Genomic DNA, 144,179 nt, shown 5'->3' on the forward strand with positions numbered 1-144,179 from the left:
AATGTCTGTTCACGGAAAAAGGATAACACCAGAATGTGCAGCTGCCGTGTATAGTACACCGTAGCCAGTGACAGTAAAAGACATGCAGAAGATTTTGGGGCTATGTAATTACTGCAGGGCTTGGATTTTTGATTATACCACTCACACACTGACATTGTTGTAGGCACTCAAAGAGGCCCAAAAGCCAAAAAGTGCCACCACATGGACCGAGGACATGCTCACTAGCTTTAAAGAGCTAAAAGAGGTGATTGCCACATCCCCAGTGTTAACTACACCTGAATACACCAAGGACTTCTACCTCTTTTCACACTGTGATGGGCAAATGATGACAGCTGTATTGACACAAAAGAGCATGATGGGCCACAAGCCCTTAGCCTATTATAGCGGTATGCTGGACTCGGTCATGCAGGGCCAGTTCCCATGCAAACAGGCACTCACAGCCACTGCATTTTCCATGGAGAAGTTTGCAATGATCACCATCGGGTGTTCAGTAATGCTGTATGTAGGGTATGCAGTTTTTGCTATTGTAGAAAGATCTAAATCCACATTGGCTACTCAGTAAGCATTGACATATGAGATGATACTGTATAGCCCCAATATTCACAAATTACAAAGCAAAACCATGAACCCCACAACCTTTCTGACTGAACCTTTTACTGAAGCCAAAGAAGTACATGATTGTGCCACTTATGAGGGACAAGACGATGACACCCCAAAAGCACGTGACTATGCTCTGGATGAGTGAGAGGTGGTTTTGTTGATGAGTTGGCAGCAATTGACCAAGAGACAGGGGGAAGGCATACCGTTACATCTGTGGTTCACCTAGTAGATGGAGAGTATGACACGTTAGTACAGACAAGGTTGCCCATGCATTTTCCAGCCCAGGAAGCTGAACTGATTGCATCAATAGAGGATATGGAAGGATCTCAGAGGTGCAGATTGATGATTTACTCTGATTCAACGTATGTCACTAGTAGAGTGCATTGGGGGTCAGCACAATGGAAAAGGAAGGGAGTAAAAAGAGCAGATGGGTCCCCAGTGCAGCATGCTGCCTTATTGAACAGACTGATATATGCACTGTCCACACTAATAATACAGAGAACATGTCTCTTGGAAACACTACAGTGGACACAGAGGCAAAACATGCAGTCTACATCTCATACCCGAGATAACGGAATATCCGGAGAGTGGAAGTATGCAAGTACAGTTGCCACCACCTTATACATCTTTACCAATAAGTGAAATAATGGAGGTATAGGGACAAGCCCAGCAAAATGAGAAACTGTTGTGGCAAAGAGAGGTTGTGCACAGTCCCCCACAGATCTAATTTGGAGGCAGGGTACAACCAATAAGGTGGTGATGCCCTATGAGTTGATAGTCATTGCATTTGAGCAGCTCCACTATCCTTCTCATGTCTCCAAGCAACATATCGCTGCAGATATGCAGGTGGACTGGTTTGTCCCCAATCTGCAGGAATGACTGAATGTGTCAAAGTTATAGTACTGGGCAAACACTCCAGACAATAGGGGCACCTTGCCCCACCCTACTCAACTGTTCCATGAGCACCATATAACTATGCTGACATGGCAGAACAGTTCAACACATACCAATATCTTATTGTGGTGGTATGCCCCTTCTCCTGTTGGGTCGATACTGGTCCTTGTACACATTCAGATGCCAAATCGTCTGTCAATTTCTTGGTGAGAAAGGTATTTCCTCAATGGGGTGGGTGCGATGCATTAAGATCGGTTAATGGCTCTTCTTTAATGAGGTGTTCAGAGAGATAACGGCCTTAGTGGGCATAAAGCATAAGATGTGTTCAATTGACCAGCCCCAGACTAATGGAGTAGTTGAATGTATTAATGGCCTATTAAAGGCAAAATTATCAAATGTATGTTTTACCCTCACGTAGAACTGGTTCTACTGTCTGCCCTTGGCCCTTTTCAGCATACGGACCCAGCCTGTAAGGATCATCATTTATCGCCCCATGAAATAGTGATGAGCTGGAATGCCATTATCACCAATTAGAAGGGCCTCCAATGCTCATAGAGCTGCATCCATCTTGGGGTATGAATTTAAACATTAGCTGTCTGTGTGTCATGATTCCTGCCCCTCATGTCCCCAGCCCTCCAAGATGTCAGGCCCTGATCACCTACATGGCCCTCAAGGGCCTCTCCATCCCTCCAAAGACCCACTTGGAGTCAGACTAGGTGCTTGTGGCACCAGACTCACTCACTCCCGTAGGATAACATTGGGGATTGGACTTGTAGTGCATTGATGGGAACAATATGGATGCCCCCACATATTTCAGTTCCCAGAACTGCATGTGCAGTCTAGTCTTTTGGGTGTGGTTCAGCCCAGAGACACCTGGGATACCCAGAGACTATTTAAGCCACGCCCAGGCTGAGAAACATGCTTTGCGTTTTCTGCACCTGCAGCGTGACACTCACCGTGTTCGGATCGGTCTCCAGTAGGCCTGCATCTTTCTTCTTCGCTCAGCTCCTGCAAGAACAAGAACACCGTTAGGAACAGTCTTACCTTGCGGCACTTCTGCCCATCATTCATCGCTCCTTCTGTTCTGTGGGCATCTTCGGCGGTATCATTCCCATCCCGGCACGCTGCTTCCTAAGGAAAAGGGAAAAGAACAGAAAAAAGGCATTAGTAAGCATTCTGCAAATCTTTGCTTATTTTTAAAGACTGTACGAGCTTCGAACGCTCACCTGAATCCCAGCCGCTCTGGGGGAACTCTGTCTCCGGAACTTTTCATCCATCTGCAAGAGGGAAAAGACACTCCAGGTTAGCATGGAAACATCTAGAGGCGCCACATACCGCGCTTACTCACCGCATTTGTTCTTCATAACCGGCATCCACGCTGAAAACGTTGCGGCACCTAAAAGACACAGAAAAATAATGCAGTTCAGTACAAATACGAAAGGGGTGCAGTGCGCATTGTGCTCTCACTCACCTTCAGCGCTACTCATCTCAGCAGCACACCGCCATCCCCAGACGCTGGCCATCATCTAAGGAAGGAAAGGAACAAAGTTAGACAACTGTTCAAAAGACTCATTATACTTACCTGTCGGACTCTTGCCAGTGAAGTAACTAGGCAGCAATGAGCCCACATCAATCAACGCGCCCCTGCGCTGAAAACAGGACAGAGAGCACACTATCCAAGAAAACAAGGTGAGCTGTGGATCAAAGGGAAGGGTTGGACCCCGGGGAAGAAGGGGTTCAAGCACACAGAGACAATAGGGAGTTAAACTCTACCAATCCTGTGTTTCAGGCCCAGTCTCCAGTCGAGTAGCCTCCAGGGAAGGGTTCAAGGTCGTAACAGGTCAGAACAGGCTGAGTGACGTCCCCGTGGATACCAGGTGAGTGTTACAGAATGCAAAGCCTCATATCAAAATCCATCTGGGCGTCACGGAAACGTCAGAAACTGACCAGTTAGCCCACATGTTGGGGCAGCTACGTTCCGAAGTAAATGTAGCCAGGCAGGAGACCAACACCCTGAGGAGAGAGCTGATAGTAGCTAAAGAACGCACAGATGATTTAAGCCGGCAACTTCTCCAGTCACAAGCAGGGCATGCACCATTGCCGGGAAGCGTGCCCTCGATGCCAGCACCATCAGCCAATCCCATTCAGATAACCCTTCCTGGGGCAGTTCCCTTGGCCCCGCCCAAACAATTTACGGGGGATCCCAAGAGGTTTGCAACATTCATGAACCAGTGCCACCTGCACTTCCTTTATAGGCTAGGGGCCTTTCCTAATGACCAATCACAGGTCGCTTTTGTGCTATCCTACCTGAGTGGTAGCGCCGCGGACTGGTCTGTACCCTTTGTGGCCCAAGAAGATCCTTTGCTGCATGACTTCAGGGGCTTCCAGCAGGAGATGGAAAAGCTGTTCGCCCGTCGTACTCATGGGCAGGCATTAGAGAACAAACTTCTGTCCCTACGCCAAGGGAATCAAGACCTATTAACATACATAGCCACGTTCAATAGACTCATAGTTGAAGCAGAATGGCCAGTGGAGAAGAGAACCACGTTATTTCATCGGGGGTTGCGGGGGAGCTCAAGGATGTTCTCGCACAAGTAGTGAACCCCCCGAAAGACTGCTCAGAATTCATTGACCTTGTTGTTCAACTGGATCATAGTTTGCAGGACAGAAGAGCAGATCGAAACAGACAGGACCCTCGCCCTATGTATGTGCGTTCAAAGGACAATACTGCCCGAACAACGGGAAGGTTCAGAAGAACCAATGCAAATCGGGGGGGTCAAATCCCCCTTGACTAAAGCGGAAAGGGATAAAAGGAGACAGCAGCAGAAGTTTGTCTGTACTGTGGAAGGTCAGGTCATTTCCTTAAAGAGTGCCCTGTGAAGCCACTGAGGAGGACGGTAGGGGCCATGGACAAGGAAGATACCATCAAGGAATCAGAAAACTCCCCAGCCCGGCAAGTGTAGGGGTCTACTTGTCGAGCGAAGAAAGTGAACTACAGACCTCCCATTTTGCACTATCTGTGGTCTTGATCAATCACCAACAACCATCTCGGATGCACGCAGTAAGAGCGTACATAGACAGTGGAGCCGTGGGAATCACATACCTGGTGGAAATGGACGCCTAAAGCATGGCTATGCGAGCCGTCCTCTCAGAAAAGGCCCCCGAAATGGGCCAGTTACACCCTGTTGCCTTCTGGCCGCGTAAATTCACCCCCCTGAACTCAATTATGCTATCACAGACAAAGAACTCCTGGCCATTAAGTCAGCCTTTAAGGCATGGCGGCACTACCTCTTGGGCGCCAGATACACAATCACCGTAATAACTGACCACCGGAAACCTCCAGTACCTAAAAACGGCAAAGGCCCAATCCTCACGACAACTACGTTGGGCTCTTTCTTTTGCTGAATATGACTACGTGATTAAATTTCGACCAGGGGTGAAAAACGGGAAAGCCGATGCCCTTTCCCGTATGGGGGTAGAAAAGCAAGGGTATCAGACCCCTGACCCAATAGCAATCATCCCGAGTGACAAGCTCCTAGGAATCACAGCAACCATAACTCAGAAAGAATTACATGAAGAAATGAAAAAACTTGATGAGTCCGGAGCAATTACAAGCGTGGAGTGCACAAGGAGAACATTTCATGATAAAAGATCAGTTGCCCTACTTCAGAAATCGTTTATTCTTATCAAACCAAGAACTACGAGAACGAGTCATGTCCGGTTATCATGATTCCTTGATCGAGGGCCACCCCGAAATCGCTAAAACCATAGCCACGGTAAAACGAAATTATTGGTGGCCCACATGGCGTAAAGACATTATCCAATTCATCCTATCTTGTGGAGTGTGGGCTCAAAACATGTCATCCAAGCAGAAACCGGCTGGGCTATTACAACCATTGGAAATCCCACCAGCACCCTGGCACACATTGTCCCTCCATTTTATTACTGATTTACCACCCAGTCACGGGTTTAACACCATTCTTGTGGTCGTGGACCTATTTTCAAAAATGGCACATTTCATTTCTCTTAAGGGGCTCCCAAAAGCTTCCACTCTGGCAAAGGTATTTCTTGAAGGCATCGTACGGCTCCATGGGTTTCCTTCAGTTTTGGTCTCAGACCGAGGTACTCAATTCGTATCTAACTTCTGGAGAAAATGCTGCTCTATGGCCCAGATCGACATCCGGCTATCCACCATTCACCATCATCAAACGGGTGGTCAAACTTAGAGGACAAATCAGACGCTCGAGCAGTATCTGCGTTGCATGTTACACCAAGCTGAAGGAAGCTGGTTCGACCTATTATGGATAGCTGAATATGCTTATAATAATTCCCTACACACCAGCACTGGGCAGACACCCTTTTATACCATGTATGGCAGGCACCCACGTACTTCTGAGTTTGACGTTCCTACAACCCTGGAAATGCCAGCAGTCAAAACCTTGCACACAACCATTTCTCAAACCTTTAAAAGGGCAGCTGAACACCTTCTTCAAGCTAAGAATCACCAAAAGAAGTTTGCTGATCAACACCGAGCAAAGGCCCCCAACTACCAATTGGGAGACAAATTCTGGCTGCCGTCTAAACACGTGTCCATTAAGGGAACCCAAACTTTCCGTCCAAGATACCTGGATCCATTCACCATCACCTCCGTGATAAATACTGTGGCGGTCAGACTAGCTTTGCCGTCAAACATGCAGATTCATCCTGTGTTCCACGTGTCTCTCCTTAAACCTGTTCAACCTGGGACCCGGGTAGCAACGCCACCACAGCCAGTAGTAGTCGCCGAGGAGCCAGAATTCAAAGTCAAGGACATCCTAGATTCAAAGTACGTCAGATCCAAATTATACTACTTAGTAGACTACAAGGGGTATGGTTCACAAGACAGGACATGGGAGCCTTGTGAGTACATCCATGCACCTCACTTGCTTAGATGATTACATCAAACCCATCCAACCAAACCAGGACCAGACAGAAGAGCCACCTTGAGAGGGGCCTTAGGGGGGAGTGCTGTCTTGATTCCTGTCCATCATGTTCCCAGCCCTCCAAGATTTCAGGCTGGAGCCAGGCCACGATCACCTATATGGCCCTCAAGGGCCTCTCCATCCCTCCAAAGACCCACTTGGAGTCAGACTTGGCGCTTGTGGCACCAGACTCACTCACTCCCATAGGATAACATTGTGGATTGGACTTGTAGTACATTGATGGGGACAATATGGATGCCCCCACATATTTCGGTTCTCAGAACTGCATGTGCAGTCTAGTCTTTTGGGTGTGGTTCAGCCCAGACACCTGGGATACCCAGAGACTATTTAAGCCACGCCCAGGCTGAGAAACATGCTTTGCAATTTCTGCACCTGTAGCGTGACACTCACCGGGTTCGAATCAGTCTCCAGTAGGCCTGCATCTTTCTTCTGCGCTCAGCTCCTGCAAGAACAAGAACACCGTTAGGAACAGTCTTACCTTGCGGCACTTCTGCTCATCATTCATCGCTCCTTCTGTTCTGCGGGCATCTTCGGCGGTGTCATTGCCATCCCGGCACGCCACTTCCTAAGGAAAAGGGAAAAGAACAGAAAAAAGGCATTAGTAAGCATTCTGCAAATCTTCGCTTATTTTTAAAGACTGTACGAGCTTCAAACGCTTACCTGAATCCCAGCCGCTCTGGGGGAACTCTGTCTCCGGAACTTTTCATCCATCTGCAAGAGGGAAAAGACACTCCAAGTTAGCGTGGAAACATCTAGAGGCGCCGCATACCTTGCTTACTCACCGCATTTGTTCTTCATATCCGGCCTCCACGCTGAAAACGTCGCGGCATCTAAAAGACACAGAAAAAGAACTCAGTTCAGTACAAATACAAAAGGGGTGCAGTGCACATCGCGCTCTCACTCACCTTCAGCATTACTCATCTCAGCAGCACGCCGCCATCCCCGGACGCCAGCCATCATCTAAGGAAGGAAAGGAACGAAGTTAGAGAACTGTTCAAAAGACTCATTATACTTACCTGTCGGACTCTTGCCAGTGAAGTAACTAGGCAGCAACGAGCCCGCATCAATCAAGGCACCCCTGCGCTGAAAGCAGGACAGAGAGCACACTATCCAAGAAAACAAGGTGAGCTGTGGATCAAAGGGAAGGGTTGGACCCCGGGGAAGAAGGGGTTCAAGCACACAGAGACAATAGGGAGTTAAACTCTACCAATCCTGTGTTTCAGGCCCAGTCTCCAGTCGAGTAGCCTACAGGGAAGGGTTTGAGGTTGTAAGAGGTCAGAACAGGCTGAGTGCCATCCCCGTGGATACCAGGTGAGCTTTACACTGTGTTGATGTACTCAACCAATGTATTTCTCAACAGATAGCACCACGATGTTCAGGAGTAGACAACTTCACTGCACCAGAATCTGTGAGATCACCACCCATTCAGTTATCACCCAGAGATACCATGTACATTCTGAACATTGCCCACAGATGGAGTGAGACCAGGTACAATGGTCCATTCACGGTCATGTCTGTGACTCTATTGGCGGTCAAGGTAAAGGAGCTGCACTAATGGGTGCACCTTTTGGATGTCCAATGGGCCCCCACACCGCCCGCTGCTCTGACTTATTGCCAGCATCCATTGAACGTTGATGTATTTTTCTATTTGATCATGTATGAGCTATTGCTACAGTGGTAAAGGAACAAACATTCTACTAAAGAGAAAAGTGTCCCAAAAGGGCATTTGTAACGGCACATTCAAGTTCTGACAATCATTATTAATGTTTCTTTTCTTGCAATGTAAAAATTATATAGTACTTTTAAAAGACATAATGCACAGTATTATTCCCATTTTAATAGTGTGATGTATATAACAGTAGGTATATTTTTAGGTTTTCTTTTTGGATTGACAATGTATATAAGTAGTGTTTTTTTATGGTGGAGGCATATATAGGGGTATGTGATAGGGGTGGTTGTGTAGATGTGGGAGAAATTATCTATTGACAGAATGAAAGAAAGTATTGTAAATGATCACTTAGAGTACATCTACCGAGTACTGTTATAGGGTTGGTCTAGATACAATGGAGGATGTGCACCACCCTGAATTAGGTAGCATATAGTACAATGACATGCACTCATTGTGAAAAGAGAGGGCAAATGGAAGCTGCTATGTCTGCTCCTTGATTACCCATGCATCAGGAGCACCGAAGTTGGTAGTGCCTCAGGAAACTTTGTCGTTAGATGCTCAGTGCATAGTCCATCTAGCGAAATATTGTGTGTGGTGCTTGTTCCATGCGCATGGAATATGACTTGTGTTGATGGACAGAGATAATGAAAGGTATGCCAAGAACATCAAAGACCCACAATGCATGCCATGCGCAAGGATGGTGTATTGTTTTTATCCAACCGATGGGAAGAAGCAGTGGTTAGCTGCACAGCATGGGGCCTGGTGGGGTTTGACAAAGAAGTTGTATTGGAAGTTAACAATCTGTGTCATGACATCTGGTCGGCATACGTATCCAAGCTAACATGGAATGAAGCAAAATAAACTGCATTAAAGGGTTGAAAACAACAATACATGCAATAAGACTGTGCATTCCAGATCTGAGGATGGGCACCGCAGCACTCATGGACATGTACTGGGTGTGCAGCCAGCAGGCATATATGCACCTCTCACCATCATGGAGAGGCACATGCTGGTTGGCTATCCCACATTCAGGCATCCTCATGGTTCCGGAGGTGCACCTCGTGGTGGGCCAACCATCAGCACAGCACAACTGGTGCCATGCACGTCACAGCTCCTATGAGTGGGAAGAAAGAAGCGTACACTTAAAGACAGAAGAAGTGCTCGTAATACCTTTCTGAAGACTCTTCCAACTTGTTAAAAGACATTTCTGACAAATATTGTTGTACAACAAATCTGAGGCATTCTTTACATTGATACTGCTACCAGGGGCGTAGGCTGCAACAAAAGCCAAACGGCTGCAGATAGTGAGGAGGGAGGTGATTCAATTGGTCAATGATACAGAGCAAGGACTAAATGCGATCAAGAGGGACATGAGGGCCATCAGGTTGATGAAGCTCCAGAAAAGCTACATTCTGGATCTGCTAACAGCCATGGAAGGCAGGGCCTGCAAAGAAATTGGAATATCATGCTGTACTTATATACCTCCAAACGATGTAGGGAATGGGTCCTTGATGCACATCATAGGCTCTGCATAAGCTGAAGACGAATATGCAAACTAAAGGCGGGATAGAAGCTGCTGGCTGGTTCGACAATATGTTTTCATGAGTGCCATCCTGGATTGGAGCACTGGTGAAGATATCGGTCTCTATTGTAGTGCTCATGTTGGTGATGCTCTGCACATGCCAGATGATCCTTCGATACTGTGTAAACACTATTCCAAATAGCGCCATGATGATGTTCACAATTGTTTTAAATAGCACACCTCATGGTACAAAATATTGACAGGCGCAAACAGATGACCCTAACATATCTCGTATGGTAAGAACTGAGTGTAGTATTGACCCCCGGGGATGGTGACGATACTCCTGTCAGATCCAGAGAATAACACTGAGCACTGGGTTGACTTGGCAGGTGACAGAGGGTGTATTTACCTCACATGTACCCCAGAACAGTATGCCCAGGCAGACGAAAATGTGTTTGATGTCTGTCGAGTTTCGGTGCAAAAGGAGGGGACTTGGAAATATGAAGAAGCACAGAGAATGGCAGCAGAATTGGTTAATGTAAAATTAACTAAAGGGTGGAATGTTGGCGGGCAACCTGTCCCACCTAATGGTTTAGATTGAGAACAATACGGTAGGAGTGTTTGTAAATAATTAGATGAGGTGGCAGGGGGGAGGTGAACATGAGGGGCAATGGGATGTAGGAGAATGTAGTACCTGTAGGGTTTGTAGAAGTTAGGTATTCTGAGTAGCCAACATAATGAACCACCACCATTTTGAAGCCAGGCCTAGAATGGCCATGAACCAGTACCAGGGAATAAAAGATGGAAGACATGGCAATAGTGCACGTTCCTATTCCCATTCTCATCTCAGGCAGTAGACAAGGAGGTCATTCTATCAATTAGGATAGAACCCTTCATTGTTTCACCCTGCAGGCCCATGTAATTCGAAAGGAAAGTGAACAGCGAAGCAAAGGCAGGGATACCTCTGTCTTTGAAGGACAATCACAAGGAAGGCAGGGCAGAGGTCTGAAGCTGCCAAAACACTTATCCCAGATTTAGAGCACCCGTGCCCCCAGACCCACAGCCACTCTATTTGAACCAGCAGGTTCCCACTATCAGAACCCCTTAATCGCTCAGCGTTTGATTGGTTAATGTGCTCATAGAGAGCAGCCCAGTGAGGGGACAGATGCCAAGCGGGGAGCACAAGCAGGTTAAGCTGTGATTTGTACTGCGGTGTGCGTGGGGTAAGAGCCGAACATTTAGGCCAATTCTGAGGAGGCATGGAGGGGGCACCAGAGTGTCTAGGATTCAACAAAACTCCTTGCATTTCAGAGAGCATCCACTGAGCTCATGCCTAATTACCAGGTGCACGTCATGTGGTTGAGATGTGGGGAGAGGAGCCTTTTCAACTAATGAACCAATTGTTTTGCAAGTGCCCAAAGTCAGCAAGGCTGAGGAGCATGTGGAAGAAGATTGACACAAGCAACTGTAAAAAACCACTTGGTGTCAGCTAAGGAGCAGAATATATGTGTATAGGGGACACCCAATGAGGGTAATGAGATAATACTGTATATTGTTTACATCATGAGTGATGCTGCTGCCTTTTCAAATGTACTGTTTGCTTTGAACTAACCAGTGCACAGCATGGCGATAGGGTTTGAATACCCCTGTTGCCATGCAATGTTTTGTGTGAGAATTGAAAATATATTATCCCTGCAAAAGGTGTATCAAGATTTTATTCGCTAGATGGTTGCATTTTTTTCCCGTCTGGTTGTCTGGATGTCTGCCATCCAATTGAATGGTCAATACATGGCACATAAACTAGCAAGAACAAAAGAAACGACCACTGGTTTAATAGAAATCTTTCTAGATCGGAATTCAGATCTGATTTATTATGAGTGGGGATTGTAAATTAATTATCCCACTTTCCATCACCTGCTCAAAACACTATCCGGATGTGCATAGAAATTATATTGTATTCACATACGATAGTTTGGTTCAATCCATATGCAAAAGTAAAACAATATGAAGTGAGAGTTGACAAATGATTAGTATAAACACAGACAGATACTCCAAAAAATGAAAATTAACCAAGGAACAAGACCTTTGAAATACATACATTGAGTTAGAGAGAAAAAGGGATTAAACAAAGTGGGATCTCCCAAAGAGGGTTTTGAAAATTAAAGCAAAATCACATTGGTGATACAATTTAATAATTCTTTTTTTTTTTTTTTTTAAATATATTTTTATTGTTTTTTTCAAGAAACATACAACCAGTATCATCAACACGACAATCAATTAAATATCCGCAATAATTCCCATTCCCTCCCTCCCCAAGTGAACCCGGACCGGGGTTACGCAGTCTGCTGCTGGCATTAGGGTGAGCCCGGGCTGTCCGGGTCCTCACCTGAGGTGCTGGCTTCCTTAGGACTGAACAGGGCCGTCGTGAGGGCAATCCACTGCAGGAGGTCCTCCGAGTCATTTATTTTTTGCTGTCTTTGCGCCAGCTCCCAGGCCCCGGTTTCAGCCACAGTCCATCTGCGAAGGTCCTCCCACCATGTTACAAGTTTAGGGGCACTGGGACACTTCCAGGCCATTGCGATGCGCCTTTTAGCGAGGATGTACATCAAATCTTTGAGCCTGTTGAGAGATTTGTTTTTTTTCCCTCGTGGGTACGAGCCCAATAGACATGCCTTGGGGGATTGCACGTCTAGCGTTATGTCCTCCTCTGCTACCTTGGTCTGAATTTGCGACCAGAAGGTTCGTATGTTCGGGCAGGCCCAAAACATGTGGGTCAGGGAGGCCGCAGGTTCTTGGCACTTGGGGCACCGCACCACACCAGCGCCATTGAATCTCGAGATGACAGCTGGGGTAAGGTAGGCCCTATGGATGATGTAAAATTGGATAAGTTGAAATCGGGCATTCCTAGAGACCTTTTTGTGATAGTGTGTTATTGTTTCCCACTCCGTGTCGCCAAATAGTGTGTTCAGCTCGGCCTCCCATTTGCTCTTGCATGTGAGTTCGCTATGTGTGGTGTTGTCAATTAGGATCTCATAAAGCCTAGAGGTTTCGTGTCCCCCTTCTGCCACACCTATCAGGTTCTCTATGGCCTCGTGTCCGGCGCATTGGGATTCTGCATCCGGCCATCGCCTCCTAAGTCTGTCCAGCACCGCCCCGTATAGAAGGAACTGACCCAGTGGGACCCCAGTCAATTCGTGCAGCTCGGGAAATGTGTGGATGCCCTGGTCATCCACCAGATCGCCCAGAGTGGCGACGCCAGAGGGCTCCCATATATTCCGGATCGCCCTCCGGTCTTCCGGCCTAGTGAACATGATGGCGGCTATAGGGATCTGTGGGGAGTAAGGGTCGGACAGCTTGACCAACTTGCAGGCCCGACTCCAAATTTGGGTGCCTAGGCGGATGAGGTGCGCGTCCAGCGTTTTGGGCATTGGTCCGATCCAGAGGAGGTCCCTGAGCAGCCATGGTGCGTCTGGGGGCTGCAATAGGCGTGTGTCCGTCATGGCATCATCAGCCATCCACTGGATCACGTGCTTAAGCTGGGCCGCTATGTAGTAGAGCTCAAAGTTAGGTGTGTTCAGGCCTCCCCTCTCGTACGGTCTTTGAGTAATGTCTAGGGCAACTCTGTGCCTCCCCTCCCGCCATAAGAGTTTCCTACATAGCATGGCCAGGTCTTTGAAAAAACGCTGGGGGATGTTGTAGGGGACGTTGGTGAAGAAGTGTAGGAGACGGGGGAGTGCTACCATTTTAAGGAGTCCCGCCCTACCAGCCATCGAAAGGGGCAGTTTGCACCATAGGTCGATTGATTTAGCCAGTCCCTCCTTAGCCCTGCCCGTGTTCAGAACATGTTCGGTCTCAGGGTCCCGGTGGATCACGACGCCCAGATATTTGAACGTAGTGGGTTCCCATTTAAGGGCCAAAGGGGGGAGGTGTTCTTCCTTGGTTCCACTAAGTGCAGCCAGGGGGAATAAGCAAGACTTGCTGTGGTTAATCTGGACCCCTGTACATCTGTGGAACCCGTCTAGGGTTTCCAGGATGTAGGGGAGAAGGTGTTCGGGATCCCTCAGGTAGAGGAGCATGTCATCCGCATACATGGAGACAAGGTGGTTCACACCATTTATCGTTATTCCCCCGTCACCGTATTCCTGCCTAAGGTATGCTGCCACTGGTTCAATCGCTAAGATGTAAAGTAGAGGGGATAGGGGGCACCCTTGTCGAGTGCCCCTGGCCAGGCTCCATTTTTCAGAAAAAGTGTTGTTGGTACGCACTCTGGCGGTGGGGTTGGTGTAAATGAGTTTTACCCAGTTCAAAAAAGCCGTTCCGATCCCCATCTTTGCTAAGGTGGCATAAAGCCATGTCCATCGGACCGAATCAAAGGCTTTAGAGGCGTCGAGGGACACAACTGCATATTTACCGGGCATGCCGTTTGTGCTGTGTATCACGTGGTGCAGCCTTCGCAGGTTCTCGGACATACATTCTGTTCTCTATCAAATATGCATAATGAATAAAGAAAAAACGAGATCCCATTTGAACATTTAAAGAAAAATCACATTTGGAAAACAGTTCTATAATTGTTTCTCCTGAAATCACTCCGGAAGTAACATGCGGTGTGTGTTATTTAACTGTTTTCATTGCGTGGTATTGCGCTAAATCTTGTTTCAACTCTTCGTTTGCATCCGCTAGGATGCACTGAGAACCGCTAATTCTGGCAGGTCGTCATCCATTCAATTATCCGTTTATCTGGATGAGTTGTACGTCATTTAATAGGGTAATACATGGTACATGTCTTTTTTGTGCTTGTTCAAAAAACATGCAACTTCATCAACTTTTGAAAGTAGGTAGTTTATATTGTCTTCCACATATCAAACACTCAGGGCCTAATTCACAGAACGTTTTCCAATGGGGTGTTGCCATTATAAAATGAGTTTGTGAATTATGCCCTTAATGGGATCTAGCACAAGCTTGGCGGTATCCCGGTGGTAAATCTGCTGGGAAACCGCCAACGCAAATATCGTTACCGAAACTGGGTCCGGTGCGATTAGAGCCGGATCCCGAGTTGCAGTAAGGCTGTAAGTCCCCATTTATTCAAGAGTCCATAGGACTGCATGGGGCATGCTGGTTGCTATTTACGATGCGGTAATAGCGCTGCAAATGGGCAGAAAGGGGATATTTTAACCTCCAGCAAAAATCTGTAGGTAAACCTCCCACTTTCCGCCCAAACTTGGGATTGGGCAGAACGTTAATGCAGTGGTAATAGCGCTACGACCACATTTCTACCACTCCGCCCAACTCCTAATGACCCCCTATGTGTATGGTGGGGATTCGGCTTGTAAATGCTTACATCCCTTCACAGAGTAAAGACGTGGACATCAGCAGGTTTGATAAAGATTTTCAATTTTTCATATAAAAGTGTAATTTAAATGGTCTAGAACTTATGATTCATTTACTTCTCCTGAAAGAATGCGTTAAAGAAATTGCAATTGAGAGTACATCAGGAAGCATTGCTGTCCCCTGTGCATGCCAGTTGTGGTCACTGCACACCTTCCACGTGCAAAACACACTTCGCCCATGAGGTTATCATCCCCCTTGAGGTTATGCTCTTACCAAGCTCCACCAAATTTATTATTAGTGAGACTTGGTCAAAAGTTGCATAAAAGTATCACATTTCCATTAAGATTGAAGAGCAACACGTTCAATGTACATGAACCACATTCTCCATTCATTTACATCTATGTACAATTGAGAATAACTCATGTGTATACATAAATGATGCACATATACGTTCCCATTTATTACCAATTATGTAAAATGATCATGACACACTAGGAGCTTAAATATTATTACATAACATACAATATATTTAAATTGCAAATGAGTCACTTGAAAAAACTATGCAGTCTCTCCTGCACAGTGATAACCTGAAAATGCGTCTGTATTGTACTATAGACTTGATAGTCCATACTAATGGAAGTGCACCTTGAGAGTCATGCAAAAAGCAATACTTAGTGAGCTTTACAAATTTACTAGCACTAAATGTGCTATGCCACTAACCAGCACACTGTGATCATTCTCAATATGTCACTCATAATAGTAGCTCCTAATGCTCATGACAATTCCTGAAAATAATCCATTAGTTATCTAGTCAATGTGACCCAAAAAACAAAAACAAAAAAACACTATTTGTAAGAATTTGCAGCACCAGCAAAGCATTTGGGCACTCAAGCAGAACTTGATAATTTCTGCTACAGATTCCATGGCAATAAACACGGTATAAGTTGCTGTATTTGTCTTGTAATCAAGCAATATGCAGAGGGATATAATGAACCCTAATCTTCCAAAACAGCTTCTTTAATCCTTGCATTTACTGCCAACAACTACACTCAAGCCTGATTGAGGATCATCCATGGCAAAGTTCCCATGAGTCTTACAAAGTCTGTAGTGTGATGTCTTGCTTGGATTTCAACACTCACCAATGCAGGCTTCCCTCTGACTGATAGTGCGGGTGTGTCTTTACTGTTTTTGTTGCCTATCATTCATGTATTATGCTCTTGTGATGTCTAAGTCAAGTACTTTCTTTGTATGTTGTATTGTGCTAATCCCGTAACATGTTCATTGTTGTTGAAGCAAGGTCGGTACCATGATAGCAGCAGAAGTCATGCGTATTGCAGATGCACGGCCTTCAAACTCATCTTGCAACTGTCTGCTGATTGCAGAACCCCTGGATGTGGGCCCACATCGTACTGTAAGATATCTATTCATATGTTGTTCTTTTTCACTAAGTGGCAATCCCTGATATAACACACCCTAGTGTACAATCCCACCCCACAATTCAAGGATAAGAAAAAGACGGTTTTAGGATTTAACATTTTATTTTATATACATAACTTCACTTGAAAGGTGGTCCCCAAACTCTATGTTGGAAAAGTCAATCCAATAAAATATCTAGACACATTTAATAGCTGATATACAGTAATGTGGATTGTCCTTTCTGTGATATCTTACTAACACCAGTTAACATGCAGTTACACAGAAGAGCTGTTAATGGTATTCAGATCAAATTCTAATAGGAAGATCTACATTTTAAGCACAAGTCCAGCATTATATTGCTGCTTTCAAGCCAGTGTATCAAAAGTTTGTACTGACATCAGAAAAAAACTATACAGAAAAATGCCTTAGCCAGAAGTGTCACTTTAATAATGTGTTCGTTCTCCTTTTTTTGATGTGGTTAGTTTCTGGCATATGCGATTCAGCTGTGTCATCATTTTATAATCAATAGAATTTATATTTATCTGCTTTAAATATCCATTCAGGATTATGATTTCCTGAAACGACAACAACTGTGCCCCACCAAGAGCAAATCTCTCAAAACATTGCTTTTTCAACAGCACCTGACCATGGACTCATCCCAATGGACATGCAGAACACAAGTCACTATATTGTGCTACTGTTAAAAGATGCCAGCCCAAATGCTGGCTACCAGAACCCTGTACAGTGCTCTGCTTCTCTCAAACTAGTTCTGCGATTTAAACAATAACATAACAAAATAATAATCCCCTTGAATTATATGCTTGTATTTAGGGGCCATCTCACTTTAACACATGATCATTGGTGAACTTGTACTCTTCATTTGGAAATTCATCTGTTCTATAGACATGAAAATGAAAAACTAAAACAGCCTTTCATCACAATCTGTCTTTTAAAATATATGTGGCTTTCACAGGAGTGGGTATAGCAATTCTCTGCTAGGAAAGGAATCATGGCAACTGATTCACAGATTAACTTGTTGCAACTTGTTGTGAAAACGTCAAGGTTCTGTGTATTTATCTATTATTTACAAAAAATCTGCACTTTCCGTGCTGGGAAAGGTTCACTGCTATACATTGCACACGCCCCAGAGAAAGGCAAAATACAATATATCCTTATTAAAGTGTAATCTCACTCGCCTTAAAGTACATTACAAGTGGAGTATATTTCAGACTAACGCAGTACAGTATCATTTTCTCATTCTGTTAATAATGATTTATCAGCCTCTGTTCTCTGTGAATGCATGAGCTGTGAGAATGTTGGAGTCCTGTTGTAGAATGTTGTCCCATGAGTGTATGTGAAGGCTCCAGCTCATATCAGTTGGAGCTGAGCCTACCTGTGTGATGGGACCCAGTGGTGTCCTCCATTGTAAGATCTTGATATAACTAAGAATAGACCTTAAGTGTTTGACCTACAAAGAGTAAGAAGCTACCTTTCCACAATGGCGACGACGTAAGCTGAAACAAACAGCAAGCGTGCTGAAAGTAAAGAAGAAACAGTCTGAGGAGGGGGGAACAGCAAGATGAGAAGAGGAACAACTGCCCCCCCCAAAGAAATGAAGTAAGTCCCACCACCCAGGTAACAAAGATGAGAAAGAAAAGCCCAAAGTAAGGGTAGTAATCACCATGCGATATGCAGGGGGAGGAAAAACCCAGTTTAACAAATGCAGAACCCCATTAGTTAGTGTCCTGCCCAGAACCCAAGAGAAATGCCAGCATAGAAAGGCGTAGTAATAAATGGGGGAGTGATAATAGATGTCCCCTGCACAACATGTTAACTGAGAAAACATAAGAATGTGTGTTTGAAACGGGCAAGACCCATTAAAAGGAAACAAGTGGAGAGTTAAGAGCCCAAGAAGAAAGAAGTTAAAGCTAGGCTCAGAAGAACGTTGTAGGAGAGCTGTAAGAATAACACTGGGGGGGAAGTAAAGTTAAGCCCCAAAGGCAAATTGATGCCCCAAGAGCGAAGCAAGCCCCAAAGTGGAGAAGTATAAGCAGAGACAAAATGCAGGTGGAAGTGTAGTGAAAGAAGCACCAGCACTCCAGTGAAGAAGAAGAGGCACTCCAGAGAAGTATCAAACGGGTTGCTGAACAAAAAGGTTCCCCCAGCGCAAGCCCTAAAGAGCAGCAGTGAATATGAAGGGGAGTAAAGCCCAGTGCAAGGGTGGATGCAGTATCAAGTGTTAAAGCAGGAAGATAAGATAGCCAGACGGTGCATTTAATGGAGCTGCCTGCGCCTGGCAAAGAGATCCCGGAGCTTCATTTCAGGGTATGCTGGGAGTTGTATGGCAGCCACAAGGGGCTGGCAGGACAGTGTCAGGAGCATAGAGAAATTGTTTGGGAACAGAAGCAATTGCGAGAGGTGATACAAAGCAGTGAAGTGCGTGCACATTAATGGAGCATAATTCTGAAGAAGAAAATGAAGTAATCGGGAGATATTACATCTGCAGGATCCTTTTGTTTAAAAAATTGTTTTTACAATGTATGACATGGTTTATGAGATGCCACTGTTCTGGTTAGAATTGTCATTCATGTAAGGTATGTGTGCTAGAGTGGTATGTTGAAGTAGTTGGCTGAATTGATGATTAATGTATGCTGCAATAAAGGACTTAACTTTTTAAGGATTTGCAGGCATCAATGGACTTTTATGGACTTTTTAGAAATACAATCATTGTGTTAAGTGTGTTTAAGTGAAGAGCATGAAGTATGCCAGGAGTGGTGAAATGGAAGAGTCTGTGTGTGTGAGTTAGTGATAATGATTAGAGGCTTTGCAGGTATCTGTAGATTACTAATGGACATTTATGGACTTTATAGAAATGAGTTATTGTTTTGCTAGACAATTGTATGTGGGTGATGTATGCCTGGTACGGCAAGGTGTTTGAGCCAGTGTAAGTGGGCTAGAGGTAATTCTTTGAGGTATTGCAGGGTTTGTGTTGTGCAATACAGCAAAGACTTTTAGCACTACAACATGACCTTTTACCATGCATGTTTTTGTTTGGTCCTAGCAAAACCAAACCAAATTGTACTAATTTGAATGTGTAGATCATTCTTGGTAAGGATCGAAGTATAGCGCTAAGTGATCTGAAATGTATCAAGGATGGCAGAGGGATTAGAGTGATTATGTCAGCAAATGTGCAAGAGTTGTGTATCCTTGAATGTTTAAGTTGAGGTTGTGCCTGATATACTTAAATAAAGGGCGGTCATGCCTCCCACATTGAGAATCTGGGTGTCGGATTAAAGTAGGGATGTGAAGTAGGGTTCATGCCCAAAGAAGATGTTATACAAGGTCATGCCTCAGCAATGGTTAAGGGGGTGAGGTCACGCCTGCACTCAGATATATATGTGGGAGTAGTAAGTTTCCCAATATATTTAGTAAGAGGTCACGCCTCTACAAGGTGGTAATGGTTAGGTCGTGCCAAGGGCCATTTATTTAGTAGAGGGAGTGTTCCCTGACAGTTGTCATGGGGAGGTAGTGCCTACCGCCATGTATCCTAGGTGGGATAGTGATTTACACAGAGGTGAAGTGAGAGGTCACTCCTTTATTGGATGATGGTTGTGTCACGCCTGAGCCATCAGTGTTTCTAAGTTGGCTGTGGGGTCAATCCCATGTTGTTTTTAGAGTAGCACACCCTCTTTAAAAGGTGCAAATTGTTGTGTGAATGTGTGCTGTGTTTTCACGAGAAAAGGAGATATGTTGTAAAGTAGATTTGTCTATGTGTGTGTGTCTGAAGTAAGAGAGGGAGATATGTTGTAAATTGCTTATCTGTGAATGCATGTGCTGTTAATAATGATTTATCAGCCTCTGTTCTCTGTGGACATAGCAATTCTATGTTTTCTACAAGAAATCAAATCATATGTGGCTTTAAGTGTAGTGTGAAAACTGTTGTAAAGTGCTTATTTGTGAATGCATGAGCTGTGCTAATGCTGGAGTCCTGTTGTAGAATGTTGTCCTGTGAGTGTGTGTGAAGGTTTCAGCTCATGTCAGTTGGAGCTGATTCTACCTGGGTGATAGGACCCAGTGGTGTCCTCTATTGTAAAATCTTGATGTAACTAAGAATAAACCTTAAATGTTTGACCTAAAAAGCAAGTAAGAAGCTACCTTTCTACAAAGCACAGTTTAATTTTACACTAAAATATCGAAATACTCAATTTGGAATGATCTCACACTAGTGGAAACCACCTTCCCAGTCATCCCACTCATGGAAGGTATCAGAAAAATTGTCCTGGGGGTCCTCTGTCTAATTTAATTGGGGGAATTTTAAAACTCACGTTTGAATACTTTTACCACACTGAGCCAGGATGGACCCTTAAGAGGTTTCAAAGAAACTCCCAGTTGGTCAGCCTCCCTCTGGGCTCACTCTCCTTCCCTTGGAAAATAGGCCTGCTTCATGTAAATCTTTTTCAGGCACCCTCATGGATAAGGAGTTGTCATCTCGAGATAAATTCGAAGATTATCACTCCACCATTTGGAACAGGTGTTTTCCTTCTCTGCAGCTTTTAATATGCTAGAGTATTACTTATTACCTGTGTGTTTCTACTTTTATAATGGCAATATGTGCGTATGCTTTTTAATGATGTTAGCTAATCCCAGGGTCCCTAACCTCCCCATAACAATGCTAAGTCGAATATGATCAAACCTTGATTTCACGTTTCACGAGTCAGCCAGCAAAACAGCATGGGCTAAGCCAACTCAGAGCTGTGATGAATATGATCGAGTCATCACTGTTTTCCCAGGGTGACCTCCTTCCATGTGGCCTGGGGACGAGGGCCTCTACATGATCCTGCCCAAGGATCACATGGGAGAAAACCACCTTCAGGAAGAAGTGGTGGTGTCCATGGATGAGACATGGTATCCCTCTTTGACCTTGCAGGATGTATCTCCCATACATAACACCCTAATGGCATATTGTAGTTGTTTCTCTGCTTCCTCAAAGGAGAATGCTGAATTTCCCTCAAACAGTTCTTCAAATCACCTTTTTAAACATTGATTCACCCTAAGGACATGTTAAAATCATTCCTCCAATGTGTTTGTGCAATTAAGTAAAACGCAACTTGTATTCCCAGAAATACCTTAACACTGCGAAGAGGAAGAGGAATGGAGAATTGCAGTGCAGAGCAGAGGAAACACTGAGCATAGGCAACGCACTAGTTGTTGTGAGGATGCACCTCTGCCTGGGATGTTTAAAACAAAATCACAAGAAGAAATGGCAGATTGCTGGTGGCTGCGGGCTGCAGCTCTTCGTGTGAACGAAAAGCCGAAAGAAGAACGTTGGAAACAACCTGCTCATACAGTGAGCAGTAAAGGATGACCCGAAGAAGATTCCATGTGTGAGGGGCATACACAAGTACAGTGCTCCTGGGCATTCTCCATTGGAAAAATGCACAAAGAAGCTTAACAATGTAGGGAAACAGAGAAACCATGGCAGGAAAGTATTCCAGTTATCCTGAAAACCCCAAATGCTAAAGATAAATATACATATATGACTTTGGTATTGAACAAGAGGAACGACAAGAACTATTATTGTGAAGAATCCAGTGGGATGGAGATGCCTTGAGAGACTTTATGTTGGAGTTTTATTCCCTTTTGAACACTTTTGAAACACTGAAGGGCAAAGGCATGATCCTTTTTCACCTTAAGATTTATTTCCTTACAATGTGATAGTCAGAATAGTACTTTGGACACAGGACAGTTTTGTTTTGGACATTTGGACAATGACAGATCTTTAGTTTGAAGTTTAGATAGGGAAACACCTCTCGTGCACGGACAGTAAGGCCTTTCCTGAACCACTTGTATTTATCAATAAAATACCAAAACCATATTTAATATGTGTCAGAGTTTCATTCCTTACCCTTCATGTATGGTGTCAGTAGTGGGATTTTGAACTAGCTGACAAAAACTTGGGAACCCATCTGAATTCCTTGACATAGGTTATCGTTACCTTACATAAAACTCATTATCCAACAGTTAGAAGAAGACGACTTTATATTTGAAATCCCCACAGATGAAACCATCTTTAACATTAAACAAAGGATACTGAATGCATTTCACTTCCTCATTCGATACCAACAGCTCCTTTTTCGGGGACACCATTTATTAGACAACCTCAAGTATTCAGATTATTAAATAAGACCAAACAATAGACTTAATTTGATAATTAAAGCCAAACTAGATCTCCCCAAAAATATCCCTGGACATAAAACCCAGCCAAAGAAGATCTCCCCGGCATCCCATTGCGAAGGAAAGTCTGGGAGAATCTGTTCCAAAGGAAGATATATCTGAACGCAGAGAAGTAGGTCAGCCTCCAAGGGTAGAAGAGGTATTTATTTTTACAACCACACAAACAGAAAACTTAATTCAAGATCATGATTTCTGTGTATTCGAATGTATATTGATTTTGTTGGTGAGATAGATACCGGAGAAGTCCCTGACATAAGAGAAAACCTTGATATAGTCACTACAGAAGATCTATTAACAACTCGTTTAACCACCCACCAGATCCAAGCTGAATATCGGTTCCAATCCGGGCTGGATCAAATTGTTGCCTCTCAACAGATTCCTGTGTTACCTCCGTACAAGGAAGGAGAAGACCTGGGGATTTATTTCTTAACTTTGAGAGATTGGCACAACAGTTCCATTGGGGAGATGGCTTAAGGACTTTTTGTCTAGCCCCTCTGTTGACAGGTGAGTTGCAAAACATCAGTGGTTAAATCCTTCAGCTACAGCTACTTTTGACGAAATAAAACAAGGTTTGTTAAAAAGAGTAGGTCAAACAGATAACTTTTACAAACAGAAATGAAGGAACATCAGATTGACCCCAGAAGAAACCCCTGTAGAACTGGGGGCTCGAGTACCGGATACTGTAACCCTATTGCTAGGTAAAAAAATACTGGAAGTACTAGATGCCATAACCATTGAGCAATTCATACGTTCCTTGTCCTCCTATCTACAAAGGGCAGTCCTTCAGTTAAGTAGACCTACTTTAATAATGGCCTTAGAAACAGCACCAAACCATGCTTAGGCCAGTAAACTCCTAAAGAGTTGACATAGAAATGGAGAACCAAAAAAAGATCAAAAGGGGTTTCCGCATCCACCTTTTTCAGCAAAAGATAGCTCACATAAATCAATAGGAAAAGACCTAGGAAGGGGATAGAGAAGACTCATGGTAAACAAGGAAAGAGGGAAAACAAAACCAGAGGAGGGATGGACCTTAAAACCCATCTCCATTGCATGTTGTTCTTATGAACAGTCTGGACATTTAACCTTGCATTGTCCCTCAAACAAGAAAGAAGAACCCATTGAGATTGGTTACATGATAGGAAGAGAGTGGGAGGAAGGTAACCTTCTTGAAGAGGAAAACATTGAGACTACTAGCACATATTTTTGTGGGGTTAGACCATCTTTTACTTTATGTTCAACATATCCCAAGTAATTCAAACACTGTAATTCTTTTCATGTCTTCATATTTACATGCAGAAGTGTTCCATTTGAAACACAAAAATGACCAGAGGATTTACTTTTAGAAGTATAATTATATTTGCATTTGTGTTTCAAGTCCTGTTCAAGTAATCAGGCAAAGTTCTGTGCTTATCAACATTTCTCTTATTTATATTTTGGTAATCAAAGTATTAATGTTGGAATTTGAAATTGCTTCATGTCTAGCAGTAAGTGGAAATGTTACATTGTTTACCTTATATTTGGGAATGTTCCTGGTATGTGGCGGAACTCTGTGCCATTTGTCATGCGCTGTCTCCCAGGCCAAACAGGTACATACCTGCATCCCACAGGTGCAAATTTATTATGGTCAGTGAAAGCAACATGCACACATGTGAATGAATTGAGGCATTATCCTGGCACCGTTAGTTAAATTCATTAGTGCAATCATGCTAGTAGAGTCTTAATATTTCTGCTTATGAAACTTCATCTTCTGGGCAGATTGAACGGGGGAGTAACACCATTACTGCACAGTGGATAGACTCGTGAAGCTGCCTCATGCTTCATCAACCAGCAGTGGAACAGACTACTGGACTCATCATTGTAGCAGAAGGGAAACTTACAGAATGCTACTATGTAAAGTCTCAGTGGGTGCCCCACAGCACAAGTAAATCACTCTCCTTTGGCAGTTCTTTTCACAATTCACTGTAGATGAGTGAGGACCGAAAGGCCCCTCCTGCTTGAAGTATCAGACCATGATCCATAGCACAGTGGATACTTCTGTCCATGGGCATATTTTTTCACTCACAGTATGACAGCATAGGCTCACTCACAGAGCCTTCTCAGTGGCAGCAGTTGCACAGCGGATTGTCTCACAGACACTGTTTATCAACTTTAGACTGCAGGCAGGAACTACCCTGCCCGTTGGCAGAAGTTGGATTCATTTTCTTGGTCGTGGTGGTTTTACCTGCTGAAGGGGTAATAAATGTCCACGGATGCAGCCTCACATCAAACTATTTGCCCTCAGTTTTCATTAAGCCTTGTCCTGAAAATGTGGTAGGCAGAGATCAGGTCTCAGCAACACCGTGTGTATTCCTTTTAGATGTCAGATTGTGTTCCAGGCCACTCAGCATTCCACTTTAGATCATTTTGCCATGTCAATAGTTTTCATCATATCTGCATTTCAGAATACAACATTCCTTCATATTATACCATCAGTATTAGGACAAATTCCATACATGTCTCGATATTACAGAAGAGTCCCCCAATTTCACACTAAACATGTATTGCCTTTATCTGCTGCAACCTATGAGTTACAACAAATGTGCTGCATGGAAGTATATATCTATAGTTAGAATATTTCTCATAATATTCATATATGTGAAGGACACCATTCCACTGTATCCACAAATGGGAATACAAGATACATGTTTAGTAATATACACAGCATTTCCAGCAGCTGTTGGGCTCTCTGGAACCATTGCTGTAGCATGCTGATGGGAGTCAGTGACAACGCATTTGCAGAATCTGATTTCATCTGAGAGAACATCCTTGGCCTTGTTAAGCTTTGAAAAACTTGAGCTGACAACTAAGTCAATAAAAATATAATACAGATAATTTCACAACTATCAAGCCACTATATATTATATTACTGCATCTATAGTTATTATGTTCCATAACTAAGAGTCATATATCAAGATACCACTTCTCAAGATTAGGTCCCTGACATGAGGCTCTCAATTTTAATAGACGGCAATACCTATTCCCTACTCCCGTTAAAAACCACATTGTATCGTGAAAGACCTTGTGGCACTTTAACAGTATCTTCACATGTATTTAAAGCTGAATTTTACCATTGCCTTTATGTTTTTGATATATTTCTTTGTTAGACAAATAACTCAAAATAAGCCTAAAAAAGCATGTCAGAAAAAAACAAAACATCCACAGAGAAATACATTTCTTGTTGAGTTGAACATAACTTTGCAATTGTAACGCTCACCTGAACTCTGCGGGGACCTTCTGGACCTCCAACTGACTTCTACCTTCCTGGGAGCTAACACGGAATTTCTGTGGAGAAAATAACAATATTCCCTTCCTTAGTTTTCTTCTTAAATAGGAAGAACAAACTTGTAACTATAGGACCAGCAAAGGCTCACCTTGGTATTTAATATATTGAGCTCTCCATCCTGTTCATACAGGGGCGCAAGTCCTGAAGATGGGACACAGGAGAATGTTTCTTTTTATTTTATTATTTGGAATAGGGGAAGTGGCTACTGGGCTCAATATTGGCGAGCAATATTCGCTGGGAATAGGAATGTTCAAAATGAACGTTACCCCTATCCTAATATAACCTAAAAAGGGAAAGGTTTGCTGTGGTGTGAGGCGTGTGTGACAATGCAGACTGGAGAGCAGTGACAAACTATTATCTCTGACTAGAACACACCTTCAAGGCAAACTCCACAATCTGGCAAGAACCCGCTAATGACAGCGTAATACCATAGAATGCGTAAGGTAGCCTAGTAACAATTATACACAATTCGAAGTATTTGATAAGGCAACAAAACGAAGCGAATACATTTGTATATCACTAGGAGTACTTGCGTGAGAGAAGCAGCAAACTGACTGTGAGGTGAGAAGACCGCTATGACAGGACTCCAAACTACGGACTGTGACTGAAGCGGAGCAAACAGGCTGTGAGGTGAGGAGACCGCAATGACAGGACTCCAAACTACGGACTGTGACTGAAGCGGAGCAAACAGGCTGTGAGGTGAGGAGACCACTATGACAGGACTCCAAACTACGGACTGTGACGGAAGCGGAGGCGGCTGCACAGGGAATACAGGAAAGGAACTGAGAACTAGTAATTAGTTACTAACGGAACTACGGTAAATGTCTGTGGACAAGGAATATTTTAACTGTGACAGAAATCGGCGGTACGCGGCGAGCGTTGCATTTGTACTCAGACGAACGATGCGAAGCGCGAGTCTCCTGATGGGCGGGGCTTAAATAGCCGGCAATGAAAACAACTAGACCCGCTAGCTAACTGACTCAGAGGCACCACCTAGCGGCCATTAAGGAAACCCCAACCAACCATTAACATGAGGGAATTAGAATCAATTAACCAGCTAAGGCAACATGAATTCCCATATGAACGTGTATCTCCTAGGACTAAAATGGGAACTTAACCTGTGGTCATGACAGCAATTGGAATTCCAAAATGAGAAAACTGCTATGATACAGCCCACTTCACATGTTTTTCTTTTTTCTTTGAGAATGTATGTGCCGGTCACTATTGCATACAGAGCATTTCTACATGGAGAGGACCAAACATGACCTTCTAAACAAAATCTGTGCCAAGATGATGCATCACATACATTGTTTAATGCTCCACAAGGGTACCTTTGAGATCATGGCTATGGATTACCAGCTCACAATTCTATGTATCTAATTATTTGCCACTTCATAGCTCTTAATGTGGTTTAGAGGGCAACTTCATCTTCACTGGTTTGAGGGAGAGCTTCAGAAGGAGAGTTAAAAAATAAGGACACATGTGTCCGTCATCTTGTGAGAAGATTAGAAATTCTTCTCTTTTAGACTTGAAAACAAGAAATAAGTTCCAATCTAGAATGTGTCCACTTGAGAAAAGGTCTGGTTGAATCTGGACCATAAGACGTACTGATCCAGAAACAAATGGGAAATGCATATGAATATACATGAAACATCAGTGCATAGAGGCAAAAGAGATTATTGTGACAACTGATTCAGTAAGGATTAAAATTAATGAACAGAAATATACAGGATTCTCCAGGAAACAATGAAACTGGATCAAAGGAAATACACATTATATTCCCCCATATTCAAATATGAAAACAGTGTGATCATACGTAATATATAACTTGGAAGTAACAGCACACCCAGAGATTTGAGAATCCACATAGCCAGTCTTTGAAGCACTATCTAGACATGTTTATCTTTCTAGAGGTGAATAAGATAGAGACGTCTGGAAACATAATTAAAACTACCAACACACCATCAGATCTATTGGCAAAGGAGATAAACACTGTCCTATGGTGTCACTGTCTAATTTAATAAAATTCCTGAAACATCACAGGATTTGGACATGTCAAAATCCCTGTCCAAATCTACAATGATGTCCAAACATTTTCACAATTCCTTTGGCTCCAATCCATAACAAGGATGTGGGGTGCAAATCATTAATAAGGGTACAGGTGGGAGCAGATTCTGAGGGAACGTGACGCACCTCCTGTTGTTAACACATGCTCGTAACCAAAATACATATGTAAATAAACGAAAAATTAAAGTAAATTAAAGTAAATAATCATTCTGTAATCCATATTCTTCCTAGGATTTCTCATGTCTGACGAAAGAGCAGTTCAGCTATAGACTCTCAATGACTTATGAATAATACCTGATGAAATATCAGTTTGACCTTCCATCCTCAAATGCATTGCAATGGAACGCCTCCATGACATTTGAACATGGACATTCTTACTGAATAATGCCTTGGTGGACTATACCTTTGCTTGACTCAAATAGAATGTAATTATTTATTTCATACAATAAAAGTCTACAGAGAGACCACATAAAATGACACTGTTGTCTATGGCATCTATTGAACACCATCAGCTTCAATTTGCATTTCTGAATTAAGTTTTTTCCTAGGAAAAGAATGTTCCACTTTTATATAAGATATAAGTTATATCACAGCAGAGAAATACAGCAATTTTTGACCTCCCTGGTTCTACTCAGACATGAGCGACACAGGGCAGACAGAAGGTTGAGTTAAAAAGCAAGGGTAGTATGGAAGGATACTTGCTTATGTTGTGAGGATCAAATATGTTTCAAATTTTGGCCATGGCACTCTCTGTCTAATTTACCATATGCTGCACAAACCTGGAAAGTGAAGTATCAAGTTAAAGACCTACCATAAAGCTAGTATGTGTGCTCTCAACAACAAAGATAATCTTCTCCTAGCCTTAGATATAGCTCACCCTGCAATGTGAATACTCCCTAGTGCATTAATTTCTTCAGACTCATAGCGGAAAAATCAGGTTTGGATCCTTCAAATCTCTATTGGTGCTGCTACTCCATTATTAACAAAATATAAAATGCCACTGCATGTTTGTTGTGCAGTGTCATAAATGGAAGACAATATTGCTTGTTGATTCTCAATGCTACATTTTCGTGGAAATTAATGTTATGCTTAATAAAGGGCACACATTCACAGGTTACTGCCAGTACTGTATACCAATTAATGTTTCTCATTAGCTTCAGTACTGGACAGGTGACTAAGAACCTTTGAGGAATCACTACACTCTTATCCCTAAATCACTTGCACATTTAAGCCTAGAATGGCAGTCTTAAAGGCACACACGTACCATTTTAAAATTAGTCTATAATTCCCTGAACTAGGGTAAAATTGGCATATCAATTTGTCTTTGTGCTGAGTGAACCATCACACTATAAAGATGCAGTAGACAATAAAGTCCTAAGCAGACGCCAAATGGGTTCTATTGTACGAGATGTTAGGCAATTACTACAGGAGGAAAATAGGCAAAACATGGTGTATTTAAAAATCAATATGTGAAATGCATCCTGCATAATACACATTTTAAAAAGACACCTGCAAGGAAGTATATTTGCTCACATAAATGACACAACTCATAAAAAATAAATCTTTCAGTTACATGAAAGAATCCAGCAACATTTTGTTATTTGAAGTCAATTTTGCTTTATGAAAGCAAATAATTTTGTATTAATGGAAAAAAAAAATTGGGGCCCGCTTTGGGTCTGTTCTTTTACAGGACTGAGAATCAGCTTTGCATAAAGAAGCATACAGTGACTTAAACAAGTACAATGTTGACAGGTGTTTGATTGCAAAGAATTGTTATAATAATTCACTGTTTTGTGGAAATGTAAAACAAAAGTGAAAATAAAATGTCTTTAACGGATGCATTTGTGAGTGAAAGCCAACAACATTGCCTGGATAGCAAAATTACATTCCTTCCCCCAACTGATATGGGAGGGGGATATTTGCTCCAAGGAAATGAAACTCAGGGTTTTTGAAGCTGGACTATAAAATGCTATGACACATTCCTGGATTCAGGCGAGGCCCAAATGCTTTATTTTCTTCTGCGAACAGATATTACTGAGGAAGACAAATGCCTTAAAAATACAAAAAATGGGTTCTGAGAGGTGGCCAGCAGTGGTCTACACTCGAAGTAATCATATCTTCTGATCAACCATGTCCTTCCTGAAAGAAACAATTCACACCTTTGAAGACCTGGAGTCTGGCATATGGGAATGGTAGATGGGGAAACAATCAAGGGGGCTGAGCTTTATCAAGATGGAGTCATACATGACTGTGCTCTCGGCTGCAAAGGCACTTACATCATATGTCACCAAATATTCTGTTGTTAGGCAGGAACTGGAGATGCCATTTTATATTGTGACTCATCGGTTATGTGCAAAGAATAAAATTCACAAAGTTCAATGTATACATGGAATCACATTTCTGTTAATTACCTTTGAAGGAACCATCATAAAGCTTTTTTAACATAGTTCAAGGTGAAAAGCTCTGTCAACTGAATGTCAAATGATATGTTTTTGATAATTGCTTAGTTATGCAAATTAGACATGTGTAGATATTTTTACTCAGAAACGGTTCATAACATTGATTCATATATCCTTCTGTCCATACCGCAAGGCCATTATTCTGAGATGGGATATTTCTGTGTGGAAGTATCAGAGTATAGAACTCAAAAATCTATCAGGCATGCAGCCCATTTTGTGACGAAATCAGACTACCATCATTGGATTAAACTAAGTGAGAGCAATCTGATGAACTGATCAGTAAAATGATCACATATGAGGAACATACTATTTTTAGAAGAAAAAAAATGGGTTAATGTAGAAATATTCAACATAACATCACATTAAAGGTATGGGAAACTGGGTTTAGAAGTTACTCCCATTAGACTGGCATCTTTAATAATATGCTCAATGTTTTTAATGTTATTTTATTGTTTGCTTGTTAGGTGCTTATACAATAAGAAAATACTGTTTCAAAGTGCCCACAGGGCAGGGAGGGAGCAAAGTGGGAAATACATTACAACACAATATTTAAGAACGGAGGGAGGAAAAGGGAGAGGGACCAACCTACTATGCCTTGTGAGTATCCAGAACGTGCAAGTGTCGAAAAGGAAGCAGGAAGAGGAGGTAACTGCTAGGGAGTCTGAGCATGTGGGTGAGCCATATACTAAGTGCTAGGAATGTTGAGTGACACACACCCGGGGCCACAGGAGCTGTAAGTGTGAGTCTCAAGAGCAGAGGGTGTGCAAATGCAAAGTGTTGTGGATAGACAGGAGCTGTGAAGAATTGGTGTGGGAGGTTAAGGCCCTCAGGATGCATAAGGGCCAAGGACATTGAATCAGCAACTGTGGGATTGGTAGATGAGAGAAGGAGGGAAGGAGGAGGAAAGAGGAAAGTCTTTAGGAGCTTCTTGAATTTGCAAAGATCTTGCTCAAGGAGCAGTTGGAGGGGGAGGCTATTCCAAACGAGGAAGCCCGCAGTGGAAAGTGAGTGAACCCCTGGCCTCTGTTTATCAAAAGGGAGAGTATTTAGTGAGATAAAGTTGAAGATAGTGTGGTCGCCGGGCCCAGTTACTACAAAAGGGATGGTTTACTCTGATATTACTTTTGGAACATTATCCAATCACGTACACTGATCAGTTAGGTTAGATATATGATACTAAACTCCAAATGGAGAGGTCCCTAATAAATAGAAGTTCAAACCCATAGATTCTGAGGACTGACCTGCTCACTATGAGGGGTCAGAAATGAGAGGGGGACACAATTGTATGTAATTTTCTAAGTCAGACATTTTAATAAAACAAAATGGGTTAGAAAAACACCTCTCTAGCCATATTCTAAATATAATTCTCCATTCCTGAAAAACTAAAAGAAAGTATCTGTCTATGTCAAGTAGTTAATAACTTAAAATCCATCCTTGTGTCTAAAACATTCTAGGCTGACCCTCACACTGAAAACAAGACAACTAAAAAGTGCACAGAAATGTCTTTGACTTAATATTAGCAAAATAATGTTCACAAACAAAATTTTACGGATCACTCCAACACAAAAGGGGTTTCAAGTAAAGATCCTTGGATCCAGGGGGTGGTTACTTTCCCCTGGATTTTTAGGTAGGATGGCAAAAAGTGTCTCTTTACCCAACAGTTTCTTTGTATCTTTGGTAATGGATTCACTAAATTGTTAAAATATAAATCCCATAACAATCTGTCTTTAGCTTCAAACAATAAATTCCATAACAGTCTTTCTCTTACCTCTTTCTAATACTATTGTGGATTTCCTGGTATACTCCCCTGCCAGGAATCTTCACACAATGTCAATCTCTTTATACAACATCTAGTGCCTGGTATTATTGCCTGCCAGGACATCTGTCAATGGTTTTTCTGATCCCCTGGGGTACTCCTCTGCCAGGTATCTTCCCACAATGTCAAACATTTGCACAATGTCAGTTGCCTGGTATTCTTGCCTGCCAGGACTTCTTTCGTGGGTTTCTCAGTTCCCCTGGTATACTCCCCTACCAGGTATCATCCCACAATTTCAAACTCTTTACTCACCTTCAGGTGCAGGGTGTACTCCCCTGCCAGGACTTCTGGAAAAGTTCACAAGGTGGGGGTTATCTTTCACACCCACCCCGCCCAATTTTACTTCTCTCTGGCTTTGCTTCCCAACTGCCTGGTATGTTCATCTGCCAGGATTAGTGCAAAAGTTCACGAGGTGAGGGTTTACCTTTCTCCCCCTTCCCCCTTTACCTCTCCCAGGCTTTGCTTCCCAACTGCCTGGTGTACTCATCTACCATGACTTCTTATATGCTTCAATATTCTTTTTACTGTATCACAGTAGCATATACCCAGAGGTGCTTGGTATATTTGCCTATGGTAGCACTTGTTTCAACTCACCACCCCACATTGACATTTCATGCATCCATGCTGCCTGGGGCTTGTTGTAGTGCTTTGTTTTGTTTGCTTTGAAACGTTCTTCTTATTGGTGTTTTCCTTGATAGTATTTAAACAATCTTTGTGCCTATCTGTCATTTCAAATTTCATACAAATTAAACATTTGTTAGCATGCACATAGTAATGCCTCGGCATTCCCCGCAAGCTCTAGACAGACTCACTGGGTCTTCATTGTGTCTCCAAACTTCCTTGCATTTCCACTGTGCTGTCCCTTCCCTTTCGGGATTGTGCAGATGCTCTGTCAGTGTCTGACACGGCTCTACAAGCAAATGCTGGCTTCCCTGGACAAGAGAACACTTTTTTCTTGGGCAGTGGTGTCTGTGTGGACTCCAGCCTCCCCACGGCCTTCCTTTCTTCGCTCTCTGCTATCCATCTTTCCTCAACGGTTCAGATACCCCACGGTTAGGAGCCCCAGCACTGGGTCCCTACCTTGAGGGTTTATGGGAGAGGAAGTCAATAAATGTTACTGGATTGCTTGGATACGGCTGTTTAAAGATTTCACATAAAGACACATCAAAATCATAACATTTTATATGAGTTAAGAGTCATAAATGGGGTTTGACTAGAGTGATTTAGAGAAAAGATTTTCTGACTTTTATTATAGGATGGAGCTGTTAGATGACAACAAGCCTTGAAATATAATTGATGGGACATATACTCTATAGGGGAATAGATTAAATCCTGACCCCTTTTGTTTGTGAAAGTACTGAAGTTTTTAGTGTATATAAATGTACTGTACCTCATGGCGATATGACTAAATATTTCAGAAGCGTATGCCCTTCTAAAATTATAGAGTACAAACCTAGATAGATAATGTAATTGAAGTCTGTCTAAGGTTACATCTACAAGCAGTGTCCTTTTACTAGTACTGAACCACTTAAGACAAAGGGGAAAGGGTTATAAGCTGCTGCCTATTTTCCCAACTTTAAGGTGTCCATTGAAAAAGACAAATGTACACTTTCACATGGTAATGCAATAAAACACTATAGGAAGCAATCTAGCAAACTTGCATGTTGAATGACTATGTTTCTCTTGCAAGTGATTTACATGCAGGAATGTCAATAAGGCTTTCTTTCAATTGTGTTTTCTAGAATGTGGTTTAACATCCTGACATGTCCATTGAATAAGGGGAGGTGTTTAATTTCGATTAATAAAACAAGTAGTGAGATTTACATAGGTAGGGGTGTTCTGGTTTAATTTGCTTTCTATCAAATGAAAGCTTTATCCTGAACCCTTATAAACTTTATGATGCATGGTGGATGTGCACTCAGGGTACATTTAATGTGCATACAGCATTGTGGGTGCTTTAAAAGGTGTACATTTAAGTTAATGTAGCTTTGGCCATTCAGATGAGCAGTGCATTTATCATTCTTCATTGTAATAACCAGTGATAGTAGGATTTCATAGTTGTACCAGTTTTTGATATTTAAATTGATTTAAAAATCACAATTTTGTTAATAATTTTACATCCATGCAACTCTATGTACATTTTGTACTGAAAGGGCAGGGGGGCAGAAGGGAAACAATATTGTTAAATTGGGGCATCCCGGGTTCATAAAAAGATCTTTATTCAATAAATAAAAATTGTGTGTGCCTGATTTGGGGTTGGTAGATAATTTGCCCAAACGTGTTGTTGACCCAATTAAATCATCCTACACAATTGAAGGTCACAGTGAGATATGATTTCTGGGATTAGTAGTCTGATTGCAACAGAAACCTTTTAATTCAAATTGTTGAATTACATGTTATTGATACCAAAGCCTAATAAGAAGATAAGAAGTTGTGCACAGAAGTGTACAGTTGTGTAGAAAGGGAGTTGGACATGACTGAGTGGCAATGGTAAAATAAGAGTGATAAAGTGTTTTATTTTTCTGTTAGTGAGAATTGTGGAGGGAGATTAATACATTTTAAACGAGACATGTCTAACATAGCAATGCTTGTGCTTAAAGTCCAAGTAGCATCTGAGAGTTCAGATTTTTGTGATGAAAAAGGATCATTTATCAGTCTCAAAACAGGATATGTGTGACTTCAACAGTCAGCAAAGATAGCTTTAAACTGATATGTCTCTATGCAGACATGCATTTCCTTCATCAATTGGTGGAGGGCAGGTTAGCAGACAGAGTTTCTCAGATTAAACAGTACCTAGCAGTGACTCACAAAACATTTAGAGATGTTCCAGAGCACCAAGCAACTGTGTAATGACAAATTAGAAGACATTTTTACGGTTGCAAGAAACACTGAAAGAAAGCCAGGTTTCTGTATTTCAAAAGCAAAATGGCTTGATCAAATGCAAACTGAAATCAAGTCATATCGTGATGTGGTACAGAACCGGAGAGCACACTTTCTAATTCCCAGGACACTAGGGCCTAATTCACAGAACATTTTCCAATGGGGGTTTCCCATTATAAAACACTTCTGTGAATTAGGCCCTTATACTCAGTATATGGAGGCCCACAATAAACTTCAGGGAAAATATGAAGACTAATCTACTGTTGGGATGCACGTCTAGCTCCCAAGTCCACCCAAATGATTCAGACTCAGGAAAAACTATTAGCACACAATAAAGTGAATGTGCACAACTGCAGGGGGTGGAGATCATAGGTGAGAATAACAAATACTTTCACTTTATATTAGTTATAGAAATGTAGGTAAGCCCAGGTATAGGGTATGAGTGATATTGTATAGCAGTAGTAAAATATTGTGTATAATGGTGATGAGGTGGACATAGTGCCTGGGTACGGGAAACACTGAAGCACTGCGATATTTGAAGTGAGGCCTAGCATTTTGTATTTCCTGCTACAAGTGTGAAGGGAAAGCACAGTGACGATTATGAATACTTTTCCCTTTTCCCTGTCTCAGTCTGAGAATAATGCATGTTGGTCAGATAGTGGTCTTATTGTATCAAGCTGCAGCCCTGTGAAACCAGAAAGGAATGTGGATGGCCGAGCATGGGTAGGGTTGCGCCTGTCCCAAAGGACCTAAATCCATCAAAAATTGGTTGATTAGAGTGATCCCTGAAACGCCTGGGAGCTGTTCTGAGGAGGAGCAGCTGATAAGAAGGAGCAAAGCGTGACACGTCCTGTGATTTGTGATGCAAGGTGCAAGTGGCGATGCCGACAAAGGTAGTTCTGCGGTGGGGAGGCATGGTGGGTACGCCCGCATGTCTGGAATTTAGGGATGCAGTCCTTTATTCTAAAGGGCCAATTTGACCCTGAAAGTATCAATTGCGCTCCTGTTAATGACAAGGTGCACCCTATTTGACTAAGCCCATTGGGAGAACAAGATGTCAAGCAGCCCACCTATCCAGTAGCTGGGAATCAAGGTGACAGAGTAAAATAACCACATGTTAGGGGGCAGGGGTGGGTGAGAGTCTGACCACTCAGTCGAGGGACTTTAGGGGACTTGTAGTATGCATATAGGTGGTAGACATTGTGGGTGGGGGGTTAACACTGTATGTTGTTGAGTTCACAGATGACAACTCTTTTCTTAAAACATTGTGACTGCTTTGAACTAACTGGGATCTTTATGTCATTTGGGTTCTACAACACGCTCTATTATCTTTTCCCTTTCTGCATACAAAATAAATCGTGTTTCCTTGCAGAGAGCTGCACCAAGTTTTTTCCTCAGAGAAGAGTTCCTTCCTTGTCCGGTTCTCCAGAGGTCTGCCTTACACTCTACTGGTCTTTTTATTGGCCTGTTGACAACATTATGACACTGAAAGAATCGATTGTGGAATTAAAACAAATTAATTCTCATACAAGTTGAAACCCAAATTGAATTTTAAATTTTTGTGTCATAAAACAAACAACAAAGACATCAGCTCACACAGTAAACAGATGCTCTAATTCATGAAGAACAGCAACTAATTAAAAAAGTAAACCAGGCAAAGAGAAATTACGGTGTTTGAGCCTAGTCCCCTCCCAAGAATTAGCCAAAGTGAAACATGCAAGTTTGAGGCTGCAATCTCAATTGTAACAAATGGAGACTGCTAAAAACAGGTAGTCAAACACAAAGAGTTCTTTGAAAAGCAAATGCTGCAGTGTCAAGAGAAAAATGATGAATGGTCTAGTGTAATTCGAATTTATCAAGCATGAACATTTACAAAACACATATGCTGGGCTGATCAGCTGAATGCTAATCTGGCCACCATATGTGATATGACGGAACAATTAGTCCTTTATAAGCAGAACATGATTACTGAAATGGAAACAAAAATGGAAATTATGCCAGGAAGTAAGGAACTATATAATGGACTTACAACCACCTGACAGACGAGCACAAGGAGCAGGTGCACTGGACAGGGATTTATTCCTTTCTGCTAAAAGCCTCATTCCACCTCTCATATGCATGCTGAGGGATGCAATAAACCTGACCACTTTAGAGAACAAGGTGCTTTGAGGTGTGTAACATCTCTGTCCCAAAGATTTCTGAGCAGGAAGAAGAGTGGTCCTTTTAACACATAAATGACTTCTCACCCTTTACAGTGAGAAGGAGGGGGGTAGAAATGAAAATACCGCTGAACATGAGGAACAATAACAAGGAGGATTCAGAGACTAAAAGCTGCAGAAAAGGATTCTGCAGAGAAATGATCTAGGCAACTTGGCTGAGATAGAAAAACGAATCTTCAGCCCAGGAAAATAATTTTAAAATGATCTTCCAAACAAGTAGACTAGGAGGATTCTTGAAGGTCATATAGGCCAAGAGACAGCATTTATTTTCATCCCTAAGAGAAAGTACCCAACAGTTATCTGACTTCTAAAGAGGGATTCAAAGACCATAACCGTGGGAAGTCCCACAGAAAAGAACACAAATAAGAGTCTGTAGTCTGTGCATCTAAAAGGCCTTCCTGACATCAGTACATTAGGGAACAACCAGATGATAACAGGGAATAGGGTAAGAGTGGTAGCTCTGACTCTAAGGGGTAATGGGTTCAAAGGCCCAAGAAGGGCAGATGCCGAAAGACTCCATACAACAAACACAATCCATCAAAAGTTGCACGACCCCTTATCACAAAAAGACAAAATGCTCTGTGTGGGAACATCAAACGTTATAGAAGAAAATGATGTCTTCATTTGAAGTATGTAAAAGGTCTGTTCTCTTCTTTGTTTTCCAGCTTGTTTGCAGGCTGGATGACCAAAGGTACCTCAAATGGTCTGCACATAAGGCTGCCATTTGAAAATACTTTTCTTCTCAAAGAAACCCTCAAGAGGCCTGTGAAGCTTTATACAATATGGTGTGTTGTGAGGAACAATCTCTAATAGAATTTGGCCAAGAGTTAAAGCACACATGTATACAGACTTCTTGGTGGGTAAACATCAACAGCAGGGAATGCATTAGCACATTCACACACTTCCAAACAATATGATGACCCAATTACCGAGGTGTTTCAGTGAATCACAAAGTCTCAAATGGGGGATGTCTCAAGCTACAAAGATTGATGAGGTCCACAAGCCTACAGAAAGTAAAAATCTAGCTTCAGTTTCAAGAATTTTATATTGGAAGGCTAACTACTCTCTTTGTAGCTCCAATTACAAATGTTCAAGCCTCAGGGCATCTTGGAATAGACTTATCAGGAAAGATGGCAATCTCATTAATAGCATCTGTGCCTTCACCAGGTGTAAGGTCCCCTTCAGAGCCCTTCCCACGTTCATCATGTGTATCACAACCTGCCTGGAAATATACAAGGGTAGGTATAAGCTTTGCCCTAGACGTATCCTCAAAGTGTTTTAATCTCACCTCACAAGCACTCTGTAGAGCTTTTAAGATCATCCTTGTCAATTTGCCATTTGCAATAGGTTCCATTGTTTATAGTGAAATAATACCAGTACACACCACTAAACCCTAAATCACCAACAGTGTGGATATTTTGTAGTAGCAAGGTTAAACACTGAGGGGGTCATTACAACCCTGGTGGTAGGGGGTTAACGGGCCATACCGCACTATTACGAGGTCCACTCGCGGGACCCGCTAAGGACGCCTGCTTTTACCAGACGTCCTTAGCGGGTCCTGTGAGTGGACCAGCATGCTAACTATGGGGGCTCGAATGGAAATAGGGATGGGTTTCCTGAATGGGGAAATACAGGGCCCTCCAAGGTCGGAATGGCCCGGTATTTCCCCATTCAGGGAACCCAGACCTGGTACCCGGAATGGGGGTAGCCATGCCACAAATAGCGGCATGGCTACCACCAATGTTGTAATGACCTCCTGAGTCTTAAAACCAGTGATCCCCCTGCTCTGCCACCAGTGTAAATACTTGAGGGGGGTACCCCAGACAAGGTTCTCAAAGGGTAGCAATGGGCAAGCGAACACGGCTGATACTCTCAGGAGGTGATGCATGCTGGTTTTTAAGTACAGTGAATCGCCAAGCCCCCACAAAGGAATGTCCTCACACTATGTTATGTGATAACACAGCTTCTTTATATAAAATAAGGTTCAGATAAATATATACATATAAATAACACACTTTGTACTCAGGCCACACTATTCTAATAATGGCAACAAAATATAAATCCTATGCAGTACTACACTATACTCAGATTCATAAAAAATGCGTACAGTTTTTAAAAAGCATGAGAATTGCTAAGCAAGGTGCAACTTCATAGACCATTGTAGAAAGGCAAGTTAGTTTAGGAACATTGGCAGTATACTTTCTTTAGACTTAGTGATACCATGTCAGGATCTCCCTACCTGGGCAACCTGAAAGGCAAACATTAGGGTGTGCCTTATCTTGTATATTACACCCATTCCAAATAAGTTCAATAATGCTCTGTTTTCCTTTCTATATGTCCCATCACCCTAAAGTACCAACATTCCACAGAATAGCAGGATCCAAGAGAAATCTGAAACCCCTGGAGTTGTCCAGTAACTCACACTATCTATGTAAACTAGAATCTGAAGTAGGTAGATCCTATGCTCCTGTTCAGATACAAGATCAGTGTGATTTATCAGCTCTAGTAGACACAGGATCACAGGTGACCTCCATTGCAAAGCAAACCTTTGACCAACTAAGTCTTGGAAGGGGGAAGAGTCATACAATCCCTTTCAGAACTCTTCTAGGAGAACTCCAGAACTTTGATAGAAAGGGTATTTTCGTCAATGGGATTGCGGATATGGAGATCAAAATTGCTGTCTGAAACATCTGATAATTGTCATGGCTTCAATGGGTGTACTCTCTTTACTGGGGAACGATTTTCCTCAGAGACTGTCCCATCTGATTGATTGCATGAACAAGGTTCTCTGGACCCAAACAAACTGTCCAATCAAGTTGAAGTGAAGTGCCAATTATGCCAACCTCAATGGCACTTGTCACTTCATTGAATGATACCCCAACCAAATTGAATTTTATTTTTCAGAATAATCATGTTCCCAAGATCATCATTATCTCAGTAGGAGAGCAGAGTGGTGATGGAACCTCAGCCCAACTCTTAAAATTAAATTCTCCTCCCCACAACTGGTGTTCCACATTCAAAGTGGAGTACTACACTTAGGAGGACCTCATAGAAATCCAAAGTTATCCTGAAAAAAGTCCAGGAAAATGTATTCATAATTTGACCAACCTCCAGAAAAATGGTGAACATTCTTCTACATTCAGATATATTTGTTGAATTATCCTGCACTCCCTAGGATCTGTCAAAACAATAGAAAAATCATCATAAGTGTAGCGCGGCTTTGGCGACTCTCAAAAGACGAGAGCATTCCTTCATTTAATTTGTCAAACAAATGCCAAGTTGGTCTGGAAACCCAAAATTCAAAACATGTACTAACTAGCAGGTGTATGTTAAAACTGTCAATTAGTGATAAAACGATTAACTACAATTGTTGGATCGTTGGGAATGTCTCTTCTGAATTGTATCTAGGTAGTGATATTCTTGATCCATTTGCAATTAATTTGAAATGTATTCATAATAACGTTGTCTCAAGATTGGGAGGGTACACAGAGGGGCTTTAACAATGTTTAGAAAGCATGTCAGTCAGATTTACTGTTGCCCTATGCTGTTGAGGTACAAGTAAAAAAAGCAGTTACAATCCCAGGACAGGTGCAACAATATACAGTACTCCACAAAATGAAGCAAGGACAAACCCTGATAAATCATGATGTGTCCATACTTTGAAACATACTCTCCAACAAGAAGGATTGTCCCTATATCGAACATCATTAGACAATCTTAATGATGACACCATTCAAAAATTAGTGGATAACATCAATTAACTAAGAGTTAATTTGGGTGCAGGCATCTTTATTGGAATGATAGTGAACTTCCAGAAAATATTGCTTTATACCAGAAAAGATTATTACCTGACGGGAGGGAAATTTCTTGGTGTATTTTTCATGCCCTTATTGGGTAGAAGATGTTACCTGTGACCTCTTGGAATATGAGGTAGAATTTAGAGATAATGATAATCTAAAATCCATGGAATCCCATGTCCATGTAAAAGACATGAAAAGAGATACCTCCACCCAGCTAGAAGATATCTCTGAAATATAAAAACCAGAGATATTTACATGTTTCTGGCAGATGGTTGGAGAACAGATCAGTCCGACTGATGCCTGTGAGACTGATGGACAGTGACAACACCTGAGACAGGTGTTCGTGCATTTCTAGAGTATCTTCTCAGTTTGCTTCTTTGATTGCACGTACACACTATTAATTCAACAATAACACCTACAGATCCTGAAATGGCTCCCATAATTATAACAGTATACCAGTTTCCTCCTGAATACATGGAATCACTCACAGAGATGATCTGACATCTGGAATCCATTGGGATAATACATCATGTCCACAGTTCATTTAACAACCCTGTACTGGGGATCCTAAAGCCAGATGGACAATGAAGACTGTGTGCCAACCTGAGGAAGCTGAATAAACAGTTTCAAATGTCAAGGTGGACTCTTCCCTATATTGACCAAGGACTGGTCCTTATCGAAGGATCATAGGTGTATTCAGCCCTTGATCTGACAAAGTTACTGAACAGTACCTGTGAATCAGGAAGAGCAGTATAGTCTTGCCTTTACATTCAGGGGGAAACAATATACTTGGGCTCATACCCTCTTCAGATACATTAAATCGGAAAATGAGTTCACCATGTAAATTCACAACGCCATGCCTGATATGGTCAAAAGAAGAAACTTGACATATGTTGATAATCTATTCATCAAACATCCAACTGTGGAAGTACATCTGGCAGAAATCCCATATGTTCTGTCCCATTTGCCAACACTGGTACAAAATGATCTTTCTAGAAAGCAAAATCGTGCAAAATGAGAGTGAGATTTCTGGGACATGAAATCACAGTGGAGGTCTCAATGCCCAGTAAAAGAAGGTTGAGGCCTTACTCAAAATATTGAACTCTACAGCCCTGCATGATTTGTGAAGCTTCCTTGGAATAATCCAGTGAGAGTGAACATTTTGTTGTGGATTATCGAAGGCCTGTCTAAGGTGTCAGCCGGAAGAAGCACAATCTGAGACAGTAAAGCAATCAAGCAGAAGCCTGTCACAAGCTTCTTGTCTGGCCTACCCCATCAAGAATAAGGCATTTTCTTAGTAACTGGTTTCCCACACACAAACCTGCTTGATGGTGGTGTTATAACAAAAACATGAGAATGTCAACAAAGTAATCTACAATGTGAGCAAAACATCAATGATTGTCAATTATTGTGAGAATGCAATCTGGGAATTGTGTGGCAATTGAAAAACTACCACCCACATATTCAGCGGTAGCACATCATGGTAGATACTTCCCACCAACCGTTACAATATCTGCTAAGTGATATGATATGGTCTGGGAATGTCTCTAATACAAGAATTACTTATTGGATTCTGTCATTGCAGAGCTTTCCTGTGGAGGTCAGGTACGGCCAAAATAAGAAAAACCCAATAACTCAAGGATTGGCATACTTACATGGCTGAGCTGAAGAACACTGTCTTGAAGATGAAAGTCTAATAATTAGTGATAATATGGAAGCATACCCAGCGTTTCTGCACAAGGTATAGAAAGAAAACATGTGTCATGGGATATCCATAGCTCATGTGGATGGGTGTTCTTAGCATATTAATATAAATGGAGGGAAAGAATGAGGTGCTGACATTGGGACTACATGGGAGACTGATATTCCCAAACCCTCTACTGATTACAAGATAGGCCCCCAAAGTACTCAGGTGGCAGGCCTGATTGTAATTTATCAAGCTGTCCTTACTGCCATAAACCATCAACTCATAGAATTGGTGATTATCACTGATTTGAATTAATTATGCGCAAAATGGGATTGTGTGAGCACCTGAATAATTGGAAAAACAGAGGCATGTTTTGTGCAATTAATACATTGTTAAAACATGATAGAATTATTCAGACTACTGATGACCTGGTGACATATAATGAAATTAACATCTATTAGAAAAAGATCAAAGGCCATTCCAAGATAGAGGGTCAAGAAAAAACTGGAAATTATTTAGCTGACCACTTAGCCAAAACAGAAGCTGTGCAAAGCGACTTCATGGATATGGAACATCTCCTGGGAGAAATACAAGTCACGGCTTTGACCAGATCACAAACTTCCACTGACAGTGAATTTCAGCTGCTCAATGAAGAAGAGATGCTCCTGATGCAGACTTCATCACTATTTAAAAGGAGGATTTAATTATTGGGATCATCTACCATTATTTAGATGACCCAATCGGTTTTCCTCTGACTGAATCAGATTATCAATTATCAAGTTTCAGAAAATGTTAGAAATTCTAGTCGACTGTTGGTGAGATAACTTTAATGTGGCTATGACATGGGGTGGTACTTACATCATTATGAAGACTGATGTTAAACTATGCCCATTATGTGGCTACTGCCAATCATAGGGGATTTGAAAAAACTATAGGTATACTGCGAGAAGTCACTCACTGGCCATCCATACACATTAAGGGGGTTTCATGTGTGCCCAGTTCTAACCTTGTTTTCTAACACACAGAGCTCCCCTACAGAAATGAGGAATGATGTTACCACAGTCTAAATTGCAGGTAGACTTCATTGGACCTTTAAGTGGTCTGCCAGAGGAAACAAATTCATGTTCAATGTGACATACCTCTTCACAAAGTGAATTGAGTGCCTTCCTGTCCAAATTGTAAGGCTGAGATAGCCACCACTGTGATTATCAACCACATCTTTTCTCACATGAATAAACTGTTGGATATTTTAGGAGTGAAAAGAAAACTCTGCATCACCTAGCAATGATTGGGGATGTGGAGAGATAGTAAAACAACTATTGTGAGTATCTTGAAGAAGTTTTGGGTTGATTCTGGACCAAGTTGGGACATTTGATTGCTGCATCTTCTAATGGCCTCTAATCTACACCTTCTTCTGCCACCAAGATGCTTGAAATATAATTAATAACTGGACAACAATTGTATTACCACAGTAACTGCTTCACCTAACTCAGAAGCAGACATTGATAAATGCCTCAACTCATGAATTAATTGAGAATTTGAGAAAACACTTACAGCATGCCTTTGTATAGTCCCTATGCAATCTGGAGTGGGCTGCTGAAGGGATGAGGATATATTATGACTTCAAAACACCAAAACGGCAGTATGAGGTAGGTGACAGGGATTATTGCTATAATGTCCAAAGGAACCAAGCCAAGGATAAGACATTTTACCACCTTAGTGAGCTGATTTCGAGATCATTGAAACAATGTCTCCTGTCGCCTATAAAATATGCCTCCGAAAAGGTTATCTGATTTAAGGAAAAATGGGTCCATGTCCATTAATTGAAAAGCTGTCAGCCTTGACCAGCTTTAGGAATGATAGAGGAGCCATCCAAAGTTATGGCTGAAGACATTTCAGAAGAATATAATTTGGGGAACAGAGAAAGGAAAGGAGTAACAAGAATAATTAATTGACAAGTGATCAAATTACAGTTTAGCAAATGACTGGATTAGACTACTAGTGTTAGTAAAATTGAGGGTTGTGTCAACAAATGAAATCCAAGAGAGGAAGTATGTTTTTCTTAAAATCTGTCACTCTATGTGTTACTAAACCATTTTTCTACCACTCCCTGTAGTTGAACAACTGGAGAATTATTTCCAGGGCCGCAAGGACGGGGAATGTGTCATGATCATTGGCCCTGGGACCCCAATAACACCACAGGCAGGGGCAGACTGGACATCACTGGTGCGGGAATGCCATTTGCACTAGAGTGATGGCTGCCCTTGGGTGGTAGTGGTGCACTATATAAATCAACATAACATAACAATCACTCCAATACATTACAACACCATTTCAATATGGCCACCACATTAAGGCTAAACCAGTATCCCAACATGACCACCGTCTGAGCCATGCACTATGGGCACAGAGTAGTGCTCTAGATTACAAGATCATTGGACCCAGGGCTATTTAAGCCACTCCATGGGCCCACATCCTTGCTTCACGTTTGATCTGTTAATACAGCTGGAATGCTTACTGCACGCTCTTGCGTCAGTCCCAAGATAGTTACCATATGTATATCCACGCTCTGCAACATCCCGCTCTGCCTCAATCTGATAGAAGACAGAGAACAAGAATTACTCTCTCAGCCAGCATTACACTTTAATCACATAAGAACCCTCCCTCGTGTCGCGCTGCATGCTCTTGCATCGGATCCAGCACCTCTCATACTAGGCATACGGCCTTGCTCGGTTTCAGCTCCTGCAAAGGAAAAAAACAAGAGGAAAAGGCAAGTGAGCAAGTTACATGCACAGACAATAATCAGATGGCAGGAAAAACAGACACTTATGAAGCAGCAAGAATAACCAGACAGCAAGTAGAAAAGGCAGAAACACTTCAAAATCAGCAAGAAAATACATTTTAAAGGCAGTACGAAAGACACTGAAAAATAGCAAAAACAAAGGCATTGCAAGCAGCAAAGACATAGACACTGATCCAAGAAGCAAGCACAAGTATTATAATGTGCAAAGAAATAACGCAAGGGATGCTTCAAGCCACCGCAGGCCTGAGCAACCAGTGAAGTAATTGGTCATAGGAGAACGCACAAGCTGTAACAAGCCCCAGCACCATATTGTAAGGTGAGTCCAGTTGTCCACATAGGGGTAGCAACCTGGGAGCAGGGGAAAGGGAATTGGTAATTGAATTGACATCCATCCATTCTTGATGCTTGGAATTGCCACAGATGCCCAACCACCCTGGTGCTTTCATCTACTCCCACTTAGCACAGCCCCTTTTACACTAAACACAGCAGTGCACCATTTCAGAGTGCCACACATGGTTTTGGTAGCCATAGGTGTGGGGCACTCCATGAGACATCCAGATACCCCGAAAGACATCAGGTAAGCATTACAGAATGATCCTTGTAAGAAAAAAAGTTGAGAAGGCTGAAGATCCCCGAAAGACAACCTCTATTGTCCCCCAAAGGAAGAAGAGATTGTGGAAGAAAGACTCATCAGTAGCCATCCAGATATAGCCTAGATGAACAATTATCTTGTCCTCAAGGAGCAAGAGCGGGGGGGGGGTCAATATGTTGGGTTATCTAAACAGAGAGAAAGGATGCAATAAAATATGCTAAATTTAAAAATGAATATATGAACTGCATCCTGCACAAAGCATTTGAAAAGTAAGTATGAAAAGTATTTAAAAAGTTGCAAGCAAGTATGGTAAAGCCATCACAAATCCTATCTACACCAAGAGTGTGTTTGCTCACAGTAAATTACAAGGCACAGACAAACATATCTTTTCAGTTATATGGAATCCTGCAACCTTTTCTTCATTGGAGAACAGCCAATTTTGTTTTCTAAAAACACAACATTTTATAGGAAAGTAAAACACAGCATTGTGGCCTAGATCGTGTCAGTTTTCTTCTTAACTGGACTGCGAATTTGCTTTGTATAAAGAAGCATACAGTGGCTTACAAATGTAAAATTTGACAGGAGCTTAATTGCAAACCATTGTTATAAGGATGCCCTGTTTTGTTGAAATGTAAAAGTAATGGGGACAAGAAAATGACTTCAAAGGATACATTTGTGAATGAAAGCCAGCAACACAGCCCAGATAGCAAAATTACATTCATTCTCTGTACTGATACAGGAAGGCATGACTTGCTCCAATGAAATGAAACTCAGCGCTTTTGGAAGGTGGACTATACAGATTTATGACACATTACAGTATCAACCAAGGCCTACATGCTTGCTTTTGTAATGGGAATAGATCTTGCAGAGGTAGACACATGCCTTATAAATACAAACAATAGGATCAGAGAGGAGGCCAGCACTGGCATACACTGCAAGTAATCAGATATTCTAATCAGCCAAGCCCTTCCCGAAGAAAGTCATTCACACCTTCAGAGACTGACCTATGATACTAAGAGAATCACTCAAGATGGTAGAGTTTTATTAACATTTTGTCCTGATAAAATTAACTTTAAAGCGCCTTCTGACACTATTCCCATGACAACCACATTCTTAGGAGTCATGCATGCCCTGCCCTCAGCTTCAAAGGAACTAGCAATATATGATACCAAATGTTCTGTTGTTAGGCAGGAACTAGAGATGTCATTTCATATTGTAATTCATCCCATTATATGTAATAAAATGGAAATCCACTGTGTACATTTTTCATAAGGAATGACATTTTTGTTCATAACTATTAAAGGCCATTATGTAGAAGCTTACTTTTAAAGACACAGTTTCAAAGTGAAGAACTCTATCAGCTTAATATAAACCACTATGTTATGATAGTTGTTAAGTTATGCAAATTAGACAGATGGAGATATTTTTGCGCAGAAACGTTGCATGTCACTGATTCATATATCCCAGTGTCCTTGCAGGCTTTTCCATCATTCTGAAATGGGAAATTACTTTTTGTGGGAAAGTATCAAAGTGTAAAACCCAAACATTGGTCATATCCACATCACATGTTGTCGTGAATTCACTTTACGTGAATCGTTAAAGTCACGTAAAGTGAGAACAATCTTACAACATGATTAGTAATATGACACATGTGAGGAACATACTGTTTTAGAAAAACAAAATTGTTTCATTTAGAAATATCCAAGATGAAAGATGACATCACACTAAAGTGGAGGGAAGCTGGGCTTCGGAGTTACTCCCAATAGATTTCCTTCTTCATTATTATGACCAATAAGTAAGAAGGGGAAGGTTTAGTGTGATGTCTTTGTTGTTGACCAATTAGGTTAGATAAATGATATCCACCTCTAAAGGGTAGGGTTTCGTCATCTATAAAAGTCAAAACACATATGATGATGATGATGATAGGTTATTTATAACGCGCTTAGTACCCAGAGGTCTCTAAGCACAGACCCAGGGATCGAACCTGTGTTTCTTTGTGTCGTCTTGCTTCCAAGGCAAGCACGTTGCCAGTGAGCTATCCTTCCTAGACAAATACATCATTGGGACTGAGCTGTGCACTCACTCACTGACTGATTGATGGTAAAAAGGTGTGAATGGAGAATTGATAACATGAGATTGGGGCATGGAAAAGATTGCTTTCCTTTTCGGCCCATTTTTTAGAAGAATCAGTATACTGTAAGAGAGTCCTGCTTGGAATTAAAACCCAAGTCCTTCTTCATTGGGAAAGACAGCAGACAGACCCAATACAGAAAGAGGGAAATCAGGCTGTGGTGGGAAGCTGATCCCATCTTGCTGACTGATGCCCACATTTTACCTGAGGGTGAGAATTGAAGAAGTTCTGAGTAGGGTGCCCACCTGCCTGTGAGGCAGCCAAATGAAAGCCATGTGAGAGTTTAAAGCCAATAGGACATCAAATTGAAAGGAAATATACTCTAGAGGTGAATACAAAAATCCTCTCCCCTTTTAATTGTGAAATTACTAAGGGTTGGGAGGTATATCAATTATCTGTAAATCTTGGGAAATTAGTAAATATTTCAAACACTCATTTGCCTCTGGTATTATTGATTTGATTAAATAGATCCTATGGTGTGTATATTGGATAACCGCTTACTGCTTCTCTGTGTAATGTGCAAGCACAGAAGAATTACATTGTGAGCCAAAGTGATATCTCACTGTGTACACACCTAGAAAAATAATATAACTGAAATCATTCCCTGGTTACATCACCAGACAGTGTTCCGTTACTGGCATCAAACCACTCAACACAATGTGGAAAGGGCTATTATCTGCTTCCCATGTCCATTGGATAAGGAGGAGGTGTTTATGTTCTACAAATAAAAGAAGTGGAGTGATTTAGATATGCAGGGATGTTCTGAATTAATTTCTTTTCCATCAAATGAAAACTGCATCCGGAACCCTCAAACATTTTTCAATGCATTGTAGATGTGCCCTCAGGGTAAATCAAATGTACAAATGATGATGAGTGCACTTTAAAAAGACTACGTTCAAGATATTGCAGCTTTCAACTTTCTGGTTATCAGTGTATTGATCATTTGTCATTGTAGAAACCATGAATTTCCTAGATGTACAATTTGATGATATTTAGACCACACATATCTCTACCCAAAACGATTTAGAAATCTGCCAAATTAATGATTATATTAATTATGAATTAATTATTCCAATCAATGATGAAATATTCTAATACATGAGATTGAGTTACTGTTAAGTGATTTGGGAGATACTACCAATAACGCTTGACAGCCTAACGATAAGAAGCAATTTGAAAATATTTCTGCTCCCTGAACTAGATCTGGCCATCATTTCATTTGACAACAAAACCATATTGCAGGACCCTCCAGTCTTGACCACCAGCTTAGTGCAGAGATTCCTGCCAATCTAAGCCAATACAGGGTGGCAGAAAACCTCCTGTACTTTGAGATTAATTCAAACTGAAGATCAATGCCCTATAGATGAGGAAGGAGGGATACCTTGCACAACAACCATTGCTAATCACCCCTCAAGTTGTAGGACCACTCAGCTCCGGTTTGAGTGCACATATGACAGTAGAACTATGTGAACTTGAATCTTCCAGTTTTTCTATTAATCCTTCGTCCCCCTGTAGTAACAGATTTAACCCTGTGAGCCCCAAATAGAAACTGTTGATAGTAATTTACACAGTGAGATCATTGTGAAACATTGATGCAGTGGCCCACACATATTAAACAGTGCAACAAAGGGCTTCATCCTCTCCAAATCCCACAGTCCTTGTAGCGTTCCATCAGTATCACACCCAGAAAAAAGGGCTTTACCCATCTCAAATTCCATTAATCTAACTACAATACAGTCCATATGTTTTATTCTCATTTGAACTAGATCATCTTAAAACAAATCTCGACTCTTTACATGACCTTGTTTCAACCCTTTGTAAAGACGTTGATGTATGAAATAACAGTCTTGCTAATATAATGGAAAATGCTGTATGGCTCAGTACTATTACTTCAGTACCAACTGTTATAGTCCCTGATATAGAATCTAACAAACGGACGATTGGCTCTACAACTAGAGCACAAAATTCAGCTCTATCTCTGTCGAAAGCTGGAAACTGTCTAAGATCTCATATAGGGAAGAATGACCCTAAACATAAGGCCTTGTTGTTTCTAATGTATAGGTATATTTAACATGCTGTTCAATCTCAAAGGTAAAACAAATCTGCTCAAGTTCCCCAGAGTATCAAGAGGAGCTTCACACCCTTTGGAACCTTTGCTTCCACCCACTCAAATAAATAGGGGTCTAGAGTACCTATTTCCAACAGCAACATTGTTTTCATGCTGCAAGTACCTAAGCTTAACAAGGGATTTTGCAAAAATACTGATTCATTAATGCACCCATTGGCTGAGATATACCCGTGGATATCTATCAATGATAAGAGGAGACACTATTCACTCTTGAAGAATTTGTATCCAAAACAATAATAATTTTAATTTGATAAATTTAACTTTGTCCACTAATCGTATCGAGCAGGAATGTATTCTACTCAATTTCAGAACTACTCCACTAATAGAATCCAAGATCCAACTTCGCAGTACCCACACCTTTAATTCCCTTTAACGTTATCCCTCAGCACACAAGCAGAATGTTGTGACTAGAAATTGAGTCTCTGTTTCGCATCCTCTCCAGTGTGTTGAGCAATCTATCCAAATATGACAATGATCCACTACCTCTGTCCTGAGTCTTGCTCTGAAAAAAAATGTAGCTGTAGCTGGGCACTCAGAATTTTTAAAAAAATTCTCCTGGAACATATCAGGTGTTCAACCGAAACTAGAAAATTCAGATTTTCTTTCATTTCTGGAAACAAAACGTATTATTGCCTGCAAGACACCTGTGTTATACACTCTATTGTTTATCCAGGCTTCACATGCTTCATAAATCTTGTGATTAAAGGGGGCAGAAGACAACCTAGTGGTGGCCTCCTTGTATTGGTTAAAACTGACCTAAATGCTAATATTCAGGAAGTAGGCACCAACAACCTGGACATTCAAATTCTCAATCTAACTCTCCCTGATGGGCCCTTAATTACAGCATTTAAGTTGTATATTAGTCTGCAATGTTCCTCCTCCATAACTGCTATTCAATCTCTGGAGACCTGGTTTGACTTTGTTCAGAAGGAACCAAAGGGGGCTCGGACTCTGTGATACTCTTAATGGGTGATATTAATGCTCAGTTTGTGCCAATGAGTTTTCTTAAGGGTGTTCTTGACGACAAGTACAAATGCTGGGGTATTGCAGTAATAAACATTCCACATATTAAGACTCGTCATGGGAATGCCCTTACTTTAGGGTCCCTATATCCGGAGAATTGACTTTGCACCTGTAATGGCTGCACTTTAGGGCACATACCAGCTTGTCGACATACACATCAGAAAACCTGACAAGCCACATTGATTTTTGCTTAATCAATCTCACAAACTGGTGTTTCCAGTAGGAACTTCGGGTTAGCCAACATGAGGAATGTGACCATGACCAGAATGCTTTAACATTGAATGTTGTCATATCTGACACAAGAAACAACTGTCCTACTCTAGCTATGCATTCCATAAATGATAAACACAGATTAAAATGAACACTGAAAAACTCTGAGCAACTTCCCTATGATATCTACTGCAGAATACTTCCCCTACTGTCCGAGTGTCTTTCTGAAGACTCTCCCAATAGGATGGATCGAACATTTTTTTTAATGAGAACTTAGTGGCTTCTATCAAACTAATTATCACACATCCTTCATCCTTAATATAAAAGTCAACATGTGTTTGTGAATGTATTTGTGGCAAAGAGTTGCTATTATACAATTCTACACCATTTCACCAACTTGCACCAAAGTTTATATAGTTACCTGTTAGGATCATCTGAAATTAATGGCTACATGACATTTGGACTTCCCACCCCTTTACCTGGATTTCAGCAAAAGTCAACATTTGTTTGTGGGTTTGCAGCTTGGCAAAGCATTGTTGCTTATAGAATTCCACACTGTTCCACCAATCTGAACCATATTCTGCATAGCTACCTGTTTGGACACTCTGGGCATTACTGGCTATATCAGATTTGGACACTCCACCCCATTCCCCAGATTTCAGCACCAGTCAACATGTGTGGGTTTGTGGTTTGGCTAGGCATTGTTCCCTATACAATTCTGCACTGTTTCACCAATCTGCACCAAAGTTTGCATAGTTACATGTTAAGACCCTACAGATATTTATTTATTGGTAATGTGTTAGGTGCTTATACAGACATTACAGACTACAGATATTTGGTCTTGGTATAACAACAACTGTAGACATTTAAAACTAAACTCTCAGCACTTATGACGAGCAGAGAGACACAATCCCCAACAATTTAGGGTTTAAAATCAGATTACCAAACCATGGTATCTAATAAAAAGAAATAATCTCTACTCCAGGTCTCTGATTATCTAAAATAGGCGGTGAATAAACCAAAAAACATTTGGTAAAATTGCACACATTTTCTGTGCACCCAATGTCACTTCTTCTGGAGAACATCTGGTATCAACACTTCAACAATTTATTCAGTAAGGCTGCAGTCTCGAATAGCCCATTGAATGAGGGATTTCCCCAGAGTGCAATGAACCTAGTAGTTTGGTGTTTACAACCAGTGAGGTGGAGCTTGCTTTAGGCTGTCAAAAATCTGGTTAGTACACGGGATGTTATACACTATTGATCAACTTATTCAAACAGGTACCTACGATTTGGATTTTGATATTGACTGGCATTTTTCATTCCATTATATCCAATAAAAGCCCACCAACCTCCAGGAGAATCGCGGACATTGTCCACATCTTTAAACAAGCATTGGAAATGCCATCCATTTGGGCTTTTGTGTAGGTTTGGGAAAGGCACTTTCCAGGCACTGCCATAGTGGTAATAGCTGGCCATTGATGGTAGTAGGTGGAAAATGGTACGAGTACCTGGGCAAATGAATAATACTTACACACAAGCCAAAACAGTTCACTTTGCCAATACTTGTTTTTAACAGGACTTCAGTGAAGGACAGAGTCATAGGGTTTATATATTGAGTGGCTTTAGGCAGACCTGGTTGACATTTTTATTACACTAGCAGCTGCTTTACAACTTCAATCAAGTCATTAACTGCCACCGGACTAATTTAAAAAAAAAGAAAAACTCTGGGAGGCACTTCAGTGTAATGTTTGATGGCAAGGCTTGATCCAAGCGATCTGACAGAGTTCTCACAATGAGGTATTTTAGGCATCAAGGGGTAGGAACTGGGTGGGAATAACCATAGGTATTAGCATAGACATGGGCATTCAATGGGTGGAAAAATAACCAAACACCACCTACAAGTGATGTCTCTCTCCTCATATGCCAATTTTCCCTATCTGTACTCTAATGCAATAGTTCTGGATTATAGGTGTTGCAAGTGACACCTAATAGCCCAAACTAAACCAACTATTGACCCAAATCCATGTTGGATAGTCTGGGAAAGACTTATGAAAAAGTCCTTGGAAACAAACTCAACCAGTGGGCTACTGTAAATAGAGTCCTGAGTCTTGTGTAGGCCGTTTTGAAAGTGGATGGGGACCACCAAGCTAGCCTTTAGGCTTGCACTAGTGATACTAAAATATGTCATGCAAAAAAGGGTTTCCATCTACTTAATATTTATTGTTGTTAAAGCAGCTTTCCCTAATGTCAAACAAGACCTGTTATGAGAAATTCTGATCCCTCAGGGTATCCCACCTGGACCATTACTCACTTTCAAATCACTTTATACAGCAAACAAGGCTGTAGTGAGATGGGGACAAGTGGGATAAAAAAATCTGTAACCGAAGGGGTGTGCCAAGGCTTCCTTGTGGCCCCTTTACTATTTTCCCTTTTTATTATTGATATAGCCGCCACATTAATACATTCCATGGTCAACGCCCCAATCCTAAAAATTGAAAAGTTAGGCAAACTCCTTTTCGTAGACTATGTAGTCCTTCAGTCGACTCTGCCCTTTGGTCTGAGAAAAGTGCTTAAAGTAGTTCTTGATCTTTGCAATACCAAAGACTTAGTAATAAACAAATCTAAAACGAATTCTATGGCTTGTTATTGTGTCCTTACAACAAAGACATTTTGTGCATACTTTTTCCACTGGCAGGTGAGCAGGTTTTATCTTGTACCAATGATAGCGTTTTGTTGTCGCCACATGGTATTAGTTTGTGAACACTGATTTTGCTATTGTGAAAAGTTTACACTGGTGCTTTTCTTGTATTAAAGACTAGCAGAACTTATTCACCATCCTACATCAACTGAATTACAGAAGTTGCGAGCCCCCACAACACCAGCTAAGGTAATTCCCCCTTTGTGGTCCTCTAGTTCACTTTGTGAGAACTTGAACAAAGTCATGTAGCTAATAAAAATCTGACCCTTTGTTTTTGTATTTTCTAACTCTACATGTGGTGCGGAACTAGCCCAGATTGAGCCTATGATTCTGTAGTAACTAGGATTTTCGTGTTAATTGTTTCCTCCTGATGAATGTTGGTTATTTGTGGTTTGTGAACAGAAACTTGTCGAGACATCTCTCTGGATTCAAAACAGAGACATACCATTATGTGACATTGATGCAAATAGAGTAATGTACACAATAGGTTGTCCAAAGGGTACACAGTTTTCTGAGTTTGTATTATTTAGCATTGGTTGCCTAAATACGGATTCTTATGTGTTATGGCCAGTATTGTGATTTATGTGTTGTGGACCTTATGATGTCATTGAATTTTTAACTACATTGAATTGTCATTAAAAATATTTTGTAGATATTAAATGTGGTTGGTCCCCTTTTAGATTTTGCTGGGCACTACCTGTACCTATAGCTCTGTCTCTAGTTTACGCATTGGTATTTTTCTACCCTGATTTAGACAGAGTAGGCACTGCCAAACCTGGTTGGACGGTGCCTACCGGGTTTCCTTCTAAGTATCAAGGTTCACAGTGGCTAAGCGTCACAGGAAACCATTAGAAGTGGGGTAATCAGTGCCAACCTACTACTGTGTGGTAGACAGTCTAAGAATCATGTCTGAAGATAGAACCTTGGCCTACAGTGATGAGTATGCTGCTGCACTCATGAAGGCAATTTCAATCCTCAATAATGATGACATTGGAGTGACAACTCCAGACACAGATAAATGGAATGAACTTGTACAACTCAAGAAATGCCTAACAGGGATGGAATTACATGGGGCAATCATGCTTGAATACTTGAAGAACAAGGCATTTCCACAAGGCTTAACCATCCCCAATGAACCAAGATTGTTTCTAGACAACGAAAAATTTAGAATCCAGTGGAGTTACATTGCTAACCGCTGCGGTCGAGATTAGATAATCTTGATTCTTGACACAGCCAAAGAAACAGCCACTAAAATTGAAATTGAGCTACTTAAAATTGAAGAGAATATAAAAAAAACAGTTACCATTGGATAACTATAAAAAAAGATTGGAAGAAATAGAAAAAGAAATGAAGGAATTCAAAGTTCACAATACAAACAAACGCATTCAACGGATGAAAAAAGACCTAGCACGTTTTGCTCATAAAAAGCTTTTCCTTACTTGAAAGATGATTACGTTAATAAAACTCTTCAATATAACGGACCCACCAAAAACAACAGTGAGGTTCAGGAATACATCTTATAGCACTAGCAGTGATAGCAGTGATCCAGACGGCACAGGAGAAGGAACATCAGCTGGAACTAAATAAACCAATAGGAGAGGACGAGGACAACCTATGAGACGCCAAGGCAATATAGGAAGAAGAGGGAATCAACGTTGTATTTTATATCAGGCCCAAAATCGAAACAACTGGGACGAGGGAGCAACAGGTCCTTAACAAGGGACTTGGATATGTCATCACCAAAGAACATGATCCCTTTGAATTTCGTATAGAATTTAATAAACTCATGAGAAAGATGCATCTGAGGGAGTTTTTTTGTGCAAGAAGTTGAAACAGCAAGCGAGGGCCCAACTAACTGCACTGGTTTTCGCAACCCCTCCATGTTCTACCCCCCCCGACGCACAGATTTTCACTAGAATCACTAATTTTTCAAAAGAAGGTCTGTGCCGATATTGTATGTATAGAAGCCAACCAACAAAGACCATTTCAGAATTTAACTAAAGAAGAACACAGAGCCCTTAAAACTAAAGCAGAAAACTCTTCTATCATCATTAAAAAAGCTGACAAAGACGGGGAGATTGTGATCCTCAATTGACTAGACTACATTACTGAGTGTGAGAAACAACTGAATAATACTCATTACTACCGAATGCTGAAAGAAGACCCCACCAAAGAACTACAACTCCTCATTTCGGACAAGATCTTGAAAGCGAAAGACTGACAATGGATCTCCAAGCAAGAGGCAGATTTCCTGCACAACAGAAAACCGAGAATCCCAACATTCTGTACTCTTCCCAAGGTGCATAAAACTCTGGTAAAACCTCCAGGGAGACCCATCGTTGCAGGGATAATCTCAGTTCCAGAACCACTTTCTATGTTTGCTGACCACTACCTCCAAGACTACGTACACAGGATGCAATCCTACCTTAAATACTCTGGGTACGTAATTAATGTCTATGAAGATTTGAATTTTAATCCCTCCACTTCCCTGTAACTTGGATTCAACATCATCTCCCTGTATACTAATATTCCCCAGCAGGCCTCGCTGGACACAGGGGAAGCGATACCACTTACACGTGAGGACCAGGACCCAGTACCGACCTCTTTCATTGTCTGGTGCATTGAGTTAGCCTTTAAAAGGAATTACTTCGAGTTTAATGGTAATTTCTACCAACAGATCAAGGGGACAGCTATGGGGGCTACCATGGCCCTGAGTGTGGCCAATCTTTACGTAGAAGCATTTGAAAAAATACATATTTACAGTGTCAACAACCCATTTCTCAAGAATATTACTAAATGGAACCGCTATATTGACGATATTATGGTGGTGTTGGAGGGCTCTTTAACTGCTGCCAATAATTTTTTCACATGGATAAACAGCCTTAATACCCATCTACAATTTACCATGACGGCCAGCAATGAATCTACTAACTTTCTTGATCTCACCATTTACCATCATAATGGCATTCTGAAAATCAAGCCTTACCACAAACTGACAGACAAGAACTCATTATTAAATTATAGCAGTCACCACATCAAACATTTACGTGATAACCTACCTTTTGGACAATTTATTTTTGTTTGAAAAGAAATAGTTCGGACAAAGAAACATATGAGAGCGAAGTCAACTCATTGAATAAGAAATTGAGACAACAGGGTTATCCTAAGAAGCTAGTCAAAAAGGCCACCAAACGGGCATTTAACAATAATAGAGAGGCTCTTCTTGAACCTAAGCCTTTGAAAGCAAAAGATGAACGTATTGTTTGTGTTAACACCTTTACTGATCAAAGTCTGAAAATCAAAAATATTATCAGGAAGCATTGGAAGATCTTTGATTCAGCCGTTAAACCATTACCATTGATGATCTTTACTTACAAAAAGAGCACCACTGTATTCAACTGAGTTAGTAACAGCAAATTGAGACCCATAGCTACACCAGATCCCAAACTCACCACATTGTGGGGTATGGAGGCTGCCACTGGACATTATCCTTGTGGGTCCTGTGGCATCTGCAAACTCACATCAAGGAGCAAAGAAGTATACATAGGTCTTGAGAAACCTTGGATCCAAAAAAGTCTGACTAATTGTAATACAGGGTTTGTTGTGTACCTCATTAAGTGTAAATGTGGACTACTTTATGTGGGAAAGACAATCCGAAAAGCAAAGACTCAAATCATGAAACACCAGAGCTGTATTAAAAACAAAACTGAGAATGCACCACCAGTCAGACACTTCAGCATGCTAAAGCACAACCATAAGGACTTAACATGGACAATACTGATGTCATTGAAAGGGGGCAACCCCCAGACTCTGGAAAATAGGTTGTTCAAGACTGAACAAAAAATTATTTACATGTTGCATTGTAACATCACAGGTTCGAATGATACTGTTGAATGGCATAAAATCAAGTCTTAAACTGGTGGAATGGGTTAACACTATCCTGTACGTGGATCAATCATGTACCATCTTTTTGATTTGATGCCTCTGTGTAACCATTTTTGTGATTTTCCCTTGTCCCTTGTTATGTATTTGTATATCTATTATACATGTTTAGGATAGTCATACTTAGATGATTTAGGCAGCTCTTTGACCTTCGGTGTCGTTTTTTTCTGACTACCCGATTCTGTCTGACTTCATTGTCTACCTTTATTGTTGATGATCAATTTGGCAATTTCTGCTTATATTTCTCAGCACAGCAAGATATAGCCATCCGGTCTGCCATTTGCCCCAATGCCCTGCTGCCTGGTCCGTGTGGTGTGACCTACGTTAGCTTAGAGTCCTCAGACCCCTATAACTAGTAATTGAGCATGTGCATTCAGTAGACGTACTATATCACTGTTACCCCTGAGACTAGTATATTTAATTCTCAGGTGCGCTTGACAGACCTGCTACGGTACACTTTCATTTTCATTTTTATTTTTATTCTCAATTTTATTAGTCTCAGAGTGTTAACTTTTGCACTCCCCCGCGTGATAAAGCATGTCCCGTGGTATTATCTGTATAGACATTGGTAATTCAATTCTGGGTTCAAACATGGCGACCCTATTAGATCGGAGGTGATGTCATTAACACTGATGTAGGACTTAGATGGTTACCATGACTACATATATACACATATCGGCCGTGCGCGGACAGCTATGCTATACGGTTCGAGACACATTTTTGTTCCCGATACTGACACCTAGGTATATGCTCGTGTAAGCGCGAGTCTACTATAAGGGTACTAATATAGAAACGAGTGGCTTACGGAAAGTTTTGTTCCCCACAGTCCAACTGCCCACACTCCACCGCATTAAGCATCAAAAGGAGCGAAGCGGGTGCAGAGCTCTGATAGCCGTGTTATTTTTCTAATCTCAGGCAGCGGGTATTTACTACAGATGTTTTCATTACGTCTTCCACTACGGGTATGTAGTGTTAAGCTGTTATTGAGTTCATGCTAGTATGCGGGATAATCCTGCTAATTATAATTATGGTATTGATACCGCGGAAAGATTTATAACTTAACCCTTTTGGTTGAAGCTCCCGATGTCCTGTAGATAGTTATATACCGACGGATGTACAAGAACGGTGACCCACCCTAAGAGTGTCATTTGTTAAGGTACTTCATACTTAAATGACAGAGTCTTCCCAGTTAATGTCTGCTTGGCCCTACATTGCCTCCTGCTTTAGACACCATGGATCCTAGTCTAAGACTAGTTTTATGTGTGTTGCAGGACATTTTTATTAGGCAGCTTTGTTCCTCATTGTATTACCCTCGCTATACATTGTGCATGAACAGGGCTGACCTATATCTCTGATTCTAGGCAGCTGTGTCCTTACATCAAAGAAGTTTTGTGCATACTTTTTCCACTGGCAGGTGAGTAGGTTTGATCTTGTACTAATGATAGCGTTTTTTGTCGCCAGATGGTAGTAATTTGTGAAAACTGATTTTGCTATTGTGAAAAGCTTACACTGGTGCTTTTCTTGTATTATAGACTAGGTAGGACTTATTCACCATCCTACATCAACTGAATTACAGAAGTTGTGAGCCCCCATGAGCACCAGCTAAGGTAATTCCTTCTTTGTGGTCCTCTAGTACACTTTGTGAGAACTTCCCATCATGTAGCTAATAAAAAGCTGACCCTTTGTTTTTATATTTTCTAACTCTACAGGTGGTAGGAAACTAGCCCAGATTGAGCCTATGATTCTGTAGGAACTAGGATTTTTGTGATAATTGTTTTCTCCTGATGAATGTTCGTTATTTATGGTTTGTGAACAGAAACATGTCGAGACACCTCTCTGGATTCAAAACAGAGACATAACAATTGATGCAAATAGAGTAATGTACACAATAGGTTGTCCAAAGTGTACACAATTTTCTGAGTTTGTATTATTTAGCATTGGTTGCCTAAATACGGATTCCTATGTTTTATGGCAAGTATTGTGATTTATGTGTTGTGGACCTTATGATTTAATTGAGTTTTTAACTACATTCAATTGTCATTAAAAATGTTTTGTAGATTTTAAATGTGGTTGGCCCCCTTTTAGATTTTTCTGGGCACTACCTGTACCAATAGCTCTGTCTCTAGTTTACACATTTTTATTGGAGAACACCTCTGTCAATTAGCTTAGAATTAAATGGGGGGGCAGATAGAACCAGTCCAGAATTTCCACTGTCTGAATGTACATTTTAATTGTAAATGTACCTGGAAAATTCGAATTTTAAAATCAGATCTTATCCTGAACAGGTTTGGAAGTAGAATAGTAGACTCTACCCTAGAGGTGTACACAGCGCAGGCTCAACCCTTGACCATGTATGGCTTGAAATTGTGGGGCTATTCCAATATTAATAGCTTGTCAAACAGTGAAAATACATTTTCTTAAGAAGTTGCTCATGTTTCCACCAGGTACACTAAAAATATCGCTGAAATTTGAGCTACGGGTGGTGGTATTGATTGTGCTATTAAAATTAAGTCTGTACTGTCATGGTTAAAATGAGGGATTTGTGAAGAACTGTATGTCTATAAAGGAGCAATGTTGGATGTTATGAGAGGTAAAATTGTTAAACCGTGGCTGTGGTTTACTCATGTAAGAAGTATTTTAAGAAAAAATTAGATGGGTCACCTGTGGCATAGTCCCGGGACAATAGGAAATCCCAATATAAATGCTGTAAAAAAGGCATATTGGGACTTTGTGCTAGTGGATCTAACAAATTGGGCATACACAAGACCATTCAAACCCCAATACATGAGAATAAAAACATAAGAAATGCCTAGGTTACGAAAATAACCTTAATTGGCTTATAGTTTTACAATAGAGGAGCATATATGTCAAATTATGTTGGGAAATGTTGCCTCTAATGGGCAATACTAATAATCGGAAGAACTCAAATACTAAAACATGTTCCGTGGGCATGCACGCTATAGAGGGTATAGAGGGTATAAATCCTTTTATATTTTGGTGTCCCTGTCTGAATGACATACAATGAAAAGGCTTGATCCCAATGTTTCAGCACTTTAAAAGCAGCACTTTAATTAAAGAACTGCACTTGTGCAAATCTACTCAGAAGAAACTGTGTGTTCACACAGTTGTAGGTTGTTTTAATTAGAGCATAGACTAGAAGACATATGTGAGCTGTAATTTAATGTCACACTTTGTAATATTCTGTACACTCTGGATATTCATGTTTTATACATGTTTTAATTGTTTTTTCATCTTTTTTTATCCTTTCTATGTAAAAGGTTGTATGGAAATTGTTCCAAAAATAAGCTATGAAAAAGTGAAAGAAAAGACATTTAGATCTATTTATTAATTCTGTTTTATTCATAGTCTTTCTGTGCAACCCTGAATGTTTCCTGCCATGAAAGCGGAGGGTCGGCTCTGGGGAATCAATACATTTAAATTGGGTATCCCAGGTTCATAAAAATAACTTAACTCAATAAATTGACATTATATGCGTGGGTCGAAGATTACGCCAAACTAGTTGTCACCCTATTAAAACATCATACAATCCTTTGTAATTTTATTTTTAAGTTTCGGTTAAAATTGTATTTCAAACTTTTTTTTAAAAAAACACGTCCACCACTGTTACGTGAGACACAACAAATTGTATGTCATCACACATAATAATTCCATCACAAAATGAAAACGGAAAGCAGGTACTATGATGCGGGAAACAGTGTGGTAGATTGTTCTTTTTCAGTAAAACTAATTGTGACTGTGTGGTTTGCTTTGGAGACTGCAGGCATCATAAATGACATGAGATTTGGTATTAAAATATCACATGCACTTGTGTCAGTCATGGTTCATTTTCTGTTGCTTAAAGCATAAACATGGAGTTTCTAAGGACAATGCTAGAAGAGTCCGGATTAACCTGGTCACGATGGTGGGCTATTGTCTGGCCTCAGTTCACATGGAGAGGCAACCTGCTCATCCCCATGCCAGACACAGGCACGATTAAAGAACATCTTTTGGCATGAATGCAGTTCCAGGGCGCATTCGTCTCTGCATTTAATTGGATGGCAGGGTTGGCATGTGCATCCCTGTGTCTTGCAATGTGGCTTTTAGATCTTCTTTCCTGTTGACTCCAACGGCAAATCTTCCCATTGGAGTTGCTCAAGGGGAACATTTGGTAACAAAGGGGCACAGATGTGCATCGGCCACAACGCCTCCTGAGGAGCTGCGATATGATTTTGCTAACAGCATGGTATGTGTGCCCGACCATAGAACAATTAACAGCTAACCAGACAATTTGATGATCAAAAATATGTTAAGGGAATGCGGCCATCTAATCACGCATCACTCAGAAACGGGGTGACAGCTCCTATTCTAGAAATGCCATGCGCCTCGCGCCTCGAAACACATGTGTATAGGCGCGTTATAAATGCCATATCATATCATATCATGCCCGAATTCATCTAGTGACCAGAGTGATCAGGTGCTGGTCTTGTTTGTCGCATATTTACATGACAAGCATATGTAGTGAAACCACTCTCTCTCTCTCTCTCTCTCTCTCTCTCTCTCACACACACACCACACACACATACATATGCTCACATATATTAGCGAATTTAAACTCACATGCATCAACGAAGTGCATGGGGAATGGCACCCCAGCTCAGCAGGGAGCCGCTGTATCGGCTTCTATAAAAGCACGACGGGCAGGATGCCCACATCGGATGCTGACTAACCTATTTCATTCGGCAGCTGCCTCACACTCGGCCGAATTCCACTTTTCCCGTTACAAATTCAAACATATTTGCCTGATATTTACTGATTTCAGACGCATTGGTCAGTGACAGGAACACCGAGGAAAATGTTTGTCGAAAATTAACACCACCATTGGAGAGTGTGAAAAGGACAACAGTCGGAACTTGTGGCCGAAATAAATGGAGAATCTATGGAAGTTGTTTTTCACTTTTGATTTGCCGCAAACTATACATCCAGATCTCAGCCACTTGTTTCTGGGCTGGTCCGTGTTGCCTTCAGTTGCAATAAATTCAGAACCCAAACTGTCAGCGCACATCCGTGGAGGTAGAGTGTCGCATCCAAGAGCGAGCTTGAAAGCAACGCGCGCCCAGAATGAAAAACTATTATCTGGCTATAACTGAGCACAGCTGAAATATCACCTGCTACTTGCAGGCACGTGCTGTTTTCGAGAGTGGGAGTTGAGGGGGTTGAGTAGTTATATTGAAAAGCAGGTGGTTACGAAACAAAATCCCCTTTCCAAAATGTGCACGTGACACAAAACAGTGCGCCAAAATAGAGTTGTGAAAACATGTTTTTGAAAATGTTTCACCTGATGGGTCGCACACAAATCACCTCCCACAAGCGGCAAAACAACGATCACCAGTGAGAAGAGCGACAGAAACACCTGAAATATATCCCCATAGCTACAGACAGGGAAGCTCGCAGCAATATGCCAGCTGACCGTGGGCTCATTCCGCTGCTGAGAAATGTTTTTTAGTCAGCTCGTCCCTGCCCTCGGAATATCTGCCTGGTTAGCATACCTTCATATTTTCCATTCTAGTGACTCTGCCACCAACTGTGCATCGCACCATGAAATGTGTGCCGCATACATTTGTGGGGCCGTGCCCCGTGCGGCATGAGTCCCAGCACGCTCTTGTCTGTCATGCGATTCATAGCCAGATTCGACTGTTTAGGCAGAGGTAAGACTCTCTGTCTAAAGGGCACATTCATCCCTACTTTACTTCTGCTCGGTTAGTTGGACAATGGCCGGCACATTGAAGACCGCTTTGTATTCGTTTTATAACAGATGTGCTTCCTAATTGTCAATGAACGTGCAGAATTCACACCTCATACAAAGAAGCACATTCCACTCTTGGCACACATGTTAAGACATTATGAAATTCAATGCATGTTTGTATGTGAGGCATTTCTAGAGTGATAACATACACAATAGCTGGAGATCAGCAACGGGGGCTGGGCAACAGCATGACACAGTAAACATTAATTGCACACATATATGTAATTGGTAACTTGCTACAGTATACATAATATTCAAGAAAAACACGCTTTCGTTTCAGGGACATTAAGGTGAGAACTTAATGCAACAAAACCCCTCAATTCTGCTAAAGCCATCTTAACTTCGTGTCCCCTCTTGTGCAGCCTATGACCACAATGATGACATCACAGATGACATCACTGATGACATCAATACTTACATTACAACTGTATCTGGTACTAAATATGGACTTCAGCCATGGTCAGTGTGCATGATCAAATTTATTTTAACACATTAATTGGCCACTAGTCTTGGCCTTCACTCTTGGACACTAGCCACGCCTTTGGGCCATGCCCACTGTATATTTAAAAATACTAGTAGGCCACCAACCATAGTCTTTGGCTTTCACCAGTGGCTACAGCCTTGACCTATCTCCACTGATTATATACACTAACCAGCCACTAGCTATGGCCCTCAGCACAATACTGGCCAGTGGCCACAGCCTTTGGCCATGCCCACTGTGTATTCTAACATGTAAATGGGCCACTAGCCATGGCCTTTGACAATGTCTAGTGGCTACGTCCTTTGACTATGCTCACTGTATATTTTAAAATTCAAATGTGCCATTAGCTATGGCCTTTGTCCGCGCCCACTGTACATTTTATAAAAGATTGCAACTAAATCTAGCTGAGACTTAATGGTCAGAACACGGCGCAGAGTGAGTGTTGGAATACAAAGGGCTTAGACCTAGAGGAAGAAAATGTCCTCGCAAATACATTAATAACTAACACCCGCGAACAACTGCATGATGTCAATAAACTGTTTAAATCAGCAACCAAAACCAAAAAAAAACAAGAAAACTAACAAAAGATATTTGTGAATTCAAGATATAACAAGTATACCCATATGCCACAGACAAATACCTGGAAACCTTAAAGAGACAAAAATCGTTGACTACACAACCAAGATACCCCGGGCGACAGAGGTGGGTAACCTTTTCAGACTCTAGCAGTACCTCCTCAACAGAAGACAACAACAGGTATAATCAACAGATCATATTCAGGAACCTTCCACCCTGTGGGATGAAAATACAGCCTCAGAGTGACAGAGATTGAGAGGCCATGCAAGGCCCTATTATAAGAATGCTGATACTTATTGGAATATGCAGACCTGTCCAAAACACTTCTTTTCCAACATGAGGCCTAGTGAGGGAAAGAAAATTGGCCTCCCTAAATTTTGTCAAAATGTAAAGCTACTCAGTTGAAGGAGAGTGTGCCTCAGAACTGTAAAATTGTTAACTGTGTCTAATGGATTCCAAAAAGACAGGTGGTGCTGCAGATGCTGACTTCGTGTAAACTGGGAAAAGTCATATTTTGTGATATTCAAAATGACAGCAGTACACATTGGAAAAGATACATTGAAATGCTGTGCATTTGAAAAATACAAAGGAGGAATTTTGCCTTACATTTAAAAAGTGAAGCCAAGTGACATATTTCAGAGAAAGACACTTAGTTTCCTCAAGTAAACATTTAAATGAAAAGGCCTAGTTGTTGTAGGAGTGAACAATACTTTCCTATGTTAACTGTGGCCTATGGGTGAATAATACCAAAGTGAACTTATATCTTTTTAAATATGGTATTGTAGTTCTACACAGCAGGACCAGATGTGATGCAAAATGTCATGTTGAGCACATCTTTTGAATTTAAAATGCAATTTCATTAGAATTATGTATGTAGCTTGTTTTCCCCACTAAACTGAAAAGTCTGTACCTCTGTAACATTGACCTCAGACCTTTGGGCTGGGCCCACCAGGAAAAGCAGGCCGGGTTTCTAGCTTATTGGTGATACAAAGGGTATCTGCTGAATGGTATTATACAGGTTGGAGGTTCAACCAAGTTTGAATCTGTTAAGCGCTTTGTTGTGCAACATCTTGATCGGGGGAAAGGAACTCTGAGTTGAGAGAGACCACCAAATAAACTGTGGCAACTGTGAGAAACCAGAAGGTGTCTCACCCACTAGGTCCCAGGGATCTCTCTCACAGGTGGCCAGGGCATGGCCATTACCTTTGGATCCAGACCCTGTGGGTGGACCAGTGCAGGAGGATCACCTTGGTGAGGGGTCTTTGAGGAGTGGGAGTGGGACACCGGATGGCGAGACACAGTATCCCTCCTCCTGTAAAACCTTTTCCCCATCATACCAGGTAGCATACGTGGGAACTTTACCCCGCTTTCCCTTCACAAACACTTCCACATGGATAACCCGCTCTGGGAATAAACAGACTCACACCGGGGCAGTGTACCTGACATGTCCTGCTACTGAGTCAAGCAAAGTCAGGCCATTACTGACAGTCACTCACACCTGTCTTTCATTAAACTTCCCCACACAGATAAAAGGTGGAGCACAAGACCACGCTCTGGTTGAGGCAAAGCACACGAAGGAGCAGCAGGTTCGAGAAGGAAGCTGAACATGGGGGAAAGACTGCAAACCAAGAACGGTTCACAAGAAGAGAAATACCCTTGACTTTTCCGACAATAAGCCGTTACTTTCAAAACCCTTGTAGATCTGAAAATGTAAGGCCCGGAAACCAGGCAAAAAAATCCTGCATTGTGTGTCGGAGATACCAGAGGCTGTCCTGCATAGCTGGCCAATTCAGGTGGGAGCAGCAGCTGCTGTGGTATAGTCCTTGGCTCTAAGAACAAAGTAGTGTCAGTGAGAGCAACAGAGCCGGTGAGTTGGGGAGGCTGATGCATGACCGGTCAGTGTTAAAATCAAGGTCGCAAGCAGCAACATTGTATAACAAGTGCAGGAATGAACATTGTTAAACGCATGTGATGAAAGATGCGAGTAAAGCTAAATTGCTGATGGATGTGTGAACTCTGAGAAGGAAAGATATGATACCAGTGGCAGAGTGGTCCGGCGCCACATGGGTGCTCAATCGAATGGCTCTCTAAAGGTATCCAGCCAAGAGGTGGCAGAAACAAAAGTGAGAACATTGGGAGAGGTGAATCAAAGTGGTCCGGCGACAGTTAAGCAAAACCCATCACACATTTGAAAGTCTTCACTTTTTGATATCAAGAGGAAAACGTAGAAAGTGAGATTGCATGGTCTAGGCCAGAACGAGGGAGACCAAATGTGAATATTGTGATGAAAGGATCCAAGCCTGAACAAGAGAGATCCATGGTCCGAGCCCGAATTAGGGAAACCAGATGTGAACATTGTGGTAAAAAGGGGTCCAAGTCTGAAGGAGAGAGACCCATGATGAATATTGAAAACAAGAACTTGCACAAGTGAAAGCCCTAATAAGTAAGGAACTTTGGTGCTTATTTGTTGCGACAGGCCCTCTGCAGTAAGAGGCTGTTATTGGAAAAGAAGTTTTGGCAAAAGGCCCCAATAACTTGGCTTGGAACTGTATCCTCGTGGCAGGGAACCCAGAGTGTGTGCGAAGCTCGAACGTGGCACCTTGCCCCTGTGCTGAAAACATGGGGAAGGGGAAGCCAACTGCTCAACTATGCTGACATATTATTTCTTGAACACTTTTCTTTTTGAATACATTATTATCTCATAGCATTTTGTATAGAAGTAAGGATTGGCAATAGGTGTATTATTATAGACCCTTTTATTTTGACAGACTCTACTAGGACTGAATTATTTTTATTTGATGGTCGTAGCTTGCTCCTATCTTTAGATTTAGGTTTAGAAAGGCGTTCAACCAACCCATTGAAGTTAAATAAACACCCTTGACCTATGATCACTTGTGTCTGTCTTCACTGTTTGATACCATGCCTTCCTTACACAACCCACACTAATCCCTTTTTTAGGAATAGGATTTCTGAGGACTGAACAACTATGAACTTTCTTGAAGGATCACCCAGAGGAAACCATAGAAATGTACTCAGGACTTTGCCAGCTCCCAACCTTTACCCCTCAATATAACCACATTCCACTAGATATCTTGATGTTTGAAAAGTGCGTCCTGAGGTATTTTGAGAAACATAAGCAAAAAAAAGACTACCATTCAACACAATATTTCTAAGGAAGAGAGGGCAGCTTTGTACACCCTGACCAGCTCACCCGACTTGATAATTAAACCTGCAGACAAAGGAGGGGGAATAATGATCATGACTGTGCAAAATATCAAACAAATGGTATATGATTTATAGAATGACACTGAGTTATATACTACTCAGAAAGATTCCGACTAAAGACCTGGTTCATGACATTTTGGAGACAGTCATTTTTGGACTCCGAAAGGGGGTGGGTCTCAGCTAAGGAAGCATCATTTCTTATTAATAATCAGGGACGTACAACTACATTGTATGCATTACCAAAGGTCCACAAGGATCCTAAAATTATTCCAGGGAGACCGATAGTATCACATTTTTAAAACCCATGAGCATTCAGAGATATATCTAAGAGATACTATGCACAGCATTTAAAACTGTGAACAAATTAAATTTGACCAAATGGGTATAACATCATTATACACAAGTATCTCACAGAATCAAGCTATTTAATGGATAAGGAAACAACTCAACTCATACAAATTACGGACGGTATCCCCAATAATGTTGTGTGGAACTGATGACCCTAACTGTTTTGCCGAAACATTTTTTTCTTGTTTAACCAACAATACTACCTACAGACGAAAGGCATGGCCATGTGGGCTGCTTTTGTCACGAACCTAGCAATTTTATTTATGGTTGAATATGAATTCAAATGTGTGGTTCATGATAAAAACCAATTTGTGTAACAGATTCAACACTGGAAGAGATACATAGACAATGTGGTTTTCATATTGAAAAGTACGGAAGAAGGATAAAAATAATTTCTCACCTGGCTTAATGAACGTGACCAGAACATCCAGTTCACAATGGAGTATAGCAACACAGAAATCAATTTCTTGGATCTTGTGATCAAACACCAGGATAATAAACTGGAGTGCAGTCTATACCGCAAGAGCAGTGACAGAAACACTCTGCTTTATTTCAGTAGTAACCACCCAACTCATATCAACAAGAGCATGCCATATGGACAATATTTGAGAATCAGGCGGAACTGTACATCCCTGGAAGAAGTATATGACCCAGCAGCACAGATGGATGATAGACTGAAAGCACGGGGCTACCCAAAAAAAAAAAAAACTTTCAAAATCTAAAAAGCAGGCTAGATTCACCAAAAGAGAGGCACTTTTGACACACAAAAAACAAACAACATATGAAATGACAATACAAATGACATGTGTCATTATACATGGGACACATACATTCCAAATAAAAATACTAATGAATAAATACTTGCCATTGGTACAACTGGATCTACCAGAAGAACCCAGACCATGTTCTGCCTTCACGAGGGCCAAGCAACTATGAGAGCAACTGGTACATTCACAATTCATTTAAAAAAAACACCACATAATGGTCTGTTGAGCCTACAGAAAGTTACAGGGTATTTCCCACGTGGAAACTGTGTTGCTTGCAAGTTCATGAAAAAGATCTAATCATTTTCCATCAGAGACAAGGTTTGGACCCTTGGAATCCTAACTAACTGTAAAACCAGCCAGGTGGTGTATTGTATTGAATGCCCATGTGATTAACGGTACATGGGCAAAACAGAAAGGTGATGGCTGGAAGGTTTTGAATGAATCATAACCACGGGCAAAGCTCTGGGCAACCCTCCAGACCATCGTTTTTAAGCCTGCCAAGCCATTACAGAAGGGGAAAAACCATATGCAAATCAGGCTTGGTCCTACCCCAAAAGGGGCAGTCCAGCCCGCACTGCTAGGTCACATCCCTTCTGCACGAGACCACAAGCATCCGCAGACATGTTTCTTGGAATCCTAACTAACTGTAAAACCAGCCAGGTGGTGTATTGTATTGAATGCCCATGTGATTAACGGTACATGGGCAAAACAGAAAGGTGATGGCTGGAAGGTTTTGAATGAATCATAACCATGGGCAAAGCTCTGGGCAACCCTCCAGACCATCGTTTTTAAGCCTGCCAAGCCATTACAGAAGGGGAAAAACCATATGCAAATCAGGCTTGGTCCTACCCCAAAAGGGGCAGTCCAGCCCGAACTGCTAGGTCACATCCCTTCTGCACGAGACCACAAGCATCCGCAGACATGTTTCGGCCTTGTTGGGCGTCATCAGTGAGGAGTAGCTTGGGTTTCTAGGCCCGGCAGACTCTGGACCCACGTCTGGGCATACCCGTCCGACTCGGGGTGACTTTAGCAAATCAGAAAGATGATGGCTGGAAGGTTTTGAATGAATCATAACCATGGGCAAAGCTCAGGGCAACCCTCCAGACCATCGTTTTTCATCCTGCCAAGCCATCACAGAAGGGGAAAAACCATATGCAAATCAGGCTTGGTCCTACCCCAAAAGGGGCAGTCCAGCCCGAACTGCTAGGTCACATCCCTTATGCACGAGACCACAAGCATCCCCAGACATGTTTCAGCCTTGTTGGGCGTCATCAGTGAGGAGTAGCTTGGGTCTCTAGGCCCGGCAGACTCGGGACCCACGTCTGGGCATACCCGTCCCACTCGGGGTGACTTTAGCAAAATAGTAAGGTGATGGCTGGAAGGTTTTGAATGAATCATAACCACGGGCAAAGCTCTGGGTAACCCTCCAGACGATCGTTTTTCAGCCTGCCAAGCCCTTACAGATGGGGAAAAACCATATGCAAATCAGGCTTGGGCCTATCCCAAAAGGGGAAGTCCAGCCCGAACTGCTAGGTCACATCCTTCTGTTTCAGACCACAAGCATCCCAAGACATGTTCCAGCCTTGTTGGGCATCATCAGTGAGGAGTAGCTTGGGTCTCTAGGCCCGGCAGACTGGGGACCCACGTCTGGGCATAACCGTCCCACTCGGGGTGACTTCAGCAAAACAGAAAGGTGATGGCTGGAAGGTTTCGAATGAATCATAACCATGGGCAAAGCTCTGGGCAACCCTCCAGACCATCGTTTTTCAGCCTGCCAAGCCATTACAGAAGGGGAAAAACCATATGCAAATCAGGCTTGGTCCTACCCCAAAAAGGGCAGTCCAGCCCGAACTGCTAGGTCACATCCCTTCTGCACGAGACCACAAGCATCCCCACAAGCATCCCCAGACATGTTTCAGCCTTGTTGGGAGTCATCAGTGAGGAGTAGCTTGGGTCTCTAGGCCCGGCAGGCTCGTGACCCACGTCTGGGCATACCCGTCCCACTGAGGGTGACTTTAGCAAAACAGAAAGGTGATGGCTGGAAGGTTTTGAATGAATCATAACCATGGGTAAAGCTCTGGCAACCCTCCAAACCATTGTTTTTTCAGCCTGCCAAGCCATTACAGACCCAAGCTACTCCTCACTGATGAGCCCCAACAAGGGCGAAACATGTTTGGGGATGCTTTTGGTCTCGTGCAGAAGGGATGTGGCCTAGTAGTTCGTGTTGGAATGCCCCTTTTGCCTTTTGGTGTGGGGCCAAGCCTAATTTGCATATGGTCCCCTTCAGTAATGGCTTGGCAGGCAAAGTACGGTGGTCTGGAGGGTTGCCCAGAGCATTGCCAGTGGTTAAGATTCATTCTAAACCTTCCAGCCATCACCTCTTTGTTTTTGCTTTGTCACCCCGAGTGGGACGGGTATGCCCAGATGTCGGTCCCGTGCCTGCTGGGCCTAGAGACCCAAGCTACTCCTCTCTGATGAGCCCCAATAAGGGCGAAACATGTTTGGGGATGCTTGTGGTCTCGTGCAGAAGGGATGTGGCCTAGCAGTTCGGGTTGGACTGCCCCTTTTGGGGTGGGGCCAAGCCTGGTTTGCATATGGTCTTTCCCCTTCTGTAATGGCTTGGCAGGCAAAAAACAGTGGTCTGGAGGGTTGCCGAGAGCATTGCCAGTGGTTAAGATTCATTCTAAACCTTCCAGCCATCACCTCTTTGTTTTTGCTTTGTCACCCTGAGTGGGACGGGTATGCCCAGACGTGGGTCCTGTGCCTGCTGGGCCTAGAGACCCAAGCTACTCCTCACTGATGAGCCCTAACAAGGGCAAAACATGTTTGGTCATGCTTGTGGTCTCGTGCAGAAGGGATGTTTCCTAGCAGTTCGGGCTGGACTGCCCCTTTTGGGTGGGGCCAAGCCTGATTTGCATATGGTCTTTCCCCTTCTTTAATGGCTTGGCAGGCGAAGAACGGTGGTCTGGAGGGTTGCCCAGAGCATTGACAGTGGTTAAGATTCATTCTAAACCTTCCAGCCATCACCTCTTTGTTTTTGCTTTGTCACCCCGAGTGGGACGGATATGCCCAGATGTGGGTCCCATGCCTGCTGGGCCTAGAGACCCAAGCTTCTCCTCACTGATGAGCCCCAACAAGGGCGAAACATGTTTGGGGATGCTTGTGGTCTCGTGCAGAAGGGATGTGGCCTAGCAGTTCGGGCTGGACTGCCCCTTTTGGGGTGGGGCCAAGCCTGATTTACATATGGTCTTTCCCCTTCTGTAATGGCTTAGCAGGCGAAAAACGGTGGTCTGGAGGGTTGCCCTGAGCATTGCCAGTGGTTAAGATTCATTCTAAACCTTCCAGCCATCACCTCTTTGTTTTTGCTTTGTCACCCCGAGTGGGACGGGTATGCCCAGATGTGGGTCCCGTGCCTGCTGGGCCTAGAGACCCGAGCTACTCCTCACTGATGAGCCCCAACAAGGGCAAAACATGTTTGGGGATGCTTGTGGTCTCATGCAGAAGGGATGTGGCCTAGCAGTTCGTGCTGGAATGCCCCTTTTGGTGTGGGGCCAAGCCTGATTTGCATATGGTCTTTCCCCTTCAGTAATGGCTTGGCAGGCAAAATACGGTGGTCTGGAGGGTTGGCCGGAGCATTGCCAGTGGTTAAGATTCATTCTAAACCTTCCAGCCATCACCTCTTTGTGTTTGCTTTGTCACCCCGAGTGGGACGGGTATGCCCAGACGTGAGTCCCGTGCCTGCTGGGCCTAGAGACCCAAGCTACTCCTCTCTGATGAGCCCCAACAAGGGCGAAACATGTTTGGGGATGCTTGTGGTCTCGTGCAGAAGGGATGTGGCCTAGCAGTTGGGGCTGGACTGCCCCTTTTGGGGTGGGGCCAAGCCTGATTTGCTTATGGTCTTTCCCCTTCTGTAATGGCTTGGCCGGCGAAGAACGGTGGTCTGGAGGGTTGCCCAGAGCATTGCCAGTAGTTAAGATTCATTCTGAACCTTCCAGCCATCTCCTCTTTGTGTTTGCATTAACGGTACATGGGCCAGAACATGAGATCCATTCACATCATAAAATCGGAACACAACCAAAATTTAATGTAAAACATTACGGCACCTATGGTATACCACTACATCGAATACCAATGTTCAGCAAATGATCTGCTATAGTGGGACCTAGAAACAGCGAAAGTGTTCCCCAACACATGAGAAGCCTCCTTGAGAAAGAAATAAGATGGATCCACTGATGGGACACATTTAATCTTGGATTGAAGGAGAAATTTACACCAATGAAATAATCATTGGTCCATGAAACAGATAGAACCAATCAGACAATACCTATTACACACATTGATGTAAAAAGCTTGGTGGGGCTATTTCGGGCTGACACCAATTGGCAGCCCACCTTTGCTTATAATAGCACACCATAACTGAACCAGTCACTCCAACTAACAATGTTGAGATCCCCTTAATTTGTCCTTCTTCCACTGGGAAACTACACTCGACACCGATTGCATAATCTGTCCCTCATTTATGATCCAAGCTGCCGAAGCGAGGCACCAACAATGAACAACCTGCAAACAGGAGCAGGATCCATGATTTGTGAAAACACCAGCGGTCATGCCTCGCATCATTTTTATTATTACTATCTCCTCACCCGCATAATGTGGACATACCAAAGAATGGACATGTGCACCACTTTACAAGCATAGCAATACAGTTAAAACAACTTGCATTCTACTAAAGATTGGCTTATCACTCTGAAAGAAATCACCTGCGAACCACACTTGAGTTTATATGACTACAGATTGTGTTACTGTGGAAAAGACGCGTCGCACCTAATAGAAACAAACTTCCTGCATAAAAATGTAGTGGCTAGCTACATCAATAGTAAAATTATGTTTGTTTCCTTAACTATGAGGGAGACTCCAGCTTGGACACACTGCTGCTGCCACCACGGATAGGAACCACGTGTAATACCGCTGGTTTGAAGTAAGTCAACAGAATGATCCGCTCAATGTGTCTTGCTTTCAATCTGCTCATGCCACTGTTCCAGCCTAACTTTGTCATTTACTGATTCTTTCTGCATTCCACATGTGATTGATGCATTCATAAGCCATAGGATTACAAGGTGAACATTTATGTGTTACCCAGGAAGGATCCCACTCAGCCCTAACTGAGGGTATAGAACTTCACTTTTACTTTTAAGTAGAATGCATGCCAGACGGGAACACTAATATAAAACCCTCCAATATGCATGGACCTTTAAGCATGCCGGGCAACACCAGTTTTGAGCAGGCCCCTACACCTCACTGATATGTGCCAATAATAGCATTATTCACTGCATAGAGATTACCAACTCGCACTGCATAGACACAACATTTGGGCAACATCATTTTGCACTGGACCCCCATACTCCAGCACTTATGCCATGAGCAATATGGAAAACAAAGGGGGGTCTGGGAATTTGTCTACCAGCACAAACACAGCCCAATGACCTGTTCTTGGGTGAATAACCCCTGGGAGAGACTCTACCAAGCCTTTAGCTCATGAGCAATATGGAGTTAAACCTCACCCCACATACTTTTTCGACTCACTGTCATTCTCGGTTTTTTGCCCAGAGATTGAGGGTCGTCCCTCATTTCTTATCAACACAGAGCCCTTTCTGGACTTACATCAAGACAGGATCAAAGCCACACTGTCACTACTGCACAACAACATAGAGGGTAGCAGATACCTGGAGTATGGGCACTCACTCCAGATTGGGAAAGTGCCTGTGGGTACACTAGTAAGGTTCTTGGAGAGTGATGTAGGTCTCTTCCAGATATGCCACTAAAATGTAAACACATAATATATTCACAGGTCTATGAACACACCTTGAAGAAGGTTGTGCATTTGTACCCTGGACCACCAAAACATGTGAAAGCTGGGGATCTTGCAAACTCTCCAGGATTCCACTCAGAACATCCAGTGGCAACACTCATGTTACACACAAGTTGGCAGACCCCTTTTTTCATACAGTGAACTCTACATAAAATAGGTATGTCTCTTCTTTTGAGATGTGAATAGAAAAGATCATAAAATAGGGAATGCAGACCCTTGGTGTACATAGTAAACTCTATACATAATAGTAAATGCTTATTCTGATGAGATGTGAATAGAAATCACTGTATAAAGGATTACTCAATTGACAACGATTTTTGTATTATCTCTATGCAAAAATCAAGTTGTGTATTTTCTCTCTATTTTGTTTGTTTGTTTGTTTCCTCATTTATCAATGTACTAATTCAGTCTGAGGAATACTAGGCAAAGCCTTAGGCCATTAACACTTTCTGGGCCCTCCAGTCACTATTTTCTAATTTTCTTCCCCTTTTTCACCTTTCATTTTTTCCTTCCCAAGGCACTGTCCCTTGGTTTTATGCTACTTAGTGTCTCCATTGTTGCTAACTATGTAATTTGTGACCAAATGTGTAAATAAAACTTCAGTTATGATAAATAAACTATGAACACGAGTTTGAACAATTTGTACCTTTTATAAGAAGCCTTTGAATCACAAATTATATTTTGCTTTATGTGTTCTATTTCTGTTGTCATGTCAGACACACAGAGTGGAATATTAGTTCAAGATACCCGTCCACATAGAATTAAGAATTTACTTTCTTGGGAAATTCAAGAGAATCCAATGGTGGAATCCTTTATGTTATATAGAAATGTTATAACAGTAACCAGTCATTAATCATGGCCTTTGGCTCTGCCAACTCTATATTATAACATGTTAATGGGCACTAGCCAGGGCCTTTAGCTATGGTCAGTGGCTACGGCTTTCGATCTTGCACACTGTATATTGTAAAACAGTAACACAATACTAGCTGTAGCTTTCCACCATGCCCACTATATATTTTACAGCACTAACCAACCACTAGCTAAGGGCTTTCGTGAGGGCCAGTAACTGCAGCCTTTGTCTTGGTCAGGTCTATGGCCTAAATTGTTAGTAAGATGATCAAAGCTTTTAGGAGATAACTTAAAAATGATCTAATGTGTAACACTATTATTGACGTAATTAATTATATACATATATAATATAATTAGTGATGTCATCTGTGATGTCATCTGTGATGCCATCATTGTAGTCATAGGCTGCACAACAGTGGGTGTGAGGTTAAGGTGACTTTAGCTGAATTTCAGGTTTTTTGTTGTGTTAAGTTCTCACCTTACCGTTCCTGCAACTTAATATTTGCCCTTGAAATTCAAAGGTTTTGTTACAATGCATTGCCACCTTAACATCCCTGCAACTGAAGTTTTTTCTCTTGAATATATATATATATATATATATCAGTGAAAAAACGTTGTTAAAAGGGACGTTATGGTTAAGTTGCGCTACTAAAAACTTATGAAATTCAGTGAAAAAACTTTGTTAAAAGGGACGTTATGATTAAGTTGCACTACTAAAAACCTATCAAATTCAGTAAAGAAACTTTGTTAAAGGGACGTTATGGTTCAAAGTAAAACCGAAAAACCCATGAAATTCGGCCGTTATGGTAAGATAAGCAACCATAACTCGCGCCACCGTGCACTGCTAACACTAACACCCAGGACATCAAAGATGACATCACAAATGTCATTGATGACATCACTGATGACATCACATGGCTGGCTCTCCCTTTTTTTCCTTTACTGACATATCTAAGCCACATAGTTTTCTTGAGTAACAGTCAGGAAGTAAAAATTGAAAAGGTACTATATTTGTAGACTTAGGGTCAAGTCATATCATATGAAACATATATATAGCGGAAGACACAGGCTTGAAAGAGAGCAATCCTTTCTGTGCATGAAGATAATCATTAGAGTTATCAGCACTTTCTCATAGTTTTATTTTTATTACTATACCTTCCCTGTATATGCTCATATTTGTATACATTGTACTCTCACTGACATCATTTGATACACATAAATACAGTAAGTAGCACCTTTGAAACAGAGCAATCATTTCTCTGCATAAAGATAATCAGTTAGGTTATGAACTCTTTCTGCTACTACTTCTGCTTTTTTGCTTACTTCTCTGTCCCTGTATCTACTCATATTTGTATGTGTTGTTGTCTCTTTGTGTTTTGTCTGTATTAAGTGTAAATATGTATTAAGTGGGTTTTATTAGCTACTTATTACATGTTAGATTATGAATATTGCACCTTCATCATGTATACTGCACACACTGCCTAAGTTTGTGCATGAGTTGCTTAGTATACTGGATAGAACTTCATAATAGAATGCTATTTATATCAATGCATTGCTTAATGCACTAATCAGCTCATGATATTTATTCAAATGATACTTCACACTTTTTGGTCAACATTATAAGAATCCCTCCTACAGAGTTTTCATGAAAAGTAAATGCACATGTGATGTCATTAGTGATGTCATCAATGACATTTGTGATGTCATCTTTGATGTCCTGGGTGTTAGTGTTAGCAGTGCACGGTGGCGCGAGTTATGGTTGCTTATCTTACCATAACTCCTGAATTTCATGGGTTTTTCAGTTTTACTTTGAACCATAACGTCCCTTTAACAAAGTTTTTTACTGAATTTGATAGGTTTTTAGTAGCGCAACTTAACCATACCGTCCCTTTTAACAAAGTTTTTTCACTGAATTTCATAGGTTTTTAGTAGTGCAACTTAACCATAATGTCCCTTTTAACAAAGTTTTTTCACTGAATTTCATAGGTTTTTAGTAGCGCAACTTAACCATAACGTCCCTTTAACAAAGATTTTTTACTGCATCAGGAAATCCGATCATGCAAAATCGACCAATCAGAATGCACACTGCGGGTATGCGGATACTCATCGGATATATCTGCATCGACAATTCAACCAATGACAGTGCAGGAAGCGTAAATGCCTCTATGACCATACTGTGTGACGAAATCCGCACATGTAAAATTGACCAATCAGAGCATGTGCTGTGGGTATGCAGATCCTCAGTAGATATAGCCATGTCAACAGTTCAACCAATAACAGCACAGGAAGCATAACCGTGTCTATGACCACACCGTATAACGAAATCTGCACATGCAAAAATGCAGTACACAGATACACTTTAAATATATCTGCATCAACAATTCAACCAATGACAGCAAGGGAAGCGTAAATGTGTCTTTGACCCATGCCGTATGAAGTATTCCATGTGTGCAAAATTGACCAATCAGGCCTCATGCTGCAGGTACACGGATTCACGTGACATATATCTGTGTCAATAATTTAATTAATCACATGGGGGAGGTTGTGTAGACACAGCTACGCCCAAGCCATATGATGAAATGCGCATGCAAAATTGACCAATCAAAACGTGCACTGCGGCTACGTAGGTACACATGACATATATATGCGTCAACAGCCTCAACCAATCATTTGTCGATGAGGATAACCCGCACATGCAAAATTAACCAATCAGAAAGCGCGCTATCATGTAATCTAAGTGTGCAAAATTTAAAATCAGAACATGCAAGATTCAGTCACCGCAGATACACACCACACCCAAAGCAAATCACTTAATATTTGTCATTGCTTTCAGTCCTTGCTAGTGAACTGGTTTCTTCAGTAACTGCAAGAACCTTTGGCTTCTCATACCTTACCTTTCCCTTCTTTTTACCCACTTTGCACATATACTTTTTTCCTTGTTTTGTTATTTGTTCTGTTTGACTATTCTTTGTTTTAGTTTTTTTTTTAACATGTTTTTATTTTTTGTCTAAACAAATGGGTTGCCCCGAATAGTGGTACAGCTATGGTGGGGGACTAATAAAGTGAAAACAAGAAATCCAAAACGCTGTATACTAAATTGAGAGATAAATCCTATTACTTATTCAAAACATGGTATCCAAATATATCCTTATTCAATTCCCTTAGGAACATAACTCAATCAGGAACAGAGAACAAAGAGAAGAAAAAATTAAAATTACTTGGAACCAATACGTCCCTTTAACAATGTTTTTTCACTGAATTTCATAGGTTTTTAGTAGCGCAACTTAACCATAACGTCCCTTTAACAAAGTTTTTTCACTGAATTTCATAGGTTTTTAGTAGCGCAACTTAACCATAACGTCCCTTTAACAAAGTTTTTTCACTGAATTTCATAGGTTTTTAGTAGCGCAACTTAACCATAACGTCCCTTTAACAAAGTTTTTTCATTGAATTTCGTAGGTTTTTAGTAGTGCAACTTAACAATAATGACTTTCACTTTATATACATATCATATGGAACTGACTGAATCTCTTTTACTGTACTTGATGTCCGCGAACTCATTTAATGTTCGCGGACATGTTCGAAGAACAGTACCACTACCTAAAAAACTCTGGGGGGGTATGTTTGATTATTATATCATAACATAGGAGCATTTAACAAATTCAAAAAAAAGCACACAAACACATTATATGTACTAATACATAAGAAATGTAAACCATATAAACAACACACTAACCATTCATTTAAATGCACTATTTTCTAAAATGGAATATACCACAAGAAAATAAATTGGCTTCCAACATAATTACCTCACAAACACAACAGAACTGAGAACAAGAGCAGACCCACTGAGTACATAGGACATATCTTACCTGAAATAGTAAGTGTACTTAATTTTATTCATATATTTATAAACTTTCTGTATTAGATAAAAAAATATAGTATCTTTTTTTTTTTTTTCTCTCACAGAAATGTCTAGTACTCTGGAATGGCTAGAGGAACATTTCCCACATGAAGAAATGTCACAAGATAGTGAAACTAATGGTAAACACTTTATAATATAAACCATTTAATTATTATTATTTTGTATACATTTAACATATATATATTTTTTTTTGTACAGAGCTTAACAAAATAGAAACTACCTCTGAAGAAGCTGTTATGGAAAACACGCTTGACGGCATAAAAGAAAAAATTGATTTATTGTTGACCAATTTTAATAATTTGAAAACTTTTGTCGAAGATCATTTTAAAACAAAAACGTCATACCATTGCCCCACATGTACTTGTCCCCCCTCACCATATCCCAGTCAATTATCCCAAAACCCTCTCCATAACCCAAAACGTTTTGTTGAGACTTCCATCCCTTCTTCACCTAATAACAATCATGATGAAACCCCTAATTCTCCTGTTTTTGTTTCTGTTTCTGCCTCACCTTCTCTGTCATAAATTATTAATATATGTTAAATAAAGTTTAACTTTTATATTGTGTTGTAAATAGTTTCTTTTTTTAAAACAATGTAGGTGTCCACGGACAGTGCAGGTGTTCTAAAATGTTCGTAAATAAACGAAAATGGAGGTGTCCTGAAGAACACTATACCTGTTCGTACTGTTCGCTAGCAAGATGAAACTATTCTAAGAACACACACGGTGTCCTGAAATGTTCGTAAAAAAAACAATGAAAGTGTCCTAAAGAACACTATATCTGTCCGTAGTGTTCGCTAGCAAGTTCAAACTGCTCTAAGAACACATGCGGTGTCCTGAATTGTTCGTAATTAAACGAAAATGGAGGTGTCTTAAAGAACACTATACCTGTCCGTACTGTTCGCTAGCAACTTGAAAATGTTCTAAGAACACAATTGGTGTCCTGAAATGTTCGTACATAAACAAAATTGAACCTGTCCTGAAGAACAGTATATCTGTCCTTACTGTTTGCTAGCAAATTTAAGCTGTTCTAAGAACACACGCAGTGTCCTAAAATGTTTGTTTCACGTGTGACGCAATTTTAATGAGTTCAGGACCTGAACAGTGTCCGTAGAACATCAACGCACATGCGCTAGCAAATCTCCGTGTATTTGGTGTCCTGCGGACATGCGCTTCCTTTGCGGACTTGTTCGCCAAGGGATCATATGACCGCACCCACGCTGATCTCGTGTTCTGAATGCGGACACTGTTCGGGTCCCCGAACAAATTAAAAGTACATTTTCAATTAATCCATAATATTTTTCAATAAAATCTCACCATGGCACAAGTCCCACATAGTAATCCTAAGTTTCTACATACCTTTTGAAACTTTTCAAACTTTTTTTTGTGTTCGATCTCTCCGCGGACAGCGCGCATGTCCGCGAACCGCGCACAAGCACCCCTATAAAAGACCACACCCTAGAGCTTATTCTCATTGTGTTTCTGGCTATTCTTCAGAGCACAGCTATTTCTCGAGCAACTTGCTGATTACACCATCGAGATGGCATCCCTGGCTGCAGAACTGCCACCTGGTGCTGCACCTGCTTCAGCACCACCCCCACCCCCTCCACCACCACCACCTCCCCAAGGGCTAGAAGAGGGGAACAGGAGTGAGGATGCAGAGGAGGAAGAAGAGGATGATGAGAATGAGGTAGAGGAAAACCCTACTACCCGCACTAGGCATGAGTCTTGGGTGTGGCGGTTATTTACCATTCATGGTAATGTTCCTAAGGCTCGTGCGAACCGTGTTACCTGTGTCGGGGGGGAAATTCTGCCGGGGTCGGCCGGGCCGTCCGCAGACCTCCGGGCAGGGAGGCCCCAACACCTCCCGTATATCCCAGGTGTGAGATAGAGTATGAGACGCACACAAGGAGCAAGGCGACTCTGCTGTTTATTTATGCAAAACGGCAGGGATGGGTCAAGGAGCGTACGCGTTCGTCCTGACACACACATAATCGTGGGGCTCGCAGGCCCTTTTTACAGCATTATGACGCGCTACTTGCGTCACTTCAGAAAGTTAACAAAAACCTATCGCCACTCTTAATTGGTTACTCGAGTGGTAGGGTTAGTATAGTACACATATAGAGAATGATATTAGTGGTCAAGGTGTAGTCAGGTGGTATATCTGGGTTGTCCCTTCAATTAGATACATAAGAATTGTTACATGAAGACCCCTGAGGATTGGCTAATGTTACTGACGTCTGAGATAAGATCCCCATGTTCTGATTGGTGCATCCGTGAGCTCCCCAGCCTGGGACCACCGTTGTTCCCAGCTCTCGGTGTACCCGTGTTTGCAACAATGTTTCAATATGGGTACATGCAGACAATGTGAGGATTTATTCATAGGTGGGAGCTGACCGTTCCCACTGTAGCAGGTGTCCATTGAGCCTTTCAAGTGTCCCGGCCTGTGTCTCGTAGTGAGGGACCCAGACGCCCTGTCTCTCCTGGGTTTTGGCATCTCGTCAGGTTCGGCTTGGTCACGTGAGGCGGGACCGTGTTTGAGGCAGAATTCTGCACAATTAATATTGTTTTTCCACTGTGTGTCTGGTTTAATTTGTAGATATGATTTTAACGTTGGTACGCGGAGTGCGAGGTTGCAACATCGTGCCTTTGATGATTTGTTCTTGGATGTGGGTTTGCAACATTGCGACCTTGGCTGGGTGCTCCACCAGGCTCATTCTGCAGGATCAGCAACCTGACTTTTGCTTTGTTAATGTCCACGGAACTCTTGCTTGAGGCCTACTTGGGCCTGGTGCACAAGTGATCCATTTCGTGCATGGGTGCTTTAGATTATAGTGGCATATATTTCCATGACCAATATCGTGTTTCCATTATACCTCTCACGGTGGTAACGGGTTTCAAGGGAAGCATGAGCAAGCGTTATAGATGAGTTCATGATGCGTCTTGCGTTTCTGTACTCTGAAAGCCTATGTAAAAATAATAAAGATGCACGTCCGTGAATATGCCTGTCGCCTACGTCAGAGCACTGAGTATATTCTTCGTGTAGATTGGTGTGGGAATGTTGAGTGTGTATATTTATACAGATGTGCTTCCCGTTGTCTAGGTCGTCATGGCATCTCTAACGACATGTGGTTTTTAGTCTAGCTGATCCGAGCCGCAGGTGTCGGCATGGCCAGTGCGGGCTGCTGGGCAGGCAGGTGGACACATCCGTATGTTCCTGTACCAGGGTACCTGGTCGTCTGGTAGATGGACAAATTCTTCTCGCGGCGGGTGTCTGGGCCGTGACCCTCTAGGCCAAACGCGAGAGGTGAAGGACGGGAGCCTGGTCTTCCATTCTCCCACTTCAGTCCCCCCTCTGGTCGACTTGTCGACCACAAACATATCCTTCTCGTTATCTCCTCTTACCCTCCATATCTTAGTTATCCCGCCGAGATGTCCATAATGGTTTACATGATCTTCAAATGACCAATACATGTATTCACATGTTCCTCCAGGAGTACAGTATACCCATCTTCCTATGTAGCTCCTGGGGTTCCTTGGGTTTTCGATCTTCACTGATGGTGGGTCTAGATGATTGGTGATAATTTGGGTGCGCAACTTCTCCCTTTCTTGTATTATCACACCTGTATGCTGGCCGTCATCTGCTGGCATTAAGGGGTGCATTCCCACCATTTCCAGCAACTCGTCAGTCGTGCGTGCCTTCCGGGCCTTCCAAAACCTAATTATGATCAGGGCAGCTCCAGCCAAAATAGCACATCCCACTATTATTTTCAGTCCATCTGACAGCCAAGATGGCATCCATGACCATAATAGTGAAAACCAGCTCTTATCCTTGTTCACACCGTTACTTTCGTCCATCATTTTGGAGTGCATCTGGGCCAATTGTGAAACTGCTTCTGTCAGCGTACCATTGTCAGCATCGTTGGCAGGTATGAACGTGCAGCAAGATTGTCCTATCTTTGCACAAACTCCTCCTTCCATTGCTGTGAGGAGGTCCAATACATATCTGTTCTGGAGTGCAACCATCCTTACAGCTCGCAGCTCCTCTTTAATTGCGTTGAACCCATTTACTGTTGAATTGATGGTCATCATTAGTTCCCACCTTGTTATTTGGAGCCATTTTGCGTTTGCGTATGCCTGCAGTCCCGGATGTATTATTGAGGAGAAGAACATTGCTGCTCTGCTGAATAGTCTATGTTCTGGCGGTATTGATGTTAGTTCCGTTTCCGATCTTCCCCACAGGTAATTTCCTGTCAATGGCTCTCCTTGTCTTTTTCTCCTGTTTAGGACAGTATCATTGCTGTTGGTCCTGTTTCCTTGCTCCTTCTGGAGTGGTGCAGATCTCTTTCTTCTCTTATCCCCTTCATCCATTTTAGGAAATTTCGCCACATCGACATGCTTCTTAGGTACCACTAGTGATGGTACATTGACGTGTACCATTGTGCACACACCATTCCACAGGGGAGGCAATGTATGATATGCCTTTTCCCCACAGGCCCAATAATGGTCCATTATTACTGCTGTTCCCGCTCCCCCCTCAGGTAACTCCATCACGTTTGCACAATTGGTGTTATATCCTACGTCCACCTCTCCTTTATGCTGGTAGCATACTTTGGGTGCAGTCAATGGTAGTATAGTTATCGGGTCTTCATCTTCTTCTACCCATGTGAGCATTGGTACATACTTGATCCACGTCGTCCAACATCGATGATTGTGTGTCTCGATAGTTGAGATAGTTTCTTTTGTTACCATGTTGCTGCCAATCACTCCTATCTCCCAGCTGTTGCCCAGGAACACCTTTCCTGTTATCGTCAGTAGCGGCCTTTCCCAGCATCCTTGTTTACCCGGAACTTCAGTGGCGTACCAATCACATGGTAGGTACTGCAGTGTTACCTTCTTTGTTTCTCCTTTTGCAGGGCCACTTGTTATGTACCTGAATGCTTCAGCATGTAAACTGGTCTTGTGATAACTCAGATAGGTCTTGAGGAAGTTGTTTTCATATGGGTATGAGTCTCGTGTTTTCCATGTCATGTGCACTACTGTTCCTTGAAATCTTCCTTTCGTTTGGAACAGGGCCAAATATATTACGCACTGTGCTGTTTTTTCATCTATTTCTGTGGCAACAAATGTTCGTGAAGCGCTCATGGCGTATGGTATTAATGAGCAAACGTAACAGCTATCCTCAGTTGTCTGCTTACCAATGCGGGTCATGTGTTGGTACCATATGTTGTTTGTGACGTGTGCTGAATCTTGTACATAATTATCAATACCTTTATTGTCTGAGTACGTGCTGCGTTTAACTCTATTTTGCTTGGGTGCAAAATTACTATTACCACCTGACGTAACACCTGTTGCAGCAGGGGACGGGGGTATATTAAGGTTGGGTGCAGCAATAAAATCAATAGCATAGCTGTACTGCCAGACAGAAGCAGCCAAGAACCCGGTGATCATAAAAATCCCTATTATTTTTATTACATATGCTAATTTCACCGGCATTTTGCTCTTACCTTGCTGCGGTCCTGGCAGCTTATTCTTGCGACGTTACAGTTGCCCGCCTGAAAATTCTCAAAAGTGCTGGTTATTAAATGTTAGTTTTGTTACCTTTAAGCTCTCCCTATCAAGTAGTCATTCAGTGCCCAGGCGAAGAGCTGCTCCCACGCTACTCTAAGTGATGGGTCTCTTAGGACTGGCAAGTATGGGTGGAGGTGGGGCATGTGATATTCTATGGCCAGGAGGAAGGCTGTGTAGTATACACGTACCCTTCTCTTTTTTAGGTATGTTGGCCTCTTTATTTCGTATACAAATTGGTGTGACAATTCTTCTGGGTAGTTATCGTCTGGCAGCACCATCTACGCCTGTACACTGAACTTGTTAATTAGCTTTTCTTAACAATACAATATTACGCAGTTCCTGTATGTGCGAGAGAAAAAGAGAACATTCACGTGTTTACATGTGTATTGGTGTAAGCAATGTCCTTTAGTTTTAGTTACAATTGTACTTAGGAGTCAATGGGGGGGGGTTTGCGCTCAGATGGCGGAAGTATTTTTACTCTTTGAGCGCGTGACCATGGGGTGGGCAGTATGGGATCACCCCTTTTTTCGTCAGTTATCGTCTCCGAGAGAACAATTGGGTCGTTGTCTGTGGTGGAACTTTCTTCCGCTGTCGGCGATGTTGTTGCTGTTCGTCCAACGGACCTGTCGTTGGCGCTGGGGCGGGTCTGCAGTTTGTAGATCTTTACGTCATGTAGGTGGTTCCAGGCACGCTTATCCTTTAGTTTTACTGCTCTTGTTGATACGTCCTCTACCAGATGGGGGCCAGTGAACCTCTTCTCGTGCCACCTTCTATTGAAATTGCGAAGTAGTACGTGGTCACCTTTGGCAAGTTTGCAGGAGTTCTCCTTTCCCAATTCCGTACTTTCGTCTTTTTCTTGATTGCTGGTGGACCCGCCCCGTGTGCGCTCGAGCTGTTGAGACACAAACACCACACTAGTAATCAAAGAAGACACATATTGATACATTTCATCTCCTAACACATTCGCTGAACTTTCGTTATCGGTGAATGCCCTTGACGTTGGAGTTAGGGGAAGGCGCATTTGACGTCCAGTAACCACTTTGTGAGGGGTGAGGTGGTGGTCGGAGCCTGGCCTGTTTCTAAGTTCAAACAATGGTAACGGAAGGCAATACAACCAACTTTTCTTTGTTGTTTGTTGTATTTTAGCAATTGCCTCCTTCAATAGGCCATTCAGGCGTTCACATACACCATTAGCCTGTGGATGGTATGCACATGCAAATTTGTATTGTATTGTATTTTATTTATAACGCGCAAACCCGCAGGCCCGGAGGCATCAGGGCGCAATTTGTACAAGGTTACAGAAATGCAGGAATAACAGAGCATCATATCAAACAGGGATCCAAAATGCAGGTCAAGCAAACAGTCATTATATATATTTACAAGAAGATCTTATATACATATGTACAGTAGTTTCAGTGCCGATAGATGATAGTAGTGGACGGTAAGTCAGGGTATGTCGGGAAGAGGCTCGAAGGCGGCCTTAATGCTGGTTGAGAAGCCAAGATCTAGTATTTGCTTTGAAGATATTGAAAGAGTCTTCCGCTCTAATTGAGACAGGGAGGGAGTTCCATAACTTGGAAGCTAAGACGGGGAAACTTGAGCCCCCTGCTTTTTGCAATTTAAATCTCGGGATCGCTAAACAGTGGGATTGGGCTGTTCTTAGAGGTCGGGAGGTAGAGTGGCGCGATAGTCGACTACCAAGGTAGATCGGGGCTTTGTTGGCTAGGCATTTGTGCGTAAGGGCAAGTGTTTTGAGTGAAATTCTCTGTTTGACAGGTAGCCAATTTAGCTTACTTCTGGTTTCTGTGATGTGGTGGTGTCGGGGAATGTTTAGCGCAGCACGAATGGCGTTGTTTTGTGTCGTTTGAAGTCTGTTCAGGTTCTCTTGGCTGGTGCCAAGATAAAGAGCACTGCAGTAATCAATTTTAGCCATAATAAGGGTTCTCGCTAGCGTGACGCTGTTGGACGTAGTGAGGAATGGTCTGCAAGCTGCGATGAGTTTGCATGTGTATGCAGACGCAGATCTGACAGCATTAGTTTGTCGGGTTAATGAAAGTGTGGCATCAAGGTAGAAACCTAACGTTTTGGTGTCTTTTGAGACACAAATGATATTACCATCAATGTTGAATGATTGATAGGACGGTTCTAGTCTGCTCAGACGTTGTGCAGTGCCCAGAATTAGGAGCTCCGTCTTGTCATCATTCAAGCACAACTGATGTTGGGCCATCCAGGCTTGGATGACCGAGTAGATGTCGTTAAGGGCTTTGGTGTCACCTAGATAATCACCAGTGATGGGGATGAGTATCTGGGTGTCGTCTGCATAGTTGGTATAGGAGACACCCAGATAGTCAAGCACATCAAAGAGTGGTTTCGTGAAAATGTTATAAAGTGTAGGTGACACACAAGAACCCTGAGGAACGCCGCAGTGAATCGGGGAGGGGTCCGCGGCTGCGGATGGGGCAAAGACTCTCATGGATCTGTTGCTCAGGAAGGATTTGATCCAAGCCGCAGCCGAGGAAGAGAAGTTGGCCGCTGAATGGAGGTGCTTGCACAGGATCTGATGGTTGACCAGATTTGTGTTTAATGTTCAGCAGGGATGTGATATGCTGGAACATTTCATTTGCGAAATGGGGGCCGTTATCTGATCTTAACACCTCGCACACTCCCCACCTGGGGAAGACCTCCCTTACTATGAATTTGGCTGCTCTAAACGCATCAGGGTGTGAACAGGGCCCTGCTTCAATCCACCTAGAAAATGGGCATACTACTACAATCATATACCTATTGCCTTGACAGATGTTGATCATATCAACATAGTCAATGTGAAGGTGCCGAAAAGGTCCTTCTGGCCGGGGTATGGTACCTCTTATCACTTTTAGAGTATGACCGGCCGTAAACTGTTGACATGTTAGGCAATTGCTGATAAAATTTGACACATGAGAGGTTAACTCGGGACAAAACCAATCTTCTCTAATTCGTGCTGCAATTATTTCCTTGCCTGTATGGGCAGGGTGATGTAATTGGCTCAAGGCGGTATTTAACAGTGCCACTGGTATTACAACTTTCCCAGTGCCACCCTGGCGCCATAGTGCGTCGGTTGGTGACATTGTGCATCCTCTTTTCACCCATACTTCTTTTTCGGCCATTGGTGCAGCCGCTTGTAGCTCCATAATCTGTGTGGCTGGGAGATGGGTGTACCCTTCTCTTATTAACATCTCCCTCGCTATTCCCCTCCCTCTCCCTCTCTGTGAGTCGGTGGGGTTCCATATCTGACCAAAATATGCAGCATATTTCGCATGTGCGTCTGCTGCTGCATTTCCTTTTGAGACGTAGTCTTCTCCATTGGTGTGTGCGGTGCATTTTACTAGGGCTAGTTCTTGGGGATCGTTTATTACTTCAATTAGTTCAGCCAACAAGAGGGCATGTTGTACTGGAGTGCCATCAGCTCTCCTAAACCCTCTTCTTCTCCATTTTGATAGCCCTGAGTGGACAGTGGATGTAACATATGCACTGTCGGAATATATAGTTACTCTTTTATTAAAACTTTCCTTTAATGCCAATATGAGTGCAACGAGTTCCGCCGCTTGAGCAGAGTAATGCTGTGGTAATTGTACACACTTCATAGCCACACACACCGGCGCCTCCATCATTTTTACTACTGCTGCCCCAGTCCTTCGTATCCCATCTCCTTGATCAATAGTTGATGACCCATCAATAAACAAAAGCTCACCTCCCTCTAGTGCGTTTTCTTCAACCTTCCTAGTACATGAGTATAGTTCAGTTACTTGGGTGCAGTCGTGGGCGTAATCTCCTTCTTCAATTACTTCTGCTAGGAACCTTGCAGGGTTAACCGTGCTACATCTAACAATTGCTAGTTCAGCTTTAGACAAAATAATCTCATAACCTGATGCCCTCTGTGTCGTTAATGTGGACTTAGGTTTATTCAATATCGCAAATAGTGCATGTTCCACAAATAGTGTAGTTGGACACCCCATAGTTACTGCTGATGCTTTTTCTACTGCAAAAGCAGCTGCAGCGAGACCTTGTTCACAAGAGAAGTGGCCTAACATTATAGGGTCTAAGTGACCGCTGTAAAATGCTACTGGTTTATAGCCCATGCTAGTTTTTTGGGCCAACACTGCTTTCATCACTGCTGAGTCGCAATGTGAGAATATAAAGAAGCGCCGCTCATAGTCTGGGGATGCCAGTACTGGAGCAGTTGATATTGCGTCTTTTAATTCGTCAAATGCCTCCCTCATTTCCATAGTCCATCCCAACTTTTTCTCCCCTTTATTTGCTTCCTTCAAACCCTCAAGCAGGGGTCCTATGTATGAGCTGTAATCAAATACCCATGCTCTACAGTAGTTGCACAGCCCCAGAAATTGCTGCAGTTCTCTCACAGTCTGTGGCACGGGAGTGCTTGAGATGGCCTGTGCTCTTTGTGGTGCAATCCTTCTTCCATGTTGGGATATCAGTTGGCCAATGTAAAGTACCTGTTCCTGACAGTATTGTATCTTTTCCATGTCTACCTTGTACCCCTTTTCTGCCAGTATCGTCAACATTTTTAAGGAGTCCTCTCTACATTTGCTTTCGTTTGTACTACAAATTATTATGTCATCCACATACTGTAACACTGTGCTTTCCACCTCAACGTTACCCAAATCCATCTGTATTACTCTATTGAAAATTGAGGGTGATTCACAATACCCCTGTGGTAATCTGGTATGTTTCCACTTTGTATTTCGGTAAGTGAAGCTTGTCAAATCTTGTGAGTCTGGGTGTAATGGTATTGAGAAGAAAGCATTTTTAAGGTCAATCACTGTAAATCGTGATGCTTCTGCCGGAATGCCACACAATATTGTGGCCGGGTTTGCTGTTACTGGATACTCTGCTTCTACTATGTTGTTCAAGGGTCTGAGGTCCTGTATGAAGCGCCAAGACCCCCCTTTAGCCTTGCGCACCGGGTACACAGCTGTGTTACATGGTGATTCTGAGGGGACCAATATGCCATTGTTTATAAGGGCCGTTATGGTTTCATATATTCCCTCATCTGCCTCTTTTGACAATGGGTACTGTTTCACTCTTGGTAGTATGGCACCCTTTTTCAACTTTATCCTTACACCCCCTATGCTTTTTATGCATCCTACGTCATAAGGGCTAATAGTCCATAATGATTTGGGCACCTTTGACATATCCTCCTTAAAAAATGGGACTGGGGTGCCTGCGGGTGCCTCAAGTGCCATTGCAATTTTCTGTGCTATTTGTTTGTGAGCCACTCTTAGCCATATTTCTACACTCATCATGAACACCATTTCATTTTCTTCCTTTTCTTCTGAGAACAGCTCTTCATCTGACACCTGGGTCAGCCTACATCCTTCTGCTAGTGCTATCACCGCCCTCCATGCTCTCCCTTCTTTATCTTGGGCGTGCACAGCAACATAATCAGCTGTTGCAATAATGCTCTCAATGTCCACTACAAACACCTTCCCTTCTAGTTCATTACCTGGTGTTTCTGGTCGGAATAGATAGGCTGCTGGTCTCCTCCATATTTTCCCTTCTATCCCTGGCATCCATGCAAATGCCATGTCAGTGCCATATTGAAATATCTCGCCATCTACTGGCTCCGCCCTAATCGCTGTCTGTCCACAGTATGCTTGCAAAATCTGTCGTGCTGCGAGCATGTTAATCCCTGGAGTAGAGCAAATTATGCCATCCTCTGTAAACGAGATCGTCATGTTCAACCTGTTCATTAGGTCCCTCCCCAGTATATTTACTGGTGAGGCGCTATAATACAAAAGTGGAACTGACAGATCATAATCTCCAATAGATAACGGAACGTTATCAGTAAATGGAACCAACCCTTTAGCCCCAGAAAATCCTTGGGTGTTCATGGCTTCGCCTGACATCTTAAATTTACCTTCCCTTATGCAAGACCGGGTTGCCCCGGTGTCAACAAGAAATGATAATTTTTTGTCACCTATCTTTACCTCTATGCGTGGTTCCTCCGCACTATTAGGTGTTACTGACAGGATGGGACACACCAAGGCCGTCTGTGGGCTGGCCTATTGGGGGTACAATGATTGGCCATTCCCTGTGTAAGGGTTGTGTCCCAACACCGTCACCCCACCCAATTGTGTTCGTTCATTTTGTGGTGGTGGTTGTATTAACGCTACTTGTTGTTGTGGCGGTGGCAGATACTGTGTTATTTGTTGTTGTGGCATTGAATAGGTTTGTGGCTGTTGTGGTTGTTGTGGTTGGCCACTCCCTTGTTGTGACATCTGCTGCTGTTGTATGCCCTGCTGTTCTTGTGATGTCCTAGGTTGTGCTTGTTCATTCCATGCTGGTGTTCCTGGCCTGACCCTACATGTACGTGACATGTGTCCTAATATTCCGCAGCTCCAACACACGGGTGGTTCCCTGTTTTGCCATGGGAAGCTCCCTGCGTTGTCTTGGTATACGGGTTGCCCTGTGGAGTAGTTATTTCTGAGTCCCCCAGCCTGTTGTTGGGTATTATATCCATATCCTCTCCCTCTCATAAACCCTCCTCTCCCTCTGTTATAACTATAATACCCAGTTCCTTGCATTGGGTACCCTCCTCCCATGTTTGGTGCGTGTAATTGCAGAGGCGGCACTTGCTCTATTACCCCTTGTGGAGGCGCTATTTGAGCGGGATCTTGTGCAGCCACTACTTGCGTTGGGCTTTGGGCCATTGGTGTGGGCGTAGTTATTAGTGCCCCTTCCATTGTGTATTTAGTAAGTTTTTTCTGTACTAATTTGGCCTCTTCTGTTTTCCTATCCTCTTCCTTTTGTTTCATTTTTCCTTGCCATGTTCTGCAGTGATGTACTATAGTCAGTTGTATTTCTGGCCATGGTTTTACTTCCATCCCCACTACTTTCTTTAGTTGTTTTTGAACTCCTTCTGGGAGCCCTTGTACTAGTATATGATAAAATATGGCTGGTGTTTTGTCCCATTGTTCTCTAGTTTCCATGCGCCACTTCTCTTGAATATCCTGGATATAATCAACAGGATCCTCATTTTCGCCCATCTTACGGGAAGTAATGGCTCCTATGTCTGATGTGTCTGGGTACTGTACTCTCAGTGCCTGCCATAGCGCATGTCTGCAATTTGCAAATGGTGCCCCATCATGCGATGTGTTCGTTATTGTTACCCCATGGAATCCCGCTCTTTTCCAAATGTCATCCGCTCTATCCCCTAATATTGATATTAACAGGCCCTTCACGTCTCCTACTGCTAGTTTCTGTCCTGCGGTGTGTTTTTCCATTTCATATATCCACTTACCCGCACCTCCACTTAGTGATGGGAGCCTACATTTTATATTTTCCTTATCCGTATGTTTCCAAGGTACATACTGTGGTCTAGCCCCTCCTCTCTCTAGCAGTGGCATTAAATTCTGTCTTGCGTCACCCTTTACGCTCCATAATGTTGAGTCTTCACACCCCTCCTCTTCCCCCATTTCTTTTACTACTTCAAATTCTTCCTTACTACCTCTGCTCCTACCTCCCTCTTCTTCCTTTCCCCTTTTTTCATCATTTCCTGTGTTCAATATAGGTATGTTTATTTGTCTGTCTTGCCTACGACTAGGGAGGTCCCTAAGCCGACATGCATAAGGTGTAAGTTCATTCATGAAGGGCGCGAGCTTTATTCTGTGCAGAGAGCGCGCGGTAGTTGAACATGTAGGGCGTGACGTGGGAGGGCGCGGTGGTGATGTGGGTGGCGTGGTTTCATTGGTTTGTGTTTCCCCTATTCTTTTCACTTCCTCCTTACTTCTCTCCAGCTCCTCCCATCTTCTACTCATCCAGGGCGAATCTATGTTTGTTCTAGTAAGGTATAGTTTATCTAAGCTTTCCCTTTCACTCTTCCTTCCATCCTTCTCCACTCCTCCTTCCTCCTCACTACAAAAATCATTCATAAATGGCACCCCCCACTCTGCCTTTTTTCCTTTTATTGTTACTGTTTTTAAGTCTATTAGGTCTCTTTCTCCCTTTCCGTTGTTACCAACTGTTCCCCTTTGTGCTGATGTTGTTGCTACCTCTCTATTTTTATATACATCTCCCCATCTTTCACTCTCCCAACCCCTCTCTTCTCTTCCTCCTTCACTCCTCTCCTCCATTTCCCTACTATTTTCCTCCCTTTTCCTTTTCAACTCCTCAATTACTTCGTTGCTCATCTGTTCCAATATCCTTTCATCCTCTTTCTTCCTTTCCCATTTCACCCTTTCTCTTTCTACTATACTCTCTATTACCTTCCCCTCTTCATATTTCTTAGTTGCCTCTGATATTATCCTCCTCCTCCATATTTCCATTTCTTTTTCCTTTTCTTCTTCTTCCTTCTTCTTCTCTCTCAGCACTACTCTTGATATCCTATCTGCTGCTCCTTTTACCCTGTCAGCTTCTCTCTTTTTCTCCTCACTTCGTTCCCTTAATTTTTCCAATTCGTCCTTACCTTCTTTCCTTTTCCTCACTCTCTCTCTTTCCTCCCGCTCAAGTTGTTTAACCAGTTCATTCTGCTCATCCCTTAGTTCTGCTAATCTTCCCTCCAAAATCTCTTCCTTCTGCCTTAGTAGCTCCTCTCCCCTCATTTCACTCTCTCTGGCATTATCCTCGTTTGTTCTCTCTACCGCCTCCCTTTCTTCTCCAGTTAGTGAGCCTCGTAATTTCAACAATATCTGTGCAGCTATCCACTCATCGTTTCCTATCTCTACAGTCTGTTCTTCTCTAATCCTCCTGTCCCCCATTGGTATCTTCCCATGAGCCACATATGGTGGAGGGCTGTATGCCGGGTTTGAGTATCCTTCAGCCGCCCTTAACTGTCCTGCTATTTCTCCTAATTCTCTTAAAGGGTACAACCCTCCTCCCTCTGTTTTCACTCCCGGTGTTATGGGTATCCCATTGGTCGGTTCCTTTTTTATGTCGTCTGATTTATCAATCTTTTCTCCCCCCTGTCTTTCGTTCCCCGTATTCTTTGTTCTTTCGCACTCCTTTTCCCCATCCGTTCCTTCTTTCTTAATCTCCTTTTCTTCCGGTGTTTCCCCCATAGTGAACATTCCATTTGGTCCTGGTCTAGACCCCTGGAACATCCTCCATAAGTTAAACACCTCCACATGGTTTGCTAACTTCTTCCCCTTGTATGTATTGTGCAGATGGTTTAGTAGTGAATGTTGGGCATATGGATCGAAACTGCCATTAGGCGGCCATGGTGTTAACATTTTATTGTCTGTCCCCTGGGTCCACTCTATGCTGTACTTAATTAACTTCTCCCTATGTGGTGGCAGTGTGGTGCATATGTGCTGTAGTGGGGTAGTGAGGGTGTTCCCCCACCCTCCCGACCCCTTCCCGTATGACATAATTTCACTCCCCGTGTTACCCTTCCCCTTACTTAGCAGTTTACAATATACAACCTTGTATTGCTTACCTCGCCCCGTAAGTGTGGGGACTTACGATAATCCTCTGACAAATTATGCAATAATAATAGATATGATGTTATAGTATATTCCTTCCCCTACGGCCCCCTGCGGCCGAAGCGCACGCAGCCCCCTGCGGCTGCGTACCCCTTACGATGATCTTATACAGTCGTCCTGTTTCTCCGTTCTCCTCCCCCTTTTACATTTGCCGTGGCCGGCGTTCTCCGTGCGCAGCCACGCCCCTTTCCCCTTCTTCTTTCGATCCACTGGTTTATAGTTTATCTCCGTACCAGCTCCTTTATCATGCTTCTCTTTCCCACCACTCTGAAATCCAAAATTCCTTGTGCTCGCTATATCCTATTAAATCCCTACTGGTGACGTCACCTATTTCTTCGAGCTACTGGTATATTCTTGTTATAGTTTTTTTTTTAAGTTCAAAATACACTTACAATCTACCCCGCTAACCCTACAGCTGTCTTCCTGTCTCTCCTGGAACAAGGTAATCGCATCAATATTATAACCGGACTGCGCACGCTGCGTCGCCTCGCGTGTGATACGCCCCTCAACAGGAGGGCTTAACCAGCCAGTTATCTTCCGTTTTGGGCAACTATGTGACTAGCTACCGGCCACAGGGAAACGTCATCTACCTATCGAGTTTCTTGCTCGAACAATAGGGAACCTCATCTACCTATCGAGTTTCTTGCTCGAACAATAGGGAACCTCATCTACCTATCGAGTTTCTTGCTCGAACAATAGGGAACCTCATCTACTCATTGATCAATAAATGTCAAGTCGTAGGAAACCACACACACCCATCCTCACACTTAATCGCAATTTAGATCATCAGTGTCTTACGAGCGGCTGCACGTGATGTTTTCGTGCCCCGCCCCCCTCTTTCGCGTAACGTTAGCTCACTTGTTACGAGCGGCTGCACGTGATGTTTTCGTGCCCCGCCCCCCTCTTTCGCGTAACGTTAGCTCACTTGTTACGAGCGGCTGCACGTGATGTTTTCGTGCCCCGCCCCCCTCTTTCGCGTAACGTTAGCTCACTTGTTACGAGCGGCTGCACGTGATGTTTTCGTGCCCCGCCCCCCTCTTTCGCGTAACGTTAGCTCACTGTTCTCGCACTCGTTTCGCTACCATTCATTCCATTTGCAACACTCAGTTAAACCTTTGCCGCACATCTCTACAATACCTCCCCCCTCCCTTATTTACTTCCTCCCCCTCCCTCACAATTTCGCATTGCTTGTTGTGCGTGTCATGCTCACCAAGTTCTCTCGATGCAGGGCCGCTCGACTGCGTGCACCCTCCAAGCGGCTCGCCACCTCCCCTCGTCTGGACCACGTCTGGACACTCGCCGACCGCGGGCGGGATACTTCTCAACCGGCTCCCGAGGGCCAATATCCGGATTGCGCTGTCCGGTCTTCTCGCGGCTCCGCGATGGTCCTGTAGTCCTCAGAAGGGGGCAACGGCAGAGGGGGCCGCGCCGCCGGGCCTCCTCGCAACGGGAGTGCCTGGAAAACTAAAAATAAAAGTTGATCTTAAACAGACCCCGTCCGTGCCTCCAACTTGTCGGGGGGGAAATTCTGCCGGGGTCGGCCGGGCCGTCCGCAGACCTCCGGGCAGGGAGGCCCCAACACCTCCCGTATATCCCAGGTGTGAGATAGAGTATGAGACGCACACAAGGAGCAAGGCGACTCTGCTGTTTATTTATGCAAAACGGCAGGGATGGGTCAAGGAGCGTACGCGTTCGTCCTGACACACACATAATCGTGGGGCTCGCAGGCCCTTTTTACAGCATTATGACGCGCTACTTGCGTCACTTCAGAAAGTTAACAAAAACCTATCGCCACACTTAATTGGTTACTCGAGTGGTAGGGTTAGTATAGTACACATATAGAGAATGATATTAGTGGTCAAGGTGTAGTCAGGTGGTATATCTGGGTTGTCCCTTCAATTAGATACATAAGAATTGTTACATGAAGACCCCTGAGGATTGGCTAATGTTACTGACGTCTGAGATAAGATCCCCATGTTCTGATTGGTGCATCCGTGAGCTCCCCAGCCTGGGACCACCGTTGTTCCCAGCTCTCGGTGTACCCGTGTTTGCAACAATGTTTCAATATGGGTACATGCAGACAATGTGAGGATTTATTCATAGGTGGGAGCTGACCGTTCCCACTGTAGCAGGTGTCCATTGAGCCTTTCAAGTGTCCCGGCCTGTGTCTCGTAGTGAGGGACCCAGACGCCCTGTCTCTCCTGGGTTTTGGCATCTCGTCAGGTTCGGCTTGGTCACGTGAGGCGGGACCGTGTTTGAGGCAGAATTCTGCACAATTAATATTGTTTTTCCACTGTGTGTCTGGTTTAATTTGTAGATATGATTTTAACGTTGGTACGCGGAGTGCGAAGTTGCAACATCGTGCCTTTGATGATTTGTTCTTGGATGTGGGTTTGCAACATTGCGACCTTGGCTGGGTGCTCCACCAGGCTCATTCTGCAGGATCAGCAACCTGACTTTTGCTTTGTTAATGTCCACGGAACTCTTGCTTGAGGCCTACTTGGGCCTGGTGCACAAGTGATCCATTTCGTGCATGGGTGCTTTAGATTATAGTGGCATATATTTCCATGACCAATATCGTGTTTCCATTATACCTCTCACGGTGGTAACGGGTTTCAAGGGAAGCATGAGCAAGCGTTATAGATGAGTTCATGATGCGTCTTGCGTTTCTGTACTCTGAAAGCCTATGTAAAAATAATAAAGATGCACGTCCGTGAATATGCCTGTCGCCTACGTCAGAGCACTGAGTATATTCTTCGTGTAGATTGGTGTGGGAATGTTGAGTGTGTATATTTATACAGATGTGCTTCCCGTTGTCTAGGTCGTCATGGCATCTCTAACGACATGTGGTTTTTAGTCTAGCTGATCCGAGCCGCAGGTGTCGGCATGGCCAGTGCGGGCTGCTGGGCAGGCAGGTGGACACATCCGTATGTTCCTGTACCAGGGTACCTGGTCGTCTGGTAGATGGACAAATTCTTCTCGCGGCGGGTGTCTGGGCCGTGACCCTCTAGGCCAAACGCGAGAGGTGAAGGACGGGAGCCTGGTCTTCCATTCTCCCACTTCACCTGCAATGAGTGCAAAATGATACTCAGTCGTGGGAAGCACTGTAAGTACAGCTTTGGGACCACTACTATGAAGCAACACCTGAGGTAATTTCACTCTGGGGCTATTTGCAGGGTTGTACCTTGCGAAGAACGTAGCAGGTTGATTTCCTCTACTTCATCCTCTGTTTCTGATCCTGTCACCACAAGGACCACCTCTGTGGGACAGCGTCTTCCTCAAGCTGCCTCACAGGCCATACAGAATGCTGATGACCCTTACCTTTCGAGGATCACAGTTGTATGTATGTACTGTGACACAGTACTCTGCAGGGGGGAGCGACTTTGTAGTGCTTTTGAGACTATCGTCTCAGAGCACGGGAAGATCTGCTCACTACCCAAATAAAATCCACTCTACATCTTCCTCTCTCAGCTCGCCCTTTCTTATCCCTGTGGTTGGTGTCCCCCCTTTACCTTCCTTTCCCCTCGTCTGCTAGTGTGTCTTGTATAAAAAACCAAAAAAAAACAAAATATCAAAAATCAAAAAATAATAAGGCTCTTTTCAGAGCCGCCTTTCACAGTTAAAAAATAGAAGTGAAAATAAATGAAGCAGGGCCCATTGTATTTTTTAGAAGTCCACGGACAGTGCGCGAACATTTAAAAAATTGGGTTGCTACCCCATCACAAACATTGCAATTTTCTCTGGGAAGAAGTGGTGGCTCTGAAAAGAGCCTTTGGGTGGTGTTTGTAAGTCAAAAATTATAAATGCTTAACACCTACTTCAAAATGGTTGTTGTAATTCCAAAAAACGTCGCAATGCATTTTGTACATTTCTCAGAAAAATCTGATTGCCAACATAAGTAAGATGGACTCCATCTCTGCGAAAAATGTATGTATTACGAAACATAATATTTTCATTGTGAAAAGAGGACATGCCAAAATCTCTTAGAAAGGCACAAACAGCCTTATTAACATTGCGCCTTGCTTTTTACATTTGTGGACCAAATGAAGAAGAACAAAGCCACATTTGTCTCTGCGCAATCCGTGAAAATATCACTTGAGAATTAGGAAACATGTCCATAACCTTCCCAAGTCCTTCTTTCATAGCAAATTGCAAAAAATTCCAGTCACATGTCCTAAACTGTTCCCTCCACAATGAATTACAATTATGTCTGGATGTTGCTCTGTCTCCAAAGTAGCACAGAGAGGTAGCAAGTCCAACCACTTCATTCCACGTACTCCATGCCAGTGTACTTCCACATGTGGGTATCCAAGATCTACAGCTACTCCACAGCTTTCTGCATGCACCTTCAACCAATGTATCCACAAATCTCCTAAAATCCAAACAATCTGTTTTCTGAAACACAAAGCCATAGCTATCTTTTGTTCTCTCAGCAAAAAGAGTATCTGAGAAACTATCTCCTGGCACAACACACCCACTAAACTTTTCTGACCAATCCCTTTCAGTGCTTATTCTCATTTGCATGACTTCTGAACCCAAAAATCCCAGGGTGTAACTCCTGATGTCTGCGAACTACCGCCATGTCCGCGGACATATCGTAACATGAACAGCCCTTCTACCATTTCCACTTCAATCTCTCTGCCATTCCCTCATTGGATGTAGCTAAAAAATCACATGACCATGCACCAATCACATCCAAGACCTCTACATCTAACTGCATCATCATGGATCAGCACTGCAAATGTACCGTGAATCTCTCTGAGTACAAGTGTCATATCATTGGCAAGCACCATCTACCAGAAATACTGTACAAGTCTCCAAAATTTCTACTTGCAGCTCCATGCATATCCATATGCATGAACACAAACTTCAGGTATGCATATTTTCTGTACAGTAGATGAACACATTTTCAAACAGACTTTTAGCTTGTGTAATCTGTAAAATGAATTTACTGTATTTTTTTCAATATCCTAAAATCAACTATCACTTATAAACCTTTATACTATTTACTTTCTTTACACACACACACTCAAATCATGTTAAACTAACATTTTTTAAATGAAATATATAGACTACATATATTCAAACAAAATTGCATGCAAGCACAATCTATGTTTAAATCTTTAAAACAATACTTAGATAATTTCATATGTTTTTGCTTTTATTTATTTGTTTACTTAATTACTTTAATTTAGACATGACATTGAGGCGTTATTACCTAGAACAGCTTACTTACAGAAATAGTAGTATTCACTGGTATATTATAAATTTCACAAAACATAGTAAAGATATTTTTTTGCTACAGTTAGTCATTCAATACAATTTGTTCATTAAGAACATATCATATGTACTGAACTGATGCAATGTATCTTATGTAAATAAATTAGTTGGTTATATAATGTTTTTAAAGAAGGCACTGAGAATTTCAATTAAAAAAATCAATATCTAAATTAAAAACAGCGCTATATACAAACAAAGTTATTAATTTGAAGCTTTTACAATTGCAGTGAAGACCAGTCTACTGAAAAGAAGCAGCCGAATTCGAAGAACAAAGAAGAACTAAGAAGTTACCTGTTAATTTAAGAAAAAAAGTAAGTATAATATCACCATAATATTTGTATTATTAATCAAACATATTACAACATTAATACAAGCTATTTTGGTGCCTAAAAATAGAGATTGTGTACCATTTTGTCCAAAAATCTCCATGTCTTAAACAGCGATTTACAGCCAGAATGGCCCACAAATTCCTATTTTTGGACACACAAATTCCCCAAATGAACCGCTACGATTTTCATATTATAGAACAAACAACTGTTTTAATTGTATACATTAGATTTACTATTTGTACTTTTCCACACCACTAGCTTACTTTTTTTTTGTCATCTGAACACCAGTTTAGTAACACATAAATTCAAGAATACCTATCTCTACTGGTTGTAGTTCCCAATGCACAATCACACACCATTACATACATCTTTATCATCTTACTCAAACACTCATGCACACAGCACACATACATTCCAGAACACCCCAACCCATATCTTCTTTATTTTTTTCAACAGACCCTAAAGAATGCCTACCAAAAGTCAAGTCCGTAGAAAGCAACGCAAAAGTAGAGCGAATGAAAATAAAAGTGTCCAACATAAGCATCCATCTCTAGCGGAATTTGCAAAAAAAAGTTGAAACAAAACAGCTAATACAGTCATTTAGTGAAACACAAGAAGTTTCAAGTACAAAAACTTTGCCTCCTCTATCAAAATGTAAAACAAACCAAAAAACAATTAACAGAAAATCAGCTATCACTACAGATAAAACTACTTCTTCAAATTTTAATATAGTGCAAAGTAAGCATACCAAGAAAAGTATTGTAGCCAAAATGTACCTTCACAAAGTCCTTCAAAATCTTAAATCTTAAAAACAGGAGAGAAATCAGGTTCAATGCTTTAAACCTATCATAGGAAATTAATCTTAGAAGCGTTGATGGACAGTGCAATTCTTCTGAAAAGAAAGTTATTTATTTTACTGTTAAACAAAATGAAACCACTAACAAAACTAATAACTAAATTACAAAAAAGACTTCTCAATAAGCGAAATGTCAACAGAAAGAACTTCTTAAGTATCTGCGGAGGTGAATGGAATCACACTACGAGCACAGAACCATATTTTAATGAAGAAGCGTACAAACAAAAGCAAACAAATACAATTGCCATGCATAGCAGTGGTCGAGGTTATGAAAAAGTGAATAATACCAAAATGGAACAAGAAGTACTCCTTACAAAAATATGCCCTGAAAACCTAGAGTTACCCCTCCATTCAACTGAATCAGAACGTCTAGTGTACAAATGGCCATGCACGTCAATGTGTAACATTCCCAAACAATGTTTCAAATCTTTATGCCAATTCCTCAATAAATATGTAAAAAGCAAAGACAAAATCAAAATTAAATTACTGCAAAATTTGGATACCTGTCCAGTGCGCAAGTACACAGGACTACAAGGACATTCATTGGCCTGCATTACAGGACGCACTTGTAAAACCACTTTCCATGATATCAAAAGGATATCAACACATCATTCAACTATAAGAAATCTAGTCTATAAACTGTACTATGCTAAAAGTCCTGCTTTAGCACTAGCAAAGTTAAATAACATCCTTCTACATGGTACAGCAAAAGACCTACTTGAAGAAATTCACTATATCCAGAAAAAATATTTTGGAAGTGAAAGCCATTTACAGAATGAAATAGCTTTAAACCAATTAAGCAACAATTCTACACATGGCAACTTTTTGCTAAACACATCCAAAAAAGAAATACTAAAATTTAAAAGTACATCAGCTGAAGTACCAAACCATGTATGTGTATGTTGCTGTAAAACTTTTTATAAAAGTAACACAAAAACTGTAGACCTATCATACAAAATAGAAGACAATGAAGATTCTAAATGGTTTGAATTAGCTCTCTACCTTGTAGCAGAAAACAAATACGAAATAACTGAGCCCTTAATACTTTGCAGTTACTGCACTGCAAAACTTGACAACAACCAAACTCCTTCACGTGCTATCACAAATAATTTGGAATTACACCCAGTACCAAAACCCCTACAACAACTTAATTTATATGAGAGCATCATAATTCAAACAGTACACCCATTTCAAGCAATAATACGCCTTCAACCAAAAACAGCAAAATTACCTCCTTCTGAGTTGGTAAAAGGCATTCGTGGAAAAGTAGTTTATTTACCATTAGATCTAAAAGAAAATGTGCATACTCTAGGAGTGCAACGTCCAATGCAGCAATCTTTAATTATCTTAATAAATGGAGTACCTACAAAAGACAACAAAAATATGGCAACAGCTGGTAGATTTATATAAAGTTAGACAAGCCTTCCAATATCTTAAAGAGAATAATGAATATTACAAAGAAATTAATATTGAAGAAAACTTGAAAGATACAACTGAAATAATTCAAGAAACACAAGAAGCTGGTCAATTTGAGCTACTAGATCCTGCTACAATATCAAATACTTTAGATCATTATACAATTCATCCTTTGCACTGTAATGACACCGTAGAAGATGCACTGGAAACTTACCAAATGCGTCAAACAAAAGTATCGCCAATCAGCATATCGGAAAAAAGTATAGAAGCACGTGCTTTTCCTCTACTCTTTCCTACTGGCAAAGGAGGAAGGTATGATGATAGACCTATTCAAATATCAGCTTCAGAATACCGCCGTTTACGGATGTATTCTGAAGATCCCAGATTTAGACAACATGTGGAATACATATTCCACCTACTCTTTGAAAGTGAACTAGCAACTTTATGTTACGGAGTTGCACACATATTAAAATCAGGATCACACTTTCAAAATATGACAGCTACACAATTATTAGAAAAAGTGCAACAAAAGGATGAGGTTTTACAATCAAATCTTACAAATCTATTAGCAAATATGCGTGGTACTAAAGAGTACTGGTTTCGACGTCATGGAGATGTACGTTGTATGACCCACTTGGTTTGTTACATTAAGTTGTGCAGAATATGCACGGGAAGATTTACATGATTTCCTACGCATATCAAATAAAAACAAAACAAACATAGATATACTAACACCTGGAGAACGTTGTTCTTTGGATCCTGTTTAATGTTTCAAGATATTTTCACCATCGCTTCATTGCTATGCTACATTTTATTTGTAATAAAACTGTTCCTCCCCTTGGAGAAGTGCAGCACTTCTTTTGGAGAAAAGAATACCAAGCCAGAGGAGCACCACATATCCACATGCTTTTATGGATTAAAGATGCTCCTAAATTTGGTCAAGGCAGTGATGCCACTGTTTTACATTTTATTGAAAAATATGTCACTTGTGAAATTCCATCAGAAGCCACAAATAGTGATCTTCATGCACAAATTATACAATTCCAAAGACACAAATGTGGAAAATATTGTCGTCGCAAATACAAAAACAAAGGGAAATACTACACCAAATGCCGATTTGGTTTCCCTAGACCAGTTACAATTGCAGGTCAAATGAACAACCTCATGTTTTCAGTTAGACATAGTGTTAAAGGTAAGTCACCTAAAAATACATATTACATAAAAAGAAAAGAAGAAAAATATATCAATGATTATAATGCAATCATTGCCCACTTATGGAATGCAAACATAGATGTGCAGTACATTGCAGACAATTCTACTGCAGTTGCACGATATGTCACAGCATACTTAACTAAAGCAGAAAAGACAGAGCTCCAAGACCTCTGGAATGACCTGTCATCAGATAAAACAGTATCTCAGAAATTATACAGCTTGGGCATAAAAATGCTCACCCATAGAGAATGTGGATCATATGAAGCAGCTGATCGTTTAACGGGTACTGCATTGTATGGTAAATCTGAAAATATACAATGGCTAAGTCTTGATCCAGCTAAATCTAGAAAAAGAGTTCTAAAATCATATGAAGATATAGAAACAATAGCCAAACTTGATCCCAACAGCCAAGACTTTTAAAAAACAATTTATTGGACACATACTACCCAAACAGAAGTAATACTTTGGAAAACATGTGTCTATACCACATAGCCCAAAACTACACATACAAAAATAATATGAAACCTGATCAAATAAAGGTAAATATAGAGTAACAAACTGTGAAGGCAGCTTAGTTAAACTCACTAAACCAAATTTAATTAATCATATCAAATTGTCATTAAAGACTCCTCAACATAAATAAGTATTTTACATGTCCCTGCTACAACTCTTCAAACCATGGAGAAAAGAAGAAGAATTACTAGATAACTATGACTCATATGAGGATGCTTTCAAAGCAAATGAAAGCACTATAACTGATGTAAACTTTACACAGTACAAAACAATGTTGCACAATGAACAGCAACACGAAGAAGAACTCCAAGCCCAACTAGATAAGGACACTCCTGACAGTAGACAACCTTCTGTAACAGGAAGCCAAGAACCACTGGGAGAACCACTAATAATAAATGAGGCAGAATTAGCTATGATAGAAGTAGAAAACACCATGTGTCAGTGTGAAGAAAAGGAAGACTTAACTATACTACAATCAAAACTAAACAATGAGCAAAGTAGCATTTTTCAAGAAGTAACAAAACAAATTGCACATGGTGTAAAACATGAAAATAAAGAATGTTCCTGCCATAATTATAAACCTATACTACTGTACGTCAGTGGTGAAGCTGGTTCTGGCAAAACATTCCTAATCAAAATCATTAGTAAGTTCCTTCAACAATTGACAAACAACAAACTGTCAGCTGTTGTCACTGCCCCCACAGGTTTAGCTGCCTACAACATAGGTGGTGTTACATTACACCGATTACTACTATTACCAGTAGAACACCAGAACAAATTAGACTATTACAAACTTTCTGCAGAAGCTGCAATGGAATTACGCAGAGTATTGAAACAAATGAAAATGCTACTAATAGATGAAGTGAGCATGGTCTCCAACCTGATGTTAGCTTTGATTCACCTCAGATTACAAGAAGTACTCAAAACAGACTATGAAGAGCTCTTTGCAGGAAAACACATTATTGTTTTTGGAGATCTGCTTCAATTAACACCAGTAAAATGTGAGCGTATTTTTAAAACATTAGGACACAAACTCTGCCGTAAAACTGTTGGCAGCATTGGAAATGTCAACCTTTGGCAACATTTCCAATACAGAGAATTAACAGAAAGCATGCAGCAATCTGCAGATCTCACTTATGCCAACATTTTAAAAAGTATCAGAGTTGGTATACTTTCTAAAGAAGCAGAAGCAATATTGAAAACCTGGCACATTAATGCACTTTATAGCAATAATGCATGTGCTACAGATGTTATGGAACAATTAGCCCACAAAAATGTCAATTGTATGGCCTTAATGCCAACTCTTGCAAGCTGTTTCAAATTCAATGAAATCATGCTAAGTAAAGAAATGCAACCAATCATGGAAATTAGCGCCACAGACAAACTAGATGTACATGGTATGACACTACCCATGTGTGACCAAGCCACAACAAGACTAAATAGTTTAGAAAAATCAATCTCAAACACAGCAGGCTCAGAAAAGATATTAAAATTATCCTTAAATTGCAGAGTAATGCTTAAACGTAACCTTGACGTGGACCAAGGACTAGTTAATGGAGCACTGGGTACAGTTGTTGGCTTTCAAACATACCCACGCGACAACAAAATTCAGTTTGTCAATATACTCTTTGACAAACTTTCAGAAGTAAAAAGGATAGGACGCTCAACAGCTAGATTCCTTCTCTTCAAAGATATGTATGTACGCAGAGAACAATTTTCTCTAACTCTTGCATACGCAGTCACGATTCATAAATCACAAGGTCTTACCCTAGACAAAGCAATGATAGATATTGGTAACACAGTCTTTAAAGAAGGCATGAGCTATGTAGCACTATCACGCTTACGTACACTTGACGGTCTATTTCTAATCAACTTTGATGCAAGTAAAATAAACGCTGATATTCCTTGCATTTTAGAATACAATAGACTTCGCTCACTATACACCCACCACCTAAACACATATTCTGTTCCACAAAAAGTAAAACATTATAAAAGAAAAATAAATCAAACAGAAATGCAACAGGATGTCATTACAAATCCTCCAAAGAGAGTAAAAGAAACTAATACTTCATCAAGTAACACAAGCAAAAAAGAATCAATTAGGGAAAGTAAACCAAGTACTTCTTTAAAGAAGGAAGACAAACTCCAAAAAAAGCAATTAGATACAGAACTACATGGACCATTTAAATTCTCAAATATAGTTGGTGTAAGTTGCTACGCAAATGTAGCAATGAATATTCTATTTCAGTTACCACCAATTGTTGACAACATTTACTTACACAGTACAGACCCATTGTGTTTGCAAATGTTAGTACTTCACAGAAATGCAGCAAACAATCCTGACAACACGTATAGTGTTTTTGGAATAAGACAACAATTGGACTACTGTGCTGGAATGGTGAGATTCACTATAAATTCACAGGAAGATCCACACAAATTTCTAATGTACTTACTACAAGTACTGGAAAACAAAAACATACCTATAAATGAAATCTTTCAGATTTCATACATGTGGAAACATACATGCACTCTGCAACAATGTGACACAAGAAGAAATACCCAATGAACGCTTCATATATATATCAATACCAAATTGTGAATCCATTCCATTTCAGCGACTTGTACAAAATGCAAACCATGGTAGATTATGCTCTACCTGCAATTCAGATAATCGCTCCACGTTAGTAATACAAACACATAGTAAATACATAATACTAATGCTTCTACGTTACAATGCAGATGGTACCAAAAACAACTGCAAACTGACTGGATTCACACATGGTCAAATATCACTTGGTAAGAAAACCTTCACAACAATAGGTATAATCTACCACGCAGGAGCCACAACCAATTCAGAGCACTACACTGCATATATAAAAAAGAAATGTGGATGGTTTGATTGTAATGATAGTACCATTACTCTAAAGCAGAGATTACCAGCAAATCTTACAAACGCTTATTTGATGTTCTTAAAACCAAAATTTGAAAACTAAACTGTATTTAAGTAAACTTGTGTTAAAAAAATATAAACTGTTAGAATACTCCAAAAGCTATCTAACTGCTCAAAGATTCTACAACAACTAATCAGATAAATGAATACCACTAAATTAGACCAAAAAATACACAGTTATAATACGCCAATTGGTATCTAACTGTCCCAAAATTTAACAATATCCAAATAGATAAATCAATACCACTAAAATATATCAAAAAAATAGACAGTTAGAATACGCCAATTGGTATCTAACTGCTCCAAAATGTTATCATATCAAAACAAATAAATAATATTTTACTGCTCCAAACAAATACAAGCTAAAGTATTAAGCATTAGCCAGAAACAACACGTGAACACTGAAAACAAACAAACAAATAAACTGTAGCATAACAGAAAAAGGTTTTTTTTTAATTCAACATGGATTTTTTTTCTCCCACAGACCCAATGATTTTAGCAACAAATACAGAAATTTAGCAAATTGCACAGTACTCTGATTTGTAATCTACTAAATATGAGGGTCCAAAAAAAATAAAAAGTATATTAATTATACAATGTAATAAGTCATTACAAAATACTAATACTAACATGCTATTTTCTTTTATCACAGAAATTAACAAGAAAAACATGGACTCCCGTTACTAGACCAAAAAGTAAGTATACAATAATAAGGAGAACCATTGCAGCATATCTCATCCATAGTATCTAATAACTTTGTTCCTTATACATTTGTTTTTCACCCAAAGTTATAAGCAAATATGAATGTGGTGGTTGTTGCCAGGGCATACAGTCTTGGGTGCATGGCCATTTGGTCCATAGAGTCAAACATTTCAACTATGGTCTATGGAAACTTTTAATGTCCACGGACATTATGAGTGTTCTTAGAACACTTTCAACTTGCCAGCGAACAATACGGACAGCGTTTTCAGGACACCCCCTACGAACATTTCAGAACAACGCGATAGTTCTTAGAACACTTCAACTTGACAACGAACAATATGGACAGTGTCCTCAGGACACCCCATTTTGTTTATTTGCGAACATTTCAGGACACTGCGAGTGTTCTTAGAACATATTGAACTTGCCAGCGAACAATACGGACTATGCCTTCAGGACACCCCCTACGAACATTCCAGGACACTGCAAGTGTTCTTAGAAACGTCTTCAGAACACCCCCATTTTGTTTATTTACGAACATTTCAGGACACTGCGAGTGTTCTTAGAACACATTCAACTTGACAACGAACAATACGGACAGTGTCCTTAGAACACCCCCATTTCGTTTGTTTGCGAACATTTCAGGACACCATGAGTGTTCTAAGAACACATTCAACTTGATAGAGAACAATACGGACAGCGTCCTCAGGACACCCCCATTTTGTTTATTTGCGAACATTTCAGGACACTGCGAGTGTTCTTAGAACACATTCAACTTGCCAGCGAACAATACGGACTATGCCTTCAGGACACCCCTTACGAACATTCCAGGACACCGGGAGTGTTCTTAGAAATGTCTTCAGAACACCCCCATTTTGTTTATTTGCGAACATTTCAGGACACCGCGAGTGTTCTTAGAACACATTCAACTTGACAGAGAACAATACGGACAGCGTCCTCAGGACACCCCCATTTTGTTTATTTGAGAACATTTCAGGACACTGCGAGTGTTCTTAGAACACATTCAACTTGCCAGCAAACAATACGGACTACGCCTTCAGGACACCCCCTACGAACATTCCAGGGCACCGGGAGTGTTCTTAGAAACGTCTTCAGAACACCCCCATTTTGTTTATTTGCGAACATTTCAGGACACCGCGAGTGTTCTTAGAACACATTAAACTTGACAGAGAACAATACGGACAGCGTCCTCAGGACACCCCCTACGAAAATTCCCCGGACCCCGCGAGTGTTCTTAGAAGCGTCTTCAGAACACCACCATCTTGTTTATTTGCGAACATTTCAGGACACCGCGAGTGTTCTTAGAACACATTCAACTTGACAACGAACAATACGGACAGTGTCCTCAGAACACCCCCATTTCGTTTATTTGCGAACATTTCAGGACACCATGAGTGTTCTAAGAACACATTCAACTTGACAGAGAACAATACGGGCCGCGTCCTCAGTACACCCCCATTTTGTTTATTTGCGAACATTTCAGGACACCGCGAGTGTTCTTAGAACACATTCACCTTGTCAGCCACAACCCCATTCATATTTGCGAACATTTCAGGACACAGCGAGTGTTCGACAACGTCTTCAGAACACCCCCATTTTGTGTATTTGCGAACAATTCAGGACACCGCGAGTGTTCTTAAAACATATTCAACTTGACAACGAACAATATGGACAGCGTCCTCAGGACACCCCCATTTTGTTTATTTGCGAACATTTCAGGACACTGCGAGTGTTCTTAGAACAGTTTCAGTTTGCTTACAACAAAACGGACACATATTGAGTCCTCAGAACACCCCCCATTCAGTTTATTTAGAACATTTCAGAACACCCGTGATGTCCGCAGACAAATCGAACACAAAAAGAACGTCTAACACATAAAAAACACAACTTTCATCCTATCTCATACACTCCCACCCTCCCCAAACACTCCTACACACCAACACACTCTACTAAATACAAATTTTGAACAAAGTTTCACCGCGCTGTCCGCGGACGACCGCAAATCCAAGATGGCGGGCGCTACCGAAAATCTGACGCGCTTCACACTCCACGCCGTCCAATCAGCGAACACGTTGCATGTCCGCGAACATCACGCAAGCCGTTTGGCCAATCAGGACACTGTCCGTGGAGCGAACAGGGAAGTCCGTCTGCGGACCGAACACAGATATCACTAATTTTTTTTGACCTACTTTTTGGTCATTTAAAAAAAAACTACTGGATGAATTTTCACCAAATTTGGTGAAAATCCGTCCAGCGGTTTGGGCTGTAGACGCGAGCAAAAAATGTTTCCCATTCAGTTGTCAAGGGTTTTGACCCATGTTGAATCAATAGACTGGGTAGATGTGGGGATGAGCTGTCGCCGCCCATTATTCTATCCCAGAACAAACTAAATCAATAGACTGGGGGGATGTGGAGATGAGCTATCACGGCCCACATTCACGCCAGAATCGAGGAGAACTGCGCAGTTGGCACAAGACCACTCCAAAGATACCACCTTCTTGTGGGGGGTTCCACATCACCACTCTACTGTAAGGATGCCATCAAAACAATGTTAAGCAAGGGTCCTATACTATCAAGCAAAAGACCACTCTATTGAAATGCAGCAATTCAAGACAGATCCCAAAAATTGATGCAATACCGGTACTCACCACTATCAGAAAGCCAGCGTTTTAAAACCACCAGACTTTTGTGTAAAACTGAACAGAGGAACCCAAACCAGGCCAAGGAAAGACTTGCTAAGAGGTGGATACAATGTAAAACTATATTCTGAAATTACTTGAAAGAAGTAATTATTTAATGTATATGTAAAAATTGTAAGTTTGATTTAAACTGGGAACTAAAGTGACATTTAGCTGAATTCTACCTGACAACCACCCCCGACAGTAGAAACCTGCTCAGCCACTCTTCCCAGGCCTAGCTGCATCCTGCTGCCCCCACCAAAAGGAGATGACACCTCTCTGATTAGATAAGGGCCGAGACAGAGAACAATGCACTGTCCTGGGCTCAGGAAAATGTTATATTGGGTGGGTCGTAAAATAGCTTCCTCTTGGGAGAGGGGAGGATTGGGCCAATGACAAGTAGTGAGGGGCAGGTTTAGTGATGCTACGCACACACCCACTTTCAAAACACATAAAAGGAACATTGAAACCCAGGTAGAGAGATTCATTTTCCATTTCTGCAGAGCATTTTGACGGCCGACATCCCATCCAGACAGAGACCAGAACCAGGGACCCATACACTACAGAACTTTGAACCTAGAAGGCCCACTGCAAGCAAAAGTATTCTCAGCAGGCCTTCAGAATCCAGCAAACCTAACCAAACTATTCAACAGCCGGGCGAGCTGTTTGAATTCTTTGCCAATAACTTTTGCCGGAACCGCAGACCAGACCCAGACCGCTGTGAGCAGAACCAGAGATCCGGATTGCTGTGAGCAGAACCGGTTCATGATTGACCCGCCGAGCAGAGAGAACCGCCGCTGGACGTGTTGACCAGATCGGTGACGAGGCCCATTTATTTCAAAATTAGGAGTGAGTATCCGCCAGAACTGTGCAGAACCCAATCTCTTAGTTAAAATAATCTAATCCAAACTATTTTAACCTAATTAGAACAGCCTCCTAGAAATCGTGTCATCTGTCATTTTTAAAGCTGCACAACTGTCACCTGTCAATTCTGCAGCTGCAAGCTGTCACCTGTCATTTTGAGTTTACTTTAAATCCGAAAAACTACCTTCTCAAAATGGTCCTTATCTCTGGAACCGTTTGCCCTAGGAACTTTCCTCTGAAAGCTTAGAATCTAAGCTTTCCAACAAGCCTAGAACCGACTTCCTACTCCTTATACTTTTACCGCAATCGCGATTTACGCACTCGCAAAATTTACCGAGATTTGCGATTTGGCCTGATTTCGTGATCTGTAAAAAGATAGCCGCTTTTGCCTGAACTGCTAAAATTCTTTTGCAACCTAATAACCATCCCTGAACCATGGTTAGGGCTTACCTGAACTGATTTAAAGTGTCTACCACTACCCCGAACCTCCTATAGGGAATTAAAAGCGATTTTAGCATTTTTCACTTCCTTGCCACCTCATTACAAAGCACTCTTGCCCGTGTTTTAAAAAGCATACCTGTTGTCTAAGCTTGCTGGGTGGGGAACTGAATTCCGTATTGTATTTGATTGTATTCCTGAAGACTGTGTGTGTTACTTCTATCTCCTTGCATTGCATATAGGGGGGGGGTGAATTGCCACCAGCGGAAAAGTGAACATATTATCTCTTGTGAAACCATATCAGTTTATTTTCTGTACTGCGCTTATTCCACCTTGCATTTCCTTGAAACCATAAAGCATTTCAGCTACCTCATCCTCTATACTACTTCTAAGTAACCAAAACAGTTTACCAGTAGAACATTATCCATTGTTGATCACGGTCATATTTTAAGTGTGATAGCCAATATTAATTTATTATAAAAGTGTGATAGATATATATTGTTATATTTCTCAAATAAACCTTTTACATTTGCAAAACAGACCTACTTCTTGGCTCAGTGGGGTCAGGGGGATTCTAAGAGAGGGGTGTTATATAAGGGTTGTCATCCAGAGTACATGAACTGGACCCAAAAATATATCAATAAGCGATTCCCTCAGCATCCCAGACTAGGCATTGACTTAGCTGTAGTGTTGAAGTGAAGCCGCTTAACACAGTCTATAGGAAAAAAAAAAGTTTTGGGACCCCCCTATAACTTGGACCCCCCCTGGACGAATCCTCACCAAACTTTGTAAAGAAAAATCAGAGTGACCCAAATACTTTTTTTGCAAAGTTTGGTGAGGATTCATCCAGGGAGAGCGAAGTTATAAGCCGCCCAAAAAGTGCTCTTCCTATGGAAACAACAACTTAACCACGGTAGTGGCCATGTAATATATATATATATATATATATATATATATATATATATATATATATATATATATATATATATATATATATATGTGTGTGCATTCTGTAGTACTTTTAAGTTCTATTTTGCAATATGTACAGTGAAGGAGAAAGTGTGATTAGTGTACAGAAGCATGAACAGAGAGAGTGAAGATGGTATACCAATAAGGGAAGAGACATAGGTGTACAATGAAGGTATAAAAAGTGTCAGTAGGATGGGTGGGTGGGGTAATCAGGGTTAGATAAGTTGGGTGAGGATAAACAGGGGAGTGTATGGTGGGTGGCTGCAGTGGAAAGGTGGGGTAGGTTGAGTGAATTGTGAAAAAGTGAGATACAATACATGCACACAGGTAGGGATACCAACAATGGGCACAATAATATGTCCACAGTCATTATTACACAGCATGCGCTAGCAGCTGTGTAGTTATGGTTAAGTTGCTCATCTCATAGGAAGAGCACTTTTTGGGCGGCTTATAACTTTGCTCCCCCTGGACGAATCCTCAGCAAACTTTGCAAAAAAAAGTAGATGGCCCACTCTAAATTCTTTTGTTGAGGATTCGTCAAGGGGGGGGCAAAGTTATAGTGGGGGGTCCCAAATATATTTTTTCCATGCACTGAATGGGAAAAAACTTTGCTCACGCTTACAGCTCAAACCGCTGGATGGATTTTCACCAAATTTGCAGCAGGAGTGGCGGCTTGGTCCCAAAAGCAGGATTTTGCAAATCTGGTGAAAATATATCCAGTGTGTTTTTTTTTTAATGGGTAAAATATAGGTCCAAAAAAATGAGTGATATCTGGCTGTGCTCCATGGACCCATTCCCCTGTTCGGTCCGTGGACACCATCTTATTGGCCTAGAAGGCGATGTGATGTCTGCAGACATCTAACGTGCCCACTGATTGCATGATGAAAAGCGTGAAGTGCGTCAGATTTCGGGAAACGTCAGCCATGTCGGATTCGTGGACATTCGCTTGTGTTCACGGACACTGCAGTAAAAACATATTAAAAACATTGCACTTGGCAAACTTATCAAACAATCTCTGGGGAAGTAAGGGGTGATGAGGATGGGATGGAATATGGTATAAGGTCATGACCCAGACAATCTGGCTACTGGCCATGACCATGAAGGATAAAAGATTGTGTTAAAGTGGCCATGTCCCCCTGGGACCGGATAAGTGATAAAGTTATTCGAACGTAGGATAAGTTTGAAAGGGAAAATGGGCTCTATACTGAGCCCTGCCTTCTCTTTCCATGGTGGGCATCTTGTAAAAGGATTTTGCTTCCTACAGTGATACCGCTGTAAGAAGAAAGATCTATTTTTTAGCACCCCGAGTTCCTACTTTGAAAACCAGGTTTGCTAATGGCCTTTATCCCCCATTGCAGGGGCTGCAATGGAGGATAATGGTCCGGAGCCCTCGTTATTTCTTTCTTTATTTATAATGCTCCAAATCCCACAAGCATCATGGCGTACACAGACACAGACTTCACTTGGGCCGATAACTTGGGCTGCCGGGCCATTATCCCTGTTTCGGTCCTTGGAACAGGGATGAACAGCACATTATTCCCATTAGCATAACACAAAATGCAAATGGAAATGTTGGAAAAACCTCTTGAGGCTATGTACTTTACTAAGAAATGTAAAGTAGAAGGAGCCTATAAGATATTTTTTTTAGTTCTATTTTTTAACTGTGAAGGGTGGTTCCTAAAGGAACCTTTCTTTTTTTGTTTAAAAGAAAATGTTTGCAGGAGAAGTTAGGACGTAAAGTGAGGAAGGAAATGAGGGAAGAGGCACCAAGCACTAAATATGGAGGGGCAGGTGTACAGGGGAAGATGTTAAAGGGACGTTATGGTTAAGTTGCACCAATATAAACCCATACAATTCAATGAAAAAAAATTGTTAAAGGGACTTTATGGTTAAGTTGCACTAATAACAACCTATGAAATTTAATGAAAAAAGTTTGTTAAAGGGACATTCTGGTTAAGTTGCACTAATAAAAACCTATGAAATTCAATGGAAAAACATTGTTACAGGGACATTATGGTTACAGGTAAAATTGAAAAACCTCAGAAATTCACCAGTTATGGTAAGCTAAGCAACCATAACTCGCACCACCACCGTGCACTGCTAAGACTAACACCCAGGACATCAAAGCCACAACTTCTCCTAGTGGTACATCAAACCTACCTGCTGCCAATCCACCAGCAGCCCATGCTGCATGTCTCATAGGAGTAGTTTGAGGATGATGTACTTTCACCTCCAAACCCATCCCGCTGAAAGAAAGGCCTACAGGAATAAAAACGTGTCCAGACAGGGACAGACAAGATAAGAGTATACAAGGTTTTTACTTGTGGTGGAGGAGGGATCCTTTCCTTTACTCTTTCTATTTTCAGCTTCCAATCTTGTCCCCTTCCTTTCCACGTTCCTTTCTCCCTTTCCTTCTTTTCCTCTCCCTGTCTTGTCTGCTACATTTTCTCTTTCCCTTCCCATTTCCTATTGCCCTTCATTTGCTGCCTCCTTCTTTCATTTACCCCTTCCATCTCTCCCTCCCTTTCTTGCCCTCTTTTATTTACTCTTCCCTTCTTTACTCTTGCTTCATCTTTCTTTTCTCCCTATCCTTTGTATGTCTCTTTCTTCATTCCTTTCCTGTTTCCCTTCCTTTCCTCTTTCATTTTGCCATTTTCTACTTCATCTCTTTCCTATCCCCTTCCCCTCTTAGCCTGTTTCCCAGTTTCCGCTTTACATTTCTTTCCTCTTCCTCTTTGTCTCTTTCTCCTTTCCCATCTTTTCCTCTTTCATTTGACCGTTTCCCTCTTTTCCTCTACCTCTTCTCTTCATTCTTTGCATTCCATTCCCCCTTTCTTATACCATTTAAGCCCCTTTTCCCTTTGTTCCTTTCTTCTTTCCATTCCTCTTTCTTTGGCCATTATCTTCTTTTTCTCTTCCCTCCCCTTTCTCGTCACCCATTTCCTTTTTCATTCCATTCTGTTTCCCTAGTATATTTCCTAGTTTTCTCTGTATCTTTCTTCTCTCTTCCCCCTTTTCCCTTCCCTTCCTTACTGTTCCTCATTCATTTGGCTCTTTCTTTCTTCTCCTCTTCCCCTTTCTTTCATCCTTTTCCGTATCCATTCCCTATTCCTCTCTTATCATGTTGCCCATTGCCTCTTTACTTTTCTTTCATCTTCCCCTTTTCCCTTTGTCATTTTCCTCTTTCATTTGACCCTTTCCATCTTTTTCACTTTTCTTCTTTTTCTCTTCATCATTTCCCTCTTCCTTTTTTCTTTCCACTCTTATTTTATTACCCAATGTCCTCTTTTCCTTTCTCTTTCCTTCCTTTGTACTATCTTCATATTAAATCGCAACCCTCTCAAGGAATACATGTAAGCCACTGTGTAGATATGGCACTAATAACCTCCACATAGGAAGTGCACTGTTTCAGATGCCAATAAGATATTCACCATTCAGCAAAACTAAAACATAATCCCTAATATATGCATCAAATTGTGAATTGTTCTTTTGAAAGTTTTCTAAATTTATATTCATGAAATTTTAAGTAAAAGGTGTGCGTGGGCTTTAACTAGTTGAAATTAAGCACTTGCCGAATTTCCACCAGACTTTCATGACAATTTGGTGTCCTCACCAACACACTTGCTTTGTTTGGTTTGTTGAGAATCCATTCAACATTAACAAAATAAAGTTAATCAAAATCGTGCAAGAATAAGTCATCAGCTGGGTCCATGAATAGGCTTCGGATCGAGTTCAAATCTTTAGTGATGAATGTGATTGGCTGATGACAGACTGAACAATTTTCATCAGGTTGCCATGTTGGATCCACACATGCCTCTCTCAAACTTGAGCAGGACCAGCTAAGGTTCTGGAACCAACTCAATACCTTCCTTTTTGATTCCTCTTACACTCTCCCTTGCTGATGTGCCTACTGGTTACTTGGCCACCCACTGAACATACAGGACCAGGCTCCTGCACAACCAGTTGCCCTTCCAACCACTTAAGGGACTGTATCTCCAATCCTACAGTCCCCTGACTCTCTGCACTAATGAGCCACCTCCCAGCAGCACTTGTGAGTTACTTTGCACTTGCCCTTCCCCCTGTGCCCCTCCTGGTACTTATCCGCCCTCCGCGCACTTGCACAATCTGAATGACACAAGGCCTAGTAAGATCGTTATATTGTCCTCCTTCTGTCCTCCCTTCCTTGTCGTGTTGCACCTAGAAACACTTGTGTACAGGCATGTTATAAATGACTTATCACATCATATATATATCATATCATCCGAGAACAGATCTGCATGATGTGCACTGACAACATTTAGAAAGAGGCATTTAACAGCCTCCTGGTGCATTTCCTGATACCGGGGAGTTCAAGGTCATGTTTAAGACCAGTGGAATATGAACGTTTCCAGCAAGAAATGTGTCAGTCCATGGACCAAAGAACAGTGCTAGCCGCATTTGTGAATACCCTAACAAAGCTGGAATGACTTTGGAACAAAGTGTAAGTGTCTTTTGTGAGGCTTATAAATGCGGCCCCATGTAGGGAAGTACACAGAACGTTTCAGCAAACACATATGGCTAATCTTGGATATTTTGGGAATGTTTCAGGCCCTGACATGCTGGCAATACAAGTAGGGTTACTCCTCCTAGGTCATGCACACGTCCAGCAAGCAGGTATATTTGGGATATCATTTGTGATATCACGTGTGATGGAATTCGTTGTGGATTTCTCCAAGCACGTTATGATTGTGCTACTAAATGTGACTGATAAATCTCAGTGAAGTGTATGTTTTACACTGTACTCATAACACCACTTGAACTGCATTTTTTGCAGTGCATTTCAAAGGTTTTTATTTTCATGAAGGTAGCCATAACAGTGCTTATCATTTTTCAGTAATATATGTACATATTCAGTAACCAAACACTTGGTTAAGCAACACTTTGGTTGAAACAGTTCAACGGAACCAACCACTGAAGTATGTTTGGTGTTGGAAGCTACGCTGCCTGAACTCCAGGATTCCCCACTGCTCAGCCCATGAGCATACTGATGAGCTCAGCTACATCATAATTGACATAACCGGAAACTGGACCACACTGATTACATCAAACTTGCCATCACTTATGACATCATCAACAACATTTCTGGGAAGTACAAGGGGAGAAAAATCCTTAACAATTATATCAACAGATAAGAAAAACATTCTACAGCTAGGTAATTCATGTATGCCAACAGAGGAAAAATATACTATGTCAGCATATTATGCATGCATAATGAAAAACAGAAATCTATTTTCCTGCTTCTAAAAAAAAGCATGCCAACTTTCAAAATGTACTTCAAGAACCAGATAAAGTATAATTTCAGATACTGTAGAAAGAACATACTTTGAAGTCCCAGTTTCTTCCTTTGTCCCAGAAACCTACTATTGCCAAACCAACTAACAACACTTCATCAGGATTCACCCATTGCAGGTCCTTTTTCCTAAGCATGATCATTTTGCTTGCTTTGGGAACGCCTTCTACTTGCTAGCAAGTTTTAAACTGAACCCTCTCATGTATGTGTCCATCCTTCTCTGGACTGCAGCCAAGTTACACGTATACCATCCACATCTCTTTTGAGAGAATGTGGTGTGGACTTTTTATTATGTGAATGCTTCCATACGGACACTATTTTGAAATAACCTGGAAAGGCTACTACTTTTCAAAATAGTTTGCGTTCATAACTTAGTACTCACATCTTTCAGGCACAGAGAGGTTCATGTCATTTAATGGACTGGGTTTTCTTTTACGTGCACATACTCGTCTCCTAGTATCCAACTCAGTGCTGGGAGCATCTGATTGCAGAGAATAGAACCTTGTTGGAATTATGACGAGGTAGAAACGACATAGCTTTCTCTACTTCCTTTTTAGTTTGGGCTATAAGAAGCACCTATTGGATTACAGATAGGGAGGAATGACGAGGAGGGACACAGAGTCTGTATAGGTGTTGTTTGTTTACAAGCCCACCCACTGCCTGTCCTTGGCCATACTGATCCCTATGGCCATTCCCACCCATTGCTGCCTCTGCCTGCCCAAAACACCTCTCTTGGGAACTTTTTGAGCTTGCTTTAATGAAGCCTTACCATCAGGCTTTGCATTCAAAGTGCCTGCCTGAAGTGTAAAGCAGTCTTCAGAGAGTTGGTGTATTAATTGGAGGTGTAAACACACTACTGTTGTAACATACATGTCTTACCAGGCCTGCCTTCAGCCACTCGATTTATGAGCACTCTGCGTGTCCTTCACTAAGGTCCTGTTTAAAACAAGCATTGACAAAGCCACTGAAATCCTCGTTTAAGCAAGGATTGGCAAGCCAACATTTCTAACCTGTGCATACATTTCAAGCTCAGCGCGTGCACTGCTAATAGAGGCCGATGTATTTGCAGCATTTTGCACCTGCTACCAACAATGCATAGTTCATACCACTATGGCTGTGCCTAGCAAGTGCCTTTCCCATGCCTACGCACAAGCCCAAACTGTTGGCATTGCCAATGCTTATTTTAAGTAAGCTTTGGATTGAGGGTCTTGGCTATTTCTGTGCACTTTGCTTCACAAGAAAATATTTGCAATAACGGGTTTGGTGTCATACTTTGGGCTGGCTGATTTTTAAATCTAGTTAGTGGCTTAATTTGTGGCTGTATAGTTGATTGTGGACAGACTCAGCAGAAGATGTGTGGAGGCCCATTTCAACATGGTGGTTGGTGCCCCCCTTCTTTGGAGCGGAAAAATAGTCTGAGGAACCTGTGGGGTGCATACATTAAAATGGAGATAACAAAATAGAACCGGGAGTTAATAGCCAGCAATTATCACGAAATGGATGCCAGCAGGGAGCTGAAATATTCAATGTCCACTGAAAAGCTGTACTTCCATCTTTATTAGCAAGTGGCTGATGTGGAGTAACTGTTGTTAAAAAGCAAAGTCTGTACACCCAGAGGGAAGTGATTGCTGATAGGGCTCATGCAGATGCAGCTTGTAAGGCACCTGCTGTTAAGCACACACTTAAAGCCCCATATGAAAGTAATAAAGAAAGGACTATATAGCCGTGTTATAAGACTGCAGGACTGGTATAATGGGGCCTGTCACCATTCCTTTTTGTGGAAATTGCAAAAGAGAGCATTGGACATCGACCTTATGGACACAACTACTGGCGTCAATATTCACAAATATGTGCTTACGTGGGTTTGGTGTGTAAGGATATTTGGCGTGTTACAGCACAGAGTACAGCACTACTGCACAGGTAGCATTAATAAGGTTAGTTATTAATTTTCAAATGTGTCTCTTGCAACATAGGCATTTCAGGTGAAAAATAGTGTGCATTTTGAATGTGCACATGTGTGCTTTTAACTGTAAAAATAGATTTGCATCTTACATGTAAAAATCGTTTTTGACTGAATAGCCTGTCTTTACTTATATGTCTATGTTACTCTGGCAACACATATAGCAATGCACCACACCCATGTGGTGGTGCTGCATCTAAAAAAAATGCTACCTGTGCAGTAGTGCTGTACTCTGTGCTGTAACACGTCAAATATCCTTACAGGTGTGACCAGTCACAGGGCTGAACGATTTGCATAAAAATGAACATTTGGAGTTGCGAAAGTTACACATTTTTCAGAATTATTTTGGGATGTCTCAAATCAATCAACACCATTTGCATTTAATGTTTCTATACAACCTTATCACGTTTTTATGTAAGAGCACATGTCGGATTTATGCTGTTCCTAAGCAGTGTAATGACATATATTGTTATTAACTACTTCTCTATTGATGTGATTTTTTGCAGGATGTTTTATATCCACAAACACATGATTTACTCAAATCTGGCATAAAACTAACTAACACAATCCTGCAAGATGTATTTTGTTTTTCAATGAACGTGAGAAAGTAATGTGAGAAAGGAAAAGACACCTTGGAATGTGCTCTACCAACAGTTTCATGCATTCATATATTGCTTTGCTGAATATTGTATACATGCCAAAACGTCCGATTTATGAACAACTGCCAAAAAATACTAACGCAATTCAGTAAGGGTTGCATTCTTGTTAATACATTTTTTTAAATCATATGTTTTGGGAATGGGCGTTTGAAAACATAGGGCCTGTTTAACAACAAATGTTTTAAATGGGAACGTCTCATTGAAAGCATTCTTGTAAATCAGACCCATACAGGGTAATTCATAGAATTTCGCAGAAAAGTGTCGCAAGCGGCTGGCGCAGAGTGTCCGCGTGCGATTGTCTGCGCCAGGCGCGTGCGCTAAAACCGATTTCCGCGCACAGCGTATTCATGGATTTTACAATCCCAAACCAGCCGTGGCGCAGAGTATCGCAGCGACCCTGCAGCAGCGCCAGTAACGCCCCCAAGAACGCCCTTGCGCAAGGAAAAGCCATCAAAATCGCTAAATCATCGCAAAGGGCTGCGCTAACCCTGGACCAGTTTACAGGGCTGGCAAACAAGGAACGCAAAGCGGGTAACGTTTATATCAGGGGTACGCGGGAAGTTTCACACGCGATTAGCCAGGGTACGTGTATTACAGGGGTACGCGGGAAGTTTTACACGCGATTGGCCAGGGTACGTGTATTACAGGGATACGTGTGAAGTTTTACATGCGATAAGCCAGGGTACGTGTATTACAGGGGTACGTGGGAATTATCACACGCGATTAGGCTGGGTACGTGTATTACAGGGGTACGCAGGAAGTTTTACACGCGATTTGGCTGGGTACGTGTATTACAGGGGTGCGCAGGAATTATCACACGCGATTTGGACGGGTACGTGTATTACAGGGGTGCGCAGGAATTATCACACGCGATTTGGCTGGGTACGTGTATTACAGGGGTGCGCGGGAAGTCACACACGCGATTAGGCTGGGTGGGTCCTCACAGGTGTTCCCTGTGCACCCTCCACGGCCCCTGCAGGCAGCCCACAAAAAAGGGGACTACCCTGCACACCTGCTCATGTCCCCCAGCACCCCCACCCCCCAGCAGTGCAGGGGCAGCCTCCACCAGGCCCCCACTCATGTCTCCCACCACCCCCACCCCCTAGCAGTGCAGGGGCAGACTCCACCAGGCCCCCACTCATGTCTCCCACAACCCCCAACCCCCCAGCCACCATGAGCAGCCTCCACCAGGCCCCCACCCATGTCTCCCACCACCCCCACCCCCCAGCAGTGCAGGGGCAGCCTCCACCAAGCCCCCACTCATGTCTCCCACCACCCCCACCCCCCAGCAGTGCAGGGGCAGCCTCCACCAGGCCCCCACTCATGTCTCCTACCCCCCACCCCCCCAGCACTGAGGGGCACCCTCCGCCAAGCCCCCACTCATGTCTCCCACCCACCCCACCCCCCAGCACTGTGGGGCACCCTCCACCAGGCCCCCACCCATGTCTACCACCACCCCCACCCCCAGCAGTGCAGGGGCAGCCTCCACCAGGCCCCCACTCATGTCTCCCACCACCCCCACCCCCCAGCCACCATGGGCAGCCTCCACCAGGCTCCCACCCATGTCTACCACCACCCCCACCCCCCAGCAGTGCAGGGGCAGCCTCCACCAGGCCCCCACTCATGTCTCCCACCACCCTCACCCCCCAGCCACCATGGGCAGCCTCCGCCAGGCCCCCACTCATGTCCCCTTGCACTCCCACCCCCCAGCAGTCATGGGGCAGCCTCCACCAGGCCCCCACTCATGTCCCCTTGCACGCCCACCCCCCAGCAGTCATGGGGCAACCTCCACCAGGCCCCCACTCATGTCCCCTATCACCCCCACCCCCCAGCCACCAGGGGCAGCCTCCACCAGGCCCCCACTCATGTCTCCCACCACCCCCACCCCCCAGCAGTCATGGGGCACCCTCCACCAGGCCCCCCCTCATGTCTCCCACCACCCCCACCCCCAGCCACCATGGGCAGCCTCCACCAGGCCCCCACCCATGTCTCCCACCACCCCCACCCCCCAGCAGTGCAGGGGCAGCCTCCACCAGGCCCCTACTCATGTCTCCCACCACCCCCACCCCCCAGCAGTGCAGGGGCAGCCTCCACCAGGCCCCCACTCATGTCTCCCACCACCCCCACCCTCCAGCCACAATGGGCAGCCTCCACCAGGCCCCCACTCATGTCCCCTTGGACCCCCACACCCCAGCAGTCATGTTGCAGCCTCCACCAGGCCCCCACTCATGTCCCCTTGCACCCCCACCCCCCAGCAGTCATGGGGCACCCTCCACCAGGCCCCCACTCATGTCCCCTATCACCCCCACCCCCCAGCCACCATGGGCATCCTCTACCAGGCCCCCGCCCATGTCTCCCACCACCCCCACCCCCCAGCAGTGCAGGGGCAGCCTCCACCAGGCCCCCACTCATGTCTCCCACCACCCCCACCCCCCAGCAGTGCAGGGGCAGCCTCCACCAGGCCCCCACTCATGTCTCCCACCACCCCCACCCCCCAGCCACCATGGGCAGCCTCCACCAGGCTCCCACCCATGTCTACCACCACCCCCACCCCCCAGCTGTGCAGGGGCAGCCTCCACCAGGCCCCCACTCATGTCTCCCACCCCCCACCCCCCCCAGCACTGAGGGGCACCCTCCACCAGGCCCCCACTCATGTCCCCTTGCACCCCCACCCCCCAGCAGTCATGGGGCACCCTCCACCAGGCCTCCACTCATGTCCCCTATCACCCCCACCCCCTAGCAGAGCAGGGGCACCCTCCACCAGGCCCCCACCCATCTTTACCACCACCCCCACCCCCCAGCAGTGCAGGGGCAGCCCCCACCAGGCCCCCACTCATGTCCCCTATCACCCCCACCCCCCAGCCACCATGGGCAGCCTCCACCAGGCTCCCACCCATGTCTACCCCCACCCCCACCCCCCAGCAGTGCAGGGGCAGCCTCCACCAGGCCCCCACTCATGTCCCCTATCACCCCCACCCCCCAGCCACCATGGGCAGCCTCCACCAGGCTCCCACCCATGTCTACCACCACCCCCACCCCCCAGCAGTGCAGGGGCAGCCTCCACCAGGCCCCCACTCATCTCTCCCACCCCCCACCCCCCAGCACTGAGGGGCACCCTCCACCAGGCCCCCACTCATGTCCCCTTGCACCCCCACCCCCCAGCAGTCATGGGGCACCCTCCACCAGGCCCCCACTCATGTCTCCCACCACCCCCACCCCCCAGCAGTGCAGGGGCAGCCTCCACCAGGCCCCCACTCATGTCCCCTATCATCCCCAACCCCCAGCCACCGTGGGCATCCTCCACCAGGCCCCCACTCATGTCTCCCACCACCCCCACCCCCCAGCAGTGCAGGGGCAGCCTCCACCAGGCCCCCACTCATGTCTCCCACCACCCCACCCCCCAGCCACCATGGGCAGCCTCCACCAGGCCCCCACTCATGTCCCCTTGCACCCCCACCCCCCAGCAGTCATGGGGCAGCCTCCACCAGGCCCCCACTCATGTCCCCTTGCACTCCCACCCCCCAGCAGTGCAGGGGCAGCCTCCACCAGGCCCCCACCCATGTCTCCCAACCACCCCACCCCCCAGCACTGAGGGGCACCCTCCACCAGGCTCCCACCCATGTCCCCCTGCCCACAGGCCCTGACAATCCTCAAGCATGGGCCTCATGGCCAGCCACCACAGCCCAAAGACACAACCAAGTATTACATGCACCCATGATACTACTCCAATGGAAACAATGTAAATCAACACATGTGTCTCACACACACACAATGGTTGCTAGTGAACCTGAAAACCCATATCATGACATGCATGAAAACAATGAGATGAAACCACACATTGAAGAATGAAAAAATCCAAATAATGTATTAATAACAACAGTAATGGCAATCAAAATGAAACAAAATACACAAGTAAAAAAAAAACAAAATCAAGCTGCCTGTCCCTTTTCAAATTAAAATCAATAAATGATAATCCTAAAATATTTCTTTTAAAGTTCAAGTCCATAAAAAGGAAATGAAGGGAAAAAAGAAAATGAAAACCATTGCACCATGGAAAAAAATACCCATAGTAAAAAAAAAGTCCAACTATGTACAAAGTATTCTGGGTCCATCATCCCAACAGAAGAAATGAAACCTACCAAAAAAGCTATCTAAAATGGAAATATATACAAAAGGTGGAGCAGTGTCCGTCGACTCCAAATAAAAATAAACTATAAAGGAAACCTATCACTAAATAACTATATACAATGGGGGCAGGCCAATCCAGCGGCTCACTTAGTGTTGTTCCGGGCCAGGGCATCATCGAACTCCTCGTCTATGTCCCGGAGGCGGTCCTGTTCCATGGCCCCGAGGGTCCGCAGAGAGGCCGACATGTTCACCCCCAACTCCCTGCGGATTGCCTCGAGGCACTCGGCCCGCCTCAGGGCCCTCCGCATGGAGTTCTCCGCCCTGACCACCGTGAGCCGCGCCTCTTCCGCCCGCCGCCGCTCCGCACCTATCTGCTGGCCCAACCGCTGCCACACGGAAGACACTTCCCGTCCAGGGTCCTCCTGCCCTCCGGCCAAAGCCTGCCCCTCCGATGTTGAAGGCCCCGAGCTATCGTGGCTCCCACCTACAGCCTCCTGCTGCTGCAGCTGCTGCTGTCCATGTGCCCTGTCCGATGGTGCCTGCACATCCTCCTCCAGTTGGGGTGCAGTCGTTGATGTGGCCACCCCTGCTGGATGTCCGACTCCCGACTGGCAGGGATCTGTTGTCCACCAGCCTGGCCGCACGGTCGGAGGCAGCTCCACAGGGCACCCAGGTGACACATGGGTGGGAAGATGGCATGGAGGACGACTGGGGCATAGGGGGTTCCGTGGAGGAGGGGGTCGGAACAAGGTCCAGGAAACGGAGGAATCCAGCCCTGGTGAGCTGTCCCAGTGGGTCAACGCAGTCAACGAGCCATGCAAGAAGACGTGCAGACTCATCATGAAAAGACTGCAGGTCAGCTCGCATGGCCCGTTGACGCAACGCCACCCCACCCTGGACAGGCTCAACCTGGTGCAGGATAGCCACATCCGCAGGGAGAGGAAGGCCATGTGTTGTAAGCCAATCCCCCCGCTGGTGCAAGATGATGCAGTGACAGGAGCAGGGACAGGATTGCACACAGGCACCTCCGCGGTGGCCTGTGCTGCCTCCTGTCCCAGATCCTGCACTGCACCACTAGCACCAGTGGAATCCCCACCTCCAGACCCCGCCTCTTTCGCTTGCACGGCCTCCTCCTCCTCCAAACCCCCCACCAACCTGGATGACTCCGTGCCATCTTCCTCCGTTGGGCCCTGTGGGGTCCCAGCTGCCCCTTCTGCTGCCGAGGAGTCCAACTCCAACCTCCACCTCTTGGACCTCCCCTCGGCAGCTGCGACCTGGGACACGGCACCGGACTCCTCACTCCCCGACGAGATCAGAACCTGGGAGGGGATCTGGGCCTTGCGTCTCCGGCTGGTGGTGCGACCCCTGCCACTGTGCTCCACAGCACCTTCTCCGCCCTCTTCATCGGTTGACGCTGCAGACAGGGAGAAAGAAAACACAGGCATCAGGGCACTGTCCAATGGACTCATACACACATGACAGTCATACATGAGTGGCATTGGTAAACCTCAGACATAGCATCACAATACCCAACACACATGTCATTTCAACTTGCACACATGAGCCATACCACAGGCATATTGCAACAGCCAGCACCATCCATTCACATACAACAGCATGAGCAGCCAAAGGTCATCCACACATCACATGCAACATAGGGAGTACACTACACATGCACACACACCACCAAACTTGCATGCATGTGTACACCTCCGCCAACTGTCGCAGTGTTCCGATCGACATCCATGTCACACCTGACAATCATTCCTCCACATCCTGTGCCATGCAAGCCCACACACACAAGCACCATCCATGTGTCACACATGAGACCCCTCGCATGTGTCACCCTCACGGCCCTGTACACCCCCCCTACTTGCCCACATAAAAATACATGTTCAACCTGAACACTCCTGGCACACCACACGCACAGCTTACAATCAGTATGCATGTACACTTACCGCTCGACTCCAGACGGGTCTGCCTCTCAAGGACCTGGACGTGGAGCGCTGGGGATATGCGTTCCAGGACCCTCATCTGATCTTCCGACAAGTGGCCCCGGCGCCCCTTAGCATCCGCTGCCCTCAGGAGGCGCCGGGCCTTGTTGAGGGTCCTGGACCTGAAGTCCTCCCAGCGCTTCCTGACACGTTCGTAGTCACGGACTGCCACCTCCTCCACGTTGATGGCAGTCACGATGTCCATCCAGATCCGAGTCCGTCCTTCCTTGTCGGCGCGCAACCTTGCGAAGAGGGCTTCATACTGCCCCAGGACATGCTCCACTAGGACACCAACTTCGGTGGCAGTGAAGCTGGTGCCCCTCTGCCTCCTTGGCCGGGGGTTGCCACTGGTGCCAGATGTTGCAGTGCCCGACATGGAAACCCCAGAGGCAGGAGTGGGTGGGCAACTGGGTCCTGGGGCTGGGCTGTGGGGCGATGGAAAAGCAGTCGGGAGTCTTCGGTTCCAGCAGGGGTGGTCACAGCAACAGCACCCCTGGCTGATGTGCAGGCAGCAAATGGCAGGGCACGTGGGCAGCAGGCAGTCAGGCAGCAGCAGATGGCAGGTGGGAGCGTGCTCAGGGCTCTGGGGGGCAGTAATTCAACCTTCGGGGCAGGAGCGTGGTCTTCCGTGTGTGAACGCGTGGCCAGCTTGATACGGAGTGATTTTGCTTGTGAAAATCCTGCACATATGCGTGTAATTCGAGGAAAGGCCCTTAGCGCTTAAGCGCGTCAGCACACGTCTGTACATTTATTGGCCCAAAGGCCACCAGCGTATGCGGGTCTATGAAGTCACGTGCACGTTGAATATGGCACACGTTTGAAATGTTGCATGTTAAAAAAATGAAAGACACGTCCCAGTGTCAAAGCGTGTAATTGGTGGAAATAGCGCGTACATGTGGAAGTGACAAAGCGTGTAAATGGTGGGAAAAGCGCGTACACGCGGAAGTGACAAAGCGTGTAATTGGTGGAAATAGCGCGTACCCGCGGAAGTGACAAAGCGTGTAATTGGTGGATACAGCGGGTACACGCGGAAGTGACAAAGCTGTAATTGGTGGAAATGGACCTAGCTCGTACACGCGGAAGTGACGCTGGACGTGTGGGCCTGCATAAAAGGTACGTGTAGAACACCATTTCCTTGTAAGTGCTTTTCGTGGAGAGCGAGTGGGTGAATTCTGTACTTCTTGTCGTTTCACACGCGATTGACTTCACGGTGTTTCAAGTTCGTACTCCCTGTTACCTCTGACAGCTTTTTCTCTTTTTTCTCTTTTTCTGGTTTTCCTGGGCCTGTTCCCTCAAACAGTGTTCCCTTCTACTGTTGTCCTGTCTCCTCAGACAGCATACAAATCTTCTTTTGGCGGGGGTGTTGCCAACCAAACGTGCTTCTTTTTCACGCTCTCTTTCCTGGCGGACGGTGAGTCACGCACGTATCTAACATCTGTGCTTGCCCCGTGTGTAGCCTACCCCTTCAGAGGTCATTCTAGGCTGTGTGTGACACGCATACGTTCATTCTTGTGTTACTGGGTGCCACAGCGTAGTGCAGGTTTTTTTTTTCCGCACACGTGGTCTAGGAGGGGTTGCGTGCACGTCATATCCCTTTTTTGGGCTTCCTGTGCGTTGCGTGACCCGTCATCTTTCCCCAGGGGTCACATTCAGCCTTGCTAGAGCACTAGGGTACAATTACCATCTGGTACCCAACCCCTTTGACCCCCAATTGCCCAGGACAATAGTTTACAGCCACTCCCATACGCACATTAACATCAGTGCCATGGTTGGGAGGCGAGGATTCCGTAAGGGTGGCAAAGGTGGACGAGCCACAAGTGGTGGCCGTGGTGGATCCGGTAGGGGTCGTGGTCGTTACTTGCAGGGTGACCCTGTCCCCCCATGTGTGGAGGACCAGTCAAGGGCACCCATAATCCCCCCACCCTGGTTGAGGCTGATGTGGCTGACACCATCCATACTCAGCCCTTGTTGGACCAGCCCATTGTGGCACCAGACCTGGCTGACTCCATGGCTGACTTCCAGGTGAGCAGGCCTATGACACGTGCGCTGGTGCACGTTGATGTCATCAGGCCACGTGGATCAGGGGCAGCAAGGTCATCTGCTGCCCCAAGTAGGGAGGATGGAGAGGCTGCAGGGGCAGCTGCGGCTCCATCCACCCCAGCTCTCACACACCCAGCCAGGACAGTGTCGGTCCTAGTCCATCCTGCTGACATTCCCCCTGACACCATTACACTTGAGCCAATGCCTGCACCAACTCCCATGCTGGGTGTGCAATCCCACACTCCTGATACAGAGTCCACCAGGGCTCCTGACCCTAGTGTCCAGAGCGGCGCAGGACACTCAGGATCACCACCACCTTCCAAGCGGAAGAGGAAGAGTGCTTGTCCGGCACAGGCTGATGCCCCAGACACTGCTACACAGTCCGGCCCGTCGAGGAAGCCCAGCTTCACGGATGCCGAACTGAATGCACTTGTCGAGTATGTGTCCGCACATGATAACGAGATGGTCATTGTTGCAGGATCCAAGACCACACCTGCACAACGCCAGGCACACTGGCAGACCATTGCGGACATCGTAAGTGCCCTTGGAATCGTGAGGCGCACAGCCAATGATTGCTATAAGCACTGGAATGACCTAAAGCGCAGGGCAAAGAATAAGCTGGCCTCAAGTCATGCCGCAACTCTAGTGACTGGAGGTGGGTCTCCAGTAGAAGACATGGAACTCACTGCACATGAGTCAGTCGCTGGGACCTACGTCACTGAGGAACAGATCCAAGGCGTGGGAGATCTGCCTGATTATGCGACATTGTCCGGTGAGTGCACATGCATGTGTGTGTCATCCATGTGCATGGTGTGTGTGTGAGGGCTTCTGTTTGTGTGCCAGGTGAGGGTGTGTGCGCCTGAGTCGTTTGGGTCACCCATGTGCTTCATGCAATAAATTCTGCGCAGCAGCATTTGGCCATAGCAGTATCCCTTCTGCCAACAGTAGACATCTAGCCCAACAGCACGCCAGTTGCCCTTGAAGTGTCACCTTGCCACAACATTGTTGCTTATTTTTCTCTGTTCATTTAGGCAGATTGTTTGCATTCCACCACTTTTACTAGGCATTTCTCAGTCCTCTAGTCACATGTCTGACATGGCTATGGTAAAGTGGAGTGACTTTGTTACCTGGATATCATTTGTTCACACATGTCCCTGTGCAATCGGACCATTTTGGACTGTCAGCTCCAGGTGAAAAATCAGACCTGTTTGAATTAGAAAAGCTATTACATGCGGGAACTGGACTGAATGAATAAGTGCTGCCCTCCTCTCCATCTTCACTCAATAGCAATGGTACATGCCATCTGTGTGATGGCATGTGTATTTCACCTGGCAATCACAGGCCAATGTGTGATGCCACTGCCAGGCAGCATGCAGAAAATGTGTTCATCTTCCATCTTGGTGTCATCAGTGTGTGCCATTTGCCTGCCCTTCATACGCAGTGAGGGTGCATGCATGGGAGGGTTTTAGTCATGTGGGACATGTGTCAATCAAGTACTGGTTCTCTTGCTTCTCAGCCGTCATTGTGTGCCATGGTGCTAATGCCTGTTTCCATTTGTTTGCTTTTATGTCTTTGCAGGGGAAGACGCACCTGATACTGCTGGGGTTGTGGAGATGGTGCAGACCCAGGAGGGGTCCGAGGGCCGACCGACCACCAGTGAGGGACGTGGTGTGGTGGTGGGTGAGAACCCACAACTGCTGCAGGTCGTGCTCTCAAGGGGTGTCTCTGGCTGCACCTCCCCCGAGCTGTACTCAGGTGTTGATTCGGATGATGAGACCTACGTGCCGTCGCAGGTGAGTGTTCCTGGGAGGGATTCTGTTCTGTCCCACCCACCTGCACCAGGGTCAGAACCCTCAATGGGGATGTCAGTGTTGGCAGCTACGCCTTTGGTGGTTACGGATGCAGGGTCACACTCCGCGACATCTGATCCTGTTCCTGGGCCAGCAGAACAGAGGGGGAATACAGTCCTGCAGCCTCAGGCAGTGCCGGCACAGCAAGGCGCAGTTCGCCTTGCCCCAGACAGGTGTGGTGCCCGCCGACGTGGTGGCCGTACTGGCAATACCGCATGGGAGCAATCCATTTACGGTATGGCAACCCAACAGGCAGCATCATCAGAGATGATGGCTCAGGCCATAGATAGGGTGGCCACTTCCATATTCCCCCCCGAAAGGCTGATGGAGCGACTACAGCAGGCAACCGACTCCATCTGCCAGTCACACAGGGAGGACATGTTGGCGTCCAACAGGGACAGGCGGGCGGCACTGGCGACTCTGCAGGAAGTCATCTCCATAGAGTCCCAGGGCCACAGGGAAGCCCTGCGGCAGGAGCTCCTTCACCTCAGGACGACTCTTGTTGAGCTTGAGGCTTCAACAAACCGAAGGACAGAACAGCAGCTGGAGCGTCTCACCCGTACGCTCTCAGCTGAGATGCAGGCAACTAGGGCGGAGGTCCGGGCATCCCGTGAGTTGTTGCATGGGGACCTCCGCACACTCATCCTCCAGAACGAGACCTACCACACCGGCATGCTTGCAGCCATGGAGGAACAGACTAGGGCCTTGCGTGGGCTGCCTCCCATAGTGCAACCACCTCCGGATGCAGCTGCACAGGGTGATAATAGCGACAGCAGTGGTACTCCCACAATAGGGTAGCCGTGTGGCCCATGAGCCCATGGAGGTGTTTTTTTTCCCAAGATCCACACAGGTGGGTTTTGGTGTGCACCCTGTCCTTGGACCTCCTGGGTGGCCTCCCCAACCCCCCGGGCCCATTAATGGCCATTTTTGATTTTCTTTATTTTTTTTTTTCTTTATTTTTTTTTTTTTGGGACAATGTGTTGTCTTCTGTGGCTCCTGTGGGCATACGCTGCATTGTGGCTGGGCACATGCAGGCTTGTCATGTATTTGGTTTAGATGCTTGGGTTTTTGTCACACACACCCCTCCTGCTTCCCGTTTCCATGGGCTTGCAAAGGGTGTGCCCAAGTGACATTGACATACATTGTGACATTGGACTCCCACTACATGTGTGGGTAGTCTAGTCAATACTGTGTACACATTCCTAGTGCATATTGCTGTTGTGTTGTACACTGCATGTTGCATTGATGTGTAACTCATCATCCGTGTCTACCTCCTAATTTGCAGGTCCTTTCCTCATGTCTACACAAGGCCCTCTACTTTGGAGATGGGGTCCATGTTGGCAGCAGTGCACCTACAACTCTATATGGCGGCAACACTGTACAGTTGGAAGTGGTGGGAGTGCAGGCATTTCCAGGTCGTGAGACTACTAATTCCTTACATTCGTAATGTCATGTTAATGGTAGTTTTGAGGGTCAGTGGATGATAAGTGTTATTGCTAAATACCTGCTCAAGTGTGTTGTTGGTCCTGCATTACTGTGAGCATTTCAGGTGTCGCGAGTTTCAATTAGGGACACTGTACATTGTGACACTTGTGTCATGTTGTGGGGATTACTTTGTTTACCTGCACATAGCATGACATGGCACGGTGTGTCGTGTGGCGGTGCTGGGGATGGGTTGGGTGACATGGCACTGTCCTCATGTTGCATTTTGCAAGTGGGTATTCATTTTAGCTGCATGAATGTGTTTTTTCACGAAACTGCATTGGTGGTGTCTGTGTAGGTACGGATGCACACATTGTAACACTTCCAGGTGAACAATCTCAGGCTGATATGGTTTGGACGGTTGATTCTCCAGGCATTCAGGATCAGTGTCAGGTTGAGTCATCATTGATTGTCAGATGTATGTGCCAGGGCAGTGTGCACTCCACAGGGGTGTGATTTCTATGTGAAGTAATTAGCCACTAGCTGTGTACGGGCTGCCTCCCCCCGTGCCCTTTCCCCTCCCATGTGCAGTGGCCGTGCATGTGGTTGGGGATGTGGGGCCACCACCATGTCCACGGCCAGGCCCCGGCGTGTTGCAACGTTGTGCAGGACACATGCTGCCACTATGATCCTGCACACTACTGGGGGAGCGTATAACAGCTGCCCGCCAGAACGGTCAAGGGAGTGAAAGCGTGACTTAAGCACTCCGATTGTGCGCTCCACTATGCCCCGGGTTGCAATGTGGGCCGTGTTATATCTTACCTCGGGTGGCGTGGTGGGGTTCCGAATTGGCGTCATCATGTGGGGGCTGAGAGGGTAGGCACTGTTCCCTTGTGGAGGTGGTGATTGGTATCATTGGTGGGGTTTTGACCTTGCTCAGTATCTGACATGCATGCATGTGCAGTGGCATTCATACTCACCAAGCAGCCATGTATCGCCATGCCGCCCAGCTTCTAGGTCCCGGCTTAGGGTGGACATTCGGTAAATGAAGCTGTCGTGGGTGGACCCGGGATAGTTGGCATATACTGAGGTGATGATTCCCTTGGCATTACATACTACCTGCACGTTGATGGAATGCCAGTGCTTGCGGTTCCTATAGATGTGCTCAGATGCCCTGGGGGGACGTAGAGCCACATGGGTGCAGTCGATGGAACCTAGCACTTTGGGGAATCGTGCCACACCGTAAAAATCCAGGGCGGCAGCATGCCTTTCTGCAGGTGTTCTGGGCAGGTATATGTGCCTGCGGACTGATGGGCATGCAGTGATGATGTTCAAGACCTGGTGTAGGCAGCGTGACTGCGTGGCCTGTGACACCCCACCCACTATGGCACTTGTCTGCTGAAATGATCCAGTGGCTAAGAAGTGTAGTACATTGAGGAGCTTCTCCAGGGGGCTGAGTGCTTGGGAGCACAGGGTGGGTGATGTGAGGTCATCCTCCCACTCACTCACCAGGTCTAGTATTATGTGTGGTGGAAACCTGTACCACCCATACACCTGGTCATCAGGCATCCCGAAAAGGCTGGTTCTGGGTGTGAATATTCTGGCCCTGACTATCCTCCTCCTCCTCCTTTGGTAGCCCACGGCCACTGCTGCTAGGAACGGTATATTCATCCTGGCGTCTGAGCTTGTCATTTTGTTTGTGCGCAAATTTATGCGTCACGGGTCGACGTATGCCTGCTTCCTACTGGCGTACGTGTTTCTTTGCGCGTGTTGTAGGCGAGCATGTGAAACTTCCCGCGCACCCCTGAAATCCAGTACCCAGGCCAATAGCGTGTGGAAATTCCCGCGCACCCCGGTATACACGTGCGCTGATGTACTCGCGTGTGAAACTTCCCGCGCACCCCTGAAATCCAGTACCCAGGCCAATAGCGTGTGGAAATTCCCGGCGACCCCTGAAATCCAGTACCCAGGCCAATAGCGTGTGGAAATTCCCGGCGACCCCTGAAATCCAGTACCCAGGCCAATAGCGTGTGGAAATTAACGCGCACCCCGGTATACACGTGCGCTGATGTACTCGCGTGCGTAAGTGCCCGCGCACCACTGAAATACACGTACATAGGCCAATCGCGTGTACGCACACTTTTGTCCAATTTCACGCAATGACACTCTGACGTGCAGTCTTTCCACGTGTGCTCCGTCATCACGTGCTATGAGGGAAACACCCGTGCGGGTCACGTCACAGACGCGCTTACGCGCTGAGGGCCTTTCCTCAAATTTCACGCTGACGTGCAGGATTTTCACGTGCCAAATCACTCCGTATCAAGCTGGCCACGCGAAAACACACAGAAGACCACGCTCCTGCCCAGAAGGCCGAATTCCTGCCCCCCAGTGCCCCGAGCAGCCTCCCACGTGCCATCTGCTGCTGCTGCCTGCCTGCCTGCCTGCTGCCACCGTGCCCTGCCATTTGGTGCCTGCACATCAGACATCTGCAGGGGTCCAGTTGCTGTGTCCACCCCTGCTGGAACAGAAGACTCCCGACTGGGATAACATCGCTCCACAGCCCAGCCCCAGGACCCAGTTGCCCACCCACTCCTGCCTCTGGGGTTGCCATGTCGGGCACTTCCACATCTGGCACCAGTGGCAACCCCAGGCCAGAGGGGCAGAGGGCCACCAGCTTCACTGCCACCGAAGTTGGTGTCCTGGTGGAGCATGTCCTGGGGCAGTATGATGCCCTCTTTGGATTGTCCCGCGCCAGCAAGGAAGGACGGGGGAGGACCTGGGCCGACTGTGTGGTTGCCATCAACGCGGAGGGGGTGGCAACCCGTGACGTCCAGAAGATCAAAAAGCGCTGGGAGGACTTGAGGTCCAGGACCCTCATGAAGACCCGGCGCCTCGTGGAGGGGGGCCGGGGCCGCATGAGTTCCATCCAGATGAGGGTCCTGGAATGCGTACGCCCAGCGCTCCACGCCCAGATCCTTGAGAGGGAGACCCGTTTGGAGTTGAGCGGTAAGTGTCCAAGCATTGCTGTGTGAGACAGGACATGTTGCAGTGTGCTGGTTGTCTGATACTTGCCTGTATGTGTGACATAGGCCATGTATGCATGTATGTGTGCAGGGACATTATGGTAATGCATGTGCGACCAGTGATGTGTGAACCACATGGTTGTTGCATGTGTTTAAATGCGAAATGGGGAGCCCTATGCAGATTTTACACATGAGAGCATGCCAGTCTCTGTTCCTGGACATGGGTGGGGGTGAGGGATGGGTGCTGATGCCAGGTACATATATGGTAGCCATGTCTGTGTGCCTGACCTGCGTGTCTGTGACTTGTGAATGCCATGGATGCATGACACATGTGTGTGACAATGCACAGATTCACTGATGCAGCCTAGTTACCCTTGTATCCGCTGTGTTTGGGGTGTATCAGGCCAGATGGATGTGACTGAGGTGAAGTGTGTGCATGTGATAGGCATGACCCATGATGCATGTGAGTTCCATATCATTGTATGTTTCAAGAGTCCATTGGACTTGTATGGAAATGTCCATGGCATGCACTATGCCTGTTACTGTGTGTGTTTTGCCTGGACTGACCCATGTGTTGTGGAGGGACATGATGGAAGTGTACTTTGACAGTGGTACTCATCTGCTATTGCTTCCTGTCTAGGGGACCATTGAACAGTACCCTGATGCTTGTGTTCTATGTCTCCCTCTACGCAGCGGCTAGTGAAGAAGAGGGCGGAGACGGCGCTGTGGAGCAAGGCGGCGGGGATGCCCCCACGCCTGCAGCGGAAGGGGTGGGTGAGCCCCCACAGGGGCCTGCTATGGCGGAAGACGGTGAGGAGCCATCCAGGTTGGTGGTTTCCACAGAGGAGGAGGAGGCCGCCACTGAGGCACACATGGGGCCTGGTGGGGGCATCCCTGCTGGTGCAAGTGGTGCAGTCCAGGGGCAGGGGCAGGAGGCAGAACAGGTCACAGTGGAGGGGCCTGTGCATGTCGCTGTCCCTGACCCTGTGAGTGCACCACCATGCACCAGCAGGGATGCCCCGTCCCAGGCCCGTCCGCAGGTAGAGGGGATGTCCATGTCACCTGACTCCCCTCCACCTGCGGACGAGGGGATCCGTGTCCGTATGGAGAAGGTCTTGATTGGGGTCGCGATGCGCGCGGGTGCAATTCGTGATGACGTGCGTGCTTCCCGGGAGGAGCACGCACATCATCACGAAGAGCACCGTGCCAACGTGGCCCAATTGGGATCTTCCATGTTCGGGGGTTTCCTGCATGTGTCAGCCAATCTGGCGGACCTCTCCTCCTCTGTGGAGGCTATACGCCGGTCATTCTCCTTGCCGTCTTCCGGCCCAGATGCCACCAGGGCCCCCTGTGGAACTGCCCTGACCAATGCAGCCAGCTTGGTGGGGATCCCATCCCTGCCACAGTCGGGAGTCGGAGGTCCAGCAGGGGTGGACACCACAGCAACTGTACCCCAGCAGATGGAGGATGTGCCGGCATCATCAGGCAGGGCACGTGCACAATGGCGTCGGTGGATTCCATCAGCCTGGATGCCGTCGTGCTGGCAGAGGCAGTTGCGTCGGAGGCAGCAGCAGAGTCAACGTGGGAGGCATCATGGCTCGGGGCCATCAACATCGGAGGGGCAGGCATCGGCCGGAGGGCAGGAGGACCCAGGACAGGAAGTGTCTTCCGTGTGGCTGCGGTTGGGCCAGCAGATAGGTGCGGAGCGGCGGCGGGCGGAAGAGGCGCGGCTCACGATGGTCAGGACGGAGAACTCCATGCGGAGGGCCCTGAGGCGGGCCGAGTGCCTCGAGGCAATCCGCAGGGGGTTGGAGGAGCAGATGGCGTCGTCCCTGCGGACCCTCGGGGCCATGGAACAGGACCGCCTCCGGGACATAGACGAGGAGTTTGATGATGCCCTGGCCTGGAACACCATGGAGTGAGCCGCTGGACTTGCCCGCCGCCTTTGTATATAGTTCTTTAGTTTTAGGTTTCCTTTGTTTCTTCTTATGATTTGGAGTCGACGGACACTGCTCCACTTTTTGTATATAGTTGGATTTTAGTTAGGGTTTTTTGTAGGTTTCCTTTGTTCAGTTGTGCTCATGGACCCTTGGATGTTTTGTACATAGTTCTTCAATGGATTGTTTTATTTTTTTATTTTTGATTTATTCTCCATGGAGCAATGGTCTTTGCATTTATTTTTCTCTCTCGGATTGATTTTATTTTTAATGTGACTTTGAACAACATTTTTTTGGATTTGGATATGTAGTTTTGATTTTTTTGGACGTACATGCAGCTTATCTTTTTTTCATTGCCATTGTAGTTTGTTTCATTTCATTTGCATTCAATTTTTTTTAATACAATTTGTTTTCATACTTCACTGTGTGGTATCATCTCATTGGTTTCATGCATGTCATGTTGCATGTTTTCCCATTCATTTGCAACCATTGTGTGTGACGGACATGGGTTAATTTGCTTTATGAACATTGGGGGTGTAACATGTAATTTCCATTTCCATGTGGGTGAATGGGTTACTTGGTAGGGCCTTTTGGCTGTGGAGGCTGACCATAACGCACATGATTGGGGATTGTGAGGACCTGGGTGCAGGGGGACATGAGTGGGGGCCTGGTGGAGGGTGCCCCTGGATGCTGGGGGGTGGTGGGAGACATGAGTTGGACATGAGTGGGGGCATGATGGTGCTGCCCCTGCACTGCTGGAGGGTGGGGGTGGTGGGAGACATGAGTGGGGGCCTGGTGGGGGATGCCCATGGTGGCTGGGGGGTGGGGGTGGTGGGAGACATGAGTGGGGGCATGGTGGGGGATCCCCATGGTGGCTGGGGGTGGGGGTGGTGGGAGACATGAGTGGGGGCCTGGTGGGGGCTGTCCATGGTGGCTGAGGGGGTGGGGGTGGTGGGAGACATGGGTGGTGGCCTGGTGGAGGGTGCCCCACACTGCTGGGGGGTGGGGGTGGTGGGAGACATGAGTGGGGGCCTGGTGGGGGCTGCCCATGGTGGCTGGGGGGGTGGGGGTGGTGGGAGACATGGGTGGTGGCCTGGTGGGGGCTGCCCATGGTGGCTGGGGGGTGGGGGTGGTGGGAGACATGAGTGGGGGCCTGGTGAAGGGTGCCCCTGGATGCTGGGGGGTGGGGGTGGTGGGAGACATGAGTGGGGGCCTGGTGGGGGCTGCCCATGGTGGCTGGGGGGTGGGGGTGGTGGGAGACATGAGTGGGGACCTGGTGGGGGATGCCCATGGTGGCTGGGGGGTGGGGGTGGTGGGAGACATGAGTGGGGGCCTGGTGGGGGCTGCCCATGGTGGCTGGGGGGGTGGGGGTGGTGGGAGACATGGGTGGTGGCCTGGTGGAGGGTGCCCCACACTGCTGGGGGGTTGGGGGGTGGGAGACATAAGTGGGGGCCTGGTGGGGGCTGCCCATGGTGGCTGGGGGGTGGGGGTGGGTGGGAGACATGAGTGGGGGCCTGGTGGGGGCTGCCCATGGTGGCTGGGGGGTGGGGGTGGGTGGGAGACATGAGTGGGGGCCTGGTGGAGGATGCCCATGGTGTCTTGGGGGGTGTGGGTGGTGGGAGACATGAGTTGGACATGAGTGGGGGCCTGATGGTGCTGCCCCTGCACTGCTGGGGGGTGGGGGTGGTGGGAGACATGAGTGGGGGCCTGGTGGGGAATGCCCACGGTGGCTGGGGGGGTGGGGGTGGTGGGAGACATGGGTGGTGGCCTGGTGGGGGCTGCCCATGGTGGCTGGGGGGTGGGGGTGGGTGGGAGACATGAGTGGGGGCCTGGTGGGGGCTGCCCATGGTGGCTGGGGGGTGGGGGTGGGTGGGAGACATGAGTGGGGGCCTGGTGGGGGCTGCCCATGGTGGCTGGGGGGTGGGGGTGGTGGGAGACATGAGTGGGGGCCTGGTGTAGGGTGCCCCTGGATGCTGGGAGGTGGGGGTGGTGGGAGACATGAGTGGGGGCCAGGTGGGGGCTGCCCATGGTAGCTGGGGTTGATATGAGTGGGGGCCTGGTGTAGGGTGCCCCTGGATGCTGGGAGGTGGGGGTGGTGGGAGACATGAGTAGGGGCCTGGTGGGGGCTGCCCATGGTGGCTGGGGGGGTGGGGGGGTGGGAGACATGAGTGGGGGCCTGGTGGGGGATGCCCATGGTGGCTGGGGGGTGGGGGTGGTGGGAGACATGAGTTGGACATGAGTGGGGGCCTGGTGGTGCTGCCCCAGCACTGCTGGGGGGTGGGGGTGGTGGGAGACATGAGTGGGGGCCTGGTGGTGGCTGGCCATGGTGGCTGGTGGAGTGGGGGTGGTGGGAGACATGAGTGGGGGCCTGGTGGGGACTGCCCATGGTGGCTAGGGGGGTGGGGGTGGTGGGAGACATGAGTGGGGGCCTGGTGGGGGATGCCCATGGTGGCTGGGGGGTGGGGGTGGTGGGAGACATGAGTGGGGGCCTGGTGGGGGCTGCCCATGGTGGCTGGGGGGGAGGTGGTGGGAGACATGGGTGGTGGCCTGGTGGAGGGTGCCCCACACTGCTGGGGGGGTGGGGGTGGTGGGAGACATGAGTAGGGGCCTGGTGGGGGCTGCCCATGGTGGCTGGGGGGTGGGGGTGGGTGGGAGACATGAGTGGGGGCCTGTGGGGGATGCCCATGGTGTCTGGGGGGGTGGGGGTTGTGGGAGACATGAGTTGGACATGAGTGGGGGCCTGATGGTGCTGCCCCTGCACTGCTGGGGGGTGGGGGTGGTGGGAGACATGAGTGGGGGCCTGGTGGGGGCTGTCCATGGTGGCTGAGGGGGTGGGGGTGGTGGGAGACATGGGTGGTGGCCTGGTGGAGGGTGCCCCACGCTGCTGGGGGGTGGGGGTGGTGGGAGACATGAGTGGGGGCCTGGTGGGGGCTGCCCATGGTGGCTGGGGGGGTGGGGGTGGTGGGAGACATGGGTGGTGGCCTGGTGGGGGCTGCCCATGGTGGCTGGGGGGTGGGGGTGGTGGGAGACATGAGTGGGGGCCTGGTGAAGGGTGCCCCTGGATGCTGGGGGGTGGGGGTGGTGGGAGACATGAGTGGGGGCCTGGTGGGGGCTGCCCATGGTGGCTGGGGGGTGGGGGTGGTGGGAGACATGAGTGGGGACCTGGTGGGGGATGCCCATGGTGGCTGGGGGGTGGGGGTGGTGGGAGACATGAGTGGGGGCCTGGTGGGGGCTGCCCATGGTGGCTGGGGGGGTGGGGGTGGTGGGAGACATGGGTGGTGGCCTGGTGGAGGGTGCCCCACACTGCTGGGGGGTGGGGGGGTGGGAGACATGAGTGGGGGCCTGGTGGGGGCTGCCCATGGTGGCTGGGGGGTGGGGGTGGGTGGGAGACATGAGTGGGGGCCTGGTGGGGGCTGCCCATGGTGGCTGGGGGGTGGGGGTGGGTGGGAGACATGAGTGGGGGCCTGGTGGAGGATGCCCATGGTGTCTTGGGGGGTGTGGGTGGTGGGAGACATGAGTTGGACATGAGTGGGGGCCTGATGGTGCTGCCCCTGCACTGCTGGGGGGTGGGGGTGGTGGGAGACATGAGTGGGGGCCTGGTGGGGAATGCCCACGGTGGCTGGGGGGGTGGGGGTGGTGGGAAACATGGGTGGTGGCCTGGTGGGGGCTGCCCATGGTGGCTGGGGGGTGGGGGTGGGTGGGAGACATGTGTGGGGGCCTGGTGGGGGCTGCCCATGGTGGCTGGGGGGTGGGGGTGGGTGGGAGACATGAGTGGGGGCCTGGTGGGGGCTGCCCATGGTGGCTGGGGGGTGGGGGTGGTGGGAGACATGAGTGGGGGCCTGGTGTAGGGTGCCCCTGGATGCTGGGAGGTGGGGGTGGTGGGAGACATGAGTGGGGGCCAGGTGGGGGCTGCCCATGGTAGCTGGGGGGGTGGGGGTGGTGGGAGATATGAGTGGGGGCCTGGTGTAGGGTGCCCCTGGATGCTGGGAGGTGGGGGTGGTGGGAGACATGAGTAGGGGCCTGGTGGGGGCTGCCCATGGTGGCTGGGGGGGTGGGGGTGGTGGGAGACATGAGTGGGGGCCTGGTGGGGGATGCCCATGGTGGCTGGGGGGTGGGGGTGGTGGGAGACATGAGTTGGACATGAGTGGGGGCCTGGTGGTGCTGCCCCAGCACTGCTGGGGGGTGGGGGTGGTGGGAGACATGAGTGGGGGCCTGGTGGTGGCTGGCCATGGTGGCTGGTGGAGTGGGGGTGGTGGGAGACATGAGTGGGGGCCTGGTGGGGACTGCCCATGGTGGCTAGGGGGGTGGGGGTGGTGGGAGACATGAGTGGGGGCCTGGTGGGGGATGCCCATGGTGGCTGGGGGGTGGGGGTGGTGGGAGACATGAGTGGGGGCCTGGTGGGGGCTGCCCATGGTGGCTGGGGGGGAGGTGGTGGGAGACATGGGTGGTGGCCTGGTGGAGGGTGCCCCACACTGCTGGGGGGGTGGGGGTGGTGGGAGACATGAGTAGGGGCCTGGTGGGGGCTGCCCATGGTGGCTGGGGGGTGGGGGTGGGTGGGAGACATGAGTGGGGGCCTGTGGGGGATGCCCATGGTGTCTGGGGGGGTGGGGGTTGTGGGAGACTTGAGTTGGACATGAGTGGGGGCCTGATGGTGCTGCCCCTGCACTGCTGGGGGGTGGGGGTGGTGGGAGACATGAGTGGGGGCCTGGTGAGGGATGCTCATGGTGGCTGGGGGGGTGGGGGTGGTGGGAGACATGGGTGGTGTCCTGGTGGGGGCTGCCCATGGTGGCTGGGGGTGGGGGTGGGTGGGAGACATGAGTGGGGGCCTGGTGGGGGCTGCCCATGGTGGCTGGGGGGTGGGGGTGGGTAGGGGACATGAGTGGGGGCCTGGTGGGGGCTGCCCATGGTGGCTGGGGGGTGGGGGTGGGTGGGAGACATGAGTGGGGGCCTGGTGGGGGCTGCCCATGGTAGCTGGGGGGTGGGGGTGGGTGGGAGACATGAGTGGGGGCCTGGTGGGGGCTGCCCATTGTGGCTGGGGGGGTGGGGGTGGTGGGAGACATGAGTTGGACATGAGTGGGGGCCTGGTGGTGCTGCCCCTGCACTGCTGGGGGGTGGGGGTGGTGGGAGACATGAGTGGGGGCCTGGTGGAGGGTGCCCCTGGATGCTGGGGGGTGGGGTGGTGGGAGACATGAGTGGGGGCCTGGTGGGGGCTGCCCATGGTGGCTGGGGGGCTGGGGGTGGTGGGAGACATGAGTGGGGGCCTGGTGGGGGCTGCCCATGGTGGCTGGGGGGTGGGGGTGGTGGGAGACATGGGTGGTGGCCTGGTGGAGGGTGCCCCACACTGCTGGGGGGGTGGGGGTGGTGGGAGACATGAGTGGGGGCCTGGTGGGGGCTGCCCATGGTGGCTGGGGGGTGGGGGTGGGTGGGAGACATGAGTGGGGGCCTGGTGGGGGATGCCCATGGTGGCTGGGGGGGTGGGGGTGGTGGGAGACATGAGTTGAACATGAGTGGGGGCCTGGTGGTGCTGCCCCTGCACTGCTGGGGGATGGGGGTGGTGGGAGACATGAGTGGGGGCCTGGTGGGGGCTGCCCATGGTGGCTGGGGGGTGGGGTGGTGGGAGACATGAGTGGGGGCCTGGTGGAGGGTGCCCCTGGATGTTGGGGGGTGGGGGTGGTGGGAGACATGAGTGTGGGCCTGGTGGGGGCTGCCCATGGTGGCTCGGGGGGTGGGGGTGGTGGGAGACATGAGTGGGGGCCTGGTGGGGGATGCCCATGGTGGCTGGGGGTTGGGGGTGGTGGGAGACATGAGTGGGGGCCTGGTGGGGGCTGCCCATGGTGGCTGGGGGGTGGGGGTGGTGGTAGACATGGGTGGTGGCCTGCTGGAGGGTGCCCCACACTGCTGGGGGGGTGGGGGTGGTGGGAGACATGAGTGGGGGCCTGGTGGGGGCTGCCCATGGTGGCTGGGGGTGGGGGTGGTTGGTCGACATGAGTGGGGGCCTGGTGGGGGATGCCCATGGTGTCTTGGGGCTTGGGGGTGGTGGGAGACATGAGTTTGACATGAGTGGGGGCCTGATGGTGCTGCCCCTGCACTGCTGGGGGGTGGTGGGAGACATGAGTGGGGGCCTGGTGGGGGATGCCCATGGTGGCTGAGGGGGTGGGGGTGGTGGGAGACATGGGTGGTGGCCTGCTGGGTGCTGCCCATGGTGGCTGGGGGGTGGGGGAGGGTGGGAGACATGAGTGGGGGCCTGGTGGGGGCTGCCCATGGTGGCTGGGGGGTGGGGGTGGTGGGAGACATGA

This window comes from Ambystoma mexicanum, chromosome 9, assembly GCF_040938575.1.
Source record: "Ambystoma mexicanum isolate Mex_15411 chromosome 9, UKY_AmexF1_1, whole genome shotgun sequence".
NCBI classification, from domain to species: domain Eukaryota; kingdom Metazoa; phylum Chordata; class Amphibia; order Caudata; family Ambystomatidae; genus Ambystoma; species Ambystoma mexicanum.